This window comes from Amborella trichopoda, chromosome 12 (genome assembly GCF_054954075.1).
Source record: "Amborella trichopoda isolate Santa Cruz 75 chromosome 12, AtrichopodaSantaCruz75HAP2 v2.0, whole genome shotgun sequence".
NCBI classification, from domain to species: Eukaryota; Viridiplantae; Streptophyta; class Magnoliopsida; order Amborellales; family Amborellaceae; genus Amborella; species Amborella trichopoda.
The window spans coordinates 3,763,702-3,907,880 of NC_142347.1; the positions used below are offsets into that span (position 1 = coordinate 3,763,702).

General features: G+C 33.8%; 4 protein-coding genes, 1 long non-coding RNA gene and 1 pseudogene across 14 annotated transcripts; 3 read left to right on the plus strand and 3 right to left on the minus strand.

The window, feature by feature from the left end:
* Positions 1-11,890: 11,890 nt before the first annotated feature.
* SMU2 (RED family protein) lies at positions 11,891-63,053 on the minus strand. Of its 4 annotated transcripts, none has more exons than XM_088854420.1 (12): positions 62,990-63,053; positions 61,625-61,765; positions 61,416-61,465; positions 58,886-59,000; positions 32,713-32,761; positions 32,462-32,551; positions 20,137-20,205; positions 19,929-20,055; positions 17,726-18,078; positions 15,732-16,115; positions 13,547-13,857; positions 11,891-12,201 (listed from the first exon to the last, which is right to left on the minus strand). In XM_088854420.1, the coding sequence occupies exons 1-11, from the start codon at positions 63,034-63,036 to the stop codon at positions 13,579-13,581; spliced, it is 1,704 nt and encodes a 567-aa protein (XP_088710546.1). In that variant the 5' UTR covers positions 63,037-63,053; the 3' UTR covers positions 11,891-12,201; positions 13,547-13,578. The 4 variants fall into 4 exon arrangements, with proteins under 4 accessions (XP_088710546.1, XP_006843829.1, XP_011623112.1 ...); XM_006843766.4 differs by lacking the exon at positions 11,891-12,201 and adding an exon at positions 12,733-13,018; XM_011624810.3 differs by lacking the exon at positions 11,891-12,201 and adding an exon at positions 12,733-13,042.
* Positions 35,675-38,704, plus strand: LOC148779364 (membrane metalloprotease ARASP, chloroplastic pseudogene; annotated as a pseudogene). The gene has a single exon (XR_016046163.1). The product of XR_016046163.1 is annotated as a membrane metalloprotease ARASP, chloroplastic pseudogene (transcript).
* Positions 63,054-66,934: 3,881 nt separating the features above from the next.
* GLIP5 (GDSL-motif lipase 5) lies at positions 66,935-74,799 on the plus strand. Of its 2 annotated transcripts, none has more exons than XM_006843765.2 (5): positions 66,935-67,275; positions 69,192-69,310; positions 72,339-72,569; positions 73,547-73,811; positions 74,325-74,799. In XM_006843765.2, exons 1-5 carry the CDS (start codon positions 67,011-67,013, stop codon positions 74,612-74,614), a joined length of 1,170 nt encoding a protein of 389 aa, XP_006843828.1. In that variant the 5' UTR covers positions 66,935-67,010; the 3' UTR covers positions 74,615-74,799. The 2 variants fall into 2 exon arrangements, with proteins under 2 accessions (XP_006843828.1, XP_088710549.1); XM_088854423.1 differs by having other exon boundaries at positions 66,942-67,275; positions 69,192-69,319.
* A 1,870-nt stretch (positions 74,800-76,669) lies between these two features.
* Positions 76,670-85,015, plus strand: LOC18433682 (GDSL lipase). 2 transcript variants are annotated; one of them, XM_011624874.3, is made up of 5 exons: positions 76,670-77,057; positions 79,134-79,252; positions 81,862-82,092; positions 82,858-83,125; positions 84,655-85,015. In XM_011624874.3, exons 1-5 carry the CDS (start codon positions 76,766-76,768, stop codon positions 84,942-84,944), a joined length of 1,200 nt encoding a protein of 399 aa, XP_011623176.3. In that variant the 5' UTR covers positions 76,670-76,765; the 3' UTR covers positions 84,945-85,015. The 2 variants fall into 2 exon arrangements, with proteins under 2 accessions (XP_011623176.3, XP_088710550.1); XM_088854424.1 differs by lacking the exons at positions 76,670-77,057; positions 79,134-79,252 and adding an exon at positions 81,482-81,757.
* LOC148779365 (uncharacterized) lies at positions 78,935-80,359 on the minus strand. The gene is made up of 2 exons (XR_016046432.1): positions 80,085-80,359; positions 78,935-79,299 (listed from the first exon to the last, which is right to left on the minus strand). It is a non-coding gene; the product is annotated as an uncharacterized LOC148779365 (long non-coding RNA).
* Positions 85,016-101,351: 16,336 nt separating the features above from the next.
* Positions 101,352-111,370, minus strand: LOC110007212 (GDSL esterase/lipase 5). 4 transcript variants are annotated; one of them, XM_088854425.1, is made up of 5 exons: positions 111,149-111,370; positions 107,510-107,628; positions 106,537-106,767; positions 103,022-103,271; positions 101,352-101,856 (listed from the first exon to the last, which is right to left on the minus strand). In XM_088854425.1, the coding sequence occupies exons 1-5, from the start codon at positions 111,303-111,305 to the stop codon at positions 101,543-101,545; spliced, it is 1,071 nt and encodes a 356-aa protein (XP_088710551.1). In that variant the 5' UTR covers positions 111,306-111,370; the 3' UTR covers positions 101,352-101,542. The 4 variants fall into 4 exon arrangements, with proteins under 4 accessions (XP_088710551.1, XP_020522579.1, XP_088710552.1 ...); XM_020666920.2 differs by having other exon boundaries at positions 111,053-111,370; XM_088854426.1 differs by lacking the exon at positions 106,537-106,767.
* Positions 111,371-144,179: the final 32,809 nt, after the last annotated feature.

Sequence of the window (144,179 nt, forward strand, 5' to 3'; positions counted from 1 at the left end):
AATTGTTTGGTTTTAGAAAGAATTGGGCGATTCTGTACAGTAACTCACCGATTCACTGTACAAAATAGGCGAGTTCCGTAAAAAACACGGGCTGCACAGTATTCTTCACGAGTTTCTTCAAATTTTATCATTTTTTTATCATTTTTCTTCTTTTTTTGGTCATTTTATTGAATATTCAGGCTTTATGCAGCTTTTTTCAGCCTTTTCATGGATTGAAATTTCATGTTTTTGGATCATGAAAGTTGCGGGTTTTAGGGTTTCCGTTTTTTCTTTTTTTTCATGCCAAATAGGGCATGAATCTATAAAAATTTTGAGGCATATTGATCGTAAATGTGTTCATCAAAAAATTTTGTTACGAATTTGTGATAATCTTTGAGAAAAACAGCGTAATTTGGAGATTGAAGCCATGGGTTCACGAAATACAAGTTGATTTTTTAGAAGAACACAGTGATGTCTGTGAAAAAAATTTCTGCAGTTTTTTTTTTTTTTTCCGCCTTTCGATCTATTGTTCACGATATATTACAAAATACGTGTTAGATTTCTAGGGTTTTTAATAGTTATAGTCTTGTTTATAATCAGATGTATTCAATTTGATCTGATTTATTCAATTTGAGCTTCATTTTTTAGATTTAATGACTGTTGTCTGTGAAGAACTGCGTTTTTTTTTTTGGCACAATTTAATCGATTTGATTTGATTTATTGATGATAATGTATTCATAATTTCGGGTTTTGATTCCTTATATTGTTGTTTATCAAAACATGTACTCAATTGGATGTAATTTGTTCGTTTGGAGGTGAATTTTTTAGTTGAAATGGCTGATGTAAGGTGGCTCTGTGAAGAACAAATTTCCATATTTTCTTTCTTTCTTTTTTTTTTGTAATCCATGATCAAATTTTTTGAAAATTTGTGATTTTTCGAAAAGATGTGAAAATCGTGACAAGGTTTTGATTATCATGAGGTATTAAACCATATTTTTAATTTTTATTATTTGAGTTTGCTGTTTTTTTTTTTTTTTTTTTTTTTAATCCATGATCGAATTTTTTGAAAAATGATGATTTTCCTAAAGGATGTGAAAATCGTGACCAGGTTTTGATTATCATGAGGTATTAAACCATATTTTTAATTTTTATTGTTAAAGTTCTTTTTAAAAAAATTGTATGTTGATAGATTATTTATGCAAAAAAATGCATGTTATTATATTTTTAATGCAAAATTGTATTTTTTTAATTTGTTGTTAATGCATTTTTGAGTTGGAATGACTGATGTTAGGTTGCTCTTTGAAGAATTGTTTTTATTTGTTTTTTTTTTAATACATGATCGATTTTTTTTGAAAAATCGTGATTTTTCGAAAAGATGTGAAAATAGTGACCAGGTTTTGATTATCATGAGGTATTAAACCATAATTTTAATTTTTATTGCTAAAGTTTTTGTTGAAAAAATTACATGTTGATAGATTATTTATGCAAAAAAATGCGTGTTATTATATTTTTAATGCAAAACTGTATTTTTTAAATTTGTTGTTAATGCATTTTTGAGTTGGAATGACCGATGTTAGGTGGCTCTGTGAAGAGGTGTTTTTATTTGTTTTTTTTTTAGTACATGATCGATTTTGTTTGAAAAATCGTGATTTTCCGAAAAGATGTGAAAATAGTGACCAGGTTTTGATTATCATGAGGTATTAAACCATATTTTTAATTTTTATTGTTAAAGTTTTTGTTGAAAAAATTGCATGTTGATAGAATATTTATGCAAAAAACATACATGTTATTATATTTCTAATGCAAAACTGTATTTCTTTAATTTGTTGTTAATACATTTTTTAGTTGAAATGACTTATGTTAGGTGGCTCTGTGAAGAATTATTTTTATTTGTTTTTTTTTTTTAGTACATGATCGATTTTTTTTGAAAAATCGTGATTTCTCGAAAAGATGTGAAAATAATGACCAGGTTTTGATTATCATGAGGTATTAAACCATATTTTTAATTTGTATTGTTAAAGTTTTTGTTGAAAAAATTGCATGTTGATAGAATATTTATGCAAAAACAAACATGTTATTATATTTCTAATGCAAAACTGTATTATATGTTTAATGTAGTTTTGCATTAAAATGTTTTCAATTTTTTAAATTTTGAACGTAAAAAATACATGTTGTTAAATTGTATTATCGTGAGGAATTAAAGTGAATATCATTGTAAAAAAATCGTGGCATATATGACAATTATATTATCTTGCATTTTTTCAATTTTATTATTAATTTTTTAATGCAAAAAATGTATGTTCTTGATAATTGAGTTGTAGCCATGTTTGGAGCTTGCATTTTGTATTATATTACCATGTATGTTTGTAATTGATATGTACGAAAATATTATTGTCAATAAAAGTACTTTGCAATAACAAATAACAACAAATATAACTACATGAACTACCCCAACATATTATCTCGACACATGGTAATTATTTTTCTTGTTGAACTGTCAGGTTAATTTTTAACTTTTTACATATTAAAACAGTTGAATCATGTCAAGATCTGCAGAAGACCCTGCATGGCAACATGGGGTCAGACTTGATCCCAACAAAAAAGACAAAATTATTTATAATTACTGCCAAATAGTGATAAGTAGTGGAGTACATAGGTTCAAGCAACACTTGGCAGGGGTTGAGGGAGATGTTTCTGCCTGCAGTAGTGTCCCTATTAATGTAAAAAACAGATGGCGGCATTTCGTAAGGCTAACAAAGGTAAAAAAATTGCCAGACATAGGATGAATGAGGAGATAGCAGTTTATATACGCCATCAAGCAGGAATGATCTAGAAGAGCAATATAATAATGACCTGGATATGACCACAAGAATGAGTTTACATGAACAATATCATAGGGAATGTGGGTTTAGAATGCCTGGTGGTTATAACATAGGCATGCATGGTGGGTCTAGCTCAGACATGCATGGTGGGTCTAGCTCAGACATGTATGGCGAGCTCAACTTAGACATGCATGGCGGGCCCAGGTCGAGCATGTATGGCGGGCCAAGCTCAAATATGTATGGAGGGGTTGGTGGCAGTATATGTCAACAAGAATCAAACGTCAAAGAAATAGTTCTTAGCTTATCTAGGTGTGTCACTATTGCAGGTGATCGTATAGACCCATTTCTCTCAAAGCCTAAGTCACAACAGATGACCCTAAAAGGCATGGTTAAAGGTACAAGAAACATGTTGGGGAGATATATTGGTAAATGGTTCTACAATAAGGGGATTTCCTTTGATGTAGCCAATAGCCCATATTTTTTACCTATGGTCAGTGCAATCCAGAAAGCCGGGCCCGGGGTAAAACCCCTGACGGCATATGAGCTCAGTGGGCCAATATTAGATGAAAAGGTGGAGGAAGTTACAAAGTGGATTGAAGAATATAAACAGAGTTGGCTAAGACAGGCATTACTCTCATGAGTGATGGTTGGTTGAATAAAGTTAGCAAAAAGGAGTTTTTAAACTTCTTGGCCTATTCCCCAAAAGGTACAACTTTTTTGTCTAACAAAGACGTATCAGGGACGAATAAGGATGCAAACTTCTACGTACGACTATATGATCAGACAGTGGAGGAGGTGGGAGATAAGCATGTAGTCCAGTTTATTATGGACAATGCGCGTGCATGTATTTCTACGGGCAGCAAGTTGATGGATAAGATGAAGCATCTAGTATGGACCAAGCGTGCTGCACACAGCATCAATCTTATGTTAGAGGAAATCTGTGAGATCAAAATTGTGAAGGAGACTCTAGAAGAAGCAAGGTTGGTGTCGAGATTTATATACAACCACTGTAAAATTTTATTTCTGTTTAGAGAACACTCTAAGAAAAAAGAGATAATCAGGCCTGCCATAACCCGCTTTGCGACTGATTACTTGGCTGTGCACTCCATTCGGGAATCTAAAGGTGCATCAAAGAGATTGTTTACCTGTGAAGGGTGGTTAAATGACCGCCTCTCGAAGTCCAGTACCGGTATAAAAGTGGACGTCATAGTCTCAAATAGAACGTTCTAGTCTCGATGTTCTAGTGTCGTAGAGGCCACTGGCCCTTTGGTCACGGTGTTAAGAATGGTGGATGTTGACAAAAAAGCTACCATGGGCATCCTTTATGAAGATATCGAGCCGACGAAATCAGCTATTGAGGAGAAGTGTAGTTTTGCTAGCAAAGTGATCAAGATTATAGAAAGGAGGTGGAACACCAAATTAGACGTCCAATTCATTATGCTGGTAAATATATATTTATATCATTAAAATGTTTCAGATCATTTTCTTATAAAATTGTAAATGACATTTTTCTATCTATATATTTTTTAGGTTACTACTTCAACCTAAAATTTTTCTATTTGACACTTGAACATCCCTACAAAATTATGGAAGGGGTCAGATACATTATTGCAAGGTTGGAGAGAAGCCATCGAAACCAAGTAGCAGCAATACAAGAGGTATTATTGGTAAGAACTTCATTGAGTTGTTATATTTGTGAGGAATAATGCACTAAAACGAAATATATTTGTTTTAGCTTGCTATGTATAGGGATGCTATAGGATCTTTCGGAACTAGACTTGCTAGGAATTCTCGAACTAAGATGGATCCAAGTTATCCCCTAGCTAATATTTTGTTCATTCATATATTTAATCTTATGAAATGTTATTGCCCTTACAATGCTTTTTGCATTTTAACCCAGCTGAATGGTGGGAGATATATGGTGCCGATGCACCTCACCTAAAGAGGATAGCAATCACGGTGCTCTCCCAAACATGTTTGCTATTGGCTATGAGCGCAACTGGAGTACGTTCAAATGGTTGCACACTACTATGAGGAATCGACTTGTTTCGGAGAAGCTTCATAAACTAGTCTACCTTCATTATAACTTAAACCTCCGAGAGCGACAAATAAGAAGGAAGCGTGAAGACTATGGGCCGATAGACTTAGACACAATATTTGTCACAAACACAGTAGATCAATGGGTAGTAGAAGAGGAAGAGCCAGTGTTGCACAAGAAAGCGTTCCTTGAGGCTATCGGTGAGGAAGACCTTGAAGAAGGTGATGAGCAGTATGAAAGATGAATCAGCCAGCCAACGTATCCACAATTCGTCGGAGATGTCGGTGATATTGCACCTAATGAGAGAGAGTGGGAAGGGGGTCTAAGGGAAAATGAAAGAGATGATGATTCTAAGGCCACCCTATCCCAGCCATATTATTCACATATCGAGTCCCAACAGCAACAGGGTAGGGATGAGCACGACAGTGTAGGTGAGCATGAAGGATAGACAAGCTTCGGGGATTTTAGATTGGGAACACAACAGAACACTAACACTAAGGGATTTGAGTATAGTCAGACGTCTGCTAATATCGATGATTCGTTTTAGATCGAATCAATGAATTGTCAAACGAATTCAATCAATGACATCAGCGTAACTAAGAAGAAGAACGACGTCGTCTGTCATTTTATTTTTAAATCGTATGTTACTAATTGTATGCTTTATTGTAGTCAATGTATGTTGATATACTTATTCCATAATAATTTTATATTTATCCTTTTATATGATGTAAATTAAATGGTAAATAGTAGTTCATGCAGAGAAATAACATATCAATATTCGCATATTCATGCAAAGAAATGAAAATTCTTAATGGAGTACCTTCATTTCTTATGGAATTCCTAAAAAACAATATTTATAATAAATTTTAATAATTTTTTTGGATTTTTTTAAAGCTTTAAACTGACCGATTCAGCCGATTCCCGATCCTGATCGCCGATTCACCGATCCGGATCGATTTTTGAGATGTCCGATCCGGGCCACCGGTCCGCTTTTTAAACTATTGTCCAAAGCACTTATCTATCTTGATTATTCTTGATTCTTGACCCAAAATGTTCTCTTTCTCCCTCCGTCTCTCTCTTATATTCATTACTCGAAATTCACACTCCTTTTCCCTTAGCATACCTGATTCTATCTGAGCCTCTTATTGAAAAGAGAGAGACATAGAGATGAAACCTTGGAGGGATTGAACCAGAAGAGTGTAAGACCTCAAGCAAGCAATTTTCAAATTTCAGATAGATTTATTTGTTTTCATTTTATCAAAGATTCAATGACAAAGAAATTAGGTTTTTTTTATCTCAAAAGCCATAGTTAATTAAATTTTAGGGTTTTGAGGTACACAAAGTTGGATATTGCAAATATCATAGAAGAGTTGAAGGATAGAGATATCTTTATAAAGCTTTCTTTTTTCCAGAAAAACCTTCCTTGCCAAATTAAAGCTCGTGGTCATTGCATCAATAAAATGGAGATATGAGATTGTAAAGGATACGTGCTCGGGTGACTTTGGAGTGGCCTGCATTTTGAGAAATACACAAGATCTTTGCTTGCTATAAATAGAAAGAGAGAGGGCATGCACGAAACATATTGATCTTCAGTTAATTACCATTAATGTGGACAATCGCAGCTACAGGAGGGGCAACACTGTTAGAGATATAAAGAATGGAGTAATGGAAAAAGGGTTTCAACATGGAGGGAGAGGGAGAGAGAGAAAAGGTAAAAACGTCACGAAATTCGAACTTAAAAACCTTTGACAACTGGCCTATATAATGGGTTATAAGATTTTTGGCTCGTAAAAATCCAAAGTCTAAATATACTCTATGAGGGTGTATCTAAAACACATATGATAATTCCCCAATTTTATAAGGAAAAATTTTATATACTTATATAAACAACATATATATCCATTATATTTAATGTTATTACAAAATTACCTCCAAGTTTCCTTTATTGTATCTATACTCGTTTTCTCGACTTCATGAAACTTTTTTTTAAAAAAAAAAGACGGAACTGCCCATTTTTAGTTTTTCAAAAACCGAAATATTTAAAATTAAACAACCCAAAAATAATAATTTTTGGATTTTAAAATCCGAATTTATATGTTCATGAAATATTTTACATAAACATTTCACATCATATTCAATATTCATCAAAGATAGAGAAAATCAAATGAAACAAAACACTAAGGCCTCAAAATGCTTAGATAAAAAGTAATTATAAAAATTGAATAACCATTATCCACCAAAAATCATTCATCATACCAAGTGCTCGGCCCTTTCTTTTTTTTTCTTTTCTTCTTTTTTTTTGGGTAAGTCAGTGGGGATTTGGGCCCTTACCCGGTTTTCATTAATAAGTTAAAATGGTATAAAAGGATAAAGAGATTATGATACAGTTCTTTCATGAGAAGTCCTCGCCATATCAAAAGAAATTAAAGGAAAAATAAAATCAAGCGGCCGGGTACGCCAAACCGTGGCCTCAGAGAGACTTGTAACATTATTGGTCAAGTGCTAAGTCACTGAATTGGCCTCTCAGTTGACATGCTTAATACTCCAGGGGCAGCCTTCCAGGTGGTAAAGGCATTATAATACGAAGATTCCAGGGGGGCTTATGCACAGTCGTGAAGGGAATGCATTAGAATCTACAAATCACTCTCAATGAGCAGTGGTAATAGCTAGCTGAATGCCCCTTTCAAGGGCGGAATATTCAGCAACATTGTTAGATGTATTCCCTAGAGGAACAATAAAAGTGGCACAAAACCCTCCTGTTTCTGATAATTCCTCCACAACCAGCTGCTCCAAGGTTGCCAAGGGACGAGCCATCAATGTTTAGTTTATAGAGACCTGTTGGGGGTGGAGACCATGAGACCAAAATCAATGTTTTAGGATGCATTGGGTGCCACTGAATTTTGAGGTTATCAACTATGGGATTCTCTGACGTGTCGAAAGTCCATCCTTTCACCTTTGCTAAGCACGCAACAATTGAAATGATCTGGTGTAACAGTTGTTCTCTTTTGGGTCTCTTTCCTCCAAAGATACAAAATTCCTCTCAGTTCAGAGGAGCCAAATGATTATGGAGAATAGAGAGATCCAAACAATACGTAATCCTACTGATCGGGAACCAGAATTTGGCCTAGCTCTCAAATATTGAAGGTATTGATGGGCCAGTAGGGAAATTTTTGTCACATCGCCACATAATAGACCGTAAAAAAAAATGTGAGAAAGTACATAACAAAATAATGTGGTTAACATAATCACCTTCATTTAAGCACAAGGGTCAATGGTGTGCTAGATGGATCCCTCTGGGCTGTAGTAGTTCAGATGTAGGGAGGCGAAGATGAAGGGCAATCCAAGTGAACCATTTCGCTCGAGGATGGGCATTAGAAGCCCATACATTTTTGAAGATCTCTCTGATGGGGGCCCTATATCTAATATAGTTCCAAGCTCTCTTAATAGAAAAACATCCATCTGAGGAGTGAATCCATACAAGGAAATCATCAAAGGTTGAAGAGGGATTGTGAAAGACTTCACCACTTGCCAAGCTCGAAATAAAGGTCCAATAGTAGTTCTTCGCAGAGAGTAGGGTCCCGTGGAAACATGTCATCCATTTCGTCACTCTGTTAAAATCCTATTTAGCCGAAGTTCCTAGAAAAACATATAATTTTGGTTTTTCAAAATCCGAAAATTGTAACTTTTCGATTTTTCAAAAACAAAAAATTTTAAATTTTGTTTTTTATATAAAGAGGTTATAATCATCCTTGACAGTTAGATTTAAAATTGGATGGTTGAGGAGGTGTCATTTTTTGGACACAGAGTCCAAAATAAAATTTCTCAATTGTTGTGACACACTTTTAGGTATTAGATTTCGCATACAATAGCTAAAAGTGATTGTGACCTCGTTATACCAAAAATAAATGGTCTCATAGTATAAAATCCCTTAAAAGAAATTCCAAACTTCTTTAAAAGTGAGGTTTGTATAAGGTGCTCACTTTATCCTAAACAAGTAGGGCGCGCCTCAAACTTTTGTTGGAAGATGTAGTTCCAATGTCGTAAATCATACAATGGCTTGAAAGTCCATGTTCAACCCTAATTATGAAATTTAAAATTCTAAAAATAATGCATATCCGGCAAATGTATAAACACATAAAAATCTTGAAAATAAACGGTCCATATAACTTGTTGCAAGATATACTATTTTTAGGACTTCAAATTCTTTTTTTTTACATCATAAATGCCGACTTTGAGATGATCACTATGAAGATTTCCCAACTTAAGAATACTCTTTTCTATTGATTTTTTTATGTGCACCTTACTTCTATAGTATAACGTTGTAACCTTATATAAACTTCTTTCATGTTTTTAATTTTATGAGGATGTCTCTAATTTCCAATTATCGATTTAATGTTTTAGCCTCGCATTGCAAAAATAGGGTTAAGTACTAGGAGTAGTGAACATTTTCTTTACTAAATTTTTTTGTTTGGTACTCTTAGAACCCATCAAAATCCTTCTTTTTCTTCCCAAGTAGAAAAACGTTTGGTAAAATTCTTACAAAATCAAGTCGACAAGTACTTATTTATGTGCGAATTTGAGACGATCTCTGATGAGATCAATTCAAATTCATGCAAAACTAGTTAAAATCGATTTATCGATAAAGAATATGGCACCGCTCAAATTATAGATCCTACTGGTCAAATAGATCTAATCCATTATGGATCTACTAGTAGCGCCAGCCATAAATTGCACCTCAAGTAGATTGTTAAAAGCTATAATTTGAATTAAACTTGGAAAACAAGAAATAAAAGAAACAAAGAATAAATAAATAAATAGGGAAGTTCTAAATTAAACGACAACTAAAAGAATAAATAAAGGAAATAAAGAGATCACTTACTTGAGAAATCTTGAGGCCCGAATTAGGACCGTAGGTTGATTTACATCTTTAGTGCCTTCTCTTACTTTATTGAAGAATTGGTTTTAAAGGTTTTGGTTCTAGGAGATATTGTTCCTAGATTTTTTATTTAGGAATTCTATAGAGAATTTTGAAGGGTTCTTGGCTTAGTGTTACTAGCGTAGGTTTTTCCTAGATCTAGGGTTCATAGAGCCTAAGCAAAAAATTTAGGATTTGTTTGAAACGTTTTTTAATTTTCTAGGAGTTTTTCCTAATTTTCTTGGAGATTTGGGATATTCTAAGGATTTTTGGACGAATTGTGGTCTATTTTGTAAGGGAAATTCAAGAGGGTTTATATAACCTTAAGTTCTAGGCATGTTGTGAGGAATATTGCCCCAATTATTAGGATTTTACATGTCAAAACATGTCCAAAAACCAACCTAGAGCACCCCAAAAGCCTCCGGAAGGTTCCAGTAAATTCTGGGATTTTTTGGGTGAACATACGACCTAAAATTTGTGCGAGTTGTTATTGCCTATTGGGGTTTGATTGCAACATGCTCTGACTCGTACAAGGGATCTTTTTATTATTTTTCTGAACAATTTTACCCAAGCAATAACTTTCTAATTGTAAGTTGGATTCATAAAATTCTTGATCCGTTAGAAATCTTTCTACCTCATTAATATTTTGAAACCAAATTTGGTCAAATTTGAGTTATTGTTTAGGAGTATATAAGGCTAGAACTTCATAATCTCAGTTTTCAAGGTTCTAGTCTCGTATTAGTATCCAAGCTGATTTTCTGTATTCAATAGGCTCATTGGTGTCTTAGATTACTAGTTGAGGATATTAAGTTAGGTTTAAGGCCTAGGTTTAGGTCTAAGAAGGTAGGGTATAGGGTTGCAGTTTTTGGGGAATTCGTAAAAAATAAAATAAAATCTCAAATTTTGTGTCATTGAAAATAGCAATTTGATACAACAGTAGTGGGGAATTCACAATCATCTATCCCTTAAATTTCAAAATGGGTGGTTCTATTAACGTCATTGAATAGACACAAAGTTCTAAAAAAAAAATCTCGAACTTTATGACTCACCCCAAACCATCTAATTTAACATCTAATGAATGGGAACGATTGTGACTTCCATATACAAAAGATAAATGATCTACTAGGCATAATTTCTACAAAGCTTGGGCATTATGAAAACAAAGTGAAACCTCACCTCGAATCCTCATTTGGAAAGCACTTTGGGCCTCGAAAATCTCCAGGATGGCTTGAAATCAATTTCCAAAACAGATTATGAAATTTGAAGCTAAAAAAATGGTACAGATCTTGTGGATCCTTGAAGACTTATTTTTAGGGATGAAATCGACGGTCTAAATAATTTGCTACATTATAGACTATTTTCAGGGCCTCAAATCCTAATTTTTCTCACAACCATAATGGCCAAGGCCAAGATGATCGATTCGAAAATTTTCCGACGCCCAGAATTGCAATTTTCAATGAGTTTTGAGGTAACACTTCACTTATTTTGATAGGGTTGCAACCCTATAAAACCAATTTTCCCATTATAAGCTTGTTTAGATTGTCTACAAAGAGACCATTTATCTTTTGTACATGAAAATCACAATCATTCTCACTTCTTATATGTCAAATTGGATAGCTTGGGATGAACCAAGAAGTTTGAGAACTCTTTTTTTGAAACTGTGCCTATTCAATGACACTCCTACAATCACACATTCTGAAATTTAAGGCTAAAGAATGATTTTATCTTCCTTATAGAAAAGATAAATCGTCTCCTTATAAATAGTCTCATATAATTTCATGAAGCTTGTACTATCACTTCTACCAAATGTAAAAACTACGAAAAAATATACAGTGAGACCATTTACCTTTGATACAATGTGGTCACATTAATCTTGACCATTGGATTTAAAATTGGATGGCTACAAGCTCAAACTTCAAAAAAAAAATTTCGAATTTTGTGATACAACTAAACTATCAAATTTCACATCAAATGGTTGTGAAGAATTGTGATCACCTCGTATCAAAAGCAAATAAGTAAGTATTTTAATTTATTCAATATTCTATATCATATTTTTTATATGAGATTTTAATATTCTATAGCATATTTGTTATCTAAGACTTAAGCCCCTTAATAGATTGCAAAAGAGCAATAGAATTCGTTATTCTAACCTCTAATCTTTAATAGCTCAAATGTCTAAAACACTTAATATGCAAAACAAGCAAATCCATTATATCGCATATAAAATATCCAATATTCCAAACTATAAGACTCCCAAGGAGGCAAAGACGAATGGTTCCTGACATCGGAGAAAACAAAATCAACTCTCAAACATGAATTTCTTCTATCGGTGGCCTTTTTTTCATCCCTTTTTTGCTTACCTTGGCTGTCTACATTTGCCCTAATCTCTCTTTGAAGTTCTTGTAGGCATACTTTTAGCATTCACAGTAATATCGGCAGTGTTCCTTCTGTGGGAAAATACCCCAGTATAAGTATTTCCACATTAGGGTACAAATAGCGCAATTTCAATCCTTGGGATTATTCTTTTTACTTGAAGATGATGAAGATATTGCCAAAAAATTAAAAAAAATAAAATTAAGCAATGAAATATTACCAAACAACCAAAAGAAATTTTGATGTGAGCAATGCGACCGATACACCCGCATATACGAGTGATGCGCCATATACACGATCACAACTCATTTTTCCAGATATACATGACTGACCGCATTTTAAAAAAATGAATGGCACCCTTGCACTCATACATCTGAAATAAGGGGAATCCAGTAAAACTTACCTTGTTCCCAGAGCTTGTAAACAAAAGTCATAACAAAAAGGCAGTATGGTACTTACAATGCAAGGATTCCTTAATTGCAATCGATGGGGTTTACAAGATCCCATCTTTAGAGAGCAATAGGCCATGCATGATGTGTGTGTGTGTGTGTGTGTGTGTGTGAGAGAGAGAGAGAGAGAGAGAGAGAGAGAGAGAGAGAGAGAGAGAGAGCAATTTAACATAAATATATATTATGAATTTGCTCGTAAATAAGTTTCATGGAGACTTTTCCACCTCAACAGCTGTTCAAAAATTTGATGCGAAGGTACAAAAACTAGAACTTGGTTTTCTTCATGAGCTTGCAGATGAGGGCATGGGACCCCCAATATTACAATAAGGCTAGCAGTAATCATGTCGCCTTGAGAGGATCAGAATGCTTCACTGAAGAGCCATTATAGTCAGATAGTTTTGAAGACCACCTCTCTCCTTAATCCCACCCCGAACTTCAAGTCCTACATATTGTTGGAATGCTTTAGCTGGGGGACGAAATCAAAATTGGATGTCTGATCAAATTTTGGCCTTCAAGAATTAGACTTGTGAAATTTCGGAGCTATTTCAAATTTTTGACCAAACTTCTATGTCAAAACACCCAGACCAGCACTTTTTAAGGGGCTTACATACTTTTTTTTAAGGACTTTAATTTTTGTTAAAGGGGGCTTGTGTCTATTTTTTTTAAGGAACGGGATGGCACTAGCGCCCGCCTAGGCTGGCGTGTAGGGCAGAAGGCAGGTGTCTAGGCACATGGCCACCTAGAGCGCCCTCCTGGGCCTATTCAGTTCAATGGCCCACCAAGACTGGTTAGGCGACTAAGCAGCCGAATTTTTAAAACTGAGACATGCACAAGATGTGCATGGTATGCTTTAATGGTACTCTATGCCTTATGCCTTCTCATATGTGTTTTTATACCATTAGATATTTTAATGATCAACAAAAAAACAAATGATGCATCGTAAAATGAACAACAAAATTGGGAGTGTGACCTTAAGGCTGAGAAATTAATTAATGGAGGGCATCATATCCGAAGCTTCTTCCCTGGTTGTGCATCATCATCATACTGCCCACCATCATCAAAGGTCTCTCCCTTCTCGGCCTTCTTCCGAGCAAGGATCTTGTTGATCTTATGAAGCTCATTGGTAAGCTTCTGGTCTTTGTTCTGCTTTCTAGTCTTGCGCCCATCTTGCATCTTCACGCCAAATTGAAAAGCAGCCTTGGGCATTGCTTCCTTTTGCTCATTGTAAGTCGCCCATTCTTCTTCTGTCTCGAAGTCCCACCGATGAAGCCGACCCTTGGCCTGTCATACCACATATTAGAACAGACATAAAATCATGTCATGGAACATTTATTAATTATTCATTATCTTGGTAATTTTATGTCCTTATTTCTTGGGGCTTGTAAGCAGGTCCAAGAATCAATTCATCAAGTTTAAGGGTTCAGTAGTTAGCAAGGAAACAAGTTTTGAAGTTTGCAGTTACAGTAAGCTGAAGCAAGAGGCCAAATTACAAGCCCAGGAGTTTCAGTGAAGTAAATCGAGGCTCTAAGGGAGAAGGCAGACAAGCTGAACATGACAGAGTCATCCAATTCAGAGGAGGCTAACCATAGAGGATAGTGGTCTCACTAGAGAGATTCATGATGTTGGCTACTAGTGTCAATATTCTTTCAGTATATTCTTATGAAGGACATAAATAAGGATGCTGATTCCCTAGCAATGCAGCAAATGCATACAGAGGTTCAATCATTTGGGAACAATCACCCACTCCATCTACTCCTAGGACACATATTTCCACCGTAGGTTTTTTATTTTCTATAATTTTCAATCTTTTAAGTTTCTGTATTTCGTGCATATTAAAGAAGTACGAAGTTTCAGCAGATACAAGAAAACAAGCTTGCGGATTTTGTCATAATATAAGTGCAATTAAACATAAATAGGTTTTCAGTTCAAATAACTCTCTTTTCCAGCTACCAGTTCTACCAAAGTAATAGGCGCTAAACCAATAGGTATAAGGCTGAGGCTGATGAAAGCATGAGTTCTTGGTCTCGAATGATGTGTTGGGATGTGATGATTCATGCCAGATCCCTCATCCTGCAAATCATCCAAGGCAGAGTTTTCTGGTAAGCATTGTTTTTGATAAGTTGGGTGGGTTTCCCCCTCTTTTTTAACAAAACTTGGTTTTTATGAAAGGATATCAAAGTGGGACAGGATAATGAGGTTCTGAATCTAGTCCTATGCTGCTTTACTACGTGCATTTAAAGGGAGGTCACCTTGGACATAAAAACCCAACGATGCTTACTTTGGGATAGATAGATTTCACCTTCAAAAATCATTGTAACTAGCTTCTTTATGTATACATTTGACTACAGAAGCAAAGACAATGAAACCCCATCACAACTATGCCTGCTATTTTGATAGACCAATTTGAAGCTTATTCCTATATATTTTCAGGTACATATTCAGAAATGTAGATGTTGGTGCCAGTTCTAATGGGATGCTACTAGTGACAGTTCTCTAGGAATGAAAGCAGTTGGAAGCTTTTGTCAGAAATGCAGATCTTGGTGCCAGTTCTAATGGGATGATAACAGTGACACTTCTCTGGGAACGAGAGCAGTTGGAAGCTTTTCTCTACAACGCACCAATGCAAATGTGCAGGCCAATACTCTCGCCACATATGGGGGATCTAAAGGAAACTGGAAGTTGCGTGTTCCATTTCACTGCCCTAAGATTGCAACACTTGTTTTGGATTTACTGACTTTTTGTTTTTTTTGAATGAAGATCTTGTACATTGCCGCACTGTTCTTGTTTTCTTATCCATAATCGAACTTCCTCTAATGAATTGACTCTGTATTGACGTTGGTAAACACAATTGCCACTTGGCTAAAGAAATGGGTTAAGCTTATTTTGTACAAACAGTTAGATTATCATTAATGAAATTTGAAAGGCTAATATCAACAAAAATAAGTCCAGAAACTAATCAAGAAATATTTCATAAGTATATAGAAAAACACTATAGAAAGAAATATAGAACTCAATAAGCTTAGATCAAGCTACAATATACACCCTATTCATGCAACACTTCTGTTAACATTCCCTAAATAATATCCAGCATTCAAACAACTTGCATGTGTATGCTGTGAGATAACTGTAAAAGCACAGGAAATCAGATGTCTTACCCGCCCACCCATATCCATTTTAGACAAATCATCTTCGTCGTCACTGAAGACAACCTCACGGTTATATTCCTGATATCCAGGATAACACTCAGAGTAACTTTCAGAAATAAAATTTGGATCCTTCTCTCGGGCATCCTTCTCCCTCAGCTGCTGAAGCCTCTGGTCATCACGCTTGAAGACCGATCCTAAACCCCGATCCTTGTCTTCTTGGGTCATAAATCGAGGATCCAGCGGCACAGTTACACCTGCCTCTGGCTCATAATCATTCACATTATGCTGGATGTATTGATCGGGATAGGCCATCTGCTCAGCATATTGATAATCTTGCCATTCTCCTTGGTAGGTAGTAGGCATTACAGGTCCATGCACAGTATCATATCCATTCTGCAGATAACATAACCAATGTTATTTTTAATACTTGATGCTAACTCTAATAAACACAATCGGAGCAGTAAGATTTTATCAGAAGGTAGCTTCTAACAAGTATGTTGCAAGAAAAATATAAACCATGAAAAAGTAAAAAGATTGAAATCACATGCCCCACAATGATTTCAAATAAATTGGAACTTGAGGTGGCTAAAAAATGTCATACAATTTGAAATAAGTTATTTACGAACAATAGACTTATAAACGTATTCTACATACAAGGGAACTTGATGTGGCTTCAATAGCCGATAAGATGAGGAAAAGTAGACTTAAAATGGGCTGGCAATGTGCAAAATCGACCTAATACAGCTGGTTAGGAGGTACGATTTGATTCAAGTGGAAGGCTCAAAAAGAGAAAGGGGAAGGTCCGTAAGAGCATGAATAGAAGTAGTAAAAAAAATCTGGTGACTTTTGATCTTATTGAGGGTATGGCCCTTGATAGTGAAAAATGAAGGAACATGATTTATGTAGCCAACCCCAAATAAGTGGGATAAGACTTGGATGATGATGATGATGATGCATATAAATGTATTCCCAAATCATTAGGGATACTTAGGGACTTTTGCAAATAGATAAATGAATGACAAAGACTTGAAATGCCTTAGGTAACAACTTGTAGGAGTTTTTGGAGTAAAACTGGTAATGCCAGAATGAAGCACAGGAAATATTACTGCACAATAGGAAAGAGGCACATAAAAATTATTAGCAGTTTAGGAGAACAAGGTCTACTTGAAAACACAAAAAACACCACTAGTACAGTTGTTTCAATTAAAATGACTTCAAACAATGACTGTTCATACAAGTTCAATTTAATGTATGAAAAACACTGCAAAAGGAGAGAGAAATTCTTGCGTCCTAGGAAGATGAATGATGATAAGTCACAAACAAGCCACATCTCTTGCAAAAATTATGATGTCAACTTTCAATCAAACCACAAAAATACATGATTCACAGTCATTGTGGATTCCATGAGCATCTGGTTTATAACGAAAGCATTTTTAGCATATACTTCAAACAATGACTGTTCATACAAGTTCAATTTAATGTATGAGAAAACACTGCAAAAGGAGAGATATTCTTTCGTCCTAGGAAGATGAATGATGATGAGTCACAAACAAGCCACATCTCTTGCAAAAATTATGATGTTAACTTTCAATCAAAACCACAAAAGATACATGATTCACAGTCATTGTGGATTCCATGAGCATCTGGTTTATAACGAAAGCATTTTTAGCATATCCCACAAACACATTTGGAAAAAAATAAAAATAAAAACGTTTCTTCAGAATAAATTGTAGATGCTTAAAATAAATTCAGAAATTTTTATGATAACAGTCAATTCTAAAGAGCTTACTTTGAAAACTCAGGAGAGGTTTTGGCTTTTGGGTCATAACCACCTAATCAATGAATGGACAGTGAAGGAGAAAGTGTGGGATGCATCAGAACATGACATGACACCACTGGGTCTCAATCTCTCTTCATCAATATTCAACCATTGATTGGATGGTAATAACCAAATGGACATGGAATCATAGTTTACTTTCCCACAAATAGATATAACAACTCACTGTTTGTTGCCAATCAGGGACCAGCTCAGTTGGTGGCGCAGGGCCATAAACAGGGTCGCTGAAATAGGATGGTCTTTCCCTGTTACGAGGAGACTCTTCCATGTCTTCGGAAATGGGACTCTGGCTTAAATCTTTAGCACCGACAGTATAATCCGTGCCATCCCCCACAAATATGTCATCTGCACCAGCTCTATTCACAGGGTTTCCCTGTTTATTCTTTTCATCGCGATGATTTCCATTTGAAGGTTGAGGGACACCCATCTCTTTGTAAACTTGATGTTTTGCAATGCCATCAGCAGGTCGCAATGCTTTCTCATCTTCATCATCCTCATGGCCAACAGCAGAAATCTTCCCTATGGAGAATAATCACATACTTCTCAGGAAAAGAATATAAAAGCAATGTTCTTGACATACAGACAGAACTAGTCATGATTCAAGAAAATGAAGCACATGCAACCCTAAATAAAGAGTAAATAGAAGCCACATCTCAAATTTGTAGAACAAAACGCAAATCTTGTGGTTTCTTGATTATCTTTGCTTCTTTTTTCTGAAAGAAAATCTGTCAATTCAACAGAGGGCTGTATTAATTTTCACTGTCACTATTCAAAAGTCAAATTTACAATCTCTGTATCCGTAAATTCATTTGTCAGCTGGGAAAATCACCATCATGTAATCGAGCCAATAATTGCATTGCGGATAGCATCAACGAGATAAATAAGCCTTTAAAATGAGAAAACGAGAAGTTTTTTGTTGTGAATACCTAAGTTTACATTTATTTCTTCTTGTATTCAAGTCTTATTTGTCTTTTCCCTTACTCATGGGCAGATTTGTGCTTTAGACCTTTTATTATTAGTATAAAAGAACATAAGTATGGCATGGGAGATAGTACGACTAAACCATCCTCTTCTTCTTCATGGGACACTCTCTCTGTCACCTATCTTTCTAACTTTCTCTCTCTTCCTAGATCTTAATTTCTCTTATACTCTTTCATCTCTTATATATTAGTTTGCAGTACTTCTAACTCTTTTCATGAAGGAAGTGAATGTTTTTTGTGCTTTTGCAGTATGGAGCGGGTTGGGATGGGTCGGTGGGTGTATGTGTTCCATTTTGGTGGGAAGGTGTTCCGGAAATTAGATGTGCATAAAATGATCTTCCATGATAAGGCGTTTCACTGAAAACACCTTTTTATTTTTTCATTTTTTACTGTCACATAGGTAACATATTCCCAGGAAGCAGTTCATACATGTTTGTTTCTTAATAGTTATTTTGTGGGGCCGATCCATGCTCTTTTACTTATTAGGGGTTGCCTTTTTGACATAATGGCTAACACATGGTGCAAGATTGCCTCTTTTCAAGTACAGTCCTGACCCCTTTCTAGATATGTAAAATAAAGCTTAGGGGCATTTTACATTATATTGGTAGTGGATTATGCATCACATACCATAAAGTGTTAATCACCAACAAAATTTAACGCATCATGCATGATAAACCTGCATGAAAGCATTTCCAAACGGAATATTAGTTTCTTAATGTTCCATCGATTCATGAATATTAGTTTCCTAATGTTTCATATTTCAATACCATGTCCACTATGGAGTATGCAACCTAATTCCCAAAACAGTAGTTAGGATCCATTTCCCCTACTAAGAAGCATGCAATTTTCAATTTCTCAAACTTCATGATTCATTGTTGGCATCATCAAGAACAAAATAACAAGACTTAAGGCTTTAAAATTCAAACTTCAAAATGGTTTCTACAATGAAAATAAACCAAGTTATTTTTTTCTCAATTTAGAAATGCTTTTTCTTTATTTAAGGATAAAGGCAAATTTAAAGATAAAGAAATTTCAAAACACTTCCCTTTCCAGATTTAAAAATTATTTTTTTATCAATTTAAAAAAGAGGCCACAAAACCAAGTCTCAAAATTCCTTTGTTTCAGATGGAAACATGGCCGATTTTCAGCTGAATCAAAAGTATAACAACTGACATATAAAAAAAAAAGGCTGTTATACGTCTTTAAATTATGGACGAGACTACAACTGGAAAGTTAAATCCGACTACTAAGTCAAGAAACTAGAACCATCCACAAGTGATTTGCAAACCATTATATTATGAGTATATAGCTCAACACACCAACCTAGCTCCATGTACGGGTCCACCATAAGATCCGTTCAATTTTATTTTTGATAAGTACGCTACGCACCTTTTACTTCGCTCCGATCTTTTTTCTTTTTCTTTAAAACCTTCCCAGATGAACCCAGCCGAAGGTATGACATAATTTTAGCAATTCGATCAAGTACAGATCCATCAACACTTACAGTGACCATTTCCTGCATAGCATATCCTCATGTTGGTTTCGTGGTTTCATGATGACAACACAAAGGACCTAAACAAATTGGGAAAACACAAACCTGTGGTACAGGACAATCAGCTTTGCTTCTGTGAACAGTAGTAGGAATATCATGAGCATAGTCCTCTTCCTGCAGAAATCATTAAAAGTTACAAACTCCAATACATTTTAAAGTAAAACTCCAAATCTTCCTGAATGCGACATTAGTTAAGAGATGATATATCATGTCAACAATAAGTGTCATAAACCACAGCACAAGAAAAATGGGGAAGCAGAAAAATGGCAAGGAAAAATTATACATAATGCTCAAGACATTCAGAACAAAATGGGGATGGCTAGCAGCCCTTGCAAGACATTCAGAAATCCTTGTAGCTAAGTTACTAAGGTGTCAGCAAGAAAGAGTTATCCCACAAAGATATTGCATAAAATATGCCAGACCATCAAAAGAAATTCTTATAAATATGGATGTCCAAAAAGGAGGAGGACAAATGAGAATGTAACATATGATGTTTTGTCCAATGAATTCCACAGACACAAAGTACCATTCATCTATTCAGATAAGCGATGGAAACGACACTAATGAAAACAAATCATGAGGGAAATCTCACTTAAGCACCAAACTTACTGATTGGATGAGAAGTACAAGCCCTTTCTTCTTTTCTCACGGTAATAGGTAAATTGAGTTGAGAAGGTATAGTGGTAGAAGGAGAAGAAGTATATGACGAGTCAAAGAGTTGGGGCAGATTATTTACATCAGACTTTCCCTTGTTCTTTTTTGGGGTGTACACATTCAGGTGTTTCTCAATAGATTCCACCTGTTCCTTGGCTGAATTATTGGAACTATCTGTGATCATTGGAAGAGTAGTAGGATTATCAAGTAGCATAGTGGATATTGAATCTCTTTGGGAAGAAAATTTGGGTATATTCTCAAAGAAAGAAGCATCCTTCGATACATATTTTCTTTTAGTTTCTGGACAGTAACACTTGTATGCTCACGCGTTTAGTAGATTGAGGTCCTAGTTTATTTCTAGCCGGCCCAGGGAATGCACAAAGCAGGCACAACCAAAGGTTTTTGGTGGACGAAAAAAAAAGTAAGTGCATGGTGCAGAAGTTTGAAAGGCTAAGCACCATTAAGAACAGGTGTAGGCATTCTATTGATCATATATGTAGCAGTAAAAACTGCTACATCCCAATATGCCATAGGAAACTTCATTCCTATTAAAATGCCTCTCACCACTTCAAAAAAGTGTCTATTTTTCCTTTTTTCCATATCATTCTATTGTCATGTATAGGAACACGATGTTTGAGTTTCTATAGCATGTTCAAGAAAATAAGTTTTTAATCCATTTTATAGATACTCTGTGCATTATTGGAATGGAAAATTTTTATTTGGGTCTTAAACTGGATCTGAACCTTTTTTATGAAATATTGAATGGCTTACAATTTTTTTCTCACTAGAAGAAAAATAGTTTCTACAACGGTTAGACACATGATAAATCTCACGCTGAAAATAAGGAACATTCAAAGAAACAAACTTATCTGGAAACAATAACTACAAAGAATTCAGAGAAATGTGGCCTAAGCCGGTGCCACAAGAGGACTTGCTTATGACGTTAAGACTTAGATTTGAGAGCAGTAGAAGTGCATCGAGTGTTGAACAGGTACAACCTATTTTCTTCACAACCACCACCAATCGTCTTCCTCATTTTCAGGTCCTGAAAACACAACGTGTGGGGTGGAATGTGATATTGCAGTTTAATTGTTGTCAAGCTGTTAACAGAAAGAAGATTGGAAGGAAAGAAGGAACATGTATCACAGCAGGTAAGTACAAGGATTATGAAAGTTTACAGTTCCCACTTCAAGAAGCACTGATCATGGATCCATCATCAAGTTTAACTTCACTAGAAGCAAGAGAAATAGACAAGAAACCAACTTTCTTACCAGTCATATGGTCAGTAGCCCTTGAATCAAAGATCCAAGGTGTAGAAGAGGTGGCATTGGAGGAATGGTTTGCAGTTGCATGTCCCCCTAGATGCTCTACCGGTGTCTTAGAGCTGAGTGAGGCCTTGAGAGCAGTCAATTGGTGGTGCTGTAAATCTTTGGCCTGATCTCTTAGATCGGATACATTGGGTTGTGAGGCTGAGGTTGCCTCCCCCTCGCTCGATACAGCATGGGCACTTGCATTCCTTGGTTTTCAGCCTCAAGTGTGAATGCAAGTCCCAACAGTACACCCAAGTGTGTCACCTCTTACCACAATGGGAGCATTTGAGTTTCTGCTTTTCGGCAAGAGAAAGTGGGCCACAATTGCACAATTTGGTCCTTTCATACACACTTTTCCTTGCTTGAAGCTCGTTCCAAAGGCTGACCATTCAGGATGGATGCTTGAGTTTGTTCTTCTGCAATAGCCTATTTACTAGCCACCCCTCTTACATAAAATATTGACTCAACAGAGGGCAATTTGTCCTTTCATAGAACTTGTACTCTTTGAAGTCCAAAGTCAGGATCCAGGCCTACTAAGAACTCAAAGATCCTTCATTGCTCGACCTGTTTTTTAATGTCATCAACAATGGGATTATTAGGCTAGTAGTGGTTGAGTTCTTCCTAAGGGGCCGTCACTTGGTGTGACAGTGAAAGGCTCCGGTAGCTAACGCGAGAGAGCGGGTTCGTGTCCTGAGAGCGGTCACTTGGTGCATAAAAAGCCAAAGGTTAGGACCGTTTCCATCTCACCGCTCCTGGGACCCTGCGTAGGCAGGACCAGCACCGGGTTACAGCCCTTTAGTGGTCGAGTTCTTGCCACTTATGCCTTAATATCCCAAAATACTCTTCTATAGTCATTTCTCCTTGCTGCAAATTCGAAAAATTCATGATGCAACTGGTAAATCCTAGCCATATCATCTTATCATGAATATGTTCTGGCTATTGCCTTCCATACATCCTTTGCTATCTTAAGAAACAACAGCCCCCTGTTGATACTTGGCTGCATGGAATGAAAGAGTCATGTCAACACTATCAAGTTCTCACTTTCCCATTCATTATGGGATGGATCATAGGGGTTGGGAACACATGAGATTCTGAATCGTTTTAGGAATCGTAATCGCATAATTGCAGTTGGCTAGAAGATTCCAGTTTTTTGAATCAAAGTCTGTACGAGGGGAATCACGAGAAACAAAATTCCAACTTTATAGGAATCAAGTTTCGACCCAAATGGAATTGAGATCTACATACATGGAATCGAGATTCCGACCATTTTGGAATCGAGTCTCTAACCTATTTAGGATCATAGTTGTTGGAAACGCATGGGAACCCGAATCGTTGTAGGAACCGGAATCACAGAAACGTGGCCGGCTAGAAGATTCTTTTTTTAGGAATCATTGTCCGTACAATAGGAATCATTGGGAACGAGATCCCTAGTTTTTAAGAATCGTGTTTCGACCGAAATAAATCAAGTTTCATCCCCATATGGAATCGACATTCCATCCTCCTTGGAATCGATATTCCCATCCCCTTGGAATCGACACTCTAGGAGCTGAGATTTTTTCATACGTGGAATCAAGTTTCTGACATCTATGGAATCGAGTTTCTGACATATGTGGAATAGAGATATGTTGCTGTTTCAAATTGTGATTCTAACATATTTGGAATCAAGTTTCTGAAGTATATGGATCAGAAATCCATGCCAGATTGAGATCGAGATTTACAATAATATGGACTATGGAATGCGTTTGATGACCCCTACCAGGAATCAAGATTTCATTTTTATGGAGAAGGAAGCCCCAAGAACATCTTGAGCCTCATCAACTTTAGAACCTATATTGGATGTCTCTTATTAGAAGGCTTCCCAAATTTTAAAATGATTGGGTTGACTATTGAACTTACGGTCATTATATACAAAAGATCAGTATTTCTAAATTGTAACTTTGATTTCATTGTTATGTAGACAAAATAGGATTATGTCTACGCCATGGTTTACTTTTAATTGTATGTGTTGTATTTACTGGTTATATTTTAAATTTAAAGTAAACGCCGTCTAGGGTGGCACAAGTAACATAATGAAACACTGGAACCACTACAAGCATTCGAAGGAAGATTTCTATTCCAATTTGCTTTAGGAAGTGCACAACCATCACAGACATTAGACATTATGTACTTTGTATTTTTTTTTTTTGATAATTTGAATTTATTTATTTCTGAATCAGGATTTAATCCTTGCTGGAATCCAGATTCGAAATATTTGGAAATGTCGACCCACAATTAATGGGTTCAAGTTTCTAACGATGCGTTGGATAGGGATTCTGAAATTAAGGAATCAAGTTTCCTTGGTTCTGATAAATGGTTTCTAAAGATGTGTTGAATCGAGAATCGAGATTCTGAAATTACGGAATCGAGTTTCCTAACTTCCGAAAATGGTTTCTAAAGATGTGTTGAATCGAGATTCCGAAATTAAAGAATCGAGTTTCTTTGGTTCCAAAAAAAGGTTTCCATGGAGATTCCTTAACAGAAACGCAGAATCGGGTTTCAGAACCGGAATCGCAAGGTCAGTTGAGAGATTCCGGTAACTATGTTTGGGATTGAACAATATGGAAACGAGATTCCTTCATGTATGGAATCGCGATTCCAACATCTTTGGAATCGACTTTTTGATGTATTTGGAATCAAGATTCATATCAATGTGGATTCGAGATTCATTTCAGTTTGGAATCGAGCTTCGACCCACATGGCACTAATGATTTGTAACTCTATAGGGTCGAGTTTCAACCCCTTTATAACCAAGAATCTTACATCAACGACATCCCGTGTCTTAACGTAGAACCTCATCAATCAATCGAGATCAAAGATCTCTAAGACCTAAAGAAGGCTTCCGTAGATTTAATTATTAATTGGTAAGCCTCAGACACAGTATCAAAAGTTTTAGTAGGCACTCGACGTCCACCAGGGAAACTATCTACAAAAGATACAAACATTATCTCATGTATTTTTTAAATGTGATCTTGATTTCATTATTGTAGTTCAAAATAGGATTTTGTATGTGCCATAGTGTTGTCAGTTTTGTAGTCCTATTTGAATGTAAAACTCTTTACCAATTATATTTTAATAGGGACTTTCTACAATTAACAACCCTCAAAATAACATTGGTTAATGTTAGAATCACTTGTGAATGTTCTTTTTACCATCAATGTCCTTGCATAGTGATTTTATAAACTGAAGTAGAAAGACAATATAGCCTTTTAACACGAAGTGAAAAAATAAAAAACCCATACTCTTAGTCACTTCTTTTGTTGTCATGTCTCTTCCCTCCCAAGGTTAAAAGGCCCTTTTCCTTCTCTCTCATTCACGTCATCTCTCTTTGGGTATCTTGATCTCTCTCATCCACCCATTTTCTCTCCCTTGCATACCCCTGCTCTCTCTCTCTCTCTCTCCCTCTCTCTATATGCCTCATATCTCTGACGCTCTCTCACCTGCCCCATCTCTCCCTCATCCACCCTAAATATTCTTATTAACTTAGCCGCGCCCTTTCTCTGTTCTCCCATCTAGCCATCTCTGTCGGTCACAATCCACTTGAATCTCATTGTTGAGCCACCCAATCTCTCTCTTTCTCACACAGACATCACTGTAAATCTTCCCATAGCCGAGACAGCTCCTCTCTCTCTCTCTCTCTCTCTCCTCTCTCTCTCTCTCTCTCTCTCTCCCCCCCCCCCCCCTTCCCCATGCATCTGAAGCAGTGCTAAACAATTTCAATGAGCAGTTTTATGGTCCAGCAACAACACATATGGAGCCACCGATCACACACACAGCAGTGGCTTTAAGGGAAATGGAGGCAGCTTGTGCTTATATCAATCGGAAAATTTTCCCTAGAGATGCCTTGGATTGGGATAGGCTGTGGCCCTTCTGACCCACCATAATAAAATACAGTTCTTGCTCCCCAAATTGTTGTTCAACAAGATGGTTTCATCTGATTATGCTTGAACTTTTGTTGGACGTAGGAACTATAGTGTTAGAAACAAATTGATAGAGTTTTAGAGAGAGAGAGAGGAGAGAGAGAGATTGGTAGTATGAGTAAAGAGATGATGAGAGAGAAATTGGATGGATCTATAGAGATGACGAGAGAGATTTCTGGCTTAGCGGAGAGTGGAGAAGGGCATCTCAACAATGAGAAGATAGGTGGATAAGAGAGAGATAGAAGGGCAGATGAGAGATGCGGGTGATGCCAAGAGACAGATCATTTTTGCCCATGAATTAATTCCATTTTTCATCATTCGTACAAAAAGACAAAAATACCCTTTTAATTTAGCATTGGATTTAGTTATGCAAGGTTATTGAATGTAAAAATAGCATTCACAAGTGGTTCTAACTTTAATCAACGCTATTTCAGGGGTTGTTAACTTTAATCAAAGTAATAATTCCTTAGTTTCAAATGTGAGGTTGCTAGACATGTGAGATTACTGGAAATATGAGGTTGCTGGAAATATGATGTTGCTGGAAATATGAAGTTGCTGAAAAAAGGAAGGACTGTGGGAAAAAAGCTCACCTTATTGGTAAACTCAATCAAGATGATCATACTCGAAATATGAGGTTTTGCTAGTACACCACAGCTTCAAGCCTAAGAAAGAAGAAAACTCATGATTCTAGGGTCCCCCGAATTAATGGATATCCTAGGGTTCCAAGCCCTGCTTCGATACCATGTTAAGATTGAGAGAGGAGAGAGATAAAGTAATATTCAAGCACAGGATAGAAAATAGATAGAAGTCTTTTTCACTATACACAAATCATGGGGCCATTTGCCCTATATATACACAGATCCCTATCAAAGTTACAATATAGGTAGATCAACTTGCATAGGAGTTAGAAAAGTTAACCTTTCCTCAGAAAAAAAAAAAAATGCATAGGAGTTAGAACCGTTATGCACGACTGTTACAAGGTTGTTACAGCAAGAAATCACCCAAATATGGTAGGATATTGTATAGATTATCACCGCATCCAGGTTTCCATAATGGGCGTGAGGCCCATAATAATTATTGCAGGTTTCTTTAATGGACATGGGGCCCATAACAGTTACCACAAAGTCCATTGATGCATCTGATTAGATTATGGATCCAAAGATGTTATTTGGTGAGGATTTCAAGCGATCAGCTTAGAGTAATATTGCGCCAGTCAACATAGATAATCGAACCGACTACATAGCTGATGGTAAGTTGTCAATGGAGAAGAAAAGACATTGCATTTGACCTTTGAGCTGCCAATGTATCACATATAATCAAACATAAAGTATGGGAGGTTGCATAAAAGACAAAATTATAAGTTCATTATAATAAAAAATGGATGCTTACCTAGACTAGTTAGGTTCATAAATAATTTTGTTGCGCCGTGAAGCCAAGTAGAAGAAAGGTTGGCGTTAAGAACATTACTTTCAACAATCCGGCAATAGACAAAGTTGCAAATATGTCAAAGGGAAGACGTTGCAGAAGATCGAATGAGGTGCAAATTTGTTTTTCTTTTTATTTTTTGGAACAATGTAAGGTCACTTATTCATGTTACACCAAATGATACAGAGGAAGAAGAAAAAGAAGAACCAATAATAATGTGAGAGAGAAATAAAGCTCATAAGAAAATAACCACCACCTCCTACTCCTCATCCTCCACCCTAATACAAAAGAAGGGCCCTCGACGAAACAAAAGAAATACACGAATCATCCTCTCATCAGCAAGATGGGGTACCGTGGTGTGTGGTGTATGTTATGGATGACTTAATTAGGCACCGAAACAAACGAATTACACGAATCGCCCTTGTGTTAGTTATGGACGACTTAACTAGGCACCTATAATGTAGTGTATGTTGTTTCTAAATGACATAGTTTTGATCAATGAGACAGGAAGTGGCTTTAACACAAAGTTATAACTTTCGAGAGATGCTCGAGCATCTAAAGATTCTAAAATTAGCCGAACCAAGATAGAGTATATGGAATGCAAGTTTAGTAATAGGAATAGAGATGAGGAAATAGTTTTTTTTAAAAAAAGTTGAGAGACGAGGAAGTAGTTAAGATTAACGGCCAAGAAATATCGAAAGGATCGAACTTTTGATATCTTGGGTCGAGATCCACAAAAATGGAGAGATTGAAGAAGATGTCACATATAGAATTAGAGCTAGGTGGGTGAAGTGGAGATGTGCAACCGGAGTTTTATGTGTTTGCCATATACCAATAAAGCTGAAAAGAAAGTTCTATAGGACAGCTATGAGACAAGCTTTGCTTTATGAGGCAGAATGCTGGACGGTCAAGAAACAACATACCCATAGGATGAGTGTAGCTAAGATGAGGATGTTGAGATGGATGTGTGGCAAGACAAGAAGGGATAGAATTTGAAATGAATACATTCGGAAATACTTAGGTGTGGCTCTAATAGACGATAAGATGAGAGAAAGTAGACTTAGGTGGCTGGCCATGTGAATCGCAAATCCATTACAACACCTGTTAAGGGTAGGCCCAACAAGGGCAAAAGGTAGGCCCAACAAGGGCAAAAGGTAGGCCCAAAAAGGGCAAAGGGTAAGCCCATAAGAACATCGTTGGAAGTAGAGAGAAAAGAGATGGGGACTTATGGCCTCACTGAAGGTAGGCTCCTAATAGAGCAAAATGGCTAACCAGGATTCATGTAGCCGACCCCAAATAGTTGAAAAAATGCCCTGATGATAATGATGATGATGATCCCCTCATCAGCAACAATGAACAAAAGTAGAACCAAAGAAAGAGATAAAAAAAATTAAAACCCACAAACCCAAATAGTAAAAAGGAAAAGGGTAAGAGAAAACTGAAAGAAAATGCAAGTAGAAAATGGGGGCACTGCGCCTCCTTAGAATAAAAGGGAATAGCGCTAATAGCCCCCAAAACCAAGGCCTTGAAAGCCACATTGGAGAAAGCACTATTGTCGAGGCTTCCAGTGTCGCAAATGGGACTTGATGATGCGGCGGTGGGGCCTGCTCAGCGGCGCTTGGTGCCTCACCGATTGTTGGAGCAGTAGTGGGCTCGGCAGTCAGGGTGCGAAGGTGCAAGCGGTGATGAATTAATGGGTGGTCCAGCAGAAGGTGTTGTAGTGACTGTGGGGGGAGTGGTAGGGGGTGGGGCAGCTACTACGGGTAGAGTAGCAACATCGTGCGGTGTAGCAACGATGGTGGGTGGTGTAGTAGTGATGGGTGGTGTAGAGATTGTGGGCAGTGTAGCACCCACGTTGGAGTAGCTACAGATGTGGTGGTGGGAGGGGAGGCGAGGGCATGGGCGTTAAAGAGAGAGAGGAGGGCCACGATGAAGAAGAGAGAAAAAATCCGAGTCGCAACCATGGCAACTAAGGGCTTCAGGAGGGAGCTGTATTTCTTTCTTTTACGGTTTGGGTTTTGAGAAGAGAGAGAGTGCGTGCTATGTGGCTAATTGAGTGCAAAATTTAATATACGAGTGGATAAAATTCCAATTTTTCAAGATCCAATGGGTGAAACTTATTCCCTATAAATAGTAATAAAAAGTTCACGGGAGATTCAAAAAAGCACATAGCATCACTGAAACTTTGGTAGCTGCATTGGCCAGATACTCCTATTGGTAATGAACCTGATTCATTCGTCGACTCTGTCTGATATTTGGATGCAGCACGAGTTCTATAACAAGGTATCACCACTTAGTATACTAGTCTCAACAAACAGATAAGAAAACAGATGATCCTAGGACAAAAGTAAATATAAAACAATATAAACAAAAAATATATAATATGAATAAAATATGGATCAAGACTTGAAAGGCAGATTTCTCTCTCTAGCAAGGCCGAGTTACTCTTATCAAGGCTACCCTCTTGAACCTACCAATATATCAAATGTCACTCATCCATATCCCAGCCTCTTAGCTACCCGTTCAAAAAAAGTCATGAGACAATTCCTACAATTGGGAACAGGAGATTGCTGCAAATTCAACCTCATTGCTTGGAACACAGTGTGTCTCCCAAAATCTAAGGGTTGCCTTTGCATCCGCAAAATTAGAAATTGCAACATGGCACTGTCACCACTCAAGAAAACCATTCGCAGCAGTAGGTAGTGAGACACAAGTACCACATTGATTCAGCCCTATGGCTGCCCACTGCTAACTCCCCCTGTACGTCTTGGGGCATTGGGCGACCTTGTTAAGCCTCAACCTCTTCAAAGCCAATAATCGGTTCAGACCACGAAGAGGCAATACGGCCAGATTCTGGTCTGATGTATGGAACGGGAACACCCCCCTACAGACAAGATTCCATACACTTCCTGCTGTCCTCTAACAGAGAAGTTACTGTAGCATGTCATTTGATGACCTAGGGGCCTCAAAAGAGTTATGCCCAAACTTTGAAGGGCTCTTTTAGACCAGGAAATCCTGGAATTTGCTTCCTTCCTGGCCTTCATCCAATCTATTTATCTCCAACCAACAAAATCATTGGTCCCCTTCACAATCTGGGGTATTCACGGTCTCCTCTTTTTACCATGTCCCCCTTCCTCCACAGACGAAACAAGAAGAGGCTGGCCGAACTCTTTAACCGCATAAAATCCAAATTTTATGCCAGATTGCGATTCTCATGAAAGCAGTCACTGTAGACCAACTACAATGAAGAGGCTTCTCTCTTCCAAGAAAATGCATCATGCACAAAACAGTGGAGGAGGAAACTACTACCCACCTTCACTGCGAATTGCCTATAAATTTGTTGGCTGAAATGCTTCAAACCTTTCAGTTGAAGTGGGTGTTACGCCAATCAATGTTGCAGCTACTCCAAGCCTTTTCCTCACCACCATTACCTGCAGTTGGAACTTTCTTCAGTGAGTGTTGATGGCAGCGATAATTTGGGTCATTTGGGCAGAAAGAAATGCCGTATTTTTTAAAAAAATGTGCCGATGCAGGGGCTCTTCTTGAATGGGTCAAAGTATTGACGATTTCTTGGGCCAAGCAACATAAAACTTTCGAAAACTTTTCCACATCTCATTTCCTTAATGAATCGAGCTTGTGGAGGTCAGGCCTCCTCAAATTCCTCGCTCCTCCCTTTGGGGATCCCCCAACATTGGCCAAATCAAGCTCAATTTCGACGGTTGCTCCCCCAATCCTGCTGGCTTTGGGGGTCTCTTCAAAGACCACAATCACAACAGCCTCCTTACCTTGAGGGTATTAAGAGATTCAATCATGATTGGGGGAATCAGTTGGCTACTGTAGGGGATCCAAATATGTTATAGCATGGGCTTCTAGGGCCTCCTCTTGTCCTTGGCAACTCGAACATATTTTTTAGCATATTTCCTTCCTTTGCAGCCATATTCACACCTCCTATCAACATACATGGCGAGAGGCCAACTCTAGCGCGGATGCCCATGAAGGAGCTAGAGTGGCCAATCATACTGAAACCCTTTCAGTACAATTTTTAGTCAGGTTCCAGTTTTTTTGAGATGATTTGGTTTTCTTTTAGTATCTTTAGACATGTATAATGTGTTCTCATAGACACCATTTTTGTATAGCCTTTCTAACTTGTGAGCTCCCAGAGTGTGGGTTGCCACAATTTTTTGTGACCAGCTGATTCCAGTAATACAATGTCATCATTTCACCCAAAAAAAAAGGAGACAATCAGAGAATAAAATATAGATCATGCATTATGACATGATATCCACATGTATCAATGTGTCAATAAACATCTTTATGCTTTACTCAACTTATGTTACATATTCATCAATTTGTCAGACAGGATATTCATGGCCATAAAAATGTCCTAGATTTTGGGAAATGCATAGCCACATCCCTACTCCAAGTATCTGTGCCCATTTAGTGCATCTATATGAACCAAGGGAAATCAGAACAAAAGAAATCACCAGTACTTTCAACCTCATTTTAAGTTTCTTAAAAATAAAAATAACCATATTCCAACCAAGAGAGAGAGAGAGAGAGAGAGAAAGAGAGGAGAGAGAGAAGAGGCGGGGGGAGGGAGAGAGAGTCAAAGAAATATGTACAAGTTGCTGAAGACCAAATCCAATCAAAAACCTTTTTTTGCCAAACTGAAAGATAAAAAAAAAAAAATTAAAAAGAAAAAGTGAAGAAGAACAGCAGAAACTAAAATGTTGATAACTTCCTGACAAGTACTGGGCAAATGCCAGAACTTTAGTCTTCAGTGGATACATCCTGTATATTTCTGACGAACTTATACAGAAGAAATCATCAAGAAAGTTCAAGCCTTCTCTCATGTATAACAACGTAAATAGATTAAAGGAACCCCAGCCAAAATAGACGTAAATATGCATTGCTTTTATAATGGAGCATGTTGGTAAGTATCCAACGCTAGAATATAATGGAATGAGGCGAAACAAGAAAGAAGGTACAAGGTTCAAGAATAAGGTGATAATAGAAGAATCTTACCATGTCAAAGACAAATGCCATTCGACCAGGAAGGAACATCTCATTGGTCTTAACAACGGTTTGGGGCTTAACAATCCACTCATAGACAGACTGCAAGGCAGAATTAAGACTTTTTAGACACCAAGAATGTAAGAGACTTTTAAGAAACCAAGTATGACAACCTAAGAGTCTAACAATTTGGCCTTTCAAGTTGCCATGGGAAAAAGAAACTAACATTAGTCATGCTTGCAAATTTTTAATAAATGAAATACCTTTGCTGTAGCGGTACGAAATGACAGGGGTTGATCATCCTTGGATCCTCTGCATGAAACAGAATAAGACACTACAAAACCTAGAAGTAGGAGATCGAAATATAAAATGCTACAATACTAGCATTTATCAGGGAAACAATATCACTGAGCAATGTTCCAGCAACTAATTTTCTATTCAATTTCTTTCTTATATTGATGAAAACCAAAAAGAGGAGAGGAATACAAAGAAGAAGCAACCCAATAGATCCTCTGATCCAAATCAAATTCGCTACCATACTTTCAGTCCACATAAAAGACCTTCTATAAACCCCTTTCCTTAGTCTAGATGCTTCTAATGATCCCCTCACCAAGTTTCAACACATTAAAAAGCTAAAGCCATCTAAAATCACCCAAAAGTATCTACTGAAAATAGACTAACACATGGGAAAGAAACACAACAGAACCCAAACTCCAAAAAGACTAATTTTCTCGTCCTAAACTACCAATACCTAGTCTTTTTGCAAATATAACCCTGAATTCTAGCCAAAAACAATTACTAAAATAATTTTCAAAGTTCATCAATCCTCCCCCATTTGAAAAGAACTCATCACCATTCTGCAACCTCTTCATCAAGTTTCTGTATTTAACCTTCTTTTTTTCTTTTTTCTTTTTTTTGAGAAATGTTTTCTGTATTCAACTTTTTGGAACCACTTTTCTAGTCCTAGTGCAATCATCCAATGTTATCTGGTGAAATCCTATTTTGGTAGTAGCCCACTCTGGGGTCAATCTGGAATATCTTAGGCTCTAGATTGTCCAACTCACCATCATATAGCAATACTGAGATGCCATACTTATCTTTCCCTCAACTTCCATTGCAATATTAAGACTTGTTTTCTGATATTAGTGAACTTTTCCTCAAAAAAAAAATTGTTTTCTGATATCAAATCTTTTTATTTCATAAAGGACTCCAAAGACCACAGTGTGGGGTTGGCAGTTCTTGATTTCTGACTACCAATGCAGCTCCATGTTCACGGTTTTATGTGAAGAATGTTCAAGGAGGGAAGATTCTCACCCGCCTCCTTATATCTGGGTTTACCACCTCCCATCTCCACTTCATCATTCAGTTCATCTAGACCTCGTCATATGTAGGATCACGAACTATGACAATAACTGGCGCTTCGAATTCTGTTCTAGAAAGACCACATCAACATGGAATTCATGATTCCCTTATCCTCACCTTTGAAGGCTTGAACAAGCAGCAGTGCAATCCGTCGCCTCCCCACGCATTGTTTGAAGAGGTTTCCATATGTAGCAATGGATTTGTCATTCTCACGGCTATCCGAATCACGCACAAATTGTCCTTGATGCATAAGCACTGGCACCAATTCCTCTCCTTAGCTCCTGAAATTCTTCCCATGTTGGCTCATTGTTGGCAACGGGACCATGAGAACCATAGCCTCTTCTTAAATGCCGACACAAGTAACTCAGTGGATTCAGCATCCCAAAGCCTTCTCCGATACCAAGTGATGCAAACCAGGAAGACCGAGGAGAGGAACACAAAAGTATAAGCAACCCAATGGGGTTTCTCTTAGAACATATAATTCCTTTATAGACCCTGTTCCTAGGTCTAGAAGCTTTTAATGACCCCTCACCAAGTCCCCATACATTGGAAAGTTAAAACCATCAAAAACCACTCAAAAAGCATCTAATAAAAATAGAGAATACATGAGAGAGAAGAAAAAAAAATTGAACTCCAAAAAGGCTCATACTCACTTCTAACCCTAGTTAAATTTTTTTTATGAATAACCCTGTTATTCCAGCAACAAGATTTTATTAATATAATTTTCAAAAATCATTATATAGGTCGGCCAGCCTATGAAATAATATAGGCCGCACAACCTAGATTGCACGATCTGGACGGCCCACATTTACCGACAAGGGTGAGTGCATTATTGTGATTTTCATTTTTCCCTGTTTTTCTCCCTTCCCCTCCTTGCTCTCTAGTGTCTACCTTCCCTATTCTCCCCTCTCTCTACGTTTTTGCAGGTGGTTCAATACCTCTTTACTGAGAAGACCAGCTACATGAGCCCTATCAACCAGTTTGTGGACTACCCGTCTTTCAGCTCCCTCTTTTTCTTGTGGGTGCCCCTCTCTCCCCCTACATCGCTAAGCACCCATCTGTGGGTCACCCATTCATTCTTTTCCTATCAGGTCTCCCTCATTTCCCTCTCTTTTTCTTCTTTGTATAGCACTATATTTTTACTGCACACATTTTTCTGTCAGCGCATACATTTTGATTGCCAACATTTTTTGTTAGAACACATTTTTTTGACTGAGTACATCTTTGGTTAGCGCATAATTTTCGACTGCAGCTTTTGATGGCGCTTTCTCTCCCTCCCCCTTTATTTTTATCTACAAGTACCCACTCTTTCCTCTCTCCTTCCACCAGCCCACAACTCTAACCCACCCCTCACTTTATTCGTTTTTCTCTCTTCCCCCTCTTTTTGTTTTGTTGTATAGAAACACCCAGCCTGTGGGATGTCGTTAAAAACCTCAATTTTAGTGAGCATTTTTTGTAACTAAACTATTTTATTAATATATTGTCACCTTCTTTATTATTTTTCCCTGTTTTTCCCTTCTATATGTATTTGAGTATGCATATTAGCCTATAAGCTGACAGTGTCCAAGTTTGCCTATCCCCCATTTTTGGTGTTACATGATTTTTTAGGGCCAATTTTTGCAAACACATCCTCAATCCTGGAAAATGTCCCCATGGAAAAAATTTCAGAAAAATCCATAAAAATGGTCTCTTGACGAGTGAAGTAATTGGATTGTGCATCTTAGATTCAGATGTTCCCAAAATCTTCGATCCAGTGTTTTAGGAACATCCCCAAAAATGGCACTAAAAATATACCCTTAAAACCAAAATATTGGGAGGGGTTGCGCATCTCTCTCTCTCTCTCTCTCTCTCTCTCTCTCTCTCTCTCTCTCTCCATCTATATATATATATATATATATAATGAGAATTTGAGGTTAGCCCACTAGCTGATAGCTACAGTGTTAACCCAACCATCTAGGTTGATCTGATGGTCACAACCTCATTTTGTAATATAATTTCAATATTTTTCTACAAATCCAAATCACATGAAATTTTAGGAGTTCATTTTTCTCATAAGGGCACCTAATAAGAATATTAAAAAAATAATTCTCAAACAATAACTTGACCAAAATACCCCTGAGAAATTTTGGGGTATTTTGTTCAATTTGCCAAAAATTAATCCATGTTTTTGAACCTTGGGTGGCATTGATATTTATACTAAAAGACAAAAGGTAAGTTTGTTATCTCAATAATGATATATTTGAAATATTCATTAGAAGAGAAATATTCATTAGAAGATAAGGCCATTCATATTGATAAAATACCTAGAAATTCACTCCATAATTACCCTTGTCTTTTAGTGACAATATCAACAGTATCATTTTTAATGACAAAAATGCCCTTACTCATTTTAAGAATATTGAATAATTAAAACAACAACTAGAGTAATAACAATTTACACCCCATTCTAAATGTAACCTGTAGGATTTTGTAGGGTGTTAACCATATATATACAAATATGGATTTTTCATATATATATGGATTTTTCTATCGGTAACACCTTATAGAATTCTATAAGTTACGTTTAGAAAGGGGTGTGAATTGTTAAAGCACCATAGTTGTCCTTTAAATTATTCAATGGATTTAAAATAAATAAGCGCAATTTTGTCATTAGAGAGGGTATTGTTGATATTTTCACTAAAAGACTAGAGGTAATTATGAAGTGAAGTTGCAAGTACTTCATTACACAAAATCCTTTGTCCTTTAGTGAACATTTCAAATATGCCCTTCTCGAGATTACAAACATACCCTTTGTCATTTAGTGCAAATATTATCATTACCCTTACTAATGAAAAAAATACCTTTATTCATTTTATAGAAATAGGATTAAGAAATGAGCAACTAGAGTAATTTTAGCATTTCACACCCCTTCCCATATGTAGCTTATAGGATTTCATGGGGTCTTACTGTTAGACAAAACCCATTGGGTGTGTGTGCACGTGCGTGGGGGCGTGCGTGTGTGTGTGTGTGTGCGTGTGTGTGTGTGTGTGTATGTGTGTGTGTGTAGGAGAGTGATTTCATGTTACCAAGTCATTGTGATATAATAAAACCACACCTTCTTTTTAGGAGAATGATTTCATGTTACCAAGTCATTGTGATATAATAAAACCACACCTTCTAGAAAAAAATGTTTGTAGCATATGCATGAACCCAAAATTGCACACACCCTCTCTTCATCCCAGTAGTCAATCCCTAAGAAATTCAATTTGCACCCTATGTATGGTCAAAATGGGTCCCCATCTAATAATGAATCTAGACCATCCATTTGGTGAATTTCAAGATCTAGAACTTTACAAATCTAAAATCTTTTTTTTTTTAATATTGTTCATCTATTCATAATAAAGCCATCTAAAAATTTTCAAAATTGAAAAATCCTTCCAAGGCCCAAATCTAAGCATCTAATCAAAATAGACGGCCTATGTTAATTGGGTTAAAAAAACACTTACTAGGTTGTGTATTTAGTTTTGCTTTTTATGATTGTTTATGGGAATGAAAAGAGTATATTTAAAAATTGGGGTCAAACAAATGGCCCTAGCATGCTTTTTGAAGATTGTTTCATTATAGGGAAAATTTCTCTATACCCCTTATTTTTGGAACCAATTTCTCAGAGGACCCAAGGTTTAAAAACCTTTCTTACGGCATAGGGTTCCAATCTTTTGTATCTTTCAACCCCCTAGACTCAAATAAACCCCATTGACCACATATTATTGACCCAAATAAATCAGAAAATGGCACCTTTTTCTCTCAAACCTTGGGCCCCTCTTTCTCTACTGACTTCTCTCCGTCTCTCTCTTAAGAGAGAGAATAACGTCTCTCTCTCCTCTCCCTCTCTCTCTCTCAAGGCCAAGTTCTGGCTTCTCATTCGTGAAGCTCTCTTCTGCAAAATCAGTTTCAGAATTGCCTCAAAAGCCCAAATTCCTCTTCTCAACTCCCATTCCTTCTTCCTGTGCAACATAGATTTGAGGCCCTCCGCCATTGCAGGCCTCTCTCTGGGAAGCTTAGAGGAACCCCAATCTGCTCTTGAAGCAGTTGCAGTCTTGGCAACCATTATCATAGTCCATGAGAGTGGCCATTTCTTGGCTGCATATCTTCAAGGAATCCATGTGAGTATATTTGTTGTGGGTTTCAATCCGATGTTAGCGAAATTCAATGCCAAGAATGTCGAGTTCTCTATCAGGGCCTTTCCTCTAAGTGGTTTTGTGGGTTTTCCAGACAATGATCCCGAGAGTGATATCCTAGTTGATGATAAGCATTTGTTAAAGAATAGACCAATTATGGATAGGGTACTAATTATATCAGAATTTGTTGAAGGATTATGCTCTAGGGATATAATTCTTAGTGTAAATGGTAATTCTTTGTCCAAATCCACTTTCACTGTTTTTAAGGTTGTTGACATGATAAAGAAAAGCCCTGATAGGAGTGTCGCGATAAAGGTACAGAGAGAAAATGAGATTTTGGAAATTGGGGTCACCCTAGATTTTAATTCAAATGGAACCAGAAGGATTGCACTTGTATGCTACTTTTAGAGTTTCAAAGCTGAAACCCAGGAATCTCACTGAGGCTACGGTCTATGCTAGCAGGGAGTTTTGGGGTCTTTCTATGAATGTGTTGGATAGTTTGAAACATACCTTTTTCAATTTTTCAAAATCAGCAAGTAAGGTTTCAGGGCATGTAGCTATTATTGCTGCAGGAGCAGAGGGCACAAGATCAAGCACTGAGGGCCTCTATCAATTTGCAGCCATTCTTAATCTTGCGGTAATAAATTTGCTTTCTTTACCTGCTCTTGATGTTGGATCATTGGCTCTTTTACTTGTAGAGGTGGCAAGAGGGGCTAGAAAGATCCCAAGAAGTTGAGCAGAGGATGCTATGTGGATTTTTGAGAGAGAGAGAGAGAGGGGAGAGATAAACATTGAGAGTTGGGGATTTTGAGAGAGACCATAATAAGGGGTTGAGAGATCTGTGGGTTTTTTAGAGTGAGAGAGAGGACAGAGAGAGACATTGTTTGAGATTTGGGGCTTTTGAGAGAGACCACAAGGCTTGAGAGCTGTGGGTTTTTTTTTGAGGGAGAGAGATGTTTTGCTCAGTCTTGAGAGAGAGAGAGAGGCGAGAGACATTTTGCTCAATCTTGAGAGTGAGAGGAGAGAGAGATATGCTATCCTCCATCTTGAGAGAGATGAAGAGAAGTTATAAAGAGGACATTAAGATGAAAGAGAAAAATGTGTCATTTTGTGATTTGTTTAGGTCAATAGTATGCGGTCAAATATGGTTATTTGGGTCTAGGGGGTTGGAAGACACAAAAGATTGGGACCCTATGCCACAAGAAAGGTTCTGAAACCTTGGGTCTCATGAGAAATGGTTTCCAAAGATTGGGGCTATGGAGAAGTTTTCCTTATTATATTACAATTGTTGCATGAAATCACTCCCCATATATATACATATTACTTGAAGATACTTCAAAGTGTTCATGCAAGCTTATATCGTAGCATAAGCATACTACTTATAGTATCATTATCATTTTCTTTTTTTCTTTCGATGCTTCATTATCATTATCATATATATTCATGTAGCCGATCCCAAATAGTTGGGATAAGGCTCGAATGATATATATATATATATATATATATATATCTCATTGGCAAAATATCAAATCCAGAGGCTAAAAGAGAAGCTTTAGTTCAATACATCAATATGTCAAAAACCCCAACAAAAGAAGATTATAGTTTCCAGGAAATCCTTAAAAGGGTTCAAAATAAAACACAGGTAGAAAAAGATCTAAAGGTATTTTTAATGTTATTTTGAAATTGTACTAGAGATACAGTTTTCCACTAGAGATACAGTATATATATATATATATATATATATATATATATATATATATATATATATATATATATATTTTTTTTTTTTTTTTTTTTTTTTTTTTTTTTTTGAATTGTACTAGAGATACAGTATATATATATATACTATCCTAGTATATACTAGAGATATATATATATATATATACTATCCTAGTATATACTAGAGACTGTATATCTCAATATGTCATTTAATAGTACTATATACAGTATATATATATATATATACTAGTATATACTAGAGACTATATACTATTAAATGAGACTGTATATACTATCCTATTAAATGAGACTGTACTAACTTATTAATAGTATATACTATCTTGAGATAGTATATCTCAATAATTTGGAATAAACAGCCTCATTTAATAGGATAGTATATACTATCTTGAGATAGTATATACTAGAGATAGTATATACTGTATATCTCATTTAATAGGATAGTATTTACTGTACAGTCTCATTTAATAGGATAGTATATGCTGTACAGTCTCATTTCATAAATAGTCTCATTTAATAGGATAGAGACTGTATATCTCAATAATTTGGAATAAACCAAATTATTCCAAATCTGGTTCATACCCCTAAGAACCAGATTTGGAATAATAAATAATCAAATCATTGATTATTAATGCTATGATAACATTTCATTCCCGATCTGGCCGACGGCAACCCCAAACCCAACTCAGGCAGCCAACAAAAGGTGCCTATCAAAACCAACAGGGTCCCAGCACACAGGTAACCTTACACTAGTGGGCAGAGAGTCTTGCTTCGGCACCCAAAAGTCACAAGCGAGAGTTCCCACGAGTGCTATGCTTGATCTGCTCAGGGCAATGGCTCTGATACCATATAAGCGGAATAAAACAACATAACACAGAAAAAACATAAACTTCACAGAGTAAACATAAATCAAAATCAATAATCAAAGCACACTCACATTTCACAAATACAGAAGCTGGTAAATAATTTCAGTTGCTCAAGGGATGTAGTCAGGAACTTCCTTCCAAAAGTAGTTGTACATACCAGTTTCAGACTTTTACACTTTTACAGAAGAAACGAAGCCAGATGGCTGCGAACACTACTTAGGTAAACAGCAGAGAGAGGACTGTAGAGAAGAGAGCAGAGAGAGAGGACTGTAGAGAAGAGAGCAAAGCACTTCAAACTCAGGAAAACTCTGGATGCCTTGAATGAGGGGAGCCCTCCTCCTTTATAGCCTTCGAAATAAAACGGATTTGAAAACGTTTGAAATCCGCACGGACACCTTATCTTCTACAATTGAAAGATTCCGTCGGCTAGTGGCTACAGTGGCTGTCGGCTAGTGGCCACAGTGGCTGTGTCGGTGCTACAATGGCTTTGTCGGTAGTGGCTCGGTAGTGGCCACAGTGGCTTTGTCGATAGTGGCTACAGTAACAATCAGTAGTGGCTACAGTGCCTTTGTCGATAGTGGCTACAGTAACTGTCGGTCGTGGCTAGTTTGCTTTGACACGAGATTTTTTACATCTTTCTGAAGGATGTCCTTGGCTGCTTTACAGTCAGTTCTTATAAGGAAAGATTGATTAAGCAGTTCACTTTGAAATTTTATGACAACACGGACAATCGCAAGTATTTCTTTTTTTACTGTTGAATAATTTTGTTGAGTTGGGTTCCAGGTTTTAGAGGTAAACCGGACTAATTGCTCTTGATTATTCATTTTTTGTTTTAAAACAACAACAAGTCCTTGTTCTGAGGCGTCTGTCTCAACTATTTTAAATGCTGTAGGACTTGATAGAGCTAGGCATGGTAATTCCTTAGCCTTTGTTTTGATTTTTCTGACTGCCTTGGTATGTTCTTCGGTCCATTCTGGAGGATTCTTTTTCAACCTTTGGAATAAAGGCTTTGCATCTAAGGCCAAATCTTTATATAAGTCCGAAATGTAATTTAAACAACCAAGGAATCTTTGTAATTCATTTTTTCCTATAATCACATCTGGAAATTTAAATGCGAATTCTATTGCTCTATCGATGGGAATGATTCTTCCCTGGAAAATATTGTGTCCTTAAAACTTTATTTTTATCTGGTATAGAATTATTTCCTTGCGGAAACTACTAAGCCAACATTTTTTATAGCTTTTACAAATGTACTTAAATGTTTCCAATGTTGATCAACTGATTCTGAGAAAACAAGTACATCATCAATATAAACAATCATGAATTTAGTATAGGGATTGAAAATTTCATTCATGATATTTTGAAATTCGGATGGTGCATTTTTTAATCCCAAAGGCATAACGTTCCATTCAAATTGTCCAAATGGAACATTAAAAGCAGTTTTATATTTATCCTTTTCAATAATCTGGATTTGCCAGTAGCCTAATTTAATATCAAATTTTGAAAATATACAAGCATTTACCAGTCTATCCAAGAGATCTCTTTTGTTTGGGATCGGATATCTGATCCATCTCAAAACTTTATTGAGTGGTTTACAATTTATAACCAGTCTTGGAGGCCCTCTTTCTATTTCGAAGGCCAGCTCCAAGGTGATGAGCTTTTCCTGATAAGCTTTTAATCCAATATTTCTTTTATTTCCTTTTTACAGATCTCGAGTAACCTATTATTCATTTGAATAGGTCTTGCTTTAGTGGGAATTTTTCCTTCTCGAAAATCTGGTTCAAAGGGGAGTTCAACTATATGTTGCTTTCTGTCCCAAAAACCATTTGGGATATCTGCACATATATTTTTCTCCATATCTTTTTTCAGAGATTTAATTTTATTTTGTATCTTAGAAAGAGATAATTTTTCTTCCACATTTTTGTATTTTATTTCTTCTTTTAGATAATAAAGAAATTTTTCTCTAGAAGAAATTTTATTTTTAATGTCATTGATTTCATGGACTCCGGGCTTTTCAATAAAGGTACATTTAACCTTATGCCCTTCAATCCTAGCTTCTATCCCAGTATCATCAATCTTAATTGGATAAAGCATGTTTAAGAAAGGAATCCCTAAAATAACAAGTTGACTTAAACCTTTTACCATTAGGAAGAGAAAATTGAAACAAGCACCATTATTGCATACTGGAATATCTGACAGTTTATAATTAATAAGCATTTTGCTGCCATCTGCAGTATTAAGAATTTGGGTAGTCTTGCTGAAGTATTTAGTTGGTACTAATCCTTCATTAATGTAATTTAGATCTGCTCCTGAATCTATCAGGGCGGTAGTTTGAAAAGTATACTCCTTTTGAACCACAATTTTAAGAAGCATGCAATCAAAAGTAATTTTCAAGCACACAATGCATTGAAGAAGTAGAGCGAGCGCTTGGCACTAATCGCGCCTAGTGATGCGCACTTCGAGGTGAAGCCTGCTCGAAGCACTGTATAGATGGCGGGGTAAGCAACCCCTAAGAAGGTACAGTCAAGACAGTGAAACCACGCACAGTCTGTGTTAAGTCGAGTGCGGTGCGAGTCGAGGGTGATTTGAATGGGACACAGTTCAAGGAGGGCGCAAGCAATCCTCAATATATATTTTCTTTATTTTTTTTTATTATTAACTTTGATGAAACACAGTTAAACTAAGTATGGTGAAAGCAGGGAAACATGATTTCAGTCGAAATTAACAAACTAAAATAAAATAAAAAAGGCAGGAACAAAACTGACCTATCTGAAGCAAAATATTTTCTTATTTTTTCAACTTTTTTTTTTAAGCCAAAAATTGGTGAACAAGAAGCCAAAAGTCTTTGGAAGAGGCATGTGGGGTCCCAAAATTTTTCTGGGACCTCTAAAACTGGGCAACATTGGTGGTGTCGCCCCTACAGGCTGGGCGACACTGTTGTTGTCGCCGAAAAACATTATTATTTGTTATTTTTGTTTTATTTTTTTCTTATAAATTTTGATAAAACAAACCTGTTTTAAGTAAAATATTTGTTTTGTATTTTTAAAAATTTTATTTTGATTTCAAATTTTTTGAGAAGTCACAAGAGAGTCCCTACAACAATATTGCAAAGTTTCAGAAGATTCCGAAACATATAAATTTGGGCGACATGGGAGTGTCGCCCTGGATCTCCGCGGCACTGGTGGTGTCGCCCAAGACAGACAGGGTTTCGCAGCATCGAAACCCTAGGTCCTAGTCACAGCCAGTTTTTAGGACTTTTTTATGACTGAAAACGGTAAAAACAGTGAATAAAACTCGTGTTTTGCTGCTTGGATCAAGCTCAAAATGCCCCACGGTGGGAGCCAAACTGTTTACAATGAAAATCGGATAGATCTTCCGATGAAGATCTTTCGGATTTTGACACCTTAAACTGATAAAAATAATGTGGTAAAGAAAGTGGGACGAATCGAATTCACATATGAGGTCAGATCTGCGTGGAAACGAGCAGATCCACTCTCAGATCTGTGGCAGAGCAAGTATGATCCAAAACATCAAAACAAGATTTTCAAGCAAATTAATCAAAAAAACTCAAAATAAAATAAAATAAAAACAATAAGAAGAACAAGAAATAAAGGGGAAGAAACAATACCAAACCGAGCCGCATGGCCCAAGACTCACAAGCCTTCGAGGGTTCGCCCGTATTAGAACCAGCGTCCTCTTTGCCTCTCTGATTCGGATGTTGACCAACAGATCTCTGATGATCTAAGTTTTTTCAGGCTTAGGGTTAGAATAATGATTTTCAATCTTTCTTCTAGCTAGAGGTTTGTGTTTCTCTGAAGCAGTCTTTGTCTCCTATGGCCATGAAAAAGAGTTTATAAAGTCCAAGGATTTGTTGGTATGGGCATTGTATGGGCCACAATTTTCTCCCAAGCTAGTATCGCCGCGTGAAAAGAGAGATGCAATGTCAAGCGAGAAGGCATAAGGATTGTCGTCGCGCGCGAAAGGCATATGGAGTATTGCCATCTGAGGCATTGCCGCACGTGTTTAAGGAGCAGCGCTGGGTGGAGTAGCGCTGGTTGGAGCAATGCTGGTTGGATAAGAAGAGAGTAGCACCGGTTGCAGCAGCGTCGATGGGATAAGAAGAGAGTAGCGTCCCACAGGTTGTGCACGAGTCCCTCTCCCCTTCTATTTGTCTGTCTCTTTCTTCCAGTGAAGTCTGTAGACGGCGCTGCCTATCGCCGCCCACAGACGTAGCTTTAACGTCTCGGCGAAGAACCCAGAAGGCGAAGCTTGTAGTCGCCTGCAGGGGTCTTCCTCTACTGTGCGTCTAACGAAGATAGCAATACCTATCGCCGCCCGCTAAAGGCTTTGGCAACACCTATTGCCGTCCGCGAGCCTCCTCCGGGTGCCCGACGCTCGTCGCTGTTCTCCCTACGTCCTGCACCTATTGTCGTGCGACCTAGTGTGACCTAGGAGAAACTGGGTTAATTCTAAGATTTGAACCCTTGCTTTCAGAGTTATCAAATCATTTCTAACCTCATTGATTTCATATTTTAGCTTAGACATTGCAGGTTCTTTTTCTACCTGTGTTTTATTTTGAACCCTTTTAAGGATGTCCTGAAAACTATAATCTTATTTTGTTGGGACAAGAGAAGACTTGGGTTTTCCTGATGGGGTTTTTGACATATTGATGTATACAATATGCATATATATATATATATATATACAATATATATACATATACTGTATCTCTAGTACATAGTACTATTAATATATATATATATATATATATATATATATATATATATATATATATATATATATATATATATATATATACAGTCTCTAGTACATACTAGGACATACAGTATATACTATCCTATTAAATGAGACTGTATATATATATATATATATATAATTTGGAATAAACTGTACAGTCTCATTTAATAGTATATACTATCTTGAGATAGTATATCCTAGAGACTATATATATATATATATATATATATATATATATATATATATATATATATATATATATATATATATATATATATATATATCAATATGTCAAAAACCCAGGTTTCTACTAGAGATACAGTATATCTCTACTAGAGATACAGTATATATATATATATATATATTATATATATTTTTCAACTATTAAAAATATATATAGTATTTTGAATTTTGAATTTTGAGTTTTTGAATTTTAATTTTTGAACTATTAAAAATTGTAGTTTTTAATATCTACAATATATTGTAGATACTAGAGATACAGTATCTCTAGTATATTGTAGATACTAGAGATACTGTAACTCTAGTATCTACAATACACTAGAGATAGTCTCTAGTATATACTATCTCAATATATATATATATTGTATCTCTAGTATTGTATACAGTAATATCTACAATATATTGTATACAGTATATCTACAATATATTGTAGATACTAGAGATACAGTATCTCTAGTATATTGTAAATACTAGAGATACTATATCTCTAGTATCTACAATATACTAGAGATAGTCTCTAGTATATACTATCTCAATATAGATATATACTAGGATATATACGAGTATATATACTGGCATGTTGTTTATGCTAATTGGACCATTGTTAATATATCTACTCCTTTAGGTATTTGTATTTTGATACTATTTGGATTTGCAATATTGTCGAAATATCTCTGATTATATCTGATAGATTGTTCCTGTGCAAAATGGTATCAGAGCATAGTATTTACAGTGGTGAACTGTAGGCTAAAACTGTCCTAAGGACTAATAAGACTAAGAAAGTTTTTTATTAAGAGAACTGATTCATACTAAAAGTCGTCGTGACCCGAACTACAAAGTAGGCCAGGAAGAGCCGTGAAAGATACAGGGACTGTTTCCGATTGACTCAGTAATCAACTTATTCTCTGAAATGGAAAACTTCCTTAGAACACTATCCAGTAGATCAGCCTCTTCTTCTAGTACACTACGTATAAGAAATAGAGAAGAAGTAATCATAAATAATATAGAAAAACAAATTCAAAATTGGAATATCCCTAAAGTCCCAGCTTCCGATGTTTACAAGAAAGGGACGTTTGAATTTAAAACAGGATTTTCTATAAAAACTGTTGAAGAAAGTATTTCAGTTACTAATGAACAAAATAGTTTTCAACTACTTTCTAATAGAATGATACAAGATCATAAAAATAAAGATTATAAATATCTACATATAGGACTTGTTCAAATAGCAATAAAACCACTTACTACAATAGGTCTAAATAACTCTGTTCTACTTTGTTTAAGAGATGAACGACATAATAAATTTTCAGATTCTCTATCAGAAATAATTGAATCTAGCTTGTGTAATGGACCAATATATTTTAACTGTTTTCCCAATTTTTCAGTAGCCCTAACTGATCCAAATCTGCTGAAAGTTCTGACCTAAAATTTAAAGACCCAAGGATTTGATATGGACTCAGGGTCTAAGAATATTGCTTTGGTCTATAGGGTTTGCTATAAAGTCATGAATACCTCATGTCCTAATGCTTTACAAATGGATACTAAGGGACAAACAATATTGTTTCACACCAATATAGAAAAATCTAATACTGTAATACCTAGGACAGTGTCCTGGTCTCAAATTAGACTCCCTGAAAAATGGTCTCTACACTGTGAAAACCAGCAGTTTAGAACACCTATAAACCGACAACCAGAACAAATAATAGAATATCCTGATGGGGATATTGAAATACAGTTTAATTCATCTAGACGAACTAGGATCAATACTTCCGAAGGATCCTCACAAGTTCTTTCTAGATCATCTACTTCCTCTGCTCCACAAACAGAGCATGAGCGAAATCATAGAAGACCAATAGTAGATGGACTAACTAGAACAAATAATCAAGTCCAGCAACTAGTTTATAGGATTTATGAAACCAGTTCCCCAGATAGATTTAGATTTTAATATTCTTACCCTTCAGACTGAAGAAGAATTTAAAATAAATAAAGAATGGATAAAACAGGACTTTCTGTCAGAAAAAAATAAAGAGATTCGAGACTGCTATCTAAAAGAATTTCCTCAAAAATTACTTGATGCCCTACATATGTTCAATAAATTTATAAAACAAAATAAAAGAAATGTAAAATTCTTTGAATGGTTAAAATGTATCCTTGCCGAAAATGATATAAAATTCCAGAATTTAATATTAATACAATTGAAAGTCCATATCAAACATTTTATACTACTAAAGGAGAATAACATAATTCTATTCATCCCCCTAAAAGCAGCGTTCAAATAAAAGGAAAGTCTGAAGATAAACCAGAAGCTAGAGCTTCACCTTATAAGGTCAAGGATCACCATACACATAAAATAGATGCCATCCCACATATAATAGAGCAAAACAATTACACCAATCTTTGTCTACAGACAATTGGCAGACAGACAACTAGGATTGAGAATATAGTTAATCAGTCTCAAGATAAAGTCATAGATTATAAACCCTCTACGAGCACTAAAGGACAACAAGTTTTGCCTTTTAAACCACTCCTAAAAACAAAAATATTATAGAAGAAGGTGCCATGGTTCTACAAGAAGAACCTGTCTATAATAATAGTGATCTAGAAAATATGGAACAAGGTTTCAAGACAGAAAGTCTTGAGGTAAATAGAATAGACTATTGGAAAAAGTTTAGGTCTCTTTCTCAAACAAGAATGTATTATCCAAGGCCTACCCTTGTAGATCTCCAATTTGAAGAAGACTTAATTACAAGTTCTGTATCCTATTCTGGAAGATCTATAGTCAATTGGAATATTGATGGAATGTCGGAAAATCAAATACTTGACCTAATGAAACATATGACCACGCATGCAACTGCTTGTAAAATAAACGGTAATCAAGACCAAGAAATAGCTAAAGTCATAATCTGTGGATTTACCGGATGGTTAAGAGGATGGTGGGACTTCCATATGGAAGAAAATACAAAAAATGAAATACTCAGTGCCACCAAACAATGGGCAGTTAAAAATGAGTTAGGACAAGATATAATAAATAATGAAAGTGATGTTGTAAATACACTCATATATAACATCACTCTTCATTTTGTGAGAAGCACAGCCTTATTAGATGCCAGGTCGGAACACTTGCTTTCCAATCTTAGACGCCCAACATTATCCCATTATAAATGGTATAAGGATGTGTTCTTCTCCAGACTTCTTTCAAGAGAAGATAGTAAGTCTGATCATTGGAAAGAAAAGTTTATAGCCGGACTACCTCATCTTTTTGCCGAGAAGGTCAAAACAAGGCTAAAAAATAAACATGGCGGGCTTATTCCGTATTCTCTATATACATTAGGAGAATTGTCTGCAGAAATATGCGCTGAAGGCCTTGCTCTTTGCACAGACCTAAAACTAAAAAGACAATTAGATAAACAAAGAATGACTAGGAATAAAGAATTAGGAGATTTCTGTAAACAATTTGGATACAATACCCTTCCTTCTTCTAAAGACCCTGCCAGGAAAAAATATAAAAATAAAAAATATATCAATAGGACTGGACCAAGTAAACATTCTACCAAAGACAAATTTTCTAAAAAAATTTCCCCAAAGAATACTTCTAGTTATAAGGGAAAAAGAAAAATTCAAATCTGTTATAATTGTGGAAAAGTTGGACACTATAAAAATAAAAGTAGAATTAAAAATAAAATAAATTCTCTACAAATAGATGCTAATATTAAACAGCAATTGTTTGAAATATTAAAAATTAATGATGAATCTTCTGAAAATTCTTCTGACTCTAAGATGAATATCCTGACAGGAAACATTCAAGATGAAGAATTGATTTTTAGTAGTTTCGACTCTAATAGTAACAATTCTTGCTTCTGTAATACCCTTACTAAAGAAGAAAACCTAATTATAGATCTAATCGATAAAATATCTTATCCCGACACTAAACGAGAGGCGTTAGTCCAATACATAAATATGGCTAAAACAAATAAAACTTCTCCTCCTCTTGTACGAACAAGAGAAGATTATAGTTTTGCTAATATCCTCCGAAGAGTGAAAAATAAAAAAGATCAAAATAAAGAACCTTCTCTGTCTAAACTATGACAAGAAATAAATGAAGTTTGTAATGAGCTAATCAGTTTAAAAAATAGAGTCCAAATTATAAAAATGATTTCTGACCCTTTACTTGACAATCCTATTAATGAACCCGATAATGATGAAATAGAATTTAGTAATCTTATACAAGAATATAAGAATCCTCTAACCACCGAGGAAGAAACTGCTCTTTCTAAGAATATCAATATACCAGAATCTTCTAACATGAATACAATCCAAGATTGTAATTATGTTAGTCTCCTTGATAAAGTAATTACCCAAAAATGGCTTACTATAATAGAAATAATTGTCCATAAAGAATACAGTTTTAAAACCATTGCTCTAATTGACTCGGTGGCAGATTTAAATTATATAAATGAAGGACTTGTCCCAACCAAATATTTTAATAAAACAACCCAAGTCCTAAATACAGCTGATGGCAGTAAAATGATAATTAATTATAAGCTTTCTAATATTGCAGTTTGTAATAATGGTAAATGCTTTGAGTTTCCTTTTATCATGATTAAAGGCTTAAGTCGGTCTGTAATACTAAGAACTCCTTGTTTAAATATGATCTATCCTATAATGATTCATAGCACAAGAATTAAAGCCAATATCGAAGGACATGAGGTAAAGTTTAATTTTACCGAAAAACCAAAATTGAAGGAAATAAATAATATAAAGGAGAAAATCTCTAATAAGGAAAAGTTCTTATATTACCTTAAAGAAGAAATAAAATATAAAACAATGGAAACAAAACTTTTGCTTCCTGAAAATAAAAAGGTAATAGAAAATATTAAATATAATATAGAAAAGGAAATATGTGCCGAACTCCCAAATGCTTTTTAGAATACACATAGACATATTGTTAATTTGCCTTATGAAGCTAATTTCCATGAAGAGAAAATTCCTACTAAGGCTAGGGCCATTCAGATGAGTCCTAGACTTCTGAAAATTTGTAAAAAAGAAATTGTTGAATTACTTCAGAAAAGGCTTATTCGAAAAAGCTCCTCTCCTTGGAGCTGTTCAGCATTTTATGTTGCGAAGGCTTCCGAAATAGAAAGGGATGCACCCAGACTAGTTATCAATTATAAACCCCTCAATAAAGCTTTAAAATGGATAAGATATCCTATTCGTAATAAAAGGGATCTATTAGATAGACTTGTTAATGCCTGTATCTTTTCAAAATTCGATTTAAAATCAGGATATTGACAGATACAAATAGCAGAAAACGACTGTTATAAAACCGCTTTTAATGTTCCCTTTGGGCAATATGAGTGGAATGTAATGTCTTTCAGTTTAAAAAATGCTGCCCCTTCAAAATTTCAAAATATCATGAATGATATCTTTAATCCTTATACAAAATATATGATATAGTATTTATTGATGATGTCTTCGTTTTCTCACAAAATCTAGAGCAACATCTTAAACATTTAAATACTTTTATTAAAGCAATTAAAACAGCTGGCTTTGTGGTTTATGCAAAAAAGATCAGCCTCTGCCAAACAAAAATCAGGTTTTTGGGACACAATATTTTCCAAGGAAGGATCCCTATAGATAGAGCCATTGACTTCGCCAATAAATTCCCTGATATTATTACAAATAAAACTGAGCTTCAAAGGTTTCTTGGTTGTCTTAATTATATAGCGGATTTCTATAAAGATTTGGCCATTGATGCGAAGCCCTTGTTCCAAAGATTAAAGAAGAACCCTCCGAAATGGACAAATTTATATACTTCAACCGTCCGAAAAATAAAAAAAAAAGTAAAATCTTTACCCTGTCTTACACTCTTTGATCCGACTGCTTTCAAAATTATTGAATGTGATGCTTCAGAAGTAGGATTAGAAGGAATATTGAAACAAAAGATAGAGAATAAAGAACAGTTAGTACGCTTTACTTCCAAAGCTTGGAATCTGACTCAACAGAATTATTCTACTGTTAAAAAGAAATCCTAGTTGTTGTTCATTGTGTCACAAAGTTTCAAAGTGATCTCCTCAATCAAAATTTTTTGATACGAACTGATTACAAGGCTGCCAAAGACATACTCCAAAAAGATGTAAAAAATCTCGTCTCAAAACAAATCTTTGCTCGATGGCAAGGTATACTCTCCTCTTTCGAATTTGATATTGAACATATCAAAGGAACTACCAATTACCTTCCTAACTTTTTGACCCGCAAATTTTTGCAGGGAGGGCAACAAGAGTCTCTCAAAGAAAGGGCCTATGGAAATTGTTCCAGTCCCAAATAAAATCTTAGCATCCTCATCATCACCAATAAACCCAAAACAATCCAAACAAGCACAAGAAATAACTTTTTCACCTGAACCCATACCACTAACCATAAATAAGCCTGGTGAAAAGAGTAAATTCTTAGAAACCTCCTTTATAACAATTACCATAGTAGAGGACAACCATAAAGACACAGACCCTATCGAAATAGCCGCAATATACCTAAAAATCATCTACATCCCAATAATGGCGAGAAAAATAGAGAATGGTATGAGAATATTCTTATGGAAACAGGATCAATAACGATGGTCCATTTTAATAAAAAGAATATCAATACAATTGTATACTCTAAATTCCAAATACGAACAATAATTTCATACAAAGAATGGGGTACTGACCCTCTGAAACCTTGAAGAATACAAGCTGAAGGATTCAGTAATAAATATTATCAATACTTTGAATATATAAAAGCATGGCATGAGGTCTTCGCCTTCCAAAACGATATGAATTCTCAAACTTGGTTTATACAAATAAAAATACCAATAATAGAAGAATTCCCAAACTGGTTCAAAAACTGGTTTCAGTTATGGGGATCTGGAACATAAATATTACCATCCAATATGCAAATATCTCAAAGGAAATTTATGGAATATAATAATAATAATCCAAAAATAGATCTCTATATGTATTTTATGGCATTATATCAAATCGCTTGGATTATGAAATGGTCATACCATCTATCTGATAAATTTACAAATAACTGGGAATACCTTCCTGAGCTAGGAAAGCAAATATATATAAATTGGTGGGATGTGTATGAAATGATTCTTTAAGTCTTAATAAAATAAGAATGAAAAAAGTACCATCTCCACCTCCTAATACAGATATGAATATGAATGACTATTTAAATAAAATACGACAGCAATATCCAAGAGCAACTAAAGAAGAGCTCATGAAAAAACTACTACAGATATTTGAGGAAGAAGAAGAAGCCATGTCAACATCAACCCAGAATGAAGAAAACTATGAGCAAGAGAATGAAGACATGGATTATGGAATATCACAATAAACCAAAAGGGGACGGAACGACTGCACACCACACAGCACACGAGTCCCCAGAATAAGACAAGATACCGACAAAATAGTTGTTACTATAGCCACCAGCTAATATCTTTGTCCTTTCTGCCGACACCTTTTACTGTAGCCACTAGCTTGTCCTTTCTGCCGACACCTCTTACTGTAGCCACTAGCTTGTCCTTTCTGCCAACACCTTTTACTGTAGCCACTAGATTGTCCTTTCCACCGACACCTTTTCACTGTAACCAGCTGGCAAACCACTGTAGCCACCAAATTAACGAATCTTACTGTTGGGCGGACTTGAAACAACTTGAGATCCGCTTCAAGATGGGAGGGCTATAAAAGGAGGAATGGGGGGGCTGATGAAGGCATCCGGAGTTGCTCTCTAGTTCTCTCTCTTCTATTTGTAATCTCTCTGCATCTCTACAGTTCTCTCTCTTCTATCTGTAATCTCTTTACATCTCTACAGTTCTCTCTCTTCTATCTGTAATCTCTCTGCATCTCTACAGTTCTCTCTCTCTTCTGTCAGTAATCTCTCCGCAACTCTTCTTTCTTGTTCTATACTGTATATCTGGTGGTGTGTCAAGCCAACCAGATCATTCTGTTTAAAAAGTATTTGTAAGCTGAGTATACTTCATGTGTGATTCTCATTGGGACCTATTACTCAGTTATTGTCCAGACGAGTGGAAGTTGTTTTCAAGTTTCTGCAAGTGTTACATGTAAGTTATGTATTTTTCTCATGCAGTTTAAGGTAGTTGTTTACATAAAATACTGGCATGTTGTTTATGTTAATTGGATCATTGTTAATATATCTACTCCTTTAGGTATTTGTATTTTGATACTATTTGGATCATTGTTAATATATCTACTCCTAGTATATATCCTAGTATATATACTAGGATATATACTATACTAGGATAGTATACAATATAGTATACAATATAGTATATATACAATATAGTATATTATATATATAGTATATATAGAATATAGTATATTACATATATATATTACTATATATTATATAGTAATATATAATAATAATATATTACTATATATTATATAGCAATATATAGTAATAATATATTACTATATATTATATAGTAATATATAGTAATAACATATTACTATATATTATACAGTAATATATAGTAATATATTATATAGTATTCCTATATAATATATATATTGTATGTATACAATATATATATACTATATATATATTGTTTATATACAATATATATATACTAGTATATACATAATATATTATATATATATATATAATATATTATATATATACTATATATATATATATATATATATATATATATATATATATAATATAGTAATATATACAATATATACAATATATATATTGTATATATACTAGGATAGTATATATACAATATATATATACTAGGATAGTATATATATGATATACATATTGTATATATACTATCCTAGTATATATACTAGTATATATTGTATATATACTAGTATCCTAGTATAGTATATATATAATGTACTATATTGTATATATCCTAGGATAGTATATATACAATATATATACAATATATATATATATATATATACAATACTAGGATACTAGTATATATACTAGGATAGTATATATACAATATATATATTGTATATATACTATCCTAGTATATATACAATATATATATACTATCCTAGCATATATATTGTATATATACTATCATAGTATATATACAATATATATATACTATCCTAGTATATACTATACTAGGATAGTATATATAAATTGTATATATATACTAGGATAGTATATACAATACAAGTATATATATATACAATATATACTATCCTAGTATATATATACAATATATATATGCTATCCTAGTATATATACAATATATATATACTATCCTAGTATATATATATACAATATATATATACTATCCTAGTATACATATCTCTAATATATTAGATATATTAGAGATATATATACAATATATATTGTATATATATTAGATATGCAGTATACTAGAGATACAGTATATATATATATATATATATATATTGTATCTCTAGAGATACAATATATATATATATTACAGTATCTGTAGAGATACTATATCTCTAGTATTGTAGATATACAGTATACTAAAGATACAGTTTTTAATACTAGTGATACGATATACTAGAGATACGGTTTTTAATATCTACAATATACTAGAGATATTAAAAAAAGTGCAGTCTACTAGAGATACAGTATTTTGAATTTTTAATAGGATAGTTCAAAATATATACGGTTGAAACCTGAGATACAGTATATATATATATATATATATATATATATATATATATATATATATATATATATATATATATATGTCAAAAACCCAGGTTTCTACTAGAGATATAGTATATATATATATATTATCCTAGTTTTCAAGTATATACAGAATGTATTATCCTAGACCTACCCCAGTATAGTACAAGAAGGTACTATATATATATATATATATATATATATATATGAGCAGCTATTGCAACTTTCATGAGCCATAAGTACATCAAGAAGCAAGAACAGACATGCATGAACAGTTTCTTTATCCCCAGAGCAGAAGTGAAGTAGAGGAATAAAAAAATGAGTAGCAAAACACATGAACAAGAACGACAACCCAATAAGCACAAAATAGTACCCAATAACTACAAGTACAAGAACAATTGAGGTTATTTTCCTATTTAGGCAACTGATTGAGAAGTTTAAGGTGAAGGAACAAGCCTCCACATAGTTTTTATTGATCTAGAAAAAGCTTATTATAGAATACATCGAGATTTAATTTGGTTGGTGTTAGAAAAGAAAGGAGTCTCAAGATATTACATCAACTTAATGAGAGATATGTACGAGGGACTGCTACCTAGTGTGAAAACAACTAGTGGAGAGACGAATAAGTTTTCCGTAATAATAAGTCTACATCGGGGGTCAACGTTGAGCCCATACCTCTTTGTTTTAATTATGGACGACTTAACTAGGCACTTACAAGATGAGGTACCATGGTGTATGTTGTTCGCGGACAACATAGTTTTGAATGATGAGATCCGAAACGGTGTCAAAACAAAGTTAGAACTTTGGAGGGATGCTCTAGAACCTAAAGATTTAAAACTTAGCCAGACTAAGACAAAGTATATGGGATACAAGTTTAGTAATCATAGGAATAGAGACGAAGAAGTAATTAAGATTGATGGCCCAGAAATACTAAAAAGATGCCACTTTCGATATCTTAGGTCGATAATCCAGAAAAATGGAGCGATTGAAGAAGATGTCGCACATAGAATTAGAGTTGGGTGGGCAAAGTGGAAATGTACAACCAAAGTTTTATGTGATTGCCACATACCAATGAAGCTGAAGGGAAAGTTCTATAAGACAGCTTTAAGACCAGCCTTGCTTTATGGGGCGGAATGTTAGGCGGTCAAGAAACAATATAATGAGTGTAGCTGAGATGAGGATGCTGAGATGGATGAGTGGCAAGACAAGAAGGGATAGAATTCGAAATGAATACATTCGTAAGAACTTAGGTGTGGCACCAATAGGCGATAAGATGAGAGAAAGTATAATTAGGTGGGTTGGCCATGTGCAGTACAGACCTAGTACAACACCTGTTAGGAGATGCGAGTTAGTTCATGTGGAATGATCAAAAAGGACAAGGGATAAGCCCAAAAGAATATGGTTGGAAGTAGTGAGAAAAGATACTGGGACTTATGACCTCACTGAGGGTATGGCCCTTGATAGAGCAAAATGACAAACCAAGATTCGCGTAGCCAATCCCAAATAGTTGGAAAAGCTTCGATGATGATGATGATGATGATGAACAACAAATACAAAAAAAACGCATTCAAAGAGATGGAACTTTACTGTCAAGTAAAACTTATACTTTTCTTTTTCATTTTCCTTTTTCTTTTATTTACTCTGTTATTGAAAGTTACAAGTAGAACTTTTTAGTCATGCCTCTGACCCCTATAATCTATAATGAGATCTAACTGTCCACAAAGCACGAGTTGTAAACCATGAGAACCTTGAGACTTTATTGTAGAAACTAGATACTTCATACAAATCCTATTATCTTAGTATCTAGATCCTAAGCTTTCAAGGATCCTATATTAGTGTGAAATCACTAAATAAACAAGTATCACAACAATCCTTTCTATACTTCAGAGACGCATCTAGTGAAAGCAGAGGAGATTCAAGCAACACAAAAAATATACTCATCTTAGCAGAGCAAGAAATATACTCACATTTTGAGAAATGATTTTTGACCTTTGGAGCAACAAGAGGACCTAATTAGCATATACTTGTGCAAAACAATTACTGGATCTGCTATGTTCAGGGTGAGTGTTTGCTGTGGAAACTGTTAACAGATAGACTCAATAAGCAATTCCTCAAGAAAAGGGTCTCAGATATGAAAATCAGGAAGGTGGGGTTCAGCCTCATGGTATAGTAATTAGAGGAGAGTACACCCACATCACAAGAATCCAAAGCTTGACATCCCAATTCTCACCAATAAGAAAAAGCAACTAATGATGGAGTATCTCAAAGATGTGGTCTCCTATGGGAATGGAGGTAGAACATGACACCAAGCTTTGGAACTACCAAAATGACATGCCCATTTTAGCAGAGGAATATTGACATTGAAAAGATTATGTCAGGTAAAATATGTTTGAGATGGTGGAAAATAAATCTTTCTTGCATATAAAGACAGTGTATAGCCTACCATTAGGCAACCAATAATTATAGAAATGCCAAAGGGTCACATGAAATCAAACCAAACCACCTCCCCAATTCCAAAACGAGTATGGATCAAAGAGCACAAACTCAAAAAGTTCTTATTATTAATTTGGAAAAAGACTTTTGATTGGTGGAAAATTGGAAATCAAATCAAGACAACAGTTGCAGATTTTTATGCCTCACAAAACTTTAGTAGTTCTTAAGCTAGGAGCCTGGGCCAGTAGAGCCACCAGTAACTGAATCCCAAGACAGGAAACCATTTCAGCCAGTTTCCATCTCTGTTCTTCGATATCTTCCTCTCAACTGTTTTTACAATTAGTCCGTGTCCTCACATCGATCGGGGGTATCCTGAACCACCTCCTCATCAGTCACCATACTTGAATCCTTGAATTTTGCAGCAGTTGTTGCAAAGTGAATCATTGTGGTTCCACTTAGCATGCAGTTCTTAACTGGAAGGGAGCATCAAGGTATAGCTCGGGCACAAAATTAGAATGGTGAACAGTCATAAATTCTTCATCCTCTCAGTTGATGGCAGAAATCCCTGATTCCCAAACACTGCAAGGCCAGAATGCAGTACCACCAGGGCTAAGTGGGCTGTATTGGTGCTGAGTTTGGGTAATAAGAACTGTATATATGAATGAGACTGTTGATTTCAATTACCCATCTGTGTCTTTTATGAGCAACCAACAATACATAGGGCTATGGGTTTGGTCTAACACAAAGAACCTGTGTAGCAACAATGATATGAGGATGGTTTCTACCTTGAATTAACATCGGTTCAATTGAGGCCCTCTCATTATCAGGAGATTGTTCCTGACACAAGGGCCACCATGTTCAGGAGCAACCCTACTAATCTAACCATTGGGTTGAGCAAATTCTATGATGGACGAGATAACCTAGAGTTTTTTAGCCATTCAGATTATGTGAGTGTTAAGCCTTTGATATCCATTCTTTAATAATTAAATAATACACCTTCTCTACCAAGCAGCTAAAAAATATATTGACACCCACATCACAATTCCAGACTTATACAATGCATCATATAAAAAAATAATTGGATAATTCTTCAAGATAAATGTCATGGTAATGAGGAGAGATACACCAAGTTTGCTAATTAGCTAAATAATATAAATTTAAATTTAAACAAATTTAATCATATTACGGACCTCGTCTTGCCATCCACTTCCTCTTCTTGCTCTGGTTTCTTATCAATCTCACTCCTAACTTTGTGAAGCAATGCATAGTCCAGGCCTTTCACCAAATGTGTATGTTCCAAATCACCTGCAATACATCATCTTTCTTTATATACAGAACATGATACAAGGTATATTAGCATTCATTGTAGGGCAGACAAAGTATTCAGCAATTAGAACAACATTTCTTTCACATAAGCAGGGCTGCCACCAGGCAAGGTTCGGTCCGCCCTGAGCCCGCCCCAAAGAAAGCCTGAATTCTTCAGGCACAGGCCCAAAAAAAAATGTGATTTCGGGCTAATCCAGACCCATGCATGGCTTTTTTAAAAATTTTAAAACAAGCATTGAGAAGAGGTGTGGGGCATGTTGCCAACCCCACACACACACACCCCTGCCCCCCAAAAAGTCCATTTTCTTTCTCCTCATCTCTCTCCCGCCCCGCCCCGCCCTGCCCAACACAAAAAGTCCCCATTTTCTTCTCTCTATTAACTTTCTTCTCCAAACATGCAGAAGCTCTCTCTTTCTCTCTCTCTCTCTCTAGTCCCCATTTTCTCTTGAGGTCTTTCTTAGCTCTCAACCACTCTGCACCTTTTTTACTTTTTTTTTCTTTTTTTTTTAATGGTGGTATGGGCATCATAGCAAGGTTGACCTCAACCGAAGATACGAACAAACTTTCAGAGTGCCATTCATTCGTGGTCCTCAATTCCTCCAGTAAAATGGAGAGATACATTGATTACACAAAGGTGCCATGGTCTTTCTTACTAGAGCATTTGTCATAGCTGGTGATCCTCTGTCTCTATCATGGTCTGGTAACGCATGGGTTCAAACCCTGGAATTCATGGCAAACCTCTGCATATGCAGGTAAATTTAGAGAAAGAAAGAGGTATATCTCTTCGAAAACAGCACGAGGGAACTAGGGTAAAAGATATTTCTAGAGAGAGAGGATTTTATAGAGAGAAAGAGGGGGTCTAAATTCTCTGGACAAATATATCTGAAATGAGTCCGAGGTTGGACCTATGACTTAAGCCATATCATAGGCATCAGTCGTCGGTCAGAACCTTAGGACGAATATATCTGGAATGAGAATTGACTGATGTATGACTTGCTAGAATTACAGAAGGGGTTGAGAGAGAGAAAGGAGATTTTAGATAGAGAGAGAGATGGGGGTTACCAATAATTGTTGGGTTTTTGGAAAAGTGGGAAGAGTAGAAAATGAACTTACCAACATCAGTTTGTGTGGGTATGAAAGAGAGAGAGAGAGAGAGAGAGCATGGATTAGCACAGCCCATTAGGAGATAAATAGAACAAAGAATTGAGAATCCATCACTAGAGAGAGAGAGAGCATGGATGAGCAACACATGTTAAGAGGGGCAGAAACAGAACATGAACTGACCAACCATAGTTAGAGAGAGGGGGAAAGAGAGAGAGACAGAGAGAGAACTTGTGATTTGCAGGTTGTAGAGAAAGAGAACATGAATTGACTAACCAAAGTTAGAGAGAGTTAGAGAACCCTGAATTTGCTAGTGGTTTAGACTTCAGAGAGAGAACCTGCATTTGCAGATTGCTTAGGAGGTCGTCATGGTTTCGAAGACTGACAGCTGGTAATCGAGACGGCTAGAGAGAAAGAGTCAGAAGCAGAAATCAGCAGTTAGAGGGAGAGAGAGTCAGAAGTAGTAATTAAGCAGTTAGACAGCGAGAGCAGGAGATGTTGTATTGGAGGTTTGAGAGAGAGGGAAAGGAGCAGTGAAGTGCGTAGAGGTTGTATTGGAGGTTCGACAGAGAGGGAGAGAGACAGAGAGAGAGACGCAGGGGGGGTGATAGGATGGAGAGTTCAGATTTCGTGCCAAAGAAAGAGAGACAGAGAGGATGTTAGAATGGATGTTTCTAGCTTTCAGGCCAGAAAGAAGGGGGGCGCAGGGAGGATGTTGAGTTTGGGGCTTTTGGGCCAAGTACGGCCCTAACCTGGCCTACACTCGCCCGAAACCCTGGCCCGGACTGAAAGCCCGAGGCATGGCCCAGACCACTGGCAATTCTACACACAAGACTTAGAAAACCAAATACGCTAACCAAAGTTGCACCTAGCTATGTTGTATTTTTCATTAGCAATGGGATACCTTTTCTCGGTTGAGGCAGACACCAGAGCACCAAATCAGCAAAACGAAGAGACTAACGTCAATCCCATATGTTGCAAGGAGCAAAACATTATCCTGGTTTCCCAAATCCCTAATATCAGCTAGCCTATGACAGTTCTCAAATTCGAGTAAAACATAATCATGAGATACAATCTATGACTGAGTTTTGGATTGTTTAGCAGACAAACCAAATTCATCAACTTCATGGTATAATCAATTTTATCAAGATAACAAATCCAACCTACTCATATGCATCCTATACAATCACACATTAAATCCTTTGAAATGATTATTAATGAACAAAAATCAGCTGATATCTATATAATACCCTAAAAAGTTTAAAAATAAATGAAACCATCAACCAGCCTCACCTCCAAGGTACTTGCTATTTTCAATGGATATTTTATGTGCATCAGCTATCCTGCAAAAAAACAAAATCACATATTGATGTTTATACTCTACATAAAGAAAAAATAATAACATGAAAAAGAAAGAAACTAGTAAAAAAATTCCTAAATAAAGACAAACTGCATAAAGTATTTTGGTAATAGAAAGGAATTTCCATTATCATGATTGTAACCTGAGATCGACAGTGCCAGGAGGAGCAACTGCATGGAAAGATCCCAATTCTGTAGGCTCATAATCAGGGTTTTGGTCTTCTCTACGTTCCTTTGCACGGTCACGGTATTTGGGCAATTCTGGTTCGTCCTGTTTCTCTTCTCTGTGCAATGCAGGGAAAAAAACGGACAGTTAAAAGAGACTCCAATTTAAGCAATACACAAAATGTTATTCACTTAAATAACATAATTTTATCTTTGTAGTTGTGCATCTACTTTAGGTCACAATGCAAACAAATGGGAAGAGAGAGACCTTTTTATTTATCTCGAAACATAATTGTAGGCAAATATTGCAATATCTTAGTTACATGGTGCACAAAATAAGCACGCTACAATTTATTTTATTTTTTTGACTAGGTTGCATAGGAATGGAACTTGAGATGTTGTGCTATGAAAACACAACCTCTATCGTCTTGACCCAAGGCCAATTCCTAAAAATCAAGCTACAATTATGGCCATGAAATGGAAATGCTGAGACCTAAGTTCCAGCAAGCTTCCCACCCTATAGTAAAACTAGTCTAAAATTTTTTAGAAAACATCCACTACATAGATGAAAGAACTACATAATAAAAATGCTCCAAGTCCTTCCGAATAGTGACAAAGTTCCTCTAACATTTCTAAAGTTACAGGTTTACTTCTTTCCTCAAAGTGTTGCTTAAATTCAGTAACAATTAGGCACAAAATGTTTCAACATGGTGGGTATCAACCCAATAAACCTCATGGCTACTATCACTCAGTTTTAGCATAGAATATAGGTCACAAGTTACGTGAAACATCAGATATCCTTTTATGTGATTAAGGATCTGCGAGTATGGATTATGAGATTTCACAATGAAAGCATCAATTCCAACAATATTACATGATCCTTTTCGTGGATACTTAATTAAAACATATTTCATAAAAAATATTTTCATCAAAAGAAAGTATATGTGTCGACACCCATTTGTACCAAAAATACAAAAAAATAACATATTTACTTCAAAGCCCCCATTATCCATTTCTAGGAATTTTCCAGTCCTTTCTTCCAGTCCTAAATTCCCACACTTTTAGATAAAAAAAGAAAAAAAAGAACATCACAGAAACTATCCTGCTAAAAACAGATCACATATCAGTCATGAAAAGTATCAGTTACTGTAAAGTTTCCAACTTTAAGCCTCAGCCAAAACGCAGTATTTTTTCACATCCTAAACCACCAAATAGTCCTCATTTGACTAAACTTACCTGAAACACTCGAAATTAACCAAACTGAAAAAAAATTTATAGATTCACAAGAAGAAACATTTCTCATGGAACAATTGAATAGCTTTACATACAGATTTAATACTTACTTCCGACGAGCCATTTTTTCCTTATGGTACCTCTTCGCTGAGGCCATCGAGAGAACAATTGTGCCTGAAAATAAGAAATTTTACAGACATGATTAACTGCATAAAATGAAATCGCTAAAAAAAAACACCTAAACCATGAAATTTTAAATGAATTCATAACCAATTGATAGATTTGATCGATTTTCCTGGCACAACAAGAAGAAACCCTGATTTTGGAAGAAAGGAAGCAAAACCCCTAACGCATTAGAGAAAAAATCCCTGGTAATACAGAAAAAGAAAACCATATCCAGAAGCCTTTATAAACACTAATATCAGAAGAAATTCAAAAAAACATTTGTTTCTCATAAACTCAAATCTAACCCTAAGGGCTCGTTTGGTTCATGCGTAACAGTTTGCATACATAAACAAATTTCATATATAAAAAATTCCTTGTGCAAGATCCAATCCTGTTTTTTTTCCACGCTTGGTTCACATGTCTGGAATTCCTGTGTAGCCAGTCTCTTATGTTTGGTAACCCATTGGTAAACTATCTCCCGGAATCTAGATTAATACCTATTTTTAACTGTTCAATTGCATATATCAGATTAACTATTTCACTTCAATTTTCTAATTTTCAGGGATCTTAGGTGTCCTACCCTAGCTGCATTTCTCTTAAGAATTTTTCTCCATTTCATCAATTTCAATTTTGCTATAGCATTACATTACAAATCACATTTTCGAGGCAACACAAACTCGATGAAAAATCAAACTGTAATCCATACATACAAATAAGAAGTTATAATAGTACGAATGGTGTAATTCAGAAAATTTAATAGAAAACATATTATTAAAAAGGAGAAATCATACCACATGGAAAAGGGAGGCATAACCCATGTTTCCTTTCCTCTTTTACATTGTAAAATAAGTACAGGACTAAAGAAATTCATATAATAGAACTATAGAACAGCAATACGCATTCAAAAGAAAACCCAATTTCACCAATACAAATCCTCACTAATTGAGCAACCATAAATTTCATAAAATTGACATAATTGATAAATTGATCAAATGCACCTCAAAGAGACTGATATAATATAAAAAAAGTGAATAAGCAATGAAGAGATTCACACCCAATAAATAAACAAAATACAAACGGGACTTTCAACGGATTACTGAAAAAAACAAATAACTCTTGATTTTTTTCCCTTTTGGAATCATTATTGCAGTGGAACTATGAGGTTAAAAGTATTAAAAAAAAAAAAAAAGGCTTCCATTGGGGAGCAGGGGGGGTACAAAAAAAAAACAAAATCTAAAAGGAAAAAACAGGAAAATAAAATAGAAAAAACCCATACCCAAGTTTTTTTACAGATTAACATAGAGCTCCTATACACAACAAAACATAAAAAAGAAGCATCAAAATTAAAAGAAAAACTTCAAAAAATACAAGAACAAACTAGAAAATACAAAAATAAAAAATAAAAAAAAATGAAAAAATAAAAAACCAGAAAAAATGCAACAAAGAACACCTATACTTTTTTTCTAACCGAGAATGATATGTTGTTGTGCATTTACAATGAAGAATCCTTATGCTATTGTTATATTGCCAGTTCTATTTACCCCGAGTAAGCAAACCTACATATCAAAAATAGAATAAATTTTGTTTTTCCCATTAGACGCCGACAAATAGAACCCACCACTAGGAGAATTTGTTTTTGCCATTAGATGCAGAGCAAATAGAGCACACCATCAATCTCATGGAGCCATCAACAGCCTCATATACAGAGATTTATCTCCAACAAAAAAAATAAACAGAAAAGCAGCAAAAAAATAAAAGGAAAACTGGCAAAAAGTAAAAGAAAAAGAAAAAAAAACCTTACCTTGCTGAAGAAGATGAAGAATGTCGAAGATGATCAGACTTAGAAAGTAATTCTCGTTTGGGAGAGAATACAATAATCGGGGAGAGGGAAGAGCAGAGTCGAGGGAGAGGACACGGGAGTGAGAGAGAGTAGGGAGGTTTAGAGAGAGGGAATGCTGTTTGTTTTGGGCTTAGACATTCTCTTTGAAACCCTTTTCTATTTTCCCCGGGAGCCTGTTACCCCCTTGTCAGGTGGGGCTCGTTTTCGCGCGATTTACGCCCTAGATTGGTAGTGTTTACCCATGGGACGAGTTTTTATCATTCGGTAAATCAAAACATATGTAATAAATTCGTTTTATTTTTTAAAAAAAATAACAAAAAATTAGGTCAAAAACATGGATCGCCAAAAATAGGATGAGTTATAGAATTATGAATATTTTGGATTTGGCTGAAAAAACAGTGAAAAAATTGTATATGTAAAAAAGACACGGTATAAGATTTGCAACTATTGTATATATACATTAAAGCCATTGAGCAATAATTTTATGGCCTTACCTAGTGTCATTAGAGCAATATTGGATAATTTTTAATCTAAACTCTCAATAAATCCAACAATAATGCTTACTTGTTGTCATAACACAGATCATATAAAAAGATTTATTGGGTATAAAATGAAACAACAACAACAATACTAAACACAATAACTAAATTAGTAAATAAAAAAAAATTGTAAGCCAAGGTGTAGGATTATTGTTCATAGAAAAAAAAAAAAAAACTTTGAGCATAGAATTGTAATTAACTAAAATAAAACACAAAGATACAAATATATAAAATAGATTTAAAACGTTATGTTATACACACCAATAAAATAAAAATAAAATACGAAATTAATCGAACTTCTCTATGCATAAAAAAAGCAACAAAATGCTTAAGCAAATTCGAATCCCACATTTAATGCCTAGTTACCTAAATCTTTAGTATCATTGAATTTCTCTGTTGCTCTTCATAAAGACGTTCTGGGTTTTAAGGAAAAAAAAAAAAAAAGATTTTCAATTGAGTTACTGTTCTTCTAACTCTACTTATTACTATGAGATACATGATTATTTGATATCTTAGTTTTTGGAGAATCTATTGCTTGTATTTTTTGTACACGTTTTTTAAGGAAACTTATTAGTTAAATATTTGTTAAATCAATATTTTTTAATTTATTTCCGTTAAACTTATTTTTAAATCAAAATTCAATAATATTAAGTTAATAAAGAAATAAATTTATATGAAAAATTTTTGAATTTTTTTTGAAAAAAGATAAAATATGGATGTATATCGGTTTCATTAAAAAAAAAAAAATTGAACATCATTAGAAAAACTCGAAATTCTTAACGGATTTCAAAAAATCTCGAAATTCTTAACGGATTTCAAAAAATCGAAGATTAAAAATATATATATATATATATAAATATATATATATGTTCTAATTGGAGAGTTGCTAACTATGGTTTTAATGGACTTTACAACCTAACCAAACGTGCGTAACTGTCTGATTCATATGAAAATTGTTTCATGATGCAAGATTTCATACGAACCAAACGAGGCCTGGGTGATTCCACGTAAGCTAAAGGATACAGAACTTTTCTTTCCTCCTTTTGTTATTTTCGAAAAGCTGAAGATCAGACTTTGTAATTGCAGTTTGCTTAACCCCGCAACCCCCCCTGACTTTCTGCACCGGCGGGAGTGTGCTATCCATTTACTCTCTCGGGCAAAAACACCAGAAAGGGATACTTTTTAAACCTCAAATTTTGGGTATGTAATCTTTACAACTTATAGAATATCTTAATTGAAAAAAAAAATCCCAAATAACTCTATGTGTACTTGAAAAAACTAGTGTCTCAAGATTGACTCAAGACCGTTTAATTTTTGAAAGGCTAGATCTAAGTGTCACCAAATTCAAAATACAACGTTTTTCCTTTTAAAATAAACCATGTATCAATGCTTATGTGGTTCCCAAAAGTCTAGACTGAAAAAACTTCGTAAGTAGGTATTTTGGGCGAAATACACAGTATATTCCCATGGGATCCTATTATACCTGCTCTCTAGTCAAACAAGAACATTTCACCATTTCCAAAGACCTAATGTTGGCCCATATAAGTTCATCCGGCTATTCAAGACCAAGCCTTGTTCAGAGTTATAATGGCGTGGACCAGGAGGCAATCTCATCTCTCCATTCTCTCGTTTATTATTGCCGTCTTATTGGGGCCCTCTTTGTGTAGTTTGCCGGAAAAAATTCCGGTGGCCTTCTTCATATTCGGAGACTCTACAGTGGACGTCGGGAATAACAACTACATCAAGACCGTGCCGGAAAACCAGGCAGGTTTCCAGCCTTATGGAAACAATGGAGTCTTCGGTGGACCTACGGGCCGCTTCTCTGACGGTCGGGTTATCGTGGATTTCATCGGTAACCATATCTTTAAATGTTTAGTTGGATTTGAACACGGGTCAAGGGTTGGCAATAGCCCCGACACCGTACCCGAGGGATAGACTGATTTGGGTCCAGGGTCAAAAAATTGGACTTGAAGGGTCGGGTCATGTACAAATCTTGGACCGGAATATTGTTTGGGTCCAGGTCTTGGTGCGATAATATTTTTCGGATCCTAATTTATGAAATATATTTAGATATAGTTCAATACATAGCTTTTTAAATTTTTGGATCATATTAGGTGCGAGTCCAAGTTCAGTGAATTCAAGTCCACTCGGGTCTGGGTCCAGGTCCAGGTCTAGGTCCAAGCCGGAGTCCAACCCGTTTCCAGCTCTTCTTGATACTGTCAGTTTGTGAATCTCTGTTGGTGCACACGTGCTGGCCTTCTTTTTCTTGTGTTACAATTTTTTTTTTTTATGCAAAACTTGTATTAAAGAAAATTGGCTTTATAAAAGAACCAAACTCAGATTTGGCATTCTCTATCTACCCCGTACGCGAGGCTCAACGAGACAAACCATACTGAGAAATCGGGCTTGGGCCAGCGTAGTTTGCAGCATAGTTAGTAAGTCTATATTTAAAACATGATTTTTTAAACAAAATCTGATTTTTTAAAAATATGTTAAAGAACTTCTAGTTTTTGAATAGCTCTTTAAAAAAAAATCATATTTTTTAATGAAACCAATATAAACCGTATTTTATCTTTTTTGCAAAAAAAAATTCAAAAAAACTTCCTCTCTATAACTTCATCCTTTTTTGTTTTTGGTAAATATCTCTTAATTGATTTAATATATTTGAATTTTGGTTTAGAGATAAGCATATTAAAAGTAGAAGTAAATTAAGAATATTGATTTAACAAAAAATTCTATACAAATTTTTCACCAATATTTATCTTAAAAAAATTGCAATATATTCTTTAAAAAATAATCCCTCAAAACAACCACATGGCTCAAAATAATGGTAAGAGTTAGAGGAAGAGTAACCTAATAAAAAATCTTATTTTCTTCGAAACAGATAGCATCCTTAGAAAGAGAAAGAGAGAGATTCAGTGACACTAGAGATTTAGGCAGCAAGGAATTTGTGGTGAACTTCGAATATTTGTTTCCTTAAGCATTTTGTTACTTTCTTTCAGCATACAAAACTTTGATTAATTTCACCTGTTCATTTTTTTTTTTTAATTTCATTAGTGTATTCTATAGAACAATTTGGATAGGCCACCATTTTACTTTTTTGATTTTTTGTGTTTTAGTTGTCTGCAATACTATATTAAAGGTGGTTACCAAAAAAAAAAAAAAAAAGGAAATACAGTACTGAAGATCGTTTTGTTGTTTTCTTCCAAAGATAGTCTCATACCTTGGGTTCCGGTCGTGTTGTTTGCAAATATAGTTATTTTGATTATTGTATTGTATGCTCCAAATAAATCTATCATATATTTTGTATCGTACCAATAGAGTAGGCATTGTAATATTGATTGAAAGTTCAGATAAAATTTGTTAAGTATGATTATAAATGATACTAGTTAAGGACATACAAATTATAGTTAAGTGGTTTCAATGTATCCATGCAATAACTACAACTCAAAATCTTATATTAGGTTATCTTCACATGTCCGATTTTTTTGAGATAAACCCGACTTAATCACGATTCTCTAACTTAACTAATTTTTGGCGATCCATATTTTTTACCCAACTTTTTACTTCCAATTTTTTGGAACAAAACCAATTTATTACTAATATTTTAGTTAACCGCTATGTTGTTATTTCCCAACTTGCTCGTTTGCAGTTGATGGTAGCAACATTACATCTTAATTTCCATTCCTACAATCATTTGATTCCCACATCTTAGTCTAATTTTTCTTTTTCCTGATTTTTACATTAATCATTTTGGAATAAGTGCAGCCCAATATGCAAAACTGCCAAACATTCCTGCATTTCTTGAACCTTCAGCTGAGTTTGTTCACGGAGTCAACTTTGCCTCTGGAGGAGCCGGCATCTTGCCTGAAACTCACCAGAATCTGGTAATTATTGTGAGCAAAATTGAAATGTGGTCGAAGATTTTATTATTATTATTATTATTATGGAAAAATATAGGATGAGACTATTTACCATTGGTACAAGGTGGTCACATTAATCTTGACCATCAGATGTGAAATTGGGTGACTGCAAGCTCAAGCTTCAAGAGAATTTTTCTCGCAATTTGTGACACATCCAAGCTATCAAACTTCACATTGGATGATTGTAAATATCTGTGACCACCTTGTATCAAAGGTAAATGGTCTCATTGTATACAATCTCTACCATCATCATCATCATCATGAGGAAGCTCAATGACCTAATTGTGGCTCTCGCCATACTTTTCTTTTTTTTCTTTTTTTTCTTTTTTTTTTTTGAGTAGTTTTTACCAAATTTACAAAGTGGAAATGATTGGCCCATCTGGACCCTCCTGTTCGATGGACCAACCTATCCAGCAATGTTGGTCCTAACCTCTATTTAAATGGAACCCCATCCCTTGCTTAATTGAGCAGAACACGGGATCAAAGGTTCACGGATGTTTTAAGTGTTTGGCGCCTGGAAAACCCCATGAACCATATGATATATAGGATAATTTGCCCTTTTGAATTTACACAAAGTTTGAGCAAATTGAGCTTTTTCTTTTTTTTGTAGTTTTTTTTTTGTTTTTGTTTTTTGTTTTTGGTGCAGTTTGTATAAAGCTGAGATGCTAAGCAATCAATGTAAGGTGCACCTTTAAATAGTGTCGAAAGATGTCGTTTCAGTACAAAGAATATTCATGATTGCCTTAAAATTTATTTTTATTTCAAATTATAAAAATAAAAAGCTTCAAAAAAAATAGTGTAGATCAAGTAGATATGTGAACACAAAAAACCTAAATAAAATATAATAAAATTAGAATAGGCATTTATGGATGAGGATTTAACTAAACCAAAAAAAATATTAAATAAGCTTAGATAAAGACAAAAAAAATAATGGGAAGAAGACATATACCCCCTCTCTAAAACTATTATCCTAAATAACCCCCTGGTTCTATAAACAACATATAGAACACCCCAAATTAAGAAAAAAAAAAACGGATGTTTAACCTTATGCTTATCTTTTCCATTGTATAAACTACATCATTTACCCTTCTATTTTTTCTTAATCACCCATTATCTAAATCCCAAAAAAACTCTCTTTCTTTCTCTTCTTCCCTCAATAAACACTTCATCCCTCTCTCTCTAGCAACCTTCCCTGAATATTTAACTCTCTCTCTTTCATCTCGAGAACCTCCCAAGTAAGTTAAAAAAAAGATATCGAAAATTTCATTCATATAATAGGGTTAATAGAAAAAAAAAGAAGGGTAAATACAGTAATTTAGACAATAAAAATAGTAAAGAGTGGGTTAAATGTCTTTTCTTTTAACTTCGAGGGATTCCATAGATTTTTATTGGCCCTGGGGGTTATCTGATATCATAATACTAGAGGAGAAGGGGAGCCGGTTTCTGTTTTAGGAGGTTAGGGTGATCAACCGGTATTTTTTAAAAAAAATTTCAAAAAATGTATATAAATTCTCAACAATAAGGAATTTGATTTGTAATACATTTTTAAATATTATTTATATTATGGTAAAGATTAAAAATAGTTTTGGTTATTGACACTCACTTCTATATTTTTCCATCTTTTTTAAAAAATTTTAAAAATAGTCATTGGAAAATATAAAATGGATTAAAATTCATTTTTTTTCATTAATTTTCAAATTCATTTGAATGTGTTTTGTTTAATCAGTCTTTATATGGTTTTCATATTTTAGTAGATTTTTTTTATATATTTTTTTAACAAATTTTTGACCACTTGGGACTTGTCCGGTTAGAGCGGTTGAATCAGCCGGTTTACCGGTTAGGCCAATTAAACCGCTTTCAAACCTATGTCCGATTAACCGTTCCGGTTCGATTTTGTGAACACAAGGTGTTACCCTTTGGGAGAGTTTTCTTCATAGGAGATGTTATTGAATGCTCCAATTTTAGCATAGTTTTTTCTCCCTTTGGATTTACCTTCGTACTCCATGCATGTTTTGTCTCATTTTTTTATTCTAATCAATGCACGTTTTGTGTCATTTTTTTAAAAATTATAATCAAAGTAAAACCTTTTGGTAGATTTCTTTTTTTATTTTTTTATTTTAACATCTCATATTTTTGGAGGTATTTAAGAAAAGTTTCCTTTTTTTTTTCTTCATATTTTATGGTCATGTTTTTCTTTATGCATTTTTTATTTTCTTCAAAAATAACCCAGCTTAGAAGTTCAAGTTCTGGACCAACTTTTTGTAAAGCAACTGGTTTGGAACTTTAAGTTCCGAACTTGTCTTCACTATAAGCTCATGTAAGTTAGACAGATCAGCTCACTTGTCTTTTTTTTCTTTTTTTCTTGTAATAGTTTTCAAATGTTTGAGGACCCGGAGTTTCGAATTGACAAGTTTGAATGATTTTAGAGTGAAGACCGGTTTAGAACTTGGAAGTTCTGAATCGGTTAGTTGATGAAAAAGTCCGTTCAGAACTCTATGTTCGGAACCGACCTCTCGACAGAAAAACTTGACACCCTAGTTAGGAGCTTGATTCTAATGTGGGTCTACTTTGGGGAAAAATGAAGAACATCAAAAATGACATATTATGAAAAAAAAGAGAGTCATTTTCTTAAATAAAACAAAAAAAAAAACAAAAATTTTCCAAACTTCTGGTTTTGATGAGAATGAACGACCCATCACTTCCTGAAAGTTAAGATATTGAATTTAGGTTATTTGTCAAAAAAGATATTGAATTTAGGTTTCTAGACACATGGCTTTTTTTTTTCATGGGATCTTTTTCTTTTTTTAAAGAAATTTAGAAACATTTCCCAAACTTCTGGTTGTGATTAGAATGAACGACCCATCACTTCCTGAAAGTTAAGACAATCGTTTCTCTCACAATGGTCTTATTGAATTTAGGTTTCTAGACTCGGGACTTTTCTTTTTTTTCTTTTTTTTCATGGGCTATTTTTTTGCCCTTTTATTTGTTTCAGGCAATTGACCTAAGGAAGCAACTAGAGAACTTCGAAGAGGTGCAAAGGTCGCTGAGTGAAAAACTAGGGGATGCACAAGCTGAGGATTTGATATCCAACGCTGTGTATTTCATAAGCATGGGAAGCAATGACTACATGGGTGGATATGTGGGCAATCCCCTCATGCAACAATCTTACTCACCTCAACAATATGTAGGGATGGTAATTGGCAACTTAACAAATGCAATACAGGTTGGTCTTTTACTACTCTAAGAGCAATTAACTGGGCAACTTCCCAAGTGAAATAGTACTATGATCCACAGGACCACATGAAATATATAGTCACTAGGTCATCGATGTTTTTTTTGTGTGTGGGTAATTCAGTGGAGATGACATACTTCTACCCGTTTTTGAATTAATTGGAGGTTTTTGAAGCTGTAAGTGGGAACGAAACCCACAACGTATAATTGAAGTATGGGGTGTGCTACCACCATGACCTCAGCTCCTTTCTCAAAACTCAAGTTTGGGGATCAAGCTCATGACCACTCAAGCTGAGAGGCACACAAGGGTAGTAAAGATAACTAGTACACCACTATGTGTTTTATAATATATAAAATATTTGCACTCGTGGGAATTGAACCCTAGCGCAACATACAAAGGCAGATGAGCCAACCTATACGACCCTTAATGGCTTATCACTAGGTCATCAATGTTAGCTTCATGGTTAATGGTTATGAAAAAGAGTAGGGTTTCCCAATTATGACATGCATTGTAGTCCCCATCATATCTCCAATGTCCAATACATTGATAAGGGGTGGCAATAGCCTGAGTGGCCCGGCTTGGTCAGCCCTGCCCTAAAAAACTAGGGCTTGGGCCATAAAATGTGGCCCAAAGTCCAGACAACCATAGCCTAAGGGTAGGACCAGGTTGGGGCAAGTCCATGGCCAGCCCAGACTGGCCTTTTTCTTTGTTTTTCTTTTTATTATATATTCTATTTAGCTCAGCCCTGCCTTGATAGGGCTAGGCCTGGCTGGGCTTGGCTGGCACTAACAAGACTTGTGCTAGGGTGGCCCGGCCTAGGCCTAGCCATTGCCAACCCCAACATTGATTGCGAAATGACATCTTCATATGACATCATCTTTTATGTGGTCATGTGGATCATGGTATACCTTCAACTCGCTTGATTATGTCGACAATGGAATAATTTGAAAATATTTATATTCTTTTAGGGTTTATATCAAAAAGGTGCGAGGAAATTCGGATTCTTGGGGTTGAGTCCCTTGGGGTGCTTGCCAGCACTTAGAGCTGTCAATCCTAACCCCAATAACAACGAGGGGGGTTGTTTCGAAGACGCTTCCGCACTTGCCCAAGCTCATAATGGAGCAATCTCAACTGTTCTCAGGAGCTTAGAACATCACCTCAAAGGATTTAAGCACGCAAATTCCAATTTCTACAACTGGTTAGCTGATAGAATGATAAACCCAGCAAAATACGGTATGACATTTTTGTGCATATGTGTGCTTGTGGTAATTCTCTCAATATATTTTCAGAGTTTTACTGAGCCCAATAAAATACATTCCTCCTAAAAAATTCTGTACTTAATGGTAGAGTGGTTTATACGTTAGGTGATGCATATGTAAGACGCATGATTACATATGTGTCCGCCGATGCATCCCACATCTATTTTAAGGATGAACATGTGTTGTGGTCTCTCAAAAAAAAAAAAAAAAAAGTGAACTTTTTGATTTTTAAAATTTATTATTTTGAATTTTTAAAATTTATTTATTTTTACACATTCATGTTCTCCATGTTGGAGATTATATATACCTTAAAAATTAAGTCCTAAATCAATCTAAAAAATGGATCATGAAGAGGGACCCCACATCTACATATAAGTCCTATAATTCATAAAAACCGTGTCCATATTTAATTGAACACTATGTCAATATATCTCATCAAATGATGGTGGACTAAACTTTGATATATTCTTGTGTCTTGTTTGCGAAGGTTTCAAAGAAGGGGTAGTGGCTTGCTGTGGGACGGGACCATTCAAGGGCACATACAGTTGTGGGGGGACAAGGACCGTTAAGGAATTTGAATTATGCGATAGCCCTAAATCCCATGTATGGTGGGACTCTTTCCATCCAACTGAAGGGATTCATGAACAATTTGCATTGGAACTGTGGGGTGGTGCCCCACAAGATGTGGGTCCCTACAATCTTGAAGCTCTCTTCAACAATGACTTGGGCACCACCATTGCTGATATTGTAGATAAAGATGTTGATGCTACCATCTAAAAGTGGTTATTTGAAGTTCATTTTAGTATTTCTAAAGCTCTCTTACTTCCATGTATTATGGGTAGCAAGTACTTTTTTGAGTGAAAACTAGTGCTACTTAGGGAGTAAATTGTACACTTGCACTTACTAGCAGAACACTGCTTCTGTTTGACCACGAGTCTGAAATCATATTTATTCTTAGCGAAGAGATCGTATAACAACTTTTCAATTTCTAAAAAGATGCCAAATGAATGCCTGCTCCATAAGAGATGTTGAGCTGTCTATTTGATGGATGCACAGGTCTAGATCTTGAAGAACTGAATCCTTTGCTCGCTTTTTTTTGAAGTGTTCACTAGGTTAATCAAAGATATATTGCAAACTTTCATATATATATAAATATATATATATAGAAGTTTCATGTAAATAGGTGAACTTCCATATATATAGAAGTTTCCTGTAAATAGGTGTTCTGCCCATCAAGTGAAAGTGTACAATTGGTGTTCTGCCCATCAAATCTTACGGGGGTATTTTCTTTCTAACACACACGCGCGCAGAGAGAGAGAGGGAGCTGGCATTTCTCCAGCATCATTCGGTTTCGATTTGCATAAGTGCACTCGATTAAACTCAAATTATGAGCTTTTACATTATACTCTCATGAAGCATATTATTCACTAAGAAAAGAAGAACAACATATACCAAATTAGTCATACAAGTAACAAAAGGGTAGGAAATGATTATTTTCATCATTTTCATCCCCTCCTCGAACTCTTGTTTCTACATCTTCAACTTTTCCCCTTGAAAGAGTGTTCAACAGAGATCAGGATTTGAAAACAGGTAATGGATCGAGGCTGGTCCGTTCCCATTTTATAATTCCTTGAAATTGGCATAGGAGAGGCATTTTGCTAATTCAGTGAGTTGCTTGTGATTATGCTTTTTACTTGGAGTTGAATAAATGTTGGTTTTCTTGTAAAGGAATACCCACCTCTCCCCCTTTGGACCACACTTTCTAGAACAGCCCCCAACCCAGGAGAAAAATAAAATAAAATAAAATCGCAGCAAAAATTAATTTACTATTTAATAGGAAAATAGCCCTCCTCAAGTAGTGTAAAATATTTTTATATCATCTTTTCTCATATATTAATTCTCTATCTGGAGCTTTTAAATTTGAGATAGTTTCTCTCTAAAAACCTCCTTAATATCTAAAAATGTCACATGATTTGGCACGAAGAGTGCCCGATCAGCTTGTGTTTTGAGAAGGAGCATTTTTTCTTAAAAACGAAAGGAATTGCTCAAGTACATGCAAGATTATCGTAAGATTGTGGCTTTATAATTAAAAATAAAGCTGCACCTCCGTACCTTGTCAAAAAAAGTAGTTCTATTATCAGAAGCTTTATAGTGTCTTCTAAATCTATCCCGACTAAAAAAATTCAAAACTCAAAAAAAAAAAAAAAAAATGAAACTCATAAAGGTCTAGATTTGGTTGATGATAAATTTGATGATACTTGAAAAGGAACATAAACAACAAATTACAAAATATAATATTTTTTGGACCTAAAATCTATTTATTTTATATATTAAAAAAAAAATCAATTTGATAATTTTTTAGCCCAAAAAATTAATTTCCTGTAGGATGAGCGGCCGCATTAAAAAACCGTGTCGCTACCTACGGTAACGTTTGCAAAGAGATGCTGCCCGTTTTAGGAATAGAACCTGGGCTGGAGTGGTTAGTAGTTGATGTCAAACAATGCTACATTTCAAGTTCGATTCTTGCCACTTAATTTAAAATAATAATAATAATAATACATTATTGTTGTCTTTTTATTTGTCTCTGCTGCGCGTGCAAATGCATGCAGTTGTTGTGCACAATTGGCGTGGACTGAAGGGTGGGTGCCATTGCTTGCGCGTGGACAAAGTTTCATTGAAAATCGGATTTAGTTAAGAGTGAGAGTAACTCTTTTTCCATTTTTGAGAATTTTAATTAAATATAGACAGTTTTTAATGTTCAAATTTTTACTAAAAAGAGGTTCTTAATACAAGCGTTATAAATGCCAATAAAAGAAAGAAAAACCTCCCTATACTGCAAAAGAAAATAAGAGACACTTCTTTTTTGTCGTGTATCAGTATAAGAAAAAGCCCATTCATTTGTTCAAGACAAACGTTTGTGCAGTTCTAATGGCGAGGAACAATGCAGTTCTAATGGCGAGGAACAATGGGCATTCTCATTTCTCCATTTTCTATGTCATCGTTTATTTGTTAGCGTGCAGGCCCTGTTGCTGTAGTTTACAGGAAAGAAGTCCGGTGGCGTTCTTCATATTCGGGGACTCGGGAGTGGACGTCGGAAACAACAACTACATTAAGAGTGGGAATGAAAACCGGGCGAACTTTGAGCCATATGGAATCAATGGAGTCTTCGGTGGGCCTACTGGACGCTACTCGGATGGTCGAGTTATGGTGGATTTCATTGGTAAGCATACACTTTAAAGGGCTATGTCAAATTTCCGGCGGGTTTGTTTGTGCATATTGTTTGGATATGGTTTTGTGGCATGGAGTTGGTTCTTTTGAAGTGTTGGGGTTGGCTTCAGGCAGGCCTGCCCTTCGACTGGACAATCCGGCCAGGCCGGGCTGCTGCTCCGGCCCAGCCCAATCACAAATCAATCCGGGCAGGTCATGCCTGAACCCGGCCCTATTTAAGAGAAAAAAAAGCTGAAGACGTCGAGGAAACCGTGGCCTAAAACTACAGAGCAAGCACAAGGGTCTTAGGAATTGGGAATGGTCTTTGGATTTCAAGTTTTTCAATAATGCTAACCCATATTTTTCATGACTACGTAAAAAAAGCTATAAAATGAGTGTGTCTAATTTAGTAATCACCGCTCCTCTCCTTGGAGGATTGATATAGGGCTCCAAAAACTTAAAATTGCATTTTTAATTATTCATTTTCCAGATCAAAGATGTGCATGGTTTAGCCTAAAAAAGTCAATTTATTTATCTATTTTGACCGATGGGGGTTATACCGATAAGTCACAAAATCTTTTTTCTTATTGAAGAAATTACTTTAGTTAATTTAGGGAAACCTTTATATGTGGGGCCATCCACATTTATATGCGACTGCTATTCCCAACCATCCGATTTGAATGGCTGGTGGGTTTAGCTTCTATCAAAAGTCGGACACAACGCTGTTTTTTTTTTAAAAAAAATTTATAATTAATCTTGATATGAAATTTAGAGCATACCTATTTTTTGCAGGGTGCACCTAAAGAAATAGAATGTATTAATAACAAAAATACTTATGAAAGTTACAAGCGTATTTTGATCATTTTATTTTACCAAAAATATTTTTTCTTATTTATATTAAGTGGACCATTGTGTAAAGTAAGCACATGCCAAACTCATTTCAAAATATTTTGTGGAACAAAAAGTTAAAAATTGAATACACTTAGTTATCCAATCATGATCAAATGCTCATAGGCTCACTTGTAATATTACAACTGTAACTATCCCGTCTTTTATTTAGATCAGATGGCTGAGAGTTGGAGTTTCGTATGTTTTATTTGTCAATGGCACCATATATAAATGTTTTCCTTATAACATACTAGTATACAATTTGTGAATTGTATGACCTGGAGTAATTTTGAGAGAGAGAGATGATAACTAGGAGTTCCTTTTTCTGCCCAGGATTGTGGAACTTGAAACCCCAAAGATTTGAAATGTGGATTTATAAAGCCACGATCTTAATGTAAGGCATATCCTCTATTCGTACTTTCATCTAAATTTCCAAGGGGTTTTTATTTAACTTCAATTTTGGAGAAATTTACAGAAAATTGTCATTATGATTTTGATATTTTAAAAAGGTTCTATACATTTTCTATTTTATGCTCAAGTCCCATTTTCTAATTTTTATTTATTACTGGACTAATTCAGGCATCCAATATTAGATCTTGTCTTTAACAAGAAAAAGAAAAACCAAGTTCAAGCATTGGATGTTCGAACTAGGGGTAATTTAAAGAAAAAAGAACACAATATTGAGGTTGGGGCAAAAATTTAAAAACTATATGAGATTTTGTAACATGAATGTGTTAACCAAACAAGGGATAAGGGCTCAATACCTAGATAGCCTTGTTCTGGAGAGTTCAATCCAGGTGCACAAACTGGCCCTGAGTTCTAGTAGCATAACATAGTTTGTCCGCAGATGGGGACCTCAGACTGCTTTTTGACCTGACGGCACAACCCTACTATAAAAAAAAGTTTAAAAATCAGCCCATGGATGGCATTTTGGGACTGAAGGGCAATATGGTAATAATAAATAAATAAATAAAAACCATCGGGACCGACCGTGTGCGTAAGTTTTGACTAAATTAGACCCATTTTTGTATTTTATATATAAATTTTTGTATCCGCGTATAAATTCCTCAAGAATTAAGCTTCTTGAGAAAAGGTCTTGAGGCCTAAGCTTATCTACTCTCTATTGCATATTTATATCTTTTTTCGAACCCAAGTTCCTCCCTGAAGTCTTCGATTCAATATTTGTTAATCATTGTTGTAGCTGAGTATGCAAAGCTGCCATATATCCCTCCCTATCTGGAACCTTGTGCCGAGTTTGTCCATGGTGCCAACTTCGCTTCTGCAGGAGCCGGCATCTTGCCAAAAACCAACCAGGATGAGGTAAATACTTCGATACACTGAACTTCAATAATGTACCCAAATTTGCCCTGTTTCGTAATAAGAAAATACTTAAATGATTAATAGAATCATTAACAGGTTAAATAAAGGGAAAAGTTTATACAGGGTTGCAACCTTAAAATGTAGAATCACATATGCATCTCAAAAAGCTATCGGAGATGGTGTTTTAATGTTGAATAAACCTTTAATCGATCATCTCGACATTGAGACGTATGAATATGAAAAAAAAAATGTTTTTGAGCCTCGGAAATAGTGCAGCTTGCAACACATTATCTAGAGCGTCCATTTTCAAGATTTTCATATATTTATAGATCGACTTCATTTTAACCATTTTTGGAATTTGAAATTTTCTAATTAGGTATAAAATAGATTTTAAGATAATACTAAGAATTTTTTATAAAAAAATTACATGTTATGATGAAATTTTAAGGTGCGCCTTAATTCAATTGCCTAAGGTTGCATCTTTATAGAAACTGCACCCTTAAATAAATTGGGTGGCTGGATTTATTTCATTGACCAATTGATCAAACTCAAAGTTTAAAAGAAAATTTATCGAACTATGTGTCACACGGAAACTATTATATTTCACATCGGATGGTTGTAAATAATTGTGACCTCCCTATACAATGAGACCAAAAGTAATTGGTCTCATTGTATATAATCCCAATGAAAAAGTGGATTACAAAATATGGATTACTGAAGAAGTGGATTTATACTTTGAATATTTTAGAAATTATTTTAAAAAAGAAACAAATATAAGCATTTCTAAATGACCTAAAAAATTAACAAAATCTTCTAAAGAAGCATTTCTTACCATTATGCTAGTGTTTTTTTTTTCTTTCTTTTTTTATAATATTTTTTAAGCATTTATTTGGACCTAACGAGTCAGTTCTATACATAACTCATCAGGAACTCGCCTCACCCTATGGACAAGGTTGAGGAACTCGCTTCACCCTATGGACAAGGCTGAGCCCTGGAAAACTAGTCCCTACAATCCATATGGGCATTATATGAAGTTATCACCATCCCAACAATGGGTTGGATGATGATGGAGGGGATGAATCCCACCATACATCAATCACCATCCAACTCATGCATTGGCAAGAATATACCACACAATTCCTATTGCTATTATATATCATGATAAACTTATCCGATTCAAGATTCGGCATGTGTTAGTTGTTCACGATTGTAATACTTCTACTTGAAAAAAAAAACTATACATGAAAAATGGTTTTATGTACTTTTCATCATGAACTTCAATCATCCAATTAAGCAATGTGGGTCCCAATCATTGCTTAAGTGGAGTCCTGAATCATGCGCATCTTTATTGAATGACCATTGGATAGACGGTCCACATGTGTAAGTTAGTTAGGTGCACAGAGATCCCCAAAGCTTAAGGGAGCTCTAGTTTGAGGAGTCTGTAATTCCCACAAATCTTACATTTGTAAAAACATACTAAAAAATATTTTAAGATCAATAAAAAATAATATTCTTTAAAATTTGAAATTCATGATAGGGGTACTTTGGTTATTTGTATTTAACTTAACTATATTCCTCAATAAGTTTTACAAGTACGTTATAGTGAGATGTATGAATGCCCAAAATTTGAGCTCAATCGAATTTATAAAAAATAAATTTCAAATACAATATCCACTACAAAAAGTGGGACTTTAGTGCAACAAATAAAATATATGGGACTACTTTTAAATTTTGGAAAATAAAACGAGATTTTTCTGACAATTTCCAAAAACCAAAAAAGAAGTAAAAGTCCTATAAATATTTGGAATTAATAAACACAGATTATATATAATTTGGATGTTTTTTACATTGATTTATGAGTTTTTCTAGTCATATAATTTATTTTTATATTTTCTCTTTTTTTTGTTTGATTTTTTTTTAGTGTCTCCATCTGTAGATCAATTTATTCAAAATCCATGTTTTATATAAGGACCCGGTTTCTATGCGGCCAAGCCCGCATACGTAGAAATGCGGCCCTCTTAATAAATCTATTTTTGAGATGGATTTTAAGACTTAATTTTTTAAGGACATGTACTCTCTAACATAGAGATCATGAATATGAATAAATAAATAGTTTTTAAAACTTAGAAATAATAATTCTAGTGAGAAAACATTTTGACTTATAATTTCCATTATTTTTAGATGGATGCGTTACACTTTTTGGACCGCATATATAGAAATGCGGTCCAGCCCGCATGAAACAATTTTCCTTTATATAAATTTTTAGGTTTTTTGGACTTCTTTTGTTGATTTTGTTTTCACTCTTTCAATTTTACTTTTCTTTCGACTTTTTTTTTTCTGAAACATTTATTTATTTATTTAGGGCCTTCTGGGCCCTATAGACTACTTGACCCGGTCAACTTGGACTCGACCGAGTTACTCGGTTAGGGCTAGGGCCGAGTCCAATGCCTGAGCCAAATTTAAAAACACTGATCAATGAGTTTTGTTCTCTGATTCCATGATTTAGTAAGATATGTGGGTTTGATGAGATTTAACAACTCACTAATTGTTGAGAGTTGAATCACCCATTTCTAATATTTATATACATGGCCTTGTTTATTCTGTTTCAGCCTATTCATTTTTGGAAACAACTCGAGTACTTTGACGATCTGCAAAGCTCACTGAGAAAGAAACTTGGGGAGGCAAAAGCTAATGAAATGATAGCCAACGCTGTATATTTCATAAGCATGGGAACAAACGACTATATCTCTGGTTATTTGGGTACTCCCATCATGCAACAATTATACTCCCCTCAAGAGTATGTAGGGATGGTAATTGGCAACTTAACACAAGCATTACAGGTGAGTTTTCCTGAAGCAATGAAACAATGTGTTCTTAAAGTGTGCATTTTAAGGAAAATGTATGCTAAAATCCACATGAAATATGTGATCATGAGAGTCATATGTTTTCCTATATGGTTGGATGGTAGTGACAGAGAGTGGGTTTATAAATCATGACCAAACCTTAAAAAACCTAGTTTTTGGATATCAAACGAACCTCCTTTGATGGTAATTTAATGATTGATGACCCTGATTGCCCATCTCGAAAACCTGCCAAATCATGCAAATCGGATGTCCGGATTGGCGATCAGGTCGAGTGAGTTGGCCAATAAAAAATTAAAAAATTAGAATAAAAAATTGAAAAATAAAAGGTGGGGCTGGTTCTAGCCGGTTCCTGATATTTCGGCAGAATAGGGCTGGCTTCCTGATCTCGATTGGCGATAACTAATGTATGAGTCTGTATCATTGATTGGGCGGTGATACCTTTATGTCCACACATTTTATACGGTCAAGTGGATCACCAGACTTTGGTATCATTGCGTAAGATATGTTATTCTAGATATTTCTACTTCTTTTTAAAGATGAAAAGTTATGAATTATCAAATAATAATGGAGAATTTGTATCAAAAAATAAAAATAAAAATAAAGGAAAGAGATTTCAACGTTTTTTTAAAATATTTTCTACTAGATTACCTATTTTCTTTATGCATGAAGATAATGAATTCCATTGTTGCAGTCATATGCTTCTTTCCCATGGATTGATATGGAAAATTGAATATTTGTTAGATTTTATATGATAAAGGAGCTCGGAAGTTTGGGTTTCTAAGCTTGAGCCCACTGGGGTGCTTTCCCTCCTTTAGAGCAGTAGTTAACCCAAAGGCTGGTAACAATGAAGGAGGATGTTTTGAGGAGGCTTCTGCACTTGGCCGAGCACATAACCAAGCTCTCTCAGCTGTGCTCAAGAGTCTGCGACACCATCTCAAAGGATTCAGATATGCAAATCCCAATTTCTACAACTGGTTATATGATAGAATCATAAACCCAACAAAGTTCGGTACGATGTTCTTAGTGCCATTATTAATCTCACATAAAGAGAGAGAGAGAGAGAGAGAGAGAGAGAGTTTTACAGTAAAGCCATTTACTTTTGGCACAAATAGGTCCCAATCATCTCTGACCATTAGATGTGAAATTGAGTGGATAAAGGTGTTATTGATTGGGTACAAAGTCAAAATAAAATTTACCATTTACTTTTGGCACAAATAGGTCCCAGTCATCTCTGACCATTAGATGTGAAATTAAATGGATAAAGGTGTTATTGATTGGGTACAAAGTCAAAATAAAATTTCTTGAATGTTGTGACACACTTTAATTTGTAATATTTTACATCTATTGGTTGAACTTCATCGTGACCTCTTTGTACTAAAAGCAAGTTGTCTCATAGAGTACAATCGCTATTTAAATTCCATTGATTTGAACTTTTGACAATCTCTAAAAAGCCCCACATTCTAATTTTTCTTTGTGTGTTCATTTTACTTGGTGCTACCTTCTAAAATTGATGTGAGTGTGTAGCATCTGTACAAAATTGAACCAATCTTTATTCCTTTTATTTTTTTTAACATTCACACACTACTTCTTATTCCATCAATTCATTGCCATGAGTGTCTAATAAGGTTTGGGAATTCTGGCGCATCCTCCCACATTGAAAAATAGCCGAGTGGTTTAGGCTGAGAGGGAGGAAGAAAGAAAGGAGAGATCAATGGGGGACATTGGTCCGAAGTTCCTTTAGGCAAAAGTTCCACCTCAGAATCTGGCAAAAATAATAGCTACTCCGAATTAGCTAATGCATGATCAAGTCGCATGACCAAGTTGCAAATGGATACAACGGGATCCCACACTGGTATTCGACCAAGAGAACCACCCATGAGATGTCCCCAAATCAACAAGCACATAATCCGCAAAAATCTTTGCAAAGCAACCTGCATCAGCACTTATCTCATTCCTTCCTCCATGCTTCTCGGCACCCACTAGACCATCAAGGGTGACGACGAGCCTCACCACCTGTGATGTGCAAGTTGTCGGCCAAAGGAGGCAAGGAGGCTCATTTGATGAGAGCATGTTTATCATCAAACACTTTGTTGTAGGCCTCCTGCTTGGGATGCTGAACTCAGGGAAGAAGGGGGAAGGATGAAGCGTAATAGGTAAGGAGTCGGTGGAACTACAGGGGAAATGAGGGTTGTGGTATAGGTGTTGTGTCAAATCCAAAGGGTGCTAGGTCGTGGTGGTGGCACGTCCATACCTAGTTACTACGTTGTGATTTCCAATCCTACTGATACTATCCCACTGACACTTTAAAAAAAAGCGAACTCCTTAATCTATATGGAAAAACTAGTAGGGGCCTATCTTCCCCACTGAATTACCCGAAAGAAAACAAAATCCGAGGGTGCTTTCATCTTTTTTTCAATGCTTTACCAAGGCGCCTTGTGTACAAAAAAACAATGTAAATTTGACAAATATGTTGAAACCCTTATTGAAATGATGATGGATTGACAATTTTGCATAATATTTTGAGAATTGTTTGTGAAGGTTTCAGGGAAGGGTTGGTCGCTTGCTGTGGAATAGGTTCATTTAGGGGCACATACACCTGTGGAAAGGGAAGGACAGTTAAGGAATATGAGTTATGCGATGACCCCAAAACACATGTATGGTGGGACTCTTTTCATCCAACTGAAAGGATTCATGAACAATTTGCTTTGGAACTTTGGGGTGGTGCCCCACAAGCTGAGGGTTCCTACAATCTTGAAGCACTATTCAATTATGATTTGGGTACCACTATTGCTGATATAGTGGATATAGATGTCAATGTTAGCAGCTAAATGCATTGACATAATAACATCTTAAATGCACTCTTCGCTACTCAGCAATAAAGCTCAAATGTTATATGCAATGAACTAGTTCAACTCTTAACCAGGGTGAAATTCGTTAATAGTGGTAAAAACTATTGATAAGAGCAAAAACAGTTAGTGGTTGTTAAAATAATTTAAGGTTAAATTTTTTTAGTGGAAATCAAAGCAATTGATGGAGATGAAAACTGTTAACGACTGTGAAAACATTTAGCTCATGTCATCTACTACCAAAAATAATTGGGAAGCATCCGGTCTACATCAAGGGGACTGTAATTTGAGGCTCCAATTTTTGGTATTGTTTGGGGAGATGATTTCCATTTTCCTCACCTTCTCCTTCTCCCTTCGTTTTCCTCTCTTACCCTTCCTCGAGCTTTTGATGGATAGTTTTTGGTGTAGGATTGGCGAGGTTTTTGGGATTATTGTGTTTCAGGTATCAAGATAGGTCCTTCTTGGTTTTTGGGGAGTGCTCCTCCCTTTTCTTCGTCTTGTAATATGCATTTTAGGAGCTTTGTTCTTCTATCTAATGGAAAACACGGTTAACAGTTCAAAAAAAAAAAAAAAAGCACTCTTACCCTTGGATATCGCTCAAAATAAATGTGGCTACAATTAACGGTTAGAAATCAATTCTAATTTTATTTTTATTTTAAAATTTTACTTACTTGAATTTTATTTCAGATCGAATAAAAGTATTGAAAGTTATCTTAGACCAACAAACTTGACCAAAACACCCTTAAAATAAACAAGATCCCTTCCTATTTCCTAATGCAACCCCTTCCAAAAAATCATTTTAAAGAAGGATATAAGATGCCAAATGCACCTTAAATTACTGTAGAATGATTTTAACTAGAAATCAAATATTTTGCAGCTCAAGAAATAGTGCAGATCTAATGATCTATGAAGTAAATGGTAGCCGATAATTTAAAAATAAAATTAAAAATAAAATTAAAAATAATATATTTCAAGTTTAAAAATAATATTTTTGGATCACAATTGTAGCAGCCCAAGTTCATTGACATTTGATATTTTCAGTCCAAAATCCGGCTTTAATATGGATATATGAAAGAGGCCAAATTTGAATAGGTGTGTATTGACACACCAAAACTCTTATCTGTGTATAAAAGAGGGTGTCTAGTATGCTCTTGTAGGAGCATTGCAATATGCTTACTCCCTTAGGCAAAAGAGCTATTAGGAGGACCTTTTCAATATTAATTTGTTTTTATCCATCTTGTAATCAACAAATAATTATTTCTAAAAAAATATAATTTGGTTCAATTCTTAAGCACTTATGTACCTCATAAAATTTGTTTTAAAATGCCCAAATTGCCCCTATACAATTTTTAGCAATTTGGACCCATTTATGTGGGTTGACCTCTGCTTATTGAGGATTTTTTAAGGAAAATGCCTTTCATGTTAAAAATCTATTGTTTATGGTTCCTAAAACAAAATAACAAGAGGTATTTAGTTTATTTGGCACAAACATCAAGGCATGTGCAAAATGACCAATGAACCCTCAGCTATTCAGGCTTAGGAATGCGAAAATAATTTTTTCATGGAATGCACTTGTTCTGGTTTGCTAACTCTAAACAAGAAAAAGGTTAATATCGTCATTCAGATTTAAGAACTCAAAACTTTCTTTTTTCCAGTGAAAGTTATTCTTGTGTCCCAAGTTGGAATAAAGAGGGGTATATCATCATTACTCTTTAATTAAAGGGCACGAGCAAAATGACAATGTACCCATGTTTATTCAAGCCTAATAAAATGCAACTAGCTTTTTCATTCCTTAAATTTTTTATTTTTTATTTTTCCCAATTTTCAAGTCTGGATAAAGAAAGTTTTTCCCATCATTTGAACGCTCCTTCTTATTTAGGCTTCCAAAAACTAAACAGGTCTGCAGTGGTGGGCATTAGGTAAGTGCTAAGATTCTATGTGTGCATGTCATACAGTAAGATAAGTGAATATGTGCGTGAGAGCAATCTGGGTCGTTGGACTCATATGTTCATATGAGTTAGTGAGCTAATCCCAACTTTTTCATATATATATATATATATATATATATATATATATATATATATATATATATATATATATGTTATATTATTCTATCTGAAATATTTTTAGAAGGTGCTTGTAAATGTTGATTGTCATTTTGTATAGACCAAGATTCTGGTAAAACTATTTCTGACCATTCTATTGACTTCGGTATAGTAGTATTAGACTTTTCTATATTAGTTTGAAAGAATGTAGTCTTCCCCCTGGTATCTATTTGTATTACTTTTGGATATAAAGTATTCATAACCTTATAATATATTATATATATTTAGCAATATTTTGAGATCCTGGGGTCATATCAAAACCTTTAGTTTTTAAATTTAATGTTAATAATTTTAGGATATTAGGATCATTTATTGAGACTGAATAATTAGGAAAACAATTAAAATAGATTGGTCCACTACATAGATTGGATTCTACCATTCCTAACAATGAATCAGAAAATTTATTATGTCTGGTATCTCTTAAACATATTAGAATAGAATTATTAAGTCCTAATCTAGTTAAAGGTTTAATTGCTACTTGTATTAATCCTATATGTAGATAATTGTAATGCTTATCTTTATGTTTTTTAATTATTTTGTTTGATAGTAGTTGGAAATTTTCTTGATTACCTGTAACTGATAAAGTTTGTTCTACTGTTTTAATTACATAACCTACATTCAGATTAAAGGTGCCTTGTTCATATATATCTGATATAGGTACTTTAGGTATATTCCAATTCTGTATTTGTTTTTCTACATTATCAATTAAAATCTTTTTTTTTTTTTTTATCTTAAGAGTATTACTAGACTGTGGTAATGTTTTACTAGACAGATTCCTAATGAAATTTTCCATTATTAGGTTGCGGATGAGTGCTTTTGGACTAACCTCTTATGTCTTTCTTGACCTCAGCGGCTCACCTGGCCTTAATGGTCTCTTAGACTGGGTGTCTATAGCCTCAACTCTCGGACCAACTTTCTCTAATGAAAAATTTAATTAGGTTTCTAACTAGTAAACTATTATCTCAGTATAATCATATTATGTTGGATAGACTTTTTTATAGGTCTGGCTCTAATACCATTCAACGCCAAGATCTACCTTTTTCTAAATATTCTTCTAACTATTAAATTATCATTCTAATATAACCTAGATATAATAATATAACAATAATTACGAATAATGAAAATGGAGCTATATCAATTAATGACCAAGTAGTATAAGAAGTCTCATATATTTTGATGCTAAACACTGCTCTAATTGCATTCTGAACAATAATAACATTCATTTCATTCAAACAAATTGTATACAACAGATTCAGACTATAGACTCAGACTACAAACTAACAGACTGTTACAAGGTATAATTACAAACTCATAACTTATAATAAGAACATGTACATAAAGTGTAATGACAGACACATAAGAAAAGTAAGAAAAACTTACAGTTTGCAAATGCAATAACTACAAAAGGTCTTCCACTCACGTGGACAGTAACTAGGTAGGCTACTGAAGTTACAATCACACATATACTAAAAAATATCTTACAAAATAAAATAGAAGAGAAGAGAAGAGACTGAGAAAGAGAAAGAGGCGAGAGAGACGATCTTCAGGTGATCTTCAGACTATCAGACTATTTAGACGATGCCTTCTTCTGAGGAGGAGTGACCTATTTATAGGCCTAGACTTGAAATCTTCTTCAAAACTTCTTAAATTTCTTTTTGCGATGCTTTCCAAGTGGATGGTTGTGATTACTTATTTTAAAGGTTGTCGGCAGACAGATGGATAAGAGAAAAGGAGAGGGAATCTGCTTTTATAAAGGAAAAGGAGAGGGAAAAAGTTGTTGACAGACATGGAGAATCTGCTTTTAAAAAGAAAGGAGAGGGAATCTACTTTTTCTTTTCGAGGTGGCATTTTTGAAAAGGTATTGTGGACAGCTGGTGTTGTTGAGGACAACTGGCATGCACAACATATTGCAGAGGAATCTTGCACAGGTACGACTACTGTAGCTGTCTTGTTTTGGAATAGTCTTCTAGAAACTTTTGGATTACTGGGTCATTAGGCCTGGCCAGGCCTAATATAATGTTTGCTTTTGTGAACATCCATGAGCCGATTGGTCTTCTTTTTCTTCTTCATTATGAATTTGTGTTGTTTCTGCTTCTTCAGTGAATATTTGCAATAACTGTTTTTCAAGTTCTGCTTTTGTGGCTTTAGGGTTTTGTTTTCTTCTAAGAGATATATATTTTGCTAAGCTATTTGGGTTGGTATAAGAATATGATTTATACGCAAGAGGAATTTGTTCCATTTGAATATTATCTGGTTCGAGGTTATGGTAGACAAAGACGTCACTCCATTTTATTGAAACTCTTTTCCCAATACATGGAATATATTCATAATTTTGAGTATTATTTTCTGATATTGCATGTTCATTTGAGAATCCAAGGAATTTTATATATAGCAATAAAATATAATTGATAATCTACATTGGGATCTTTCCCCTTATATTCAATGAATCTTGCTTGGGATAATTACAGAGGTTCAGGCATTATTTGGGATCCTGATCCCCATACCGCAAACCAATTACGAAACCAGTTTGGGAAACATTTTGAACTGGATAAACTAGGTGTGAGAATTATAATGGTTTTGGATGGTCAGAACTCTATGCCATGCATCAATATATTCTGAATAACGGTCGTATTTATTTGAGAATTTTGGAGATACAAATTTCTTTGATCTGGAAGGATCAGATCCCCAATCATTAAATTGTAACACTTTCCTTATTTGTAATTTTGAATATGAAACTATTTTTGAATTTATCTGATAGTAGTGAGCCACAGTAATTGAACCAGTTTCAAGTAAGATCATTTCATACCATTTTCTGGTTTTTATTCCATTGGAAGGATTGAGGTTATTGTATAAATAATATTTTGCAACAGTATTTGGGTCATCATTGGCATGAATGTCTTCTATTATGGAATCAACAATGAAAGTTGTTTCTTCATATTGAGATCGTCCAGTCGAAGTAGTTTTTTTGGGTATTGGAGATTGTAAAAATACAGGGGTTTGAGGAGATGATGGTTATTGGCTGGAATATGGTGGATAATTTGTCATTGGACTATTTGGGGTACTCGGAGAATATGGTGTAAGATTTCTTATTGATGATTGATTTGCTGGTATTATATCAAGAGATATGTCCATTGGTGCCTTTCTTTTTGAAGGATTAGGATTCATATCTTTATTATTATTAAACAATATTAATGCTAAAGATGGTTCTTCTGGGTCAGATTGATCCGCTCTGCCCTCCCTGCAAAAATTCTCGAGTTAAAAAGTCATGAAGATAGTTAGCAGAACCTTGTAAATGTTCAATAGTGAAATTAAAAGAGGATAAAATAGCTTGCCAACGAGCAAATATTTATTTAAAGACTAGATTTTGCAAATCTTTAAGGAGAATATCTTTAGCAGCTTTACAATCAGTTCGAATAAGAAATGTAGTATTTAAAACATCACGCTGGAACTTCGTAACACAATGAACTATGGCTAATATTTCTTTTTTAACAGTGGAATAATTCGTTTGAGTGGAATTCCATGCTTTAGTAGTATAACGGACTAACTGTTCAGTTGAATTTATTCTTTGTTTTAAAATACTTCCTAATCCTAATTCAGATGCATCACATTCTATTATTTTAAATGCATTAGGATTTGGGAGTGAGAGATATGGTAATTCTTTGGCTTTTAATTTAATTCGTTTTATTGCTTGAGTATGAGTATCCGTCCATTTTGGAGGATTCTTTTTTAACCTATCATATAATGGTTTTGCATCTAAAACTAAGTTTTCATAGAAATCTACTATATAGTTAAGACATCCTAAGAATTTTTGTAATTCTTTTTTATCTAGTAAGATATCTGAAAATTTATCTACAAATTGTATAGATCTGTCTATTGAGATAATTGTTCCTTGATATATATTATGTTTTAAGAATCTTATTTTAGTTTGGAACAAACTCATCTTTTTTGCAGAGACTACCAATCCTGCATTTTTTACAGCATTTATGAAGAAATTAATATGTTTGATATGTTGTGAGATATCTTCAGAAAAGGTTAATACATCATCAATATATACTATCATAAATTTAAAATAAGGATTGAAAACATCATTCATTACTCTTTGGAATTCTGATGGGGCTTTCTTTAGCCAAAATGGCATAACATTCCATTCGTATTGTCCAAATGGTACATTAAATGCTGTTTTATATCTATCTTCTTCTTTTATTTGGATTTGCCAATATCCAGATTTTAGATCAAATTAAAAAAAAATACAAGCATTTATTAACCTATCTAATAAATCTTTTTTATTTAGTATGGGATATCTTATCCATTGAAGTGCTTTATTTAGTGGTTTATAATTAATTACTAATCTTGGAACTCCTCTTTCTTTTTCTGCATTTTTATTTACATAAAATGCAGCACAACTCCAAGGGGAAGCACTATTTTTAATTAATCCATTTTTTAGTAATTATCTATCTGTTTTCTGTAAAATTCTAATAATTTTGTATTCATTTGTATGAGTCTAGCTTTTGTAGGAATTTTAGATTTACTGAAATTAGACTCATATGGTAAACTAACCATATGCTTCTATCTTTCCCGAAAAGCGTTGGGTAAGTCACTGCATATTTCATTTTCCATTTGTTTTGCAATATTTTTTATTTTCTCTATAACCTCGGTGGACTGTAATTTTTCTTCTACCGTTTTATATTTGATTTCTTCCTATAAAGAACAAAGAAAATGCTCTTAATGTTTTATACTATCTTTTACTCTATTTATATCTTTTATTTTTGGTTTATCTAGGAATTCAAATTTTATTGTATTGCCTTCTATGGTTGTTTCTATTCTTATACTATTTATAGTTATTGGATAAAGCAAAGTAAGAAATGGTACACCAAGTATTACCGCTTGGCTTAATCTTTTTACCATGATAAATGGAGTATTAAAACAATGTTCATTATTACAAACAACAGCATCTGATAATTTATAATTAATGAATAATCTGCTTCCATCAACAGTATTTAATATTTGTATTGTTTTATCAAAATATTTTGTAGGTACCAAAACTTCATTGATACAATTTAAATCTTCTCCTGAATCTATTAAAGCTATGGATTGAAAATTATATTCTTCTTTTACTATGATTCTTACTAACACAAACCATTTTTGTGTAATAATTTTATTTATCAAGTTTACAGATTTATTACTATCGATTTCTTCTATTTTGGTTCTTGATGATTGAGGTTCTTCTATTCTTATAGATTTATTATGATTATTAATCAATTCGATGAATTCCATTTCATCAGTTTCTGTTATATTTCCTGAAACCTCATTTTGTAATTCTAATATTTTAATTCTAGTTTTTAGTTGTTGTACCTCTAATTTGACCTCATTTACTTCCTTTTTTAATTCTGCAATAGTTGGTTCCTTTTGCAGTGCCTCTTTTCTATTGATTCTTTTCGTAATTTCAGCAAAATTATATTCATCAGGAGGTTTTATTAAAGGAATATGTTTATTTTTTGCTTTGGTAATATTAATAAATTGAATTATGGTTTCTCGTTTTTCATCTGGATCGGTAATTTTTTCTGTCAAATCTAAAATTAAATTATCTTCTTTAGATAATATATTACAAGAACATTCTTGCATTTCATTATCAGATTATTCTATTGAACTAGTTCATATAAGATCTTCATCTTCAATATTTCCTAATAATGAAGTATCACTAGAGCTTTCTGTGGAACTATCTTCATCATAAATTTGTATGATATTATATATTTTATTTCTAATATTTTCATCCAAGATTATTGTGCCTATTTTCTTTTTTACCTTACAGTTACTTTTGTAATGACCTACCTTACCACATTTATAACATACAGGTAATTTTTTCTTACCTTTCTTATATTTGTATTTTGGTGAAAATCTTTTTATGAATTTTCCTCTTTTATTTTTCCTACATATTTTTCTTTCTTTTTTCTCTGGTATTTATTTTTGCTTTTTATGAGGCTTTTCCTTAGATTTTTCAATATTATATCCAAATTGCTCACAAAAATTTCTAAGTTCTTTCTTACCAGTCATTCGTTGCTTATCTAATTGTTTCTTTAATTTCATATATGTGCATAGGGCTAATCCTTCTACACTTATTTCAGCAGACAATTCTCCTAGAGTATAAGCTGAATATGGTATTATTCCTCCGTGCTTACTTTTCAGTCTATTTTTTACTTTTTCAGCAAATAAATAAGGTAATCCAGCTATAAATGTTTCTTTCCAATGATCTAATTGGCTATCTTCTCTAGTTAATAATCTTGAGAAAAATACATCTTTATACCATTTGTAGTGTGATAATGTAGGACATCTTAAATTAGATAATAAATCTTCAGATCGGACTTCAAGTAGGGCTGTACTCCCCACAAAATGAAGAGTGATGGTATAAATGAGAGTATTAACAACATCGCTCTCAGAATATATTATATCTTGATTTAATTCATTTTTTATGGTCCATTATCTAGTGGAATTTAAAATTTGATTTTTGGTATTTTTAGGTAAATGAAAATCCCACCAATCACGAAGCCATCCAGTGAAACCACATACTATGGCTTTTGCGATTTCTTGGACATGGTTTCCTACCATTTTACAGGCAGATGCATAGATGGTCATGTATTTCATTGTATCAAGAATTTGGTGTTCAGACATTCCATCAATATTCCAGTTTACTATTGTTCTTCCTGACAAGAGGTTGTATGAGATATTAGATCTTCTTCAAATTGGATATCTACAGGCGTAGGTCTATGATGATATGGTCTAACTGTAGAAGATTTCCAAGTTTTTGCATAATATATTCTTTGAATATGTTGATCATTAAGTTTATTATTTTCAGTGAATGCTATTTCCATATTTTCTATTGTATCTTCTATTATAGGTGCTTCTTGAAGCATCAAGGTTTTTTATTTTTGGATTATTTTACCCTTACCTTTTATATCTTTTATATTGTCATTTTCTTTTATTTCAAGTTTGGCTAATTTTGATATTAATTGATCCATAAGAGTTTTATTATCTTCTCCAACATGAAATCTTTCTTTATTTATAGCAGGAGGTGGTTTGAATAATAAAGATTTTTGTGATTCTTGTATAGGGGCTGGTCTTAACATATTTTTAATTCTTAATGTTTGTCTACCTATAGATTGCATATATAGATTAGTAGAATTATTTTTGTTCTATTATATGAGGAATTAGTTCTGATCTATGAACAATTTCTCCAGTAGTCATTTTATAAGGAGTGGCTTTTGTTTCCAAAGTTGGTGAACTATCTGATTCTTTTCCTTTTATTACAATGCTCCTGTCTGGAGGATGTATGCTAGTAATTTTATTTCCTTCCGTTGTATTATAAGTAGTATATTGGCTTTCTAGGGTGTTTATTTCAAAATTAGGAATTGGGACTTCTTTTTCATTGAGAATTTCTTTTAACCAAATGAAGAATCTTTTGTTTTCTTTTTCTGTCTTAAGAAACTTATTATATTTTTTATGAGATAATTCTATTAATCTTGGTTCAAATTTATTAAGATATCAAGTTCTAATTTCTTTATTTTCTTTAGACAGATAATGTTTTTCAATATAATTTTTATCAATTTTTTGTTCTTCTTGTAAGGTTAATATTTGGAAATCCATTTCAGTATCAAAAAAGTCTGGATCACTTTGTATTGATTTAGATTCACTTTGTATTCTTTTATATTGAGGTGTTACATAATAAACCTTGTAGTTTTGGATTAATAGATAAAGTAGAACTTCTAGATGGTTCTAAGATTTTTTTACTTGGTCCAATTTCATAATCATCTTTACTTATTTTACCTTTCTTTTGATTAGTAAATTGTATTTCTACGTTTCCATCCATATGTTCTATTATTCTATCTGGAATATTTTTAGAGGGTGCTTGTAAATGTTGATTGTCATTTTGTATAGACCAAGATTCTGGTAAAACTATTTCTGACCATTCTATTGACTTCGGTGTAATAATATTAGACTTTTCTATACTAGTGTGAAAGAATGTAGTTTTCCCCCAGGTATCTATTTGTATTACTTTTGGACATAAAGTATTCATAACCTTATAATATATTCTATTTATTATAGCAATATTTTGAGATCCTGGGGGGTCATATCAAAACCTTTAGTTTTTAATACTTTTAGGATATTAGGTAATTTATTGAGACTGAATAATTACGAAAACAATTAATATAAATTGGTCCACTATATAGACTGGATTTTACCATTCCTAACAATGAATCAGAAAATTTATTATGTCTTGTATCTCTTAAACATATTAGAATAGAATTATTAAGTCCTGATCTAGTTAAAGGTTTAATTGCTACTTGTATTAATCCTATATGTAGATAATTGTAATGCTTATCCTTATGTTTTTGAATTATTTTGTTTGATAGTAGTTGAAAATTTTCTTGATTACTTGTAACTGATAAAGTTTGTTCTACTGTTTTAATTGCATAACCTATATTCAGATTATAGGTGCCTTGTTCATATATATATTATATAGGTACTTTAGGTATATTTCAATTCTGTATTTGTTTTTCTATATTATCAATTAAAATTTCTTCTTTATTTTTTATCCTAAGAGTATTACTAGACTGTGATAATGTTTTACTAGACAGATTCCTAATGAAATTTTTCATTAATAGGTTGCGGATGAGTGCTTTTGGACTAACCTCTTATGTCTTTCTTGACCTCAGCGGCTCTCCTGGCCTTAACGGTTTCTTAAACTGGGTGTCTATAGCCTCAACTCTCGGAACAACTTTCTCTAATGGAAAATTTAATTAGGTTTATAACTAGTAAACTATTATCTCAGTATAATAATATTATGTTGGATAGACTTTGTTTTAGGTCTGGGGTCTTAGGAGATGATGGTTGCTGGTTGGAATATGGTGGATAATTTGTCATTGGACTATTTGGGGTACTCGGAGAATATGGTGTAAGATTTCTTATTGGTGATTGATTTGCTGGTACTATATCAAGAGACATGTCCATTGGTGCCTTTCTTTTTGAAGGATTATGATTCATATCTTTATTATTATTAAACAATATTAATGCTAAAGATGGTTCTTCTGAGTCAAGTTGATCCGCTCTGCCCTCCCTAAAAGAAAGTCTATCCAACAGAATATTATTATACTGAGATAATAGATTACTAGTTAAAAACCTAATTAAATTTCTATTAGAGAAAGTTGGTCCGAGAGTTGAGGCAACAGACACCCAGTTTAAGAGACCGTTAAGGCCAGGAGAGCCGCTGAGGTCAAGAAAGACATAAGAGGTTAGTCTAAAAGCACTCATCCGCAACCTAATAATGGAAAATTTCATTAGGAATCTGTCTAGTAAAACATTACCACAGTCTAGTAATACTCTTAGGATAAAAAATAAAGAAGAAATTTTAATCGATAATATAGAAACAAAAATACATAATTCGAATATACCGAAAGTACTTATATCAGATATATATGAACAAGGCACCTTTAATCTGAATGTAGGTTATGCAATTAAAACAGTAGAACAAACTTTATCAGTTACAAGTAATCAATAAAATTTTCAACTACTATCAAACAAAATAATTCAAAAACATAAGGATAAGCATTACAATTATCTACATATAGGATTAATACAAGTAGCAATTAAACCTTTAACTAGATCAGGACTTAATAATTCTATTCTAATATGTTTAAGAGATACAAGACATAATAAATTTTCTGATTTATTGTTAGGAATGGTAGAATCCAGTCTATGTAGTGGATCAATCTATTTTAATTGTTTTTCTAATTATTCAGTCTCAATAATCAATCATAATATCCTAAAAGTATTAACATTAAAATTTAAAACTAAAGGTTTTGATATGACCCCAGGATCTCAAAATATTGCTATAATATATAGAATATATTATAAGATTATGAATACTTTATATCCAAAAGTAATACAAATAGATACCAGGGGGAAGACTACATTCTTTCAAACTAATATAGAAAAGTCTAATACTATTATACCGAAGTCAATATAATGGTTAGAAATAGTTTTACCAGAATCTTTGTCTATACAAACTGACAATCAACATTTACAAGCACCTTCTAAAAATATTCCAGATAGAATAATAGATCATATGGATGGAAACATAGAAATACAATTTACTAGTCAAAAGAAAGGTAAAATAAGTAAAGATGATTATGAAATTGGACCAAGTAAAAAAATCTTAGAACCATCTAGAAGTTCTACTTCATCCATTAATCAAAAAATACAAGGTTTATTAAGAACAAAAGAAAATATTGTAATACCTCAAATATAAAAGAATACAAAGTGAATCTAAATCAATGCAAAGTGATCCAGACTTTTCTGATATTGAAATGGATTTCCAAATATTAACCCTACAAGAAGAACAAAAAATTGATAAAAATTATATTGAAAAACATTATCTGTCTAAAGAAAATAAAGAAATTAGAACTTGGTATCTTAATAAATTTGAACCAAGATTTCTAGAATTATTTCATAAAAAATATAATAAGTTTCTTAAGACAGAAAAACAAAACAAAGGATTCTTCATTTGGTTAAAAGAAATTCTCAATGAAAAAGGAGTCCCAATTCCTTATTTTGAAATAAACACCCTAGAAAGCCAATATACTACTTATAATACAACGGAAGGAAATAAAATTACTAGCATACATCCTCCAGAAATGAGCATTGTAATAAAACGAAAAGAATCAGATAGTTCACCAACTTTGGAAACAAAAGCCACACCTTATAAAATGATTACTGGAGAAATTGTTCATAGATCAGAATTAAAATAATTCTACTAATCTATATATACAATCTATAGGTAGACAAACATTAAGAATTGAAAATATGTTAAGACCAGCCCCTATATAAGAATCACAAAAATTTTTATTATTCAAACCACCTCCTATTATAAATAAAGAAAGATTTCTTGTTGGAGAAAATCATAAAACTCTTATGGATCAATTAATATCAAAATTAGCCAAACTTGAAATAAAAGAAAAAGACAATATAAAAGATATAAAAGGTAAGGGTAAAATAATCCAAGAATCAGAAACCTTGATGCTTTCAGAAGAACCTATAATAGAAAATACAATAGAAAATATGGAAATAGCATTCACTGAAAATAATAAACTTAATGATCAACATATTCAAAGAATATATTATGTAAAAACTTGGAAACCTGCTACAGCTAGACCATATCATCATAGACCTACACCTGTAGATATCCAATTTGAAGAAGATCTAATATCTCATACAACCTCTTATTCAAGAAGAACAATAGTAAACTGGAATATTGATAGAATGTCTGAACACCAAATTCGTGATACAATGAAATACATGACCATGTATGCATCTGCCTGTAAAATGGTAGGAAACCATGACCAAGAAGGCTCAAAAGCCATAATATGTGGTTTCATTGCATGGCTTCGTGGTTGGTGGGATTTTCATTTACTTGAAAATGCCAAAAATCAAATTTTAAATACCACTAGACAATGGACCATAAAAAATGAACAAAATCAAGATATATTATATTCTGAGAGTGATGCTGTTAATACTCTCATTTAGACCATCACTCTTCATTTGTGGGGAGTACAGCCCTACTTGAAGCCCAATCTGAAGATTTATTATCTAATTTAAGATGTCCTACATTATCACACTACAAATGGTATAAAGATGTATTTTTCTCAAGATTATTAACTAGAGAAGATAGCCAATTAGATCATTGAAAAGAAAAATTTATAGCTGAATTACCTTATTTATTTGTTGAAAAAGTAAAAAATAGACTGAAAAGTAAGCATGGAGGAATAATACCATATTCAGCTTATACTCTAGGAGAATTATCTGCTGAAATATGTGTAGAAGGATTAGCCCTATGCACATATATGAAATTAAAGAAACAATTAGATAAACAACGAATGACTGGTAAGAAAGAACTTGGTGATTTCTGTGAGCACTTTGAATATAATATTTAAAAATCCAAGGAAAAGCCTCATAAAAAGCAAAAATATAGACCAGAGAAAAACGAAAGAAAAATATATAGGAAAAATAAAGGAGAAAAATTCATAAAAAGATTTTCACCAAAATACAGATGTAAGAAAGGTAAGAAAAAATTACCTGTATGTTATAAATGTGGTAAGGTAGGTCATTACAAAAGTAACTGTAAGGTAAAAAAGAAAATAGACACAATAATCTTGGATGAAAATATTAGAAATAAAATATATGGTATCATACAAATTTATGATGAAGATAGTTCCACAGAAAGCTCTAGTGATACTTCATTTTTAGGAAATATTGAAGATGAAGATCTTATATGGACTAGTTCAATAGAATAATCTGATAATGAAATGCAAGAATGGTCTTGTAATATGTTATCTAAAGAAGACAATTTCATTTTAGATTTAATAGAAAAAATTACCAATCCAGATGAAAAACGAGAAACCATAATTCAATTTATTAGTATTACCAAAGCAAAAAATAAACCTATTCCTTTAATAAAACCTCCTGATGAATATAATTTTGCTAAAATTACGAAAAGAATCAATAGAAAAGAGGCACTGCAAAAGGAACCAACTATTGCAGAATTAAAGAAGGAAGTAAATGAGGTCAAATTAGAGGTACAACAACTAAAAACTAGAATTAAAATATTAGAATTACAAAATGAGGTTTCAGGAAATATAACAGATACTGATGAAATAAAATTCATCGAATTGATCGATAATCATAATAAATCTATAAGAATAGAAGAACCTCAATCATCAGGAACCAAATAGAAGAAATAAATAGTAATAAATCTGTAAACTTGATAAATAAAATTATAACACAAAAATGGTTTGTGTTAGTAAGAATCATATTAAAAGAAGAATATAATTTTCAATCCATAGCTTTAATAGATTCAAGAGAAGATTTAAATTGTATCAATGAAGTTTTGGTACGTACAAAATATTTTGATAAAACAACACTAATATTAAATACTGTTGATGGAAGTAGATTATTCATTAATTATAAATTATCAGATGCTGTTATTTGTAATAATAAACATTGTTTTAATACTCCATTTATCATGGTAAAGGGATTAAGCCAAGCAGTAATACTTGGTGTACCATTTCTTACTTTGCTTTATCCAATAACTATAAATAGTATAAGATTAGAAACAACCATAGAAGGCAATACAATAAAGTTTGAATTCGTAGATAAACCAAAAATAAAAGAAATAAATAGAGTAAAAGATAGTATAAAACATAAAGAGCATTTTCTTTGTTCTTGAAAGGAAGAAATCAAATATAAAACGATAGAAGAAAAATTACAGTCCACTGAAGTTATAGAGAAAATAAAAAATATTGCAAAACAAATGGAAAATGAAATATGCAGTGACTTACTCAACGCTTTTCGGGAAAGAAAGAAGCATATGGTTAGTTAACCATATGAGTCTAATTTCAGTGAATCTAAAATTCCTACAAAAGCTAGACCCATACAAATGAATACAAAATTATTAGAATTTTGCAAAAAAGAGATAACTGAATTACTTAAAAAGGGATTAATTAGAAAAAGTGCGTCCCCTTAGAGTTGTGCTCCATTTTATGTAAATAAAAGAAAGAGGAGTTCCAAGATTAGTAATTAATTATAAACTATTAAATAAAGCACTTCAATGGATAAGATATCCCATACTAAATAAAAAAGATTTATTAGATAGGTTAATAAATGCTTGTATTTTTTCTAAATTTGATCTAAAATTCGGATATTGACAAATCCAGATAAAAGAAGAAGATAGATATAAAACAACATTTAATGTACCATTTGGACAATATGAATGAAATGTTATGCCATTTTGTCTAAAAAATGCCCATCAGAATTCCAAAGAGTAATGAATGAGTAATGAGTGATGTTTTCACTTCTTATTTTAAATTTATGATAGTATATATTGATGATGTATTAATCTTTTCTGAAAATAGCTCACAACATATCAAACATATTAATGTCTTCATAAATGCTGTAAAAAATGCAGGATTGGTAGTCTTTGCAAAAAAGATGAGTTTGTTCCAAAATAAAATAAGATTCTTAGGACATAATATATATCAAGGAACAATTATCCCAATAGACATATCTATACAATTTGCAGATAAATTTTCAGATATCATACTATATATATATATATATATATATATATATATATATATATATATATATATATATATATATATATATATATATATATATATATATATATATATATAATTAGAATAGAAAACAAAAAAATTATAAACTAAAAGATTGGAAATGAGAGTCGATCAATTGTTGCATCTATTAGCTAGTTATTGCACTTTTTAAGTAACCAATAGCTTAATATTCTTTGTTAACATCGACATAGGAGCCTTCACTTCTGCTCAAATATTATTAATCTAAACAGAGATTTATTTACTAAGAGCACATTGATAACCGAAGTGCATAAAAACTTTAGTAGCAACGGTCTCATATGCTTTTGGACAATGCAAAACCAAGGGTTGAAGCTATCTGGGCTTTCCCTTGCTTTCGATGTCTCACTTGTGAAGTCTCATCCATAAAGAAATGCTTGAGTGGGCGAGGCCTAATTAGGTGGTCTTTCCCTTGCCATATTGTCTCTGCTGCTTGTCTCTGTACCCCTTGTGTATAATGGAACGAGTCGAACCATACGTGTGTGGTGGCGTTCCGGCACAGATGGTAACGTTTGGGATTATTTCGTCCACAAGTTCTCAGGCCCCGAAACCGCCCGCATCCGCAACAGGCATTCAGTCCATCAAAGAATCCTGTGACATGGTTAAGTCCTTTCATGGTTATTGTGTATTTGAAGTGGAAGTTTTTTATATTTTTCACCAAGATAAAAAAGGAAATAAACCAGTTTGTTTGGTTTATTTGAAATAAAGTTACAAGGTTTTTAATTCTTGAGTTACAACATCGAGTTTTGGATGTGTAAAGGGTTAAGTTCGTGGTGGTAATAGCCCAACACCCTAATCACCATGTTGTGGTTTTCATTGCCACTAACATCATCCCACTAACACATTAAAAAACTAACTCCAAAACTATTTCAAAAAAGTGGGTAGAGGCGTGTCTTCCCCTATTGAATTACCCAAAAGGTCCATTTCGATCGTTATTCCCATGGAGCAAAACGATCCACATGGTTGGAATAGTTTGGGCCCCATTTTGGGTGGAGGGCCTTATTTTCATAATGGTTCTAATCATTCTACCCTACTGATGCGTTAGCCCATTACATCCAAAATCCCTAATAGTCTTGAACTAAGGCGCAACTCCTTCATATGCTTTTCCATTAGTGACATGCACATGCCTCTACACAGTGGTTAAAGCAAGATAGATATAAATTGGATGAAGTTTCTATAAAGCCTAAGCTTTATGAAAATAAAATAAAGCCTCACTTCAAATCCTCCTTTGGAGAGCACTTTTGATAATAGAAATTTCTAAGATGGATCTAAAATCAATTTCTAATACCGACAATTTGAAACTCAAAAAGTAATATAGATCTTATGGATCTATAAACACTTATTTTTAAGGTGAAATAGACGGTCTAGATAATTTGTTATAATATACAATATTTTTAGAGCTTAAAATCTTTTTTTTTAACAACAATAATGTTCAAGCCAAGAAGATCGATGTAAAGGTTTTTCAATGCTTGAATTGTACTTTTCGATGAGTTATGAGGTGAGGCTTTATTTATCTTGATAGGGCTAGAGCCCTAACAAATCATTTTCCATATAAACATTCACTTTAGTCTTTTGACTTACTATATCAAACTTGATTGCTAATAAGTATTGGCACAAAAAGAACTCACAAAATTATAAAATAATTGAATAACTATATGCTTGCATGCTACCATATATCACATTTATTTCTGATTTATTGTTAACTTTTTCAGAATGAAATGCTCTATACTGAAACTACAAATATCAAAAGACTAACCATATTTTATGGGGGTTTGGGTCCTTGCGTTAATGAACTTGAATTGGTCGAAGAGGGTGTACTGAAACCCCACCAATTTGGATGCAAAGCCCATTAAGAGTTGCTCCAGAGCCATGTTGTGATATTCAGTGAGATAAGTAGCAGGAGCAAAGCATGAGCCATCATTTGTCATTAAGCGCATACCCGGCATGCATCCTGTGTCCTTCAGTGACATGAATAGAAACTTTCTTGCTCCATGATTGTATAATACCTGAATGATAAATAATACACGATCAGAGGGTTAGAGAAAGAGAGATTTGTTTTTCAAATAAATAAAAAAAAGAAGAAAAAAAAAATAGAAAAAGAGAGAGATCACTGTTTAGTAATTAGCCCACTTATAGTAAGTTCGAAGAGTAGGATGACTTTCTCCATTCCATTCCCATTTCTAATATGTTTTCAACTTTTGTTGATCACTTCCTTTTCCCTATATTTATCTCTCTCAGCAATTAGTTGTTAAGATCTTGCTTCCCCCTCTCTCATCTTTATTGTTAATTGATGGGATTTAAAGGTCGGTTTTGTATCTTCTCAAGAATTTTGAATTTTTGTGTCCATTCGGTAATCTCTTTAAAGAAGAAAATTCTTAATTTCTCACTCATGGTGCATTGGAATTTCCTAAATCCCCCATCCTAATCTTTCCATCGTGTTACCAAAAAAAATTGCTTGTTCCTATTGTTCGCCTAGGTACTTCTCTTTGTTTTCTTTCCAATCAGAGCCTTAGATCATTTTTGTCAGGTCATGTTCACGCGTGATTGAGTCTGTTGTTATGTTACTTGATCCTATCTGTCTGTCTGCGAGCTGCTAAGCTGGTCTCGGATATGCATAGAGTTTGTTGGTTCTTCCAAGTTCCATTATGTTTTCTCAGCTGTTTTCATGTCTTTGTCAAAAATCTGAAGATTTGTCTATTCTTGAGGCCTACTGATATGATGTTACTCAAGCCTACTCTACTCTTGTTGTCTATTTCTGAAGCTTGTTGATCTACCTCTAATCGAATCTGGTATGTTCTTGCCGTCTGTTTTTAGGCTTGCAGATCTACTATTGCTTGAGTCTGCTGTATTCTTGCCTTCTGTTTCTGAGGCTTGTTGATACACCATTGCTTGAGCCTACCCTATTTTGTTGTTCCTTTGTGGTTGTTGATTGAGCAATCTGAGCATGGTAATCACTGCTGGGAGTGTTGACAAAAGTGTATACGTCTACAAGGTTAATTATAAAAGGTGTATACTATAATTAGTGTATATGGGAAGGGTAGGTGCAATATCCTGTATGTTATATTAAGTTTGAGTATAGTTTAGTTGTTCGACATTTATTCTATTCATGTCATCTTGTATATTCATATTGAATAATGGACATAGATAGTCTCATTAGAGGAACCTAAGACTCTAACAGATTGAACCGGATTATAGTGTATCATTCTTTTCTCTACCAGGGTTTTTCTACTCGGTGGGACTTGACTGAGTACTCGAACTTGGCCCTAAGCTGAGCCGATTACCATAATACTACTCAACTCTATATAAAAAATGATAAAAATATTAAAACTTGTATAAACATATATTAAGTATGTATAACAATTAGAAAAATTATCTCTATACACCCTAATTTGTTGTATGAATTCCACGGCATCATTTTTCTAAAAAAACTTTCAATTGACGCCAAAAGCCAATGAATCCTATTTTGTTACATCTGTATATCCCAAAGAACTTTCAACATGGCACATGCTCTCTCTCTCTGGTTTTCCTCTTTTACCTCTCCGTCTATCTCTTCCTCTAAGCCTCTTTCTCTCTTTATCGCCCCTTTTCCTCTCGCAACCCATCTCTCTCTCTCACACACTCTGCCCATTCTAGTGATGCTTCAATTAGAAGCAAAACCATGGCAACAACCACTCCAATGAGAACCAATCCATTCATGATTGTAGCAATCTAGAAAATTTCAGCAGCTGCATTTCAAGTGGAAGAGAGGATGCCCCTTTAACCTTTGTTGCCACCCATTGAAGCTCTCATTGAATTCTTGAAGAGAGAGAGAGAAAGAGTGATCAGTGGATGGGAAGGCTCAAAGTTGTTTGTTTGTTTCGGGCTTTCAATTCACCAAAAGAATTGAGACGGACTATGAAATTTTTAGGTTTTCTCTGTGCAGAGGCAGGAGAAAGTATTGCAGTAGAGATGGCTGCTAAAGTTGGTTTCATTTTGGTCCTGTGGAGGAGTTGCAAAATTATCTAAAGGAGAGAGAAAGAGAAGGAGGTGGGTTGGGGGGTTGGGGGGGGGGCGGGAAAGAGTGTGAGAGAGCGATAGGTTTAGGGGAGAGGGCGTGAAAGAAAGAGAGGGGTTGGAGGAAGAGAGGGACGATGAGAGAGCGAGAAAACCAGAGAAAGAGAGAGAGAGAGGGAAAGAGAAAATTGGAAAACGAGAATGAGAGAGAGCCTGTATCATTTTGGAAGTTGCTTGAGACAAAAATATTTAGCAAATTTGGTTTCATTGGATTTAGGTGGTTAGTAAAAAGACTTTTGAAAAATTTGATTCTGTCGTATATGTTTATATTTGTGAATCATACAACAAATTCGGATCCATAGAGATATTTTCCCTAAAAATTATACATGCAATTTGGATGTGTTTTACATTGATTTACATGTCTTTATTCTCAAATTAATTTTTTTCCTTTCTTTTTTTTAATGTTTTTGAATATCTCCAACTATAAGTCAATAGCTCCTCCATTGCCACTCTCGAGCCTGGATAGGAAAGAAGGAGGATTGTGTTAGGGTTGTAACCACTAGAAAACTTTTGCCTTATTCCTATCAGGAATCATGATCCAACATTATATGCTCGTGCTAGGGCATTCCCGAGAAGTAGTGACTAATGGTTTTACTTATGGTATGGCCCATGATAGAGTGAAATGACGGAACATGATTCATGTAGCCGACTCCAAATAGTAGGGATAAAGCTCAAGTGGTTTTAATTCAAGTTTTTTATATAGTTTGCATCATATTTAGATTCATTATACTATTTTCCACTTTAAGTTATGTCACTTGGTGTGACGGTAAAAGGCTCAGGTAGCCAGCATAAGAGCGCAAGTTCGAGTCTTGAGAGCGGCCACTTCGTGCATAAAAGGCAAAAGGTTATGACTGTATTAAGCCCACCCCTCTCAAGACCTTGCGTAGGCGGGACTAGCACCTGGTTATACAGCCCTTTATACTAGTTTTCATTTATGATTCATTTTTAAAGTTTTTATTTTATTTTAAGAAATTTCTAAATTTTGTTTTATTTGTTATGTTTTTAGGGCCTTTTGGGCCTATACATTACTAAGCCAAGCTAGTTTACTTTGACTCGGTAGGGGGCTGAGTAACTCCGCTAGCAACATAACATTGTTCTCAACTATAGATGGAAACCTGCTTTCAAAAATTGTAATATGTAATATGATCAGACGGTAACCCCCCACCCTTCAACCCTAAAAACCCAAACAAAAGAAAGAAAAGAAAAAGGAGGACTTACTTGAGTTTGGGCGGATAAGTTTCCAATCACAATTCTCACAAGATCATCACTGGGCTTTGATAGTTGTAGTTTCGAATTGCCTTGGAAAACTGCCTTGTAATCAGTGATTCCGATGCTGATGCAATAAACAGCATTGGAGAATATTTCTTTAGACTTCACACTCCCCAATTTTCTTTTGAGCTTTTCTTGAAATTCGACGAATAGATTAACTTGCACTTCCAGGGCCAATGTCTGAAAATTTTATGAAATAATCATTTGAAAATTTATGTTGCATCTTTCACTAAATCCAACACAATGAATTACGCACTAGGCATTATTTTAGTTGTCCTTTTTTTAGTAACCCAAGTATAATTGCAATCAACTTAGAATCGATAAGACACCAGAAAATGAGTCTTAGGAAACACACACGTAGGGGTGACAATGGGCCGGGCTGCCCTTGGCATTAGCTGGGCCACCCCAATCCTTAGCCAGGCTCGGTCCTGACCCTTCCAAAAAAGCCCTGGCCCAAGCCCCAGCCCTAGCCCTATCATGGCTGGGCTGGATTGGGTCTCAACCAAATAAAATCGAAAAAAAAAAAAAAAAAGGTTAGGCCTTGCTGAAGTGGATCGGCCTTGGCCTAGACCCAGCTCGCCCCTACCCTCGACCTACCGTTGCCTGGCCCTGGCCTGGCCGTCATGCCACATTCTATGACCTAAATCGTAGTTAAGGTTGGGCTGACGGGACCGGGCCATGCCACCTTGCCCACTGCCACCTCTACACACAATCAATAGAGAGGAGAGAAGCATGCAAAGAGTGCACATGATTTTTAGAAAGTATAGCAATGAGATAAATGCCATTTTTAATCCCTAAGGACATATCTTTCCTGTAGTTCAATCCAAAAAAATGAGAAAAAAAAATGATAGGTGATGTAAACCAACAGCATTGAAAAGATTTAAAAATAATTGAAAAACAAAAATTTCTGAGGTTGAATTACCTTTCCTTTGTGTGTTGCCTCAAGGATTCCTGCACCAGCTGATGCAAAGTTGGCTCCATAAGAAAGGTCCGCATGAGGCTTCAAATATGGTGGGATAAGTGGTAGGTTTGCAAGCTCAGCTACGATTTTTGTAAACATAAAGAAAAAAGATATTCTTACATAACTCAATTTTTCTAAAAAGAGATATATTATATTTCCCTTTTAGGAGAAACAACTTCTTTTCCACTATGCTACATAAGCCAAACTTTTAGTACTAAAAAACAATGGTATCATCTTTTCCAATTTATTGTAAAACCTTCCTTTAGATATTTAACCTTGTAAAGATTCATGAGAATATGATTTAGAACTATGCATTTTTTTTTATTTTTTTATGGTGTTTAGAGCTGTGCATTTTATGTAATGCAATGCATTTTGTTTCAAATTACCCAAAAAAAATGCATTTTGTTTAAAAAATAAAGAGAGTTTCCTTTCATAAGTTTTTTTCACAATGTTATGTAATAACTAATTCTATATTATTGATGTTTGGCTCCAAATATGGTGGGATAAGTGGTAGGTTTGCAAGCTCAACTACAATTTTTGTAAACAAAAAGAAAAAAGATATTCTTACACCACTTAATTTTTCTAAAAAGAGATATATTATATCCCCCTTTTAGGAGAAACAACTTCTTTTCCACTATGCTACATAAGCCAAACTTTCAGTACTAAAGAAAATGGTATCATCTTTTCCAATTTATTGTAAAACCTTCTTTTAGATATTTAACCTTGTAAAGATTCATGAGAATATGATTTAGAACTATGCATTTTTTTTTGGTGTTTAGAACTGTGCATTTTATGTAATGCAATGCATTTTGTTTCAAATTACCCAAAAAAAACTGCATTTTGTTTCAAAAATAAAGAGAGTTTCCTTTCATAAGTTTTTTTTCAAAATGTTATGTAAAAACTAAGTAATTATATATTATTGATGTTTCCAAAAAATAGGGATTTAACCTCATGGGATGTTCACATAGGCATTAGTGGTTTTTTTATTTAAAAAAGAAATACTTGATTTGTTTTATGGAATAATAGTAAAGCAAACAATAACCACACAACTACGGATTTCGTATTACTACAATTGCTAGAATGTAAAGCTACCCATGATCGAGTATCCATAACACCAAATATTTGCACTATGCACTTGTAATTAGGGGCATTCTCTAGGGGTGAGATTGGGTCAGATCGGGTTCGGATCTGGGTGGATCCAGTTCTAGATCCAGATCTAAATAGTATACATTGCATTTGGATCTGAATAGTATACATCAGATCTAGATCCAGATTCGGAATCAGATTACTATATATATATATACTATTTAAAATATATTTATAAAATAAAAATATCCTATTTAAAAAAGCTGGTTTGGATCCGGATCTAGATCTAGATCCAGATCAGATCCACTTGCACCTGGATCCGCATTTCAATTCAGTCCTAGGGTCCGGATCTGGATTTGGGATCCAAATTTGAGATCCATACACGGATCCAAATAGGGTCCAAATTCCTAATTTCATATCCCGATCGGATCAATTCTCACCCATAGCATTCTCATAATTACCAATAGCTTCTTGTCATTAAAAAAGAATAAGATAATTCAAGATTTTGACTTAGGTTTGAATCGGCGAGGTGAGACCACGTAGGTTAGGCCGAGTAATACAATCGTTTGATGTTGTTTTTAGGGTATTTTCATTGTGTTTTCTGTACTTCATGCAATTATAGACTCATAGGAATGACTCTTTCCTATTTACCATATGGAAAAAGTTTATATAAGTGCAAGGCTCTAAATAATCAAATTAAAGCACACTTAAAAAATGTCACTAAAAGATGTTTCGACTCGAAAAAAGTTTCAAATTGATCATCTCGACCTCGAGATGCATAGACATGAGAAAAAAAATAGATTTCAAGTTTTGGAAATACTGCATCTAAGAATGCATTTTTGGACCGTCAATTTTCAAATATTTTAAGTTTTTATAGATCTACTTGATCTACACTATTTTTTAAGCTTTAAATTTTATGACTTGAGATGAAAATATATGCCAAAGTTATCACAATGATTTCCAATATTGAAACCACTATTTGAAGGTGTGCTTTACTATGATTGTTTAGAGCCTCGACCTTATACAAACGACACCCTTATCATATTTTCTTTATCTATCAATGAGTGCCAAAATTAGGATGCACCTAAAAAATCCATCGGAAAAGGTAGTTTTAATGTTGAAAAACCATTTGATTGATCATTTCAACATCGAGAGGTATGACCATGAAAAATAAAAAGATTTTAAGTCTAAAAAATAGTGCATTTTACAACATTTTATCTACACCGTCTATTTTCAATATTTTCATATTTTAATAGGTCTACTTGATTTTAACCATTTTTGAAATTTAAAATTTTATAATTAGATATAAAAATAGATTTTGAGATAATCCTAAGAACATTTTACATTAAAATTATATACCATGATAAACTTGGAAGGTGCACCTTACCAATACAGCTACGGATGCATCCGTATGCCAACTGCACCCTAAAAATAATACCGCCCACATCTCAATCCCACCATGTACCTTGTGAAAATTAACTCAATAAATGAAACAACCTAAGAATTAATAGGGATTACTAAAATTATAGTAGGTTGTATTGTCCAAAACCCTAAAAATTGGAGGTCTAAGCCCAAACATTAATTATATAAGAGGTCCCAAAAAAATACAAGTAAAAAAGAAAAAACCAAAATAATGTGCGGAGGGCATTCTCTAGAGAGTGGGTACAGAGGTATGAGAGCCCTTAGGAACTGCCCTGATACCTACACGAATTTCAAAACCGTATATAGTAATACTAAAAGGGTGTGTTATACCGTTGCAAGCTTAAACAATCCAATTCAGGTGCACCTCCAAAATTATCATAAAATGTAATTTTGATATAAAAAATTCCTAGGATTATATGAAAATCTATTTCTATATCTAATTATACAATTGTAAACTCCAAAAATAGTAGAAATCAAGTAGATCTATAAATATGTGAAAATCTTGAAAATGGACGGTCTAGATAATGCGTTGCAAGATTCACTATTTCTGGGACACAAAATCTTCTTTTTTTCCATATGTATACATCTCGATGTCGAGATGATCAATTAGAAGGTTTTTCAACATTAAAACAACATTTTCGGATGAGTGCATCTATAATTCTACATTTTACGGTCGCAACCCTATATAAACTTTTCCATACTAAAATCCATACAGATGCAAAAAAAAAATAAAAAAAAATAAAAATACATTCTTCTACAATGCCTAATTAATCTGAAAGCCAAATATCATTTATGCTTAACCCATTAACCTCAAATGCATAGTCAAAAGAACAGTTTAACACATAGGTTCTTATATAGAGCTAATAACAGGTTGAATTCCGAAAAACCTTGGGGCATAAGATAAGAGCTTAAACCTGAATTTAAGCATCTGAGGACAGATAAGATCCGTGTTTTCTCAAAATTTCAAAGATAAAGAAATGGAAGAAGACTGAATACCAATGAAATCAGTTACAACTTTGCCATCTGAGAAACGTCCGGTTGGTTTGCCAAAGAATTCAGCCGCATTTTCACCGTAAGGGAAGAAATTGGCACCTGATTCCTTGGTGAAGTTTAAGTACTTATTGGTTCCGGTGTCCACTGTTGAATCTCCAAACACAAAAAAATTGATCATTTTTGCATAGGCACTCCGGCCCAATACTAAGAAAGCATACAGTAGTACTACACATATGCTGGAAAAAGCCTTCCCCATTAGTAAAACTAAACTTAAACAAGTCCTAAAGAAAGGGAAAACAACTCTTTATAAGTTCCACCTTCAAAATAATCCATCATATTTTGGTATTATATAGGACTCTGGCTTTCCCCATGACTATTACATGAAGAAAGAGTGCACCATGACTGTAGTTTTCATGCCCATTAGTTTCCCAACCCCTTTTCAGCCGCAAGTAAAACATGGTATCATTTTTATAATATTGATGGTACACACTAATGTTTACATTAATTTTTTACACAAATCACAATAAGCTGTGGCCATTAGATACAACATCAAGCGGCCGAGGGATTTGCTATCCACCATACTCAAAAAGGAAGGGAACCCTTTTTGGCCAGACAAAAGCAACGTGTTTCACGCGCTAGTTTTGGAATTTTCAAAAGATATTATCCATGGGTGCCTCTAATAAATCTTGGTGTATTTTAGTATATGTATCCAAATTCCACTCTTAATTTGCTCGAGAAAAATAGCATTTCAAAATTGAATAAAGAGGGTCCAATTTTTGGTGCATGAGATTCAATTGTTGAATAACTTAGAATCTAATAATTCTTTAATGGAAAATTACCAAAAGCATCGTTATATTTTTCAAAAAATTTAAAAATACTATTTTTAAAAATTACACTTATACTAAACAACATTTTTTAACCCTAGCTACCGTTCAAAGCTCAAGTAGGGCCGTGATTACCATGGGAAACATCACATTAGGTAATCACATTAGGTAATAGGGCATTGTGAATATGACAAATATTTAGTGGGTATAGATGTAATTTTAAATTTTTGATATTTTGTATTTAGAAAAGGGAAAAGTTCATATAAAGTTGCAACTTTAAAATGTAGAACTATGGATGCACCTCAAAAATCTATTGGAAAATATTGTTTTAATATTGAAAAACCCTCTAATTGATCATCTCGGTATCGAGATGAATGACTATGGATAAAAAAAAAAAGGATTTTGAGTCCTAGAAATGCTGCATCTTACAACACATTATCTAGACCGTACATTTTCAAGATTTCCATATATTTATAGATGTACTTGATTTTAATCATTTTTGGAGTTTAAAATTTTATAATTAGATATAAAAATAGATTTTGAGATAATCTTAAGAATATTTTACATCAAAATTATATATTATGATAAAATTTGAAGGTATGCCTTAAATGGATTGTTTAAGGTTGCAACCTTATGGAAACCGCACCCTTTATAAAATCATGTGGTAATTAGCATGGGAACCCAAATTTTTTTTTGATAGTTTCTCTTCTTTATAAAATCATGTGGTAATTAGCATGGGAACCCAAAATTTTTTTTGGTAGTTTCTCTTCTTTATAAAATCATGTGGTAAATTGCAAATCTAAGAAGCCCGTACGAGGGAGTAAGTGTATAGCCTGTAAGACCGTACCATATACACTCGAATAATCGATACCACCTGATTCGGACGTTTCCTTTGAGCTTTATACAATGACAAATCCAATGAGCCGTACCACCTGATTCCCACGTCTCCTTTGAGCGTCCTTTTCTGTCGACTTATTTAAAACGACTTGGAAAAACGTCATTCGTTCGCTACAGGAGCTCAATACGGGATTACATAAAGGTCGACCCGGGCACGACTTCTCAGTCGATGCCCGAGTGCAAACTTTAGCCTAGTCTAAGTAAGTCGACTTCGTGTTGGGTTCACGTGGATTTTAAAGGTTTTATAAGTGTTTGTAAAATGAAATGATAGAATGAAACATGAATTCAGTGGGAGTGTGGTCCTTTGTAGACCATATTAAGCAAACGATGTTTGTAGATATCAGATTGTGCTTGACGATCTTGACCAGTCAGTTGAAAAAAACCCATATTATCTGGGCATAAAGAACAAACCGAGAAGAGTTCAAATGGGTTAGCCCTTGATGAGGTCGAAGAATATACCTAGATGAGTGAGCCGAGGGACTGTGTAACCCTTGTATGTGATGGTGGCTTACAGAGACGGGGGCCAAAACCTCATCTGTGCGCCATCACACGGCATGCTTATCGATAAATTGTTCGAGAAAGCTAAAAATCCACCTTTAGGGTGAAGCGTATGCATGTGCGAGAGATACCTCTATGCACCATATGAACTATAGTCCCATCAGATCTAGGTGACCTTGACTCGTCTCTAGGGGAGGACCTGAAATCCATAGACTAGGATTGCGATCTCTTGGCTTATCGGCCGGACTTTGGTAACCCGCTAATGAGCCCCTGCTTGAATTGTGGGTCATGAGAAACATTGGGTCGATCTGATAAAGCAAGTATGGTCTGTAGTCCACAGTTGAAGGTGGAGTGCCCCATGATTTAATATTCCTAAACCATATAGATCATTTTCCCATCAAATTAATTTAATTGTGTTTGTTTTATGATGAAAATTATTTTAAGATTATTATTTGAATTTTTTATGAACCCTGGATATTTTATTTTTAATTTTTTTTATTTATAAAATTAAAGATATTGATTTTACAATTGTTTAAATATTCAAATAATATTCTAAAATCTTTTTATTAATTTTCAATATATAAAAATATCATGGGGGCCTATGAGTGCCTCCCTTGGGTGGCACGCCCCACCCTTATTCTCTTTTTTATTTTTTGGTGATATGGCATGCAGCTATATGGTTGGAAGATATTGACTTGATATATCTTTGAAAGATTTTGTGGAAAGATTGAGTATATTTGTGCTATTTTATGGTATGCACAATATTTTGATTAGATTTAATTTATTTAATTTTTATTGATGAAAAAATGGTTTAGGAAAATGATATAATGATTCATGTACCTTCCAATGTTGATGGCCCATCTATGAAATGGATGGCTCAGATCTCTCATCCCACAAGTCACTCTTGATCGACGATCTATGTTCAATCTCACAAGAAGAGGTAAGCCAAAAAAAACCCTAAGAAATCCTAATTTTATTCCAAGCCTATAAAAAGGGACCGTCTCTACCAAAAAATCTCTACACCTTATCTTTCTATCTTTCTTAAGAAAGTTGATCTCTTTCATGTTTTATCTCTCTCTCCCACATTGTGAAAGAACCTAAGGGTTTGGGTTATGAAGTTCTTCTCTCCTATCTCTCAAATATGAAATTATAGCTAAGGGTTTTAGGGTTTAACAAAAAGAGAATCCATCTCTCTAAAACTAGATTGCTAAGAGAATTCACATAGAATTTGAGTTTGTGATAAAAGAGATTCATGTTCCATTAGTGTGGATTGGCCGAAATTTGCTTTTTCAGTTCGAGATTGAAGCTAGACCGTTGATCCCGCATCATCGGATGGTGGTGACTCGGTATGCGGTATAATAAGCCCGGTTGAGGTAATCTCCGACACTCTTTGTTTTGTTTATTGCAATCTTATCTTTTATTCTCAAGCATAGTGCATAGTTGTTTCAATGACATCAAGTTGTTAAGATCTTGGTTTTATTGTTATGCTAATTTTATTTTGAAATTTATTTTATTATAATAAAGACTACATGTAAGTGATCTTTTGCCAAAAAAAGAGGTGAAAAAAAAAAAAAATGTATTCCCCGGTAAAAGATCGCCTATGTCTTTCTTTCACCTCAGTCATGCCGAGTAGAGTAGCAATAAAAAAAAAGGTTAAAAATTAGAAAAAATAAAAAACCTAAAAAAAGAGGAAGAAATGTATGTGTAAGTACCATTAAGCAAAGCATTTTAAAATGAGGTTAAAGTTATTAAAAAATAGGTTTTAAAAAAAGAAAATGGTTTGATCGGGCTACAGCCCTATCAAAATAAATAAAGCCCCATTTTCTAATTCATCAAAAATTACAATTCAAGTATTGGAAAACCTTTACATCGATAGTCTCGGCTTGAACATATTAGTTAGTGAAAAAAAAAAAGGATTTTAAGCTCTAAAAAAGGTACATATTGTAATAAATTATCTAGACCGCCAATTTCAACCTAAAATGAAGTGTTTCTAGATCCGCAAGATCTGTACCACTTTTTGAGTTTCAAAATTTATTATCGGTGTTGAAAATTGATTTAGACACATTATGGAGATTTCCATTGTTGAATTTCTAAATGAGGATTTGAGGTGAGGCTCGATTTTGTTTTTATAAAGCCTAGGCCCTACAGAAACTTCACCTTTTTAAATATGTTATTATGGGGGTATTTTTGAAGGAAAAAGTTTATATAAAGCCAAGGCTCTAAACAATCAAATTAGGGCCCACTTAAAAAATTTCATGAGAAGAGGTTGTTTTGATACCCAAATATTCTCAAATTGATCATCTCGACGTCAAGATGCATCGACATGAAAAAAAAAATGAATTTCAAGTTTTGGAAATAGTGCTGTCTGTTTTCAAGATTTACTAGTTTTCATAGATCTGCTTGATGTACACTATTTTTTAAACTTTAAATTTTATAATTAAATATGATAATATATTTTACGAAATTCTGCTGTAAAGCTTATAGATAGCTAGAGAGATGAACAATGGTTCTGAGATTTTTCTATGTGTTCTGTAATCGATGAATGAGCCCTTTTTATGACAAGTTTTGCATCCAATGGTCTAGATTTCTCTTTATCCATGTCAATAGCTAAATCTTTTTTTTTTCATTCCCTCTCTTACACCAAAGAAAAAAAAAGTTTGATTTAATGTGACCGTTAGAATATCATTGATGGGTGGTTAAGATAAGAAAAAGAGAATGAAATGTATAGTATAATATAATTAAATTGAATTAAATGTACCTAAAAAATAGAAGGTAATAGAGATACCATAAACACTAAGGTAGTCATGATGCCTTAGTGGCCATACTCTAACAGCTTTCACAAAGATTATCAGTAGTGAAACCATATTTATTGATGCTATTTTAAGGTGGGCTCTAATTTGATTGTTTAGAGCCTCGACTATGTACAAACTGCACCCATTTTTCAAATAATCCAAAAAAATAGAAAAAATGTGAAATAAGTATTTATGACCAAAAGAATTTTTAATCTTTGTTAAAAAGGTGCGGTATGTATGGAGCCTAGGCTCTAAACAATCAAATTAGAGCCTACCTTTAAATGGTGTCGAGAAATATGATTTCAATATTGGAAATCTTTGTGATAGCCTTAAAATATATTTTTATTGCTATTTATAAAGTTTAAAGCTTAAAAAATACTATAGATCGACAGATCTATGAAAACTTGAAAATCTTGAAAATTGACGGTCAAAAATTGTGTTACAAAATACACTATCTCTAAACTTGAAATCCATTTTTTTTCTCATCTCCATGCATCTTTATGTCAAGATGATCAATTTGAGGACATTTGGGCATCAAAACAACATGTTTTAGTGAAATTTTTGAGATAGGCTCTAATTTGATTGTTTAGAGCTTTGGCTCTATATAAACTTTTCCCTTGTTAAAATAATAGAAAACACAAAAACATGTACCACAACTAAATTTCATATTTTAAAAAGAGGTGTAGATTGTATAGAGCCCAGGCTTGAAACAATCAAATTAGAACCTACCTTCAAATAGTATCGAGAAATTTCGTTTTAATATTGAAATTCTTTGTGATAGCCTTAAAATATATTTTCATCTTTATTTATAAAGTTTAAAGCTTCAAAAATAGTGTAGATCGATAGATCTATGAAAACTTGAAAAATCTTGAAAATTGACGATCAAAAAATACGTTACAAAATGCACTATTTTCTAAACTTAAAATCCTTTTTTTTTCTTTCATGCATATGCATCTTGATGTCAAGATGATCAATTTGATGATATTTGGGTATCAAAACAACTTCTTCCAGTAAAATTTTTAAGGTAGGTTCAAATTTGATTGTTTAGAGCCTTGGCTCTATATAAACTTTTCACTCTAAAAAAAATTATAATTTCTTTAAGGGAAAAGTTTATAGAGCCAAAGCTCTAAACAATCAAACATCTGAAAAATTTCACTAGAAGAGGTTGTTTTGATGCCCAATATCACTATCAAGACATCAAGATGTATGTACTTGAGAAGAAAATGGATTTCAAGTTTTGAAAATCGTGCATCTTGTAGTACTTTTTTGGAACGTCAATTTTCAAGAATTTCAAGTTTTGATAGATCTGCTCGATCTACACTATTTTTGAAGCTTTAAATTTTATAATTAAAGATCAAAATATATTTTAAGGCTATCACAAAGATTTCCCATATTGAAACTACTTTTCTCGATACTATTTGAAGATAAGCTTCAATTTGATTGTTTAGACCCTCGGCTCTATACAAACCGCACCCTTTTTTTGAATTTTGTTTTTTTTAACATTCCCGAATGAGGCGCCACTCAGGGTTTCAACTATCTAGGGTATTGAGACTGAGCACTCAGCCCGACGCGGCCCTCCAACAGAGTTGCCAAATACCCTAAGGAGATGATAGGTCATATCACTTGAGACGTGTGGCACCGTCGTTTTTGCAAGTGCCAGTTGCATCAACCGCACCTGAGAGCGTTGCTTTACTAACTCGTGACATGACCGATTATCGACAACTGGTTTTGTTTTTTTCTTTGGTAAATTAATTGTAGTTGGTATCGAAAATTACAATTCAAGATTTAAAAATTACAATTGTAGTTGGTATCGAAAATTACAATTCAAGATTTAAAAATATAGTTTATTGTAACAAATTATTTCGATCTTTTATTTCGCTAGAAAGTAATTATTCATATATCCTCAAGTACCATTTTTTGGATTTCGAATTTTATTATTGATGTTAAAAATTGATTTTAGAGCCATAATAGATATTTTCAAAATGCTTTGGTATAAATATGTAGTCCATCTAAAAACATTTGTAACTAACTGTCCATATTTTTTTTAATATAATTATTGTTTTTATTTTATATTCACAATCATCATATTAAAAATTATATATTTTTTTAAAATTAACATGAAATTATATTTAAAAATATGTTTATTGCCAAATTTGCATATCTACAATGTACGGGCCGGTCGCACAGAAATCGTATATTTTTTAAATTAGTTTAAGAGTTAATTTTTTAAAAAAATTAGTGGTCGGTGTTAGTAGAAATGGAAATCACGTAAATAGGATCGGGGGTGCAACCACCACGACCACAAGTTTATTTAAAATATTAAAAGAATGACGAGGCCGACTCGTCTAAGTTTGGTGATTCCAAATATTCTTTGAGCCGTCTGTATTAAGTCTTTCAAGAGCCGGAACCGAGCCGAGAGGCTCACCACTACACTTAAAAAAAGCAACGAGCTTTTTATGCTTTTTTTACTGTATAGAAGTTCTATCATCCCATTATCCAACCGTCCATTTGAACGGAGAGGTAAGATTGCTTCAATTACAATGTCACGCCTTTACACTATTTTATTTTTTATTTTTTTCTATAAACTATTTTGATACCAAATTTTGGACGTCCATTCCCCTATTAAACTAGTACTAGTGAAAAATATATAAAAAAAAATTTTAATAAAATAAAATGACTAAAATACTTCTGAAAGATTCAAGGGGTATTTTGGTTATTATCTTTTATCGAAAAATTATTTTTAATATTTTTTTTATAGGTGCATCCCAATGAGAAGATGATACACACCAAATTTCATATTCATACAATTTGTATAAAAAAATAAAAATAAAATTTTTTGAGATGTCAGATCTAAGATTAAATGGTGAGTGGCTCTCTTGATCAAATATTGGACAGCTGGATGGTAGGGGGAGGATAGAACTTCTATGATGTAAGGGAAGCATATAAACCTTTCCCAAAAGCAGCAGAGCTCTAAATTTTGAATATACGTCCAATAAATAATGAATTTTACTTATTTTTGTAACAAATTATTTGGATCGTTTAGTTTGCTAAAAAATAAGTATTCATATATCCTCAAGATTTGTACCATTTTTTGAGTTTCGAATTTCATTGTCGGTATTGGAAATTGATTTTAGAGCCATCATAGATATTTTCTTTGTTGAAAGTGCTTTGATGCAAATAGGTGGTCCATCTAAAAACAAATGTTACTAACGGTCCAGATGTTTTCTTAATATAATAATAATTATTATTATTTTCATATTCATGATATCCATGTTAAAGATTATATATTTTTTAAAATTTAAGATCAAATTATATTTAAAAATATATTTATTGCCAAACCTGCATTTCTACAATATGCAGGCTGGTCTCATAAAAATCGTGTCCTTCTTTTAAATAGTTTAGGAGTTAGATTTTTTTAAGATGTTAGTAGGTGGTGTTAGTAGAAATGAAAATCACAACATGTTGGTAAGTGGGATACAACCACCACGACCCGAGGTCATTTCTCGATCTCATGAGTGATTAAATATTAAAAGAATGACGAGGCTTACTCGGAATTGTCCAAGTTTGGTGATTCCAAAAACTCTTTATATTGTCTTCAAATTGGTGGGTCGCTATACTAAGTCTTTCAAGAGTCGGAACTAAGCCTAGAGACTCACCATTTCACCTAAAAAACAACTGAGCTCTAAATTTTGAATAACGACCAATAAATAAATAATTTTGCCAATTTTTGTAGATCTATTAATAGATTATATGCTATAAGACCATTTATTTTTGTTGTAAAAAGGTCACCACTATTCTTAGCTAAGGAATATCATTGGGTTGGGGTGTGTCATGAAGTTTTAGAAATTTTTATTTTTTTGAACTTTAAATCTAGTAAATGACATATTTACCACCACCCAAAATGAACTAATAAATGATGAATTTTGGCATTTTTGGTGGATCTAGTTTTGACCCTCGGCTACAAAGTCGTCAAATGGCTCGATTTAGAAGAAAATCAATCAAATTCGGATCAGAAGAAGACTGTTGAGAAAAATCATTTAAATGCAACCCAAAATCAATTATCCACCATTTTGTATATTTCTCTCCCAAATCAACATGAAACAATTTGAATTTGTAAAAATGTTCATGTTTGACGTGTCTGTTAAAGCCCTCTGCAATTTTTGTGGATCAAATCAAAAGGTTTCAAGTTTCAACAAATCAAGGCCGAAAATTTTAGGGTGTTTTCATACACAAGGTTCAGATTTTGGATCGGACGAATTTTTGAGTTTCAAGAAACAACATATGTGGGGATATTGAACTAGAAGTTAGCAGGATCAATCAAAACCAAGAATATGATTTAACAATTTTTTTATATTTAGTTTGATTTTTTGTTCTCAGTTTAGGGTTCTCCTTAAATTTGAAACATTCGATAAATGTCATGCTGCATTCCTCTTTTTCTTTTGTGTACTAAGTAGGTTTAGAAAGGGATTAGATTATTATTATGTCGATCCTTTCCCTAATGATGACGAAATCGATTCTCTATTTCCTGAAAAATGGATTAAAATGTTGAAATAATTTTATTTTTAATTATTGGCTTGAAAATTTTTAGGTTTTTTAATCTAGATTTTATTAGGATAACTTTATATATATATTTCTTTATTCATTTTTTCGTTGCTTCGAGATGAAAATGGTTTGTTTTACTTGGTTTTCTAATTTTATGCAAAAGGGATAGGAGCTGGACTTAGATATGAACCAAAGTCTTGGTGCTCACATTTTAAATAATTTGATTAAAATTTATTACAAGTTCATCAATAATTTAACAAATCCACTAATTTTTATTTTTAGAATTTATCAAAAAAATTTCTCAATTTTTTTGCAAGCACAGTAAAGCCAAATCGAGGGAACAAGTTTGAATAGTAAAGGATGTGTTGCACTCTTGTTTTGAGATTTAGATATTTTTATTTTATTCATGCTCAAAAAATTATATTATGAAAAAAAATTAGCAATTTTTATTGTCAAAAATATATATCATGAATAATATCAAAGAGGAGCATTATAGATTTAGACTAGTTAGGGTTGAAATAATTTGATCTAATCTCTTAATTTTACTAGGACTATTATGGTCCTTAGGGCTCAAAATTAGAGGTTTTAGAAATTCCTTTAGTAAGAATTTACAATAATCATATTGTTTGTTTTAGACTCTTGTGCCATATGATAAGTTTAAAAGAGTTCCATAGGTTCTCTTCAACATTCTACATGAGTATAAATGTTTTGTTGAATTACATTTGTGGTTCAAATGTGCCACACAAGATTTACATAAGACCTGAAAAAATCAAACAAAACTCATTTTTATATGTACCTCTCCCTCTCCCAGGGGCCGAGGATGCTGAAATTGTCATTTCAAGCCTCATCTAGATGTTATCATATTTAGAATAGTGACGTCACACACTAGAGAAAGGTTTCTATATTTCTCGTACTATTTATATTTCTTGTACAACATATAAGATATATGCTTCTCACCTTATCTAACCGTCCAATTTAGATCAAATGAGTCACTCACCGTTTGATCTAGATTTGACATCTCAAAGTATTTCATTTATAGTTTTTTTTTCTACATATTGAATGAATATGAAATTTGGTACATGCTATCATTCCAATGGGATGCACCTAAAAAAAATATTAAAAAGAATTTTTCTACAAAATATAATAACCAAAATACCCCAGGAAACTTTCAAGGGTATTTTGGTTATTTTATTTTATTGATAATAAATTTTTTAATTTTTTTATAAGTACGAGTTTAAGAGAGGAGTGGATACCCAAATTTGGTGTCAAACTAATTTTTATAAAAAAATTTAAAATAAAAATAGTGTAGAGTTGTGACATTGTGATTGAAGCCATCTCAGCCGTCCATTCAAAATGGACAGTTGGATAAGATGAGGCATATAAATTTCATGCTATAGGTATTGGATTTGGTTCTATATAAAATCACCAACATAAGGAAATCTCATATTATGTGGGATTGAGATTGATCCATATTATATGGGATTGAGATTGATCCATATTATATGAGATTAAGATTAATATTGATAAGTTTCCTAAAGGAAATATAAATAAAAAAAGATTAGGACTCTTAGATATAAATTTGAAGTTTCCTATTTAATATGGATTTCTACTCTTATATATATGGGATGGAAGTGCAATGTGCCCTATTTGGGTCACTATATATTTGGGTCACTATATGTGAATGATGGTTCCTCTATAGAATGGGGGCACCGTTTCTTGTGCATAAGATGCAAGGTTTCATCTTTTTCCTCTCAGAGAGAAGAGAGTTTCATTTGGACAGAAACATTGTAATGATGTCTCTTTTAGACTCCTGAAGATTGAGATGCTTGTTTCTTGTAGAGAAGCGGTTCACATTCAGATTTTGAGTGCTTTCCCTTTTAGTTAGAGAGAAAGTCAGTTTCTCGTTGCTCTCGCATATCTTATCTAGTGTTGTCGATTGAGATGCTTGTTTCTTATAGAGAAGGCGTTCCATTCAGATTTTGAGTGGTTTCCCTTTTAGTTAGAGAGAAAGTCAGTTTCTCGATGCTCTCGCGTCTCTTATTTGATGTTGTCGGTAATAGTTGCTAAAGGTAAAGAGAAGGAAGGGAAAGTCGTTTAAAATGATTTGCTTGACTATGTTTTTGTCGTGGTTTGCTCCAAAATATTTTATGTAACTTTCATTGGTATAGTGGATTTCCATGGATGTAGCCTTTTTGGGGTGAATTACTTAAATATTTGTGATCTTGTTGTATGTATTTTATTTTTTATTTCTCATACTTTATTTGTCAAATATTAACTTATCGGGTTTAGAGCTTCCGCGCACAACAATAGAAAAAACATAGAAAGCTTGCCCCACACACTAATGTTTACACTCATCTTTGATACAAATCATAATAAGCTGTGGCCATTAGATACAAAATCAAGCGGCTGAGAAATTGTTTTCCACTATAATCAAAACTAAAAAACTAATGGACCCGGTTTCTATGCGGCGGCCAAACCCGCATATGTAGAAATGCAGGCTTCTTAGTAAATCTATTTTTGAGATGGATTTTAAGATTTAATTTTTAAGGACATGTAATCTCTAACATAGAGATCATGAATATGAAAAATTAAATACATTTTAAAAACGAAAAATAATAATTCAAGTAAAAAAATATTTGAACCATTAGTTTCCATTGTTTTTGAGATGGAACACCTGCTTGCATCCATCTTGTAGATAAATGCTGAGGTCTAGCTGCATGAAACAATTTTCCAAAACTGATTGTTGAACCCTGAAGGAAACAACAATCCCTCTAAGAATCATACGTAGAAATGAGGTCCAGACAAAGCAACATGTATCACGCGATAGTTTTGGGATTTTCAAAAGAATCACTGATCTTGAATGCACATATTGTCCATTATTCCCTCTAATTAGAACCAAATCTTGGCATACTCTAGGGCACCTTTGTTTTGCATGTGGTTAGCTGTGGTAATTTTTTTACACGAGTTAGGTCTCAATACATCTTTTCACATCAATTATTAGTAAATTGGTGTAAAAATAGTTCCGCACGTAACTATATTAAGAAATTTTTTCATGTGAAAATATTTCCTTGGGAATGCAACTTCCATGTTCCTCAATATATTGACTAACCTCCAAAATAATTATCCAAATTCCACTCTTTATTTGCTCGAGAAAAATAGCATCTCAACTTTTTAGCTTTTTTCGTTAAATGCTTTTGATTGTATTATTCATTATAACATCATTTTTTTTATTAAATTTCATAGAATTTCTCTCTCTAAAATTTTTGAGATAATTTTTCACTCTAAAAAATTTCAAGCAGTATCTCTATCTAAAATTTGATACAGTTTTTTTCTCTAAAATTTTAAGAGATTTTCTCTCTCTAAAATTTGATATAGTTTCTCTATTTAAAATTTTAAAAGGCTCTCTCTTTAAAACTGTAAATATAAGATAGTTTCTAACTCTAAAAATTTCAAGATAGTTTCTCTCTCTAAAATGTTTTTAGTAAGCTTCTTTCTCTAAAATTTGACATAGTTTCTCTCTCTCTCTCTAAAATTTAAGATACTTTCTATCTCTAAAATTTAAAATTTGAGATAATTTCACTCTCTAAAATTTCAAATATAGTTTCTCTCTCTAAATAATTTGAGGTACTTTCTCTAAGAAATTTTCAATTCTTTCTCTAAAAAATTTGAGGTACTTTCTCTAAAAAATTTGAGATAGTGTCTCTCAAAATTTTGAGATATTTTCTCTCTAAAAATATTCAGGTACTTGCTCTCTCTAGGACTTAGAATTTGATATAGTTTCTCTCTTTAAAGTTTTAAGATACTCTGTTTCTAAAACTTAAAATTAAAGATGGTTTCTCTCTGTAAAATTGAAGAATTTTCTCTCTCTAAAATTTAAAATTTGAGATAGTTTCTCTTTCTAAAATTTTAGAAGTAGTTTCTCTCTAAAAATTTTCAAGTATTCTCTCTCTAACGCTTAAAATTTGAGATAGTTTCTCCCTCTAAAAATTATGAGATAGTTTATTTCTCAAAATTTTTTGGCTAGGCAAAGAAGGGTAATAGGACTTAAGGGGGAAGAAAAGGCTAATAATGTAATACGGGAAATTATTTGGGTTTTATTTTTTATTTCAATTGTTCTTTCTCTATTTCATTAGCGGCAAGTTTAGTCATTTATATTTAAGTTAAAAATGGGTGGATATGATTGCCACGATTTCGTAGGAGCGTTTTAGAGTTACGAGTTATTTAAATACTTGTTATTGAAGGGTTTAGGGAGTTGAGTTGTTAAGAACTTTTAGTAAATAAACTTTGGGAGGTGGATTCCTCGTGATTTTATAATTTTTGGTTCATTTTCTACTCTTATCCTCTTTAAGGCTTGTAGCTCATGCGAATTAAGGTGATGAAACTTAAAATTTGAGATATTTCTCTATAAAAGAAATAGTTTTTTTCTCTAAAAATTGTGAGGTAGTGTATCCCTCTAAGGCTTAAATTTGGGATAGTTTATCTCTTTAAAAATTTTAAGATAGTTTTTCTAACTATTTTTAGGTACTTTCTTTCTCTAAAATTTAAAATTTGGGATATTTTCTCTCTCTAAAATGTTTGAAATACTTTCACTCTTTAAAACTAAGTATTTTTTTCTCCCTAAAATTTAAAATTTGAGATAGTTTCTCTCTTTAAAAATTTCTCTCTCTAAAATATTTTTAGTTACTTCTCTCTCAAAATTTTGATATAGTTACACTATCTAAAATTTTAAGATACTTTATCTTTTTAAAAATCAAAATTTCAGATATTTTCTCTCTAATTCGTAGGGGTGTTTTGGCATAATTACTTGTATTTTATAAAGTGGATGTCTGGCTCAAAATCAATTTATGAAAGTAAAGGCAAGAATGCATATTTCTTTATTTTTGGCTTAATTGAGGAAATTAATTTATGAAAAAAATAATTTTCTGTCCCAAAATTTCTATCCAAACGTCAGAGATGTGCCATCTCCGAATAAAAACATTTATGAAAATGTATTTCCCATCATCCAAATGGCTCCCAGTAGTTCTTTTTTTGACAAGACAAGTTTTTGGTCAAGTAAAACCTTTGGTTTTTGAGAAACAATTTTTTTTATTTTTTATTTTTGTGTGAGCCAGTGGGGAGAAGGCCTACCTTTGGTAGGAATTGAACTTAGGACATAGTTCTTCAAAGGGAAACTACCAAGAAACTCCTTATATTTTACAAGCGTTCAAAAAAGGGTGCAGTTGGCATACAGATGCATATGTAGCTGTAGAGGTAAAGTGGACCTTCAAATTTTATTATACAATATAATTTTTATGTAAAATGTTCTTAGGATTATCTTAAAATCTATTTTTATATCTAATTATAAAAATTTCAATTTAAAAAATAGTTAAAATCAAGTAGATCTATAAACATATGAAAATCTTGAAAATGGACTGTAGATAATTTGTTGTAAAATGCACTATTTCTGAGACTTAAAATCTTTTTATTTTTCATGGTTATACATCTCATCGTCGAGATGAGGTTTTTCAACATTAAAACGACCTTTTTTGATCGATTTTTAATGTGCATCCGTAGTTCTACATTATAAGATTGCATCCTTATATAAACTTTTTCCTTTCAAAAATACGATTTTTTTTTTTAAATTACAACTATACTCAACAACTTTTTGTAAACCTAAATGCCTTTCATGGCCCTACGATCCTAATAGGGCCGTGATGCCCAAAGAGTCTCTTTGGGTGCTTCCCTTGCATCATTGTCCTACTAGGCTGCAGTATACCATGCCCAAAGCACCCTCTTGGATGTACCTACATCCAAAGCATCCAAGATACCGAATGGAGGCCAAGGCAAGCATCATATGATTTGATAGGTTAGGTGGGTCTGTCATAAAGTTGGAAAATTTAATAGGTTAGCTTGGGTGTGTCAAATTTTAAGCTTGGTCAATGAAAATGCAGCCATCCAATTTTATATGGTTAAGATTAATTGAGACCATCTTGTATCAATGATAAAGGATCTCATCACATACTTTATTTTTTGTATTATGAAAATATAAAAATATTTTTGATAATTTCTATTCTTTAAAAAATATGAATAGTATTGCAAATCTAACAATTCCCGTACAAAAGAGTGTGTGTATAGCATTATCCCGAAGGAGCATAGTATGCACAATCGAATAATCCAGGCCACGTGATTATCATCATGGTCTTGACGTACTTTTTTGTTAACTTGTTTATGGGGTGACTATCACGTAGCATCGCCCCTTGTATGTGGTCATGACGCTTCGTGTTGTTTTTTTTATTTTGTTGGGTATTTATTTTTGTGGGAGGTATCTCATGTATGTATGTTTATCCATTAGTCAAAAAGTTTTGTTAAATGTAATATAAATAAATAAATAATTTATTTTTTTAAAAATATTTTTCAACATTCACATAGATAAAAATATATGAGATCAGGGAATCGGTTTCCAAAGTTCTATTTGAAAAAAAAGTAACATTGAACCCATCTTCTTCTTATAAATATGAGAAGCTAGAGAGATGAGAGTAATCACAATAACTACATGGTAAAATTATAGATCCTTCATAAAGTTTTTTTTCTCTTTATTGGCTTTTTAATTAAATTCTAGCTCTGCAATCACTAGCTTCGCAACACCTCCTTTTGATATCAGGTTTTGAATCTCATCCTTCTTCCATCAATTTTACTAACAGCATGTGCACAAATGCATATCACCAAGCTGGCATCTAAGTTGGTGACTCAAAATCTACATTTGATATAGATTTATGAAACTGGCCACATTTGAATAGGTTGTGTATTGACATACCAAAATTTTATCTGCGTATAAAAGAGTGTGTCCAGTACAGTATTTGCAAAATTGGGCGGTTCAAATCGGAACCGCCCGATTAGATCGGAATTGGTGTTTGGCCCCAGTTTCGATTTTGGCAGGTTTCGGTGATCCGGCTGGTTAAAAACAATTATATAAAATCCCAAGAAATAAAGAATTTGTTTGTAATGCTTCTTTTTTTTAATGTTTTTCATCATATAGGAAAAGATTGGAAATTGTTTGGCCATTAATACTTATTTTTACATTTTTCCCATTTTTCAAGAAAATTTCAAAAATGCCTTTGAGCACAACTTGATATTTTAAAATCCAATTTTTCACGAATTTTTAACTTCATTTGGATATGCTTTGTTTAATCATACTTGTCCAGTGAGACCGGTTTACTGGTTACTCGGTACCAGCCCTTAGCCAGTTTCAAAGGCCGGTTCCATTTTTCAAACATTGGTCTAGTATGCTCTACTAGGAGGCATTACATTACAGTTACTCCCATGTACAAAAGAGCTACTTAGGAGGACTTTTTCAATCTTAAATATTTTTTTATCAATGATTATTTCTAAACAAAACATGAATTAGTTTAATTCTTAAAGGAAAAAGTTTATATAAGGTTGCAACCTTAAAAATGTAGAATTACAAATGCACCTAAAAAATCCGTCGAAAAACATTGCTTTAATGTTGAAAAATTCTCTAATCGACTATTTCAGACATCGAGATGTATGAATATGTAAATAAAAAAAAGGTTTTGTCCATAAAATAGTGCATCTTGCAACATATTACCTAGACTTTCAATTTTCAAGATTTTCGTATGTTTATAGATCAACTTGATTTTAACTATATTTAGAGTTTAAATTTTTATTAGTAGATATAAAAATAGATTTTTAGATGATCTTAAGAACGTTTTACATCAAAATTAAATATTATGATAACATTTGGAAGTTCGCGGTAGAAACCACACCCATTCTTAAATTCTCATGTACGACCTTATAAAGCTTGTTTAAAATACCAAATCGCCCCTTACCAATTAAATTTGTTTTAAAACCCCTATACAATATTTGAGTGGCTGAACAAGTAGAGGTCTCCCCATTTATGTGGACTGGCCCAAAATTATGTGATTACCTCTGCTTATTCATGATTATTGAAGGAAAATGCTTTTCATGTTAAAAATCTCTTGTTTATGGTTCCTAAAACAAAATAACAAGAAGTATTTAAGTTATTTGGCACGAACAAGAAGACATGTGCAAAATGACCAATGAACCCTCAGTTATTCAGGCTTAGGAGCACGAAAATACTTTTTCATGGGACACTTGTTCCGGTTTGCTAACTCTAAACAAGAAGGGCTAATACTGTCATTTTGCTGAAAATGGCAGTTCTACCTCACCTCATTCAAGTTTAGGAACTCAAAACTTTATTTTTTCCATTGAACATTATCATTCTGTATCCAAAGCTTTAATAAAGAGAAGTGTTATTATCACTAATCTTTAATTAAGGGGCTCAAGCAAAATGATAGGCTTACCCATGTCTATCCAGGGCTAATAAAATGGAACTTGCTTTTTCTTTCCTTGAAAAATTTTTCTTTTACAATGTTCAAGTCTGAATAAGTTAGGTTGCTCCCATCATGTATCCCTGAGCCACTTAAGTAGAGCCAAGTTACTAAAATGCCCATTCTTTTTCAGGCTTCCAAAAATTAAACAGAGCCACGGCGGTGGGCATTAGGCAAGTGCTAATATTCTACTTGTGCAGAGAATGGGCTGGGGTCTTGAGGGTAATACCAATGAGAATGGTAGGGCCCAAATCCCCACCGATTTACTTTTTTTTTTTTTTTACTTGTGCATGTCATATATATATATATATATATATATATATATATATATATAAATAAATAAATAAAGAGAAAGGAATATGAGTGAGAGGAAAAAAATATATATACACGAATACAAATAAACAATGAAAGCAGGAAATAGAAAAATTATAAACTAAAAAGATTGAAAATAAGAGCCAATCATTGGTTGCATCTATTACTTGGTTACTGCACTTTTACTGTTAACCAATAACTTGTATGCCTGATAACATCGACATAGGAACCTTCAATTCTGCTGAAATATTATTAATCTAAACATATATTTATTTACTAATAGCACATTGAAAACCTAACTGCACAAAAACTTTAGTAGCAATGGTCTCATATGCTTTTGGACATTGCACAACCATGGGTTGAAGCTATCTTGGCTTTTCCATGACTCACTTGTGAAGTCTCATCCATAAAGAAATGCTTGAGTGGGAGAGGCCTAACAAGCTGGTCTTTCCCTTCCCATATTGCCTCTGCTGCTTGTCACTGTATCCCTTGTGTATAATGGAATGAGTCAAACCACACGTGTGTACTTGAATTTCAGCACAAATGGTAAATTTTGGCCCCATTCGTTCGGCCACAGGTATTCAAGCCCCAAAACGGCTCTGTTCCGCAACAGGCATTTAGTCCATCAGAGAATCCTGTGACATGGTTAAGTTCTTTTATGGTTCAATTGTAATTTTTGATGAGTTATGAGATGAGGCTTTACGTATTTAAATAGGGCTGCAGCCCTATCAAACCATTTTTCATATAAATATCCACTTTAATCTTTTTGACTTACTATATCAAACTAAGTATTGGCACAAAAAGAACTCACAAAATTATATAATTATTGGATAACTATATGTTGTTTATTTTTCTCTTTAATAAAACTACTTTGCATGTGTTGACAGTTATAGAAAGAAGATATTGAGTTTACTCTCTTGTGTATTACAAGTTATAAAAGTTTCCTATATTGAGTTTCTATAACTGTTAACAGCATGCTACCATATTTCTCATACAATATTAGTTTATTGTGAACTTTTTTATAATGAAATGCTCTATATTGAAACTACAAATATCAAAGACTAACCATATTTCTTGGGGTCCTGGCATTAGAGAACTTGAATTGGTCGAAGAAGATGTATTTAAAGACTATCAATTTGGATGCAGAACTTATTAAGAGTTGCTCCAAAACTATGTTGTGATATTCAGAGATATAAGAAGCGAGAGCAAAGCATGACCCGACCCTTGTCTTTAACCGCATATCCGGCAGGCATCCTGTGTCCTTGAGTGACATGAACAGAAACTTTCTCTCTCCATGATTGTATAGAACCTGAATGAAAAATAATACATAATCAGAGGGTGAGAGAGCGAGAGAGACGCTTGTTTAGCCCACTTATGGTAAGTTCGGAAAGTAGGATGACTTTCTAATCTTTATTGAAGGATAAACAATCTCTGTTTTGTTTTCTTTGCCGATTGTTACATTGGGTTGAAAATTATAACTTCGTTTCAGAGTTACATTGATTACCTTATGGAAACCTATATGTATATAGGGTTAATTATATAAGGGGTGGTGTACATTATAATCAGTTTAAATGAAAAGTGTAGGTGCAGTATCCTGTATTTTATGGTAAGTCTAGGTGTAGTTTAATGAGACTACATAGAGTTTCTACATAAAAACATGAGACTCTAACATGGTATTCAAACCATGTCTTGGTTAATTGGTTGATCTTGGTTAGTCTTTTCACAAAAGTATTTTTACGTAAATAAAAAATAAAAAAAACTTCATAGCTCCTCAAATCTAAGTTGCTCTTGCAACTGATTGGACATAAAAATCAGTTTTCATATTTCAGTGTTTCTTTTTCTCTCTAGTTTTCGGATTTGTGTTTTTCTTTTATGATTCAATATCTACACACTTTGGCCTTCTATCTTCTCCACAAGTTTGCATTTTTTTTCTTAATCTCTTTCTCTGTTCCTTTCTCATTTCTAATGTGTTTTCGACTTTTGTTGATCATTCCCTTTTCCCTATAGTTATCTCTCTCATAAATTAGTTGTTAAGACCATGCTTTCTCCTCTCTTATCTTTATTGTTAATTTGTGTGATTTAAAGGTCGGTTTTGTACCTTCTCTACAATTTTGAATTTTTATATCCTCTGTTCGGTGGTCTCTTTAAAGATGAAAATTCTTAGTTTCTCACTCAAGGTGCATTGGAATTTCCTAGATCCCGCGTCCCAATCTTTCCATATCCTGTTACCCAAAAAAAAATTTGCTTGTTCCTAGTAGTCACCAAGGTACCTATCTTTGTTTTTTGTCCAACCAAATTCTGATATAGAGCTTGAGATCATCTTCGCCCTGTTATGCTCATGTGGGATTGAGTTTATTGTTTTGTTACTCGATCCTGTATGTATGTCTGTCTACGAGCTCCTAAATCGATCTCGAATATACACGAAGTCTTGTTGGCTCTTTCAAGTATCATTCTGTTTTTTCAGCTCTCTCGATATTTGTCATGTCTTTGGTGAAGATCTAAAGATTTGTCAATTCTTGAGGACTGACGATCTAATGTTACTCTAGCCTGCTCTAATTTTGTTGTCTATTTCTGAAGCATATTGATCTACTGCTAATTGAATCTGCTATGCTCTTGCTGTCTATTTTTGAGGCTTGTTGATCTACTGCTACTCCAGTCTCCTGTGTTCTTGCCTCCTATTTTTTAGGCTTGCTAATCTCCCCTTGCTTGAGCCTGCCCTGTTATGTTATTTCTCTATGCTTGTTGATCGAACATTCTAATCATTGCAATTACTACTTCTACTGGTCACGGTATGTATCGGAAGATCCAACTACTCATTTCTGCAACTTTATGTTCAAACGCCAGCTATTCTTTCTCATACCATCTTGAATTTGAGAGCGGAGTAATAAAAAAAGTGTACATGTCTACAGGGTTAATTATAGAAGGTGTCTATTACAAGAACAATTATTTCGTACAAGCACATTTGTACAATATGCAGTCCGGAAGTATAAACCATCCATCTTAAAGATGGATGCAAATAGGTGGTCCATTTAAAACCAATTGAAACTAACGGTCCAAATGTTTGCTTAATATAGATATTATTTTAAGTTTTCAAAATTTATTTATTTTTTCATATTCCTAATCTCCATGTTAGAGATTATATATTCTCTATAAATTAAGATACAATTATATTTCACAAATAAATTTATCAAGGGGCCTGCATTTCTATATGTGTGGGCTTGGCTACATGCTAACCGCGTCCATATTATAATTAGTTTATATAGCAGGGTAGGTGCAATATCATCTACTTTACAATAAGTCTGAGTATATATTAGGTACATGTGATTTATTTATATTCTTCTCATCTCAATTTGTCTATATATGACAACTTGGTATATTCATATTGATTAATGGACACACATAGACTCTTTAGAAAAATCTAAGAGTCTAACAGATTAAACCAGATTGTAGGGGTATCATTTTTTTCTTAACCAGGGTTTTTCTACTTGGTAGGACTTGACTGAGTTACTCGAACTTGGCCCTGGGCAAAGCCGATTACTGGAATACAACTCGGGTATATATTAAAAATATTAAAAATTGTATAAACTTGTACGTGGTATGTATAGAAATTATAGCCGCAATTTGGACGTCTTTTACATTGATTTACAAGTTTTTATTTTCAAATTCCTTTTATTTAGATTTTTATTCTATTTTTATATTTTTGAAACTTCTTCAACTATAAATCAAGAACTTCATCATTGCTAGTATCGAACCCGGATAGGAAAGGAGGAGGATTGTGTTGGGGTTGCGGCCAATGGAAAACTTTTGCTTCATCCCTATTATGAATCCTTATCCAACATTATATGTTCATGCTAGGGCATTTCCTATAAGAAGTGACTAATGGTTTTACTTATGTTATGATCCTTGATAGGGTGTAATGACGGCATAAGATTTATGTAGCCGACCCCAAATAATAGGGATAAGGCTCGAAAGATGATAATAATGATGATGATGATGATCTCCAACTATATATCGACATTTTTTGAATTCATGTTTTTTATATATTTCTCACCACATTTAGATCCATTATGCCAGTTTCCAGTTTTGATTATTTTTTACGTTTTTATTTTGTTTTTTGGAATTTTTAATTTTTTATTTATTTAATTTTATCATTTGTTTAAGTTTTTAGGGCCAGTACATTACTCAGCCAGCCGAGTCTACTCTAACTCGGTGCGGGAAAAAAAAACAAAAAGAAAAAAAGAAAGTTGGACTTACTTGAGTTTGGGCCGATAAGTTTCCAATCACAATTCTCACAAGATCATCACTGAGCTTTGATGGTTGCAGTTTCAAAATGCCTTCGTAGCCCATCTTGTAGTCACAGATTCGAGATGTTGATGCAATAAACAGCATTGGAGAATAGTTCTTCAGACTTTACACTCCCCAATTTTCTTCTAAGCTTTTCTTCACATTCGACGAATTGATTAACTTGCACCTCCAGGCCCAATGAAATTTTCTATGAAATAATCATTTGAAAAAAATTTTCTATGAAATAATCATTTGAAAATTTAAGTTGCATCTATTACCTAATCCAACACAATGAATTAACCACTCAGGCGACCATTGTTTTAGTTGCCCTTTTCTTAATAACACAAGTATAATAGCCAATCAACTTAGAATCGATAAGACACCAGACAATGAGTCATTGAAAACACACACATCGGGATGGCAAAGCCTTGGCTGGGTCGCCCCTGGCATTAGCTCGGCCCTAGTCCTCATAGGGGTGGGCCATGCCTGGCACGGCTCTGGCTGGGCCAAAAACACCCGGCCTTAGCCCTATTTGAGCCGTGCAGGGCTTCGGCAAAAATAAATAGGAAAAAAGAAAAAAAAAAAAAAAAAGAGGGCCAGGTTGTGCTGAAGCGGGCCGGCCTTGGCCCAGAACTGGCTCAACCCTACCCACGGGCTAGCGTTGCCTGGCCCTGGCCTGGGCCCGGCTGTCGTCCGACATTCTATGACCCAAGTCGTAGTTTTTAAAGGAGATAAATGCCATTTTTAATCCCTAATGACATATGTTTACTGTAGTTCAATCCCAAAAAATGAGAAAGAAAGAATGATAGATGATGTAAACTGGCAGCACTGAAAAGAGTAGAAAATAATTGAAAAAAAAAAATTTGTGACGTTGGGTTACCTTTCCTTTGTTTGTTTTCTCAAGGATTCCCTCACCAGCTGATGCAAAGTTGGCTCCATAAGAAAGGTCAGCATGCGGCTCCAAATATGGTGGGATAAGGGGTAGGTTTGCAAACTCAGCTACAATTTTTGTAAGCAAAAAAGAAAACTATATTAGAAAAAGAGAGTGAGCTTAATTGGTTAATGCTTGATGATTTGCAAACGTAACGTCTTAGGCTTGATTCCTATCAAGGGTAGGGGCCCTCTCCCCACTTACCTAAAAAAATTTCCTATCGAGGGTAGGGGCCCTCTCCCCACTTACCTAAAAAAATCCTAGGCTTGATTTTTATCAAGAGTAGGTGCCCTCTCTCCACTTACCCAAAAAAAATAAAAATATATATTCTTACTCCAATTAATTACTTTAAAAAGAAATATTTTATATTCCCTTTTTGGAGAAACAACTTCTTTTCCAATATACAGGCTAAAATTTCACAAGTAAAAAAATCGTTATCATCTTTTCAAATTTATTGTAAAACCTAAACCTTCTTTTAGATACTTAACCTTGTAAAAATTCATGGGAAAATGATTTAGAGCTGTGCATTTTATGCAATGCATTGCATTTGGTTTAACAAATAAAGAAAGATTCCTTTCATAAGTTTTTTCTCACAATGTTATATAAAAGGTGTCGTTTGTATAAGGTCTAAACATTCAAAGTAAGGCATACCTTCATAAAGTGTCGAGGAATGTGGTTTCAATATTTGAAATTTTTGCGATAGCCTTAAAGTTTATTTCATCTCTAATTATAAAATTTAAAACATCCAAAATAGTGGAAATCTAATAAATCTATGAAATTTTGAAAATTAACGGTAAATCTAGTAAATCTTTAATTTGATTGTTTAGAGGTTCACGCTTATATAAACCTTTTTCTTATGTAAAAACTAAGTAATCCTATATTATTGGTGTTTCCAAAATAATAGGGATTTAGCCTCATGGGGTGTTCACATACGTATTAGTGATTTTTTTATTTAAAAAAGGAATACTTGATTTGTTTATGGAATAATAGTAAACCAATCAATAACCATCCAACTAAGGAATTTCGTCTTACCACAATTGATGGAACGTAAAGCTACCCACGATCTAGTATCCATAATACCAAATATTTGCACTTATAATATGTGATTAGGGACGTTCTCGTCATTACCAATAGCTTTATGTCATTAAGAAAACAATAAAACCAAGAACAAGATAATTCAGGATTTTGACTTAGGCTTGACTGGGTGAGGTGAGGCCACGTAGGTTAGGCTCAGTAACACAGTCGTGTGCGAGCTTCAAGCAATTTAAAGGAAGTCTTCAAGTATTTTTAAAAATAATTTAAAAAAGAAAATGTTTAATTATTTTTTTTTGAGTCGGGTGGTTCTAAGTGTGTCAATTACTAAAGGAAATGTTTAATTTTTTTTTTTCGAACTTCTTGACACATCCCAATCCATCAAATTTGATATTTAATGGCTAGAGTGATTATGACTTCCTTGTAATAATGATAAATGATTTCATAGTATATAATTTTGTAGAAAAAACAGTTTTTAATTTACTGTACCAATTTTTTTTTTAATTTCTAATTTGCCCCATGTTCGATGTTTCTAACATCGAACAACATATTTTTTAATCTATTTATTTTGTTTACATTCACTAGTCGGACCGATATTTAATATATTAGGGTAATTCGATGAGGGGAACATCAGATGCTCCAAAATTTTGGCCACCCTTATTTATGGTCCGATGTTAAAAAATCGAACCACCCTTTTTCATGGTTTTTTTTTTTTTTTTCTCGGTGGTCACAGAACTACTGGTATTTTCTCGAAGTGTCTTCAGTTTGATGTTAGTATAAGGAAAACATGGGTGTCTGGTGTTCCCATTTTCAAGGAAAAGAGTACAAAATGAGGGAAGATATTTCATGAGCCCAAGAGAGAAAAGGATACGTCTGGATTGAGAGAGAGAGAGAGTGTTCTTACTTATTAAGAGGGAGAATGTACACCCCTCCCTTTCCAGGGAGGTTTACAATTCATTCAGATATAATTTTACAAAGGTCTTTTCTTTTCTTTTCTCTTTTCATTATTATTATTATTATTATTATTATTATTAATTTTTTTTTTGAGTAAATGCTTTTGCCGAGGCTGAGTAACTCAACCTAGCCTTTTAACACTCTTTTAACACTGGTGTTAATATAGGCCAGCAACAGAGCTTGGCTACCCCTTAACCTCAAGCTTCTAAAATAGACCTCGTTTAAAGAGGATCTCAGCCCAATCAAGTGACCCTTTGCTCAAGCTATGGTAATACATATTTGGGAAGAATTTATATAAAGTGGCAACTTTATACTATAGGGGTCTGTTTGATAATGGAACCGAGTTCATGAACTGTATATTGGAAATTCATTCTTAACTATAAATTGGAAGTTACTAAAGAAATTCGTGGCTTCAGTGTTTGATAAACTCTTGGGAAGTTAAGAAGTTCATGGCTTCTATGCTTGATAACCTCTTGAGAAGTTATGAAGTTCTTAGTTTCTTGTTTGATAAACTCTTGAGAAGTTAAAAAAGAACTGAATATCTGTATTGGATAAGTTTTAAATAATAGGCAAGATATAAATGTTAAAATTGAGATCTAGATATTTATTTTTTATTAATTTGTATAATATTATTTTTTGAAATACAATATCAATTGAAAGTAAAGTATGTTGGATTGAGAGAGTGAGAGAGTTTTAAAATTGATGAGTGAGAGAAGCGTCCTAGAGACATACATTTGTACACCAATTAACGCAAATGTTCTATAATAAACTTCAAAATTAAAGTAGTTTATAGACAATGTCAAGCACGACCTCAATTTAATTAAGTTCAAATACTAATATGTAATAGTTTACACATATATAATTACAAAATATAAACTAAGAAATCACCCTATTCAAATACACATGGTAGCCCATTCAAGAATAACCTGTAATAACTTGAGCACTACTTACATTTAGCACTGATGCATCCATATCCCAGCCTAAAAAATATATGCCATTCACAATTCAAAAATACACGTCATTCACAATCATGCACACAACATTTGTGCTCACTCTCTCTCACTGAGATTATAATGGCACACAACATTTGTATGTTATCTGTTAAGACATTTGTGATGCAACATTCACAATTCATGCATTCATAAAGAAAACCATGTACAAAACCAGCCCATTCAACAATAACTGTAATAGTTTAAATATACATCAAAATGCAATAGAATGAAGACAACATTCGTCAAGGACTCATATTTGTGGCCACAAAATAAGGTCCATATAAAATGTAGAACAATGTTTAATTACAGGTGCTAGCGATTTAGGTAGGCCTCCCACAACTGCGTCACCATGGCATCTCACACAACGAGATGCAAAAAAAGAATTTGTCAACTAAACTATATCAAATTACAAATTCAAAGGTGATTAAATAGCAAAACAATCAAGCTCAACCTCAACAAAAATTAGTCATTCATCAAAATCTAATAACAACTAATCAACAAGAATTACTTTATGGGAAAGTGCACTATAATCGAATTTACTATATAAAACATAGTCCATTCAATCATCATCATCCAGGTAAAAAACAACTTAAAATTTTAATGGAGACAAATCCCTATTTTAGCTAAAAAAAAATAAGCTCACAAGGATTATTATGTAATACGAACATCATCCAGAACAAAAAAAATCTAAAATTTTTAATGGAGACAAATCCCTGTTTTAGCCAAAAAAAAAAAAAAAGCTCACAAGGATAATTATCTAATACGAACAAAACCATTGTTTCATCATATGCTAATTTCCTATAAAAATGGTCACTGCAGCAATGCTTGCGACCAATGTGAATCACAAATGTGAACAAAACAATTGGTCTTAGTGCACATTTTTATATAAATTAGTAGTAAATCGATGTGAAAATATTCCCACACTTAACCGCATTAGAAATTTTTCACATGAAAATATTTCCTTGAAAATATATATTAACTATCCTCAAGATAATTATCCAAATTCCACTCTTTATCGGCAAAAATAGCATCTCGAGATTGAACAAAGCGGGTCCAATTTTTGGTGCATGAGATTTAAATGTTGACTTAGAATATAATTTAGGATCCGTCTGAATCCATGGAAAATGATTACCTGGAAAACTCAATTTCGTTTGAAATGCATTTCTTGATAAAAGTATTTTCTATAAAATAGATTTTTGTTGTTTGAAGGGAACATGGATGCATAACATTTTCATTTTTTTTTTTTAGCTTTTTTCATTAAATGCTTTTGATTGTATTATTCATTATAATGTCATTTTTTCATTAAATTTCATATAGTTTCTCTCTCTAAAACTTTTGGGATAATTTCTCTATCTAAAAAATTTCAAGTAGTTTCTCTCACTAAAATTTGACACAATTTCTTTCTTTAATATTTTAAGATATTGTCTCCCTCTAAAATTTTTGAGATAGTTTCTTTCTCTAAAAATTTTAGATACTTTTTCACTCTAAAATTTAATATAGTTTCTCTCTCTAAAATTTTAAGATACTTCTCTCTCTAAAACTTAAAATATGAGATAGTTTCTATCCCTAAAAATTTCACGATGGTTTCTCTCTAAAAGCTTCTTCCTCTAAAATTTAATATAGTTTCTCTCTTTCTAAAATTTAAGATACTTTCTTTCTCTAAAACTTAAAATTTGAGATAATTTCACTCTTAAAACTTTTAGATATATTTTCTCTCTCTAAAAACTTTGACGCACTTTTTCTCTCGGAAACTTTAAATTTGATATAGTTCCTCTCTAAAAATTTTGAGATAGTTTCTCTCTCAAAATTTTGAAATATTTTCTCTCTCTAAAAATATTCGGCTACTTGCTCTCTTTAAAACTTAAAATTTGATATAATTTCACTGTCTAAAGTTTTAAGATACTCCTTCTCTAAAACTTAAAATTAAAGATAGTTTCTCTCTCTAAAATTTAAGATACTTTCTCTCTCTGTAACTTTAATTTTGATATAGTTTCTCTCTCTAAAAATTTAGAGATAATTTCTCTATAAAAATTTTCAAATATTTTCTCTCTTTAAAACTTAAAATTTAAAATAGTTTTTCTCTCTATAAATTATGAGACAGTTTATCTCTCAAAATTTTGAGATATTTTCTCTCTTTAAAATTTTTCAAGTATTTGCTCTTTCTAAAACTTAGAATTTGGTATAGTTTATCTTTCTAAACTTTGATATCGTGATACAGCAATGCCCGGCCAATAATCCGTGGCTGAGCCAAAAAGCGCCATAAAACCCAAAGGGGAAGAAAAGGGCAATAATATAATACGGGGAATTATTTGAGTTTTATTTTTTATTTCAATTGTTATTTCTTTACTTCATTAGGGGCAAGTTTAGTCATTTATATTTATGTTAAAAATGGGTTTATATGATGGCCATGATTTGATAGGAGCTTTTTAAGGCTATAAGTTATTTCAGTTCTTATTATTGAAGGGTTTAAAGAGTTGAATTGTTATTTTATTAAGAGAACTTTTAGTAAATAAACTTTGGGAAGTGGATTCCTTTTGGATTTACGATTTTTCCTTCATTATCTACTCTTATTTTCATTGAGGCTTGTTGTCCGTTATAGCTCTCTGTAAATTAAGGTGCTGATTTTATGAATAATCAATCCAAATTGGCATTTTATAATTTCTCTTTTTAAAATTTTAATGTACTTTCTCTCTTTAAAACTTAAAATTTCAAGTAATTTCTCTCTCAAAAGAATTTATCAGATCAAGGATCAGGGAATCATTTTCTCATATACCCATTGGAGAAAAATGAATGTTGACCCATCTTCTTCATATAAATTTGGGAAATCAGAGATATGAGAATACACACAGCAATCACATGGCAAAATTACAGATCCTCCAAAAAGCTTCTATTTTCTCCCTCTTTATTGGGTTCCTAAATAAATTCGGGCTCTACGATTATCAGTTTAATGACATTGTCTCTGATTTCCGGTCTTATCTCTCATCCTTGCTCCATCAATTGTACTAATGGGCATAAATGCACATAATACGGTTAAAAAAATGACCAAGCTGACATCCAAGTTGGTGACTCAAAATCAACCTTTAATATACATTTATGAAAGAGGCCACTTTTGAATAGGTGTGTATTGACACACCAAAATTCTATCTATGTATAAAACAGTGTGTCTACTATTTGCAAAATCGTGCCGTTCAAATTGGAACCGCCCGGTTAGATCGGAATTGGTATTTGACCTCGATTTTGGTTGGTTTTGATGATCCGACTGGATATTTAAAAAAAATTCAAAACACTTTATATGAAATCCCAGAAAATAAAGGATTTGTTTGTAATGCGTTTTTTAATGCTTTTCTTCTTTTTGGAAAAGATTGGTAACTGTTTTGGCCATTAATACTTATTTTTACATTTTTTTTATTTTTAAAAAATTTCAAAAATACCTCTGAACACAAATCGATTTTTTAAAACACATTTATTTATTAATTTTCAACTTCATTTGAATATGCATTGTTTAATTATACTTTAAATACATTTTTCTTATTGCTTTAAATTTTTTATATTTTTATTTTTTAAATATTTTTTTGACCGGCTGGCACTTACTCTGTGAGGCCGGTTTACCGGTTACTTGGAGCCAACCTTTAGTCAGTTTCTGAGGCCGGTTCCATTTACGGACACTGGTCAAATATGCTCTACTAGGAGCATTACAGTATCGTTCCCTTATACAAAAAAAGCTACTTAGGAGGACTTTTTCAATCTTAATTTTTTTTTTATCGATAATTATTTCGAAAAAACCATGAAATAGTTTAATTCTTAAATACTCATGTACGGCCTTATAAAATTTGTTTTATAATGCCCAAATTTCCCCTTTACATAGACATTTGTTTTAAAATACCCAAATTGCCCCTATACCATTTTTGAGTGACTGAACAAATAGGGGTATTTTAATAATTTGGCCTTATTTATGTCGCGGGACAAAAAATGATGTCATTGCCAATGCTTATTATGAATTTTCATGTTAAAATCTCTTGTTTATGGTTACTAAAACAAAATAACAAGAGGTATTTAGGTTAATTGGCACAAACAAGAAGGCATGTGCAAAATAACCAATCAACCCTCATTTATTCAAGATTAGGAACCCGAAAATACTTTTTTCATGGGGTGCACTTGTTCCCGTTTGCTATCTCTAAACAAGAAGGGCTAATATTGTCATTATGCTGAAAATGGTGGTTTTAACGCAGTTCATTCAGGTTTAGGTACTCAAAACTTTCTTTTTTCCATTGAAAGTTATTCTTCTACTGTGTCCTAAGTTTGAATAAAGAGGGGCATTATCATCTTTACTCTTTAATTAAGGCCTCGAGCAACATGACAGTTTAAGTAACATGGAATTTGCTTTTTTTTCTTGAACATTTTTCTTCTAATTTTCAAGCCTGAATAAGTAAAGTTTCCCCTATCATGTATTTTAAGGCACTTAAGTAGGGTCAAGTTACTAAAATGCCCCAGTTTAGGCTTCCAAAAACTAAAGAGGGCCATGGTGGTAGGCGTTAGGTAAGTCCCAAATCCCAATATTCTATTTGTGCATGTCATACATGAAGAGAAGTGAATATGTGAGTGAGAGAAAAAAAAGTATACATCAATACAAATAAAGCAGGAAACAGAAGAATTATATAATAAAAGGATTGGAAATGAGAGCCAATGCATCTATTAGTTGGTTGTTGCTCTTTTAAGCAAAGATAACTTATATGCTTTGATAACAGGAACCTTCAATTCTGCTCAAATATTATTAATCTAACAGATATTTATTTACTAATAGCACATTGAAAACCTAAGTGCATAAAAACTTTAGTAGCAATGGTCTCATATTCTTTTGGACAATGCACAACCAAGGGTTGAAGCTATCTTGGCCTTCCCTTGCTTTCCATGACTCATGTGTGAAGTCTCATCCGTAAAGAAATACTTGAGTGGGAGAGGCCCAACAAGCTGGTCTTTCCCTTCCTATATTGTCTTTGCTGCTTGTCTATGTACCCCTTGTGTATAATGGAATGAGTCAAACAATACGTGCGTACTCACATTTCGGCACAAATGGTAAATTTTGGCCCCATACGTTCCGCCACAGGTAGTCAAGCCCCAAAATGGCCCGGTTCCGCAACAGACATTCAGTCCATCAGAGAATCCTGTGATATGGTTAAGTTCTTTCATGGTTCAATTGTAATTTCGATAGAGTTATGAGATGAGGTTTTACTTATTTTAATAGGGCTACAGCCCTATCAAACCATTTTTCATATAAATATCCACTTTAGTCTTTGGACTTACTATCATACTAAGTATTGGCACAAAAAGAACTCACAAAATTATATAATAATTGGATAACTATATGTTGTTTATTTTCTCTTTGATAAAACTCATTTGCATGTTGCCGCATATCTCATACAATATTGGTTTATTGTGAACTTTTTTAAGAATGAGATGCTCTATACTGAAACTACAAATATCAAAGACTAACCATATTTTATGGGGCCTTGGGTCCTAGCCTTGATGAACATGAAATGGTCGAAGAAGATGTACTTAAGGCCCACCAATTTGGATGCAAAGCCGATTAAGAGTTGCTCCAAAGCATGTTGTGATATTCAGAGATATAAGTAGCAGGAGCGAAGCATGAGCCGTCCTGTGTCTTTAAGCACATACCCGGCAGGCATCCTATGTCCTTGAGTGACATGAACAGAAACTTTCTTGCTCCATGATTGAATAGAACCTACATGAAAAATAATACATGATCAGAAGGTTCGAGATTGAGAGACAGAGAGAGCAAGAGACCCACTTATGGTAAGTTCGAAAGATAGGATGACTTTCTGATCTTTATTGAAGGATAAACAATATCTGTTTTATCTTCTCTTCGATTGTTACATTGGGTTGAAACCTACAACCTCGTTGTAGCAACAAATAGAAGTTACACTGATTATGTTAAACGTAACTGTATATGTCTATAGGGTTAATTGTAGATGGTGTATATTATAGTCAATGTATATAGGAAAGGTAGGTGCACTATTCTGCACTTTATGGGAAAGGTAGGTGCACTATTGTGTTTTTATGGTAAGTTTAGATATAGTTTAAGTGTATATGATTTATTTCTAATCTTGTTATTTGTAATTGTCTATATAAGACAAGCTTGTATATTCATATTGATTAATGGACTCAGTGAGTATCTACAGAAAAACCCGATACTCTAACATGGTATCAGAGCCCTATCTTGGTTAATCGGTCCTGATTGATCTTGCTTAGTCTTTTGGAAAAGTTATTTTCAAGTAAATAAAAAAAAACTTGATAGCTCCTCAAATCTAAGTTGCTTTTGCAACGGATTGGACACAAAAATAAGGTCCCCTATTTCGCTGTTTATTTCTCTATCTAATTTTCTGATTTAGGTTTTTCTTTTATGGGTCCTTATCTACATTGCGGTCTTCTATATTCCCCAAAAGTCTACGTAAGCCTCACCTCAAATCCTTGTCCGAAAGTGACTTTCGGTAATGGAAATCTCTATGACGGATCTAATATCAATTTCCAATACTGAAAATAAAATTTGAAACTAAAAAAATATACAGATCTTGTGGATCCATGAACACTTATTTTTAGAGCGAAATGGATGGTCTAGATAATTTGTTACAATATACATTATTTTAGAGTTTGAAATCCTAATTTTTTTCATAACCATAATGTTCAAGCCGAGACGATTGTTGTAAAG

What these genes read in the sequence shown, in the direction of transcription:
- LOC18433682 (XM_011624874.3), top strand. Translation starts at nt 76,766, where the DNA reads ATGGCGAGGAACAATGCAGTTCTAATGGCGAGGAACAATGGGCATTCT. An exon ending in ACTTAACACAAGCATTACAG is followed by an intron (nt 82,093 to 82,857) that starts GTGAGTTTTCCT and finishes AATATTTGTTAG; the next exon opens with ATTTTATATGATAAAGGAGC. An exon ending in CATAAACCCAACAAAGTTCG is followed by an intron (nt 83,126 to 84,654) that starts GTACGATGTTCT and finishes TTGTTTGTGAAG; the next exon opens with GTTTCAGGGAAGGGTTGGTC.
- LOC110007212 (XM_020666920.2), bottom strand. Translation starts at nt 111,305, where the DNA reads ATGGGGAAGGCTTTTTCCAGCATATGTGTAGTACTACTGTATGCTTTC. An exon ending in AGGCAACACACAAAGGAAAG is followed by an intron (nt 106,768 to 107,509) that starts GTAATTCAACCT and finishes TAAAATTTTCAG; the next exon opens with ACATTGGCCCTGGAAGTGCA. An exon ending in CCAAACCCCCATAAAATATG is followed by an intron (nt 101,857 to 103,021) that starts GTTAGTCTTTTG and finishes ACCATGTCACAG; the next exon opens with GATTCTTTGATGGACTGAAT.
- SMU2 (XM_088854420.1), bottom strand. Translation starts at nt 63,036, where the DNA reads ATGGCCTCAGCGAAGAGGTACCATAAGGAAAAAATGGCTCGTCGGAA. An exon ending in TGGCATTTGTCTTTGACATG is followed by an intron (nt 20,206 to 32,461) that starts GTAAGATTCTTC and finishes TGATTTCTGCAG; the next exon opens with GAAGAGGACTATGCTCATGA. An exon ending in TCCCTGATTGGCAACAAACA is followed by an intron (nt 16,116 to 17,725) that starts GTGAGTTGTTAT and finishes TGTTATCTGCAG; the next exon opens with AATGGATATGATACTGTGCA.
- GLIP5 (XM_088854423.1), top strand. Translation starts at nt 67,011, where the DNA reads ATGGCGTGGACCAGGAGGCAATCTCATCTCTCCATTCTCTCGTTTATT. An exon ending in ACTTAACAAATGCAATACAG is followed by an intron (nt 72,570 to 73,546) that starts GTTGGTCTTTTA and finishes ATATTCTTTTAG; the next exon opens with GGTTTATATCAAAAAGGTGC. An exon ending in GATAAACCCAGCAAAATACG is followed by an intron (nt 73,812 to 74,324) that starts GTATGACATTTT and finishes TTGTTTGCGAAG; the next exon opens with GTTTCAAAGAAGGGGTAGTG.